The sequence below is a fragment of the Eurytemora carolleeae genome, unplaced genomic scaffold (genome assembly GCF_000591075.1).
Source record: "Eurytemora carolleeae unplaced genomic scaffold, Eaff_2.0 scaffold297, whole genome shotgun sequence".
NCBI classification, from domain to species: Eukaryota; Metazoa; Arthropoda; class Copepoda; order Calanoida; family Temoridae; genus Eurytemora; species Eurytemora carolleeae.
Window position 1 is genome coordinate 187,216 of NW_019396222.1, and position 124,465 is coordinate 311,680.

The 124,465-nt window shown below is 31.8% G+C and overlaps 5 protein-coding genes and 1 long non-coding RNA gene across 11 annotated transcripts; 3 read left to right on the forward strand and 3 right to left on the reverse strand.

Annotated features, from left to right (window-relative positions):
* The first annotated feature begins 1,933 nt into the window (after nt 1-1,933).
* Nucleotides 1,934-28,210, forward strand: LOC111698583 (NADPH oxidase 5). 4 transcript variants are annotated; one of them, XM_023468947.1, is made up of 36 exons: nt 1,934-2,378; nt 8,630-8,714; nt 9,422-9,511; nt 9,921-10,025; nt 11,505-11,559; nt 11,658-11,714; nt 11,863-11,978; nt 12,376-12,441; nt 13,142-13,199; nt 13,974-14,075; nt 14,325-14,373; nt 14,632-14,662; nt 14,725-14,821; nt 14,889-14,976; nt 15,398-15,503; nt 15,793-15,929; nt 16,279-16,348; nt 17,049-17,167; nt 17,718-17,859; nt 18,171-18,417; nt 18,855-18,976; nt 19,923-19,989; nt 20,467-20,534; nt 21,116-21,174; nt 21,765-21,835; nt 22,439-22,506; nt 22,682-22,774; nt 23,278-23,344; nt 24,289-24,413; nt 24,750-24,834; nt 25,062-25,168; nt 26,573-26,669; nt 26,938-27,003; nt 27,409-27,444; nt 27,587-27,689; nt 28,023-28,210. In XM_023468947.1, the coding sequence occupies exons 1-35, from the start codon at nt 2,042-2,044 to the stop codon at nt 27,680-27,682; spliced, it is 3,384 nt and encodes a 1,127-aa protein (XP_023324715.1). In that variant the 5' UTR covers nt 1,934-2,041; the 3' UTR covers nt 27,683-27,689; nt 28,023-28,210. The 4 variants fall into 4 exon arrangements, with proteins under 4 accessions (XP_023324715.1, XP_023324716.1, XP_023324717.1 ...); XM_023468948.1 differs by having other exon boundaries at nt 13,974-14,071; nt 14,321-14,373; XM_023468949.1 differs by lacking the exon at nt 1,934-2,378 and adding an exon at nt 3,257-3,537.
* An 8,389-nt stretch (nt 28,211-36,599) lies between these two features.
* LOC111698568 (uncharacterized) lies at nt 36,600-36,886 on the forward strand. Its single transcript, XR_002764563.1, has 2 exons — nt 36,600-36,636; nt 36,694-36,886. It is a non-coding gene; the product is annotated as an uncharacterized LOC111698568 (long non-coding RNA).
* Nucleotides 36,887-39,072: 2,186 nt separating this feature from the next.
* Nucleotides 39,073-61,647, reverse strand: LOC111698589 (innexin inx2). The gene is made up of 14 exons (XM_023468955.1): nt 61,249-61,647; nt 59,140-59,241; nt 55,517-55,600; nt 51,320-51,401; nt 50,107-50,151; nt 49,200-49,290; nt 49,014-49,078; nt 46,532-46,626; nt 45,929-45,984; nt 44,664-44,735; nt 44,043-44,099; nt 43,601-43,688; nt 41,881-42,004; nt 39,073-39,172 (listed from the first exon to the last, which is right to left on the reverse strand). Exons 1-14 carry the CDS (start codon nt 61,426-61,428, stop codon nt 39,099-39,101), a joined length of 1,215 nt encoding a protein of 404 aa, XP_023324723.1. The 5' UTR covers nt 61,429-61,647; the 3' UTR covers nt 39,073-39,098.
* Nucleotides 61,648-64,232: 2,585 nt separating this feature from the next.
* Nucleotides 64,233-65,574, forward strand: LOC111698570 (uncharacterized). The gene is made up of 3 exons (XM_023468928.1): nt 64,233-64,341; nt 64,561-64,685; nt 65,178-65,574. The coding sequence occupies exons 1-3, from the start codon at nt 64,274-64,276 to the stop codon at nt 65,468-65,470; spliced, it is 486 nt and encodes a 161-aa protein (XP_023324696.1). The 5' UTR covers nt 64,233-64,273; the 3' UTR covers nt 65,471-65,574.
* Nucleotides 65,575-65,612: 38 nt separating this feature from the next.
* On the reverse strand, nt 65,613-85,206 carry LOC111698569 (organic cation transporter 1). 3 transcript variants are annotated; one of them, XM_023468925.1, is made up of 20 exons: nt 85,135-85,206; nt 80,614-80,731; nt 76,772-76,899; nt 76,160-76,244; nt 75,693-75,758; nt 74,657-74,716; nt 73,976-74,079; nt 73,162-73,237; nt 72,719-72,797; nt 72,501-72,669; nt 71,905-72,007; nt 71,390-71,520; nt 71,049-71,107; nt 70,749-70,825; nt 69,642-69,756; nt 69,373-69,445; nt 68,949-69,021; nt 68,769-68,859; nt 67,043-67,148; nt 65,613-66,663 (listed from the first exon to the last, which is right to left on the reverse strand). In XM_023468925.1, exons 2-20 carry the CDS (start codon nt 80,728-80,730, stop codon nt 66,612-66,614), a joined length of 1,764 nt encoding a protein of 587 aa, XP_023324693.1. In that variant the 5' UTR covers nt 80,731; nt 85,135-85,206; the 3' UTR covers nt 65,613-66,611. The 3 variants fall into 3 exon arrangements, with proteins under 3 accessions (XP_023324693.1, XP_023324692.1, XP_023324694.1); XM_023468924.1 differs by lacking the exon at nt 85,135-85,206 and adding an exon at nt 82,350-82,617; XM_023468926.1 differs by lacking the exon at nt 85,135-85,206 and adding an exon at nt 81,159-81,180.
* A 6,580-nt stretch (nt 85,207-91,786) lies between these two features.
* On the reverse strand, nt 91,787-110,514 carry LOC111698580 (flocculation protein FLO11). The gene is made up of 9 exons (XM_023468942.1): nt 110,161-110,514; nt 107,305-107,490; nt 106,931-107,155; nt 100,251-100,322; nt 99,937-100,038; nt 94,659-95,302; nt 94,158-94,318; nt 93,085-94,067; nt 91,787-92,480 (listed from the first exon to the last, which is right to left on the reverse strand). The coding sequence occupies exons 2-9, from the start codon at nt 107,453-107,455 to the stop codon at nt 92,440-92,442; spliced, it is 2,379 nt and encodes a 792-aa protein (XP_023324710.1). The 5' UTR covers nt 107,456-107,490; nt 110,161-110,514; the 3' UTR covers nt 91,787-92,439.
* Nucleotides 110,515-124,465: the final 13,951 nt, after the last annotated feature.

Consider the following 124,465-nt stretch of genomic DNA (forward strand, 5'->3'; position numbering starts at 1 on the left):
ACTAAACACTGCATGGGTTGGATCCCAAAAGTCAAACCAGTTGACCATGGTCGTACACAGGATTTTTTCCTAGGGGATACTTAGCCTACATATCAAATTATATGTTTTTGGGGTCAGGGAACGCAAATATGAGTTCAAACATCAAGCATGCATACGTCAAAAGATATGTTTTTTTGGTTAATGAATTCAATTATGAAGCTGAAATGGTCGTGTCTGTATGGGTTTGGCAAAAATCAATAGTTTGCAAAGTTATAGATAAATTCTCCTACTAATTTCAAAGTTAAAATCCTCTCATCATACACAAAAAAAAATTCTTTGTATGTTGACATTGTTATTGATTAAACCAACATCTGATGACTTTTAGATCTAGCAAACCTTTATATAAAGCTTTTAAATTCATGTTTATTTCAACAATATGCGTACAAAATATTTTTGTTTTGACAAATTTACGTAAACATAAGCACGATTTTTAAAATAAGTATAATTCCAATTTAATTGCTCTTTGGTGGTTCAAGCACTGAGCTTAATCATGTCTAAATTTAATTTGAAACAATAAAAATATTTAGTAAATACAATTTTTTTGTCTGTACACTATAGTTTTCCAGTTGAAGAAATACAGAATATTTCAAATTGAATTTGCATATTATATACACGGAATACACGTTTTCAAACAATACAATAAATACCATGATTATTAAACAAACAAAATAAATATAATTGCCAGACAAACGAAATGAATATATTTGCCAAACAAACAAAATAAATATGTTTGTCAGACAAACAAAAAAAAATATGTTTGCTAGACAAAAAAAAAAAATATATTTGCCATACAAACAAATAAATATGTTTGCCAGACAAACAAAATAAATATATTTGCCAAACAAACAAAATAAATATATTTTCCAAACTAACAAAATAAATATATTTTCCATACAAACAAAATAAATATATTTGCCAAACAAACAAAATAAATGTATTTGCCAAACAAACAAAATAAATATATTTGCCAAAAAAACAAAATAAATGTATTTGCCAAACAAACAAAATAAATATATTTGCCAGACAAACAAAATAAATATATTTGCCAAACAAACAAAATAAATGTATTTGCCAAACAAACTAAATAAATATGCTTGCAGAAACGAACAAAACAGATATGTTTGCCAAACAAACAAAATAAATCTATTTGCCAAACAAACAAAATAAATATGCTTTCAGAAACAAACAAAATAGAAATGTTTATCAAACAAACAAAATAAATATGTTTATCAAACAAACAAAATAAATTTGTTTGCAAAAATAAACAAAACATATATGTTTGCCAAACAAACAAAATAAATATGTTTGCTAAAAAATTGTCCCGAAAGACTGGATAATGTATTCATGTAACTTTTATAAATAATAAAATATAAGAATAAAGATAGTTTAAGAGTAAAAAGACGAGTTCAGTATCCCCCCCCCCCCCCCCCCNAAATAAAAGGGGGATAATATACTTTGAATACATTTTGCTCATCTAACAGAATATAAAATAAATAGTTCTGGTTGAGTAAACCAAATAATTTAAACATTTTTTATGTAGAGATGCACAGTAAATCTAACTGTCCGTCGCTTTTAGCAATTTACCTTAAAAATACCTAAATATCCCGTTTATTTATTTTCATTTGATTTTTTTTCTTCATAAAGTTGCACGCAAATAATGCACTATGTATAAAATTATCAGTAACATATAAAAAAAATTGTTTATTGCAAGAAATAATACATCAATTAAATTTCAACGGAGTTGTATAATGCGACTATAACTACAAAACAATAAGTATCAGTTCAAAGCACTAAAAGATTTCAGAAAACAAAATCTAATACATTTGCGTCCAAAATTTTTACTTTTTCAGATATTTTGAAATTTCTACATAATCAAATGTTTATTTTTAGAGAAAAATGTTGACAATGAACCGGCTGAAAACTATAAAATAAAAGATGGTTCTTGTGACTAAAACTAGATTCTGAAACTAGGAAGTGATTGTGATAACAGGGTTTGAGGAAAATGGAGAATAAGGGTTATATTGTTGACCAGCTGGCTGGAGTCCTGCTAGACCAAAACAAACCTGACGGTCAACCGGATCAAGAGAACAACCTGGAATCCTTCAACGATGAAAGTCTGAAGGGTCATCAACTTAATCAAGGACTTCGGTATCATCAAGGAGTTCTGATAAATCAAGGACCTCAGTATAGTCACGGACTTATTCAGACGAATCAAGGACTACAGTCTAGTCAAGGACTGATTCCGATGAATCAAGGACTCCGACTGAACCATGATGAAGTTGATCAAAGTTTAGTGGTGAATCAAGGAATAAAGTCAAGTCAAGCAATTCATAAATCAGGTAAAATCAAATTGATTGATTCTCTATAACCCGGCAGAACAAGTGGAGGAAAATACAAGTGTAATTTTAAATGACCCTCTATGCAAAGATGGAAATACCCTGTTCACAACACTACCCTTAAAAGCTTTGTTTGATCAAGTCTTTTTCAGGCCATATTTTGCGGTTCTCTGCGAAATGGCTTGCTTTCTAGAAGCAATAGGGAACTTATCAGAATTTAACACTTTTCTCAGAAAAACGACAATATTTTCAACATTTTTGATCAAATTAAGGTTTTTACGGTACAGTTGTAAATCGGGCTTTACCATCTTTGTATGGAGGGTCACTTGAAATTACGGTTACAGTCCTTCTTCAAGCAACACTAGAAAACAGGAGGAGCGTACACAGGAATTGTCCGCAGGGGACTCAGCTTTTAACTTTCAAGAAGTGTGGAGGGTTGGCCATATATAGTGTACGCTCTATTTTTCTGTTCTCATACTCCATTGCAGAGGGAAAATATAATTTAAAACTAAGCATCACTTTTAAAGAGAATATGAATAAACTTTGTAATAATACCTTTAGATGTTATAAAAATTGAGAGGTGGAAGCCAAGGGAGGGGGGTGGGGGATGTAATCTTTAATTAAATTTACCATAACCATCAATATTACTGTATGTATTGCAAATGCAACGCAGACAAATTTAGACTTTATGACTTCAGAGTTTGTTGTAAAAGTACAGGAAAAGGGTGATTGTATTTTGTAAAAGTGATTTTGTGCTTATTTGATGATTCAAATATATTTCTAACTACTTGTAAAGAGAATTTTAGATTACTAAGATCATATTTCAGACCACTTCTAGTTTAAGCTGAAACTAATCAATTTATAAATCTAAAAATAATAGTTTGTATCAAATAAGATGCATTGACCACCAGGGGAGAAAAATCAAAACTGAGATAAATTTTTTAAACTTAAATCATTTTTACATCGCCTGTTTTATAAAGTTCTTGTTGTATAACCTAGAGTTTATATTGTCAGTGTGTGTAATATCCAGTTATATTTCATATTGTTCGGCCTGAGTAAGGGAGATAATAATTTCATGTCAACCAGGGGGATAATTTGACCAGGGTTATAAACTGTGATAAAGAGGAATACACTTTATTTGAACCAAATAAACGTGGAAAAGGTAAAACAAAACAAAACAAAATTTTAACAAAAAAATAATTTTAAATTTTGCCTAGAGTGACCATTATTATATTGTTTTTAACGTCGAGAAACGTTCCAAATAATCAAAAAACAGTAATTTCTGTTTTTAGGACTTTTAAACATTGAAACATCCCAGAGTAACAGAAATCAATTTTCCCTCCGATTCAATATGAAGTGTACCCTTTACATTACAACAAATATTTCAGCGTTCAATTTAGTTAATATTGTATAACTCGTTTTTTCAAAGATCCCTAAATTACTAAATATAAAAAATAAATTTATAACTCTTACAAGACGAAATTGCAATTTTTGGATTTTAGAGCTATGAAAGGGCGCGAAGTACCCTCAATTCTTTATCAATCGACAGACACACGAAAGAAACAGACAAACAGATTGGTTAAATAGATACATGGATAGATGAACAGACTGCCGGGATATGACGTAGACCAGTTTTTACAAAAGATTTGCACATCTTTACATCATTTACCATGTAAATTCCAAGTTGTGTTTTGCTCCTTCACTTTGGAGATTGTAGCCAAACCAAATAAAAGCCTGAGATTGATTGAGTAATCTGTATATTCTCAAAACTGCATTTTTACGCCGGTTTAACGACGAGTTTGAACATTAAACCTTTATTGCAAACCAATTTTTCACGATTTTCGCTTTTGGTTTAAAAAATGATAATTCATGGAACAACTTTTAATTTATCAATATTTAACAACTTTAATAAATAAGGGTTTAGTAATTACGTGACGCTTGGAGACGCTTGTCCTTCAACATTTCAAGATTATTCAGTTTTATTGAATTTTTGTTTAGATGATTATATTATATTTTTTTCAACACACATTTAGATTTGTAATCATTACAAATATATTAGGTTTCCAGAAGCCGAATTCAAGAATTTGAGCCGCGGTTTAAATTTGAGACGCAGATCTAATATGGTTGGTTCCACTTAAAATTGTATTCAATGTTTCAATATTTAAGCCGGCGCTCAATTAAATTCGGTTTTTGGCGGATTTGATAATGATGATATTTTTATCTGAGCTGTGTCAGAATTTAATGAATTTGAGCCGCGTCTTAAATCCGCCAAAAACCGGTTTCAATTGAGCGCCGAATTAAATCTTGAAACATTGAATACAATTTTAAGTGAAACCAACCATATTTGAGCCGCGGCTTAAATTTAAGCCGCCGCTCAAATTCTTTAAATTCGGTCTCTGGGAACTTTAGAATGGATACACTTTAATCCTGACTTCTTGATCCAAATATCCACTGTGGAAACTTTTAATTTTTGTCCTAATCCACTCTTTTTCTCTCTTTGTATATCCGTTAATTGGGTGGGGTGGGGGGAGAGGACTCAGTCCTAAGCTAGGGTTAATACCCCTAGAAATCTTAGTCTTCACTTTAGAAGAGGGGGCTTAGATGTTAGCATTCTCAATTTTGTATACGCCCCTAGTTTTGACCACAGCCCCCCCCCCTCCTGTGTGAACCCCTGTTCCCAATATGCTTCCGACATTTGACATTAAACAAATATCTGGCTTAATTGTCTTTATGTCTAGTATTGGACATTTTAACTTTAATTTAAATATGTACAGGGTGTCAATAAATAAAGGGGATCAAAAGGATGTTTATGACTTTTAAAAGGTTTAAAAAAGATTTTTAAGTTTAGTTCTACATTAATAACAGTTAAGAATAAAACGCGAAAAAATGTTAAGTTTATATAATTATTATTATTTATAGTCTGACTACGTGCTTATAGCGTAACAATTAATTAGTTTATAAATGCGTAAAGGAATTGAGTCTTTGCCACACACTCTGATTTTCTAATCACTATATCTCTAGAACCAAATGTTGCAGACCTTAGATATTTCAAACTATGAATTCTGTTAGATCAAATAATCTGAGTTTGAAACATCAAAGGTTTACAACATCGAATTCTAAAGATATTGAGGTTTAAATATTTGATTTTGTTCCAAAGACTCAATTCCTTTAGATAAATATTAATTTGAATTTTATCGTTTTTCATACACTTTTAAGATAATCTTGCAAGATTATGTTAATCTTGAGATTATCAAAAAGAGAGGATCAAGCATTAATCCCGATATCCACCATTCTAAAGTTTTCAGCTCTGAGCTGGGAACTTTTGAATGGTGGATATCGAGATTAATGCTTGATCCACTCTTTTTCTTAATCTCCAGATTAAATATTGCTTGTTTTCCTCTCCAGATTAATTAACAGATCGGGATTAAGGATATCACATTCTTAAGTTTTCAGCTCTGGACACATTTACATATGTATAACGCGCGCTTATTTTCAAACAAAACAAATATATCAGGTTTCCCGAGGTCTTAACTTTTGTGCGAGATAGAGCTAATCTACAATGCTTAAACTCTATCTAAATCCTTTGTGTCAGCTTATAGATTTGAGGAATAAGTTCTTGATCTTTCTGCAGAGTTCTGAACAACTGATATTTGTATAATCGCTTGATCCTTGGACCAATAACATAAAATGTCTGACCTCTAAGACCTTTAATGAAAATAGACACATTTAAACTACGTAATTAATTTGAATTCGGGCACAAGATAAGTGGTTCAACTTAAACTACATAGTTCAACTAATTCTAGCTATTTAATAATTTTGTCCCCAGTGTATCTTCTAAATCTTAAAATGAATCTAGATTGTATATACCCGCTAGTCAAATCACAGCAATGCGCAATGTTTAAATCTTCCCGGAAATTATCATTTTCCTAAACATTTCACTGTTTTCCACAAAAAAAAAAATAATATTTGATTCCATCACAAATGGCTTTATTATATATAAAATAATACAAACATTTGGTTCAAATTTCATTACGAACTCAGAATTAAATAATTGGATAAATTGATTTTTATTCAATTATGAAGAATATTAGTAGTCTGATGAACCATATGTCATTGGTATTAGAAACCAAACATCACTGAAATAAAATATACATACACACATATATTTATAAAGTAGTTCTCTTTGTTTTTTTGTATGTCTTATCATACCTCATGAAACCCTTGAATGATTTGCCTCAAATTTTAATAGACCAAGGAAGTGTTCTTATATTGGTTTAAGCAGTTAAAGGGAGTGTTCGCGAAAATTGAAAGGCGGTTATTGGCATAAGTAGAAAAATTATCGATGGCGATCACTTCTCATCTATCTGTTGCGTCCAAAAGGGGGAAAATGTTAAAAACCACTCATGCCGAAGATGCAAAATAAGAAAGTTGCAACATTCGACTCGGATCGTAAAAAAATAAATTTAATTCGAAACAAATAATTGAGATAATACAACCTATAATCATCGATTTTTTTTCGACGCATTCGTATATAGTTGATATTTTACAATATTTTAATGATTTTTTAAAAATTAATATTTCGATTACAACTCGTTTTCAGGGCTGGCGCTGGATTTTCGAACATTCATTATCAAAAATCCTCGAAACAGGAAGAAATGTTTTCAAAAGTAACTCTCAGATCACAAAAAGTAAAAAAAATACTATCAAATATCAACTTCATACGAATGCGTCGAAAAAAATCGATGATTATAGGTTGTAATTTCTTTGTTTAGAATTAAATTTATATTTTAATATCCGAGTCGAATATTGCTACTTTCTTAATTTGTATCGACGCTACGTTCTTCGGTATGAGTCTTTTTTAACAATTTTCTCCTTATAGACGCTACAGATAGAAGTAAGATTAGTAGCGATCACCATCGATAATTTTTCTACGTAAGTCTATACATCCTTTCAATTTTCGCGAACACTCCCTTTCAGCAGGGTAACTATTGTAGGAAAAAACTTTGTTTCCATTTTAAAGCTGGTATCAAATAATGTACGATTATATAAAATATGGAAAAAACTTAATAAACAAAATATAAGATTAACAAGAACTTTTAGGTCTCATTTTATAATAACCATGACTTTTCATTTTTCGTCTGTTCTTTTTTCCTTTGTTGTCGATGAATTTACTTGCAATTTTGTAGATTTTATTTTTAATTGATCAATAGTTTAGAATAGAAAAACAGTTAGAGGGGGCATTTTGAGATCCTGAGCGGCCAAAACCAACCTGGGACCATGCCATAAGTTTTTGACAAACAAAGAGAAAAGAGTTCATAAATTCACTTTTGCATGTTTCTGGAAAAAATACATTATAAAAAACCGTAATGCTGCATGTCTAGTCTCAAATTTTTATCACTTCTAAAATTGTTGAATCTGAAAAACCATCTCATATATTGAAGTAAAGTCTTGATATCTTTTAATTTTTACAATTTGTGAAAATTTGAAATTTTGATAATTCACGAACAAAAATGAGAAAATCTGCGAAATTTAAGAATTAGTATCTAATGATGTACAGATAGAAAAAATAACAACGGATTTTATAAAAGACCTGGTGTCCCAGTAGACCTATACATTTCAGGTATCCCAGTAGACCTATATTTTATGGTGTCCCAGTAGACCTTTATATTCTATGCGTCCCAGTGGACCCATCTATTATCTATTCTTTGTGTTCCAGTAAACCTATATATTCTAAGCGTCCCATTAAACCTATAAATTCTATGGGTGTCCCAGTAAACCTATATATTCTAGGTGTCCCAGTAAACCTATATATTTTATGTGTCCCAGTAAACCTAAATATTCTAGGCGTCCCAGTAAACCTATATATTCTATGTGTCCCAGTAAACCTATATATTCAATAGGTATCCCAGTAAATCTATATATTCTAGGTGTCCCAGTGGACCCATATATTCTAGGTGTCCCAGTAAACCTATATATTCTATGTGTCAAAGTAAAACTATATATTCTATGTGTCCCAGCAGACCTATATATTCTAGGTGTCTCAGTAAACCTATATATGTTATAGGTATCCCAGTAAACCTATATGTTCTAGGTGTCCAATAAACCTATATATTCTATGTGTCCCAGTAAACCTATATATTCTAGGTGTCCCAATAAACCTATTTATTCTATAGGTATCCCTGTAAACCTATATATTCTAGGTGTCCCAGTAAACCTATATATTATATGTGTTCCAGTAAACCAATATTTTCTAGGTGTCCCTGTAAACAAATCTAAACCTCTAATGAAGAAACAATCCAAGTTGACCCTTCAAGCTAATAGAGAGGCGGAGAGGTCAAGGTGAAACATTTTTGTCCCATGCAGTAAAGTATACTGTACAATCAAATTATCGTTTCATCTATAGTAATCTCTGTATGGATGTTTGGATGTCCTATTCGAGGGAATTCTCGACTGATTTTTCTCCAATTTAGATTAAGTAACTCGTAAGAACCACGGAAATGTTCTTAGCTTGATTTCTTTTTTAAGGGTTTACTTTTTAGCAAAATTTCAGTAGGTTAGGTTGTATATGAATTATACTTTTGAAACAGAATATCAATACATATTTGATTTCCATGTAAATTTTACATTGTACAACTAGTAGGACAAATATGTACACTGTAAACTATTCAGCTAGTAGGAAAATGTTAGCAAAATGTGAATTTTATACTACAAGGGTTTCTCAATCGTCTTTGCAAGTTAATAAATGACAAGGAGATCTTATCAGCGTTTAAAATCTAATTTGTAACTTTAAAATTTACATTGTTACTTATAACATATTGAGATTGAGTTTTTTTTACTAATCTGTAAATAAGTAAGTAAGTAATTCACATTGACATTGTCATTGACATTTGTTTACTTGTATATCCTGAACCCCTGAACCGATTTGTTTTAGGTTTGTAAATTCTAAATGTAATTTGGATTTATTGGGGAAAACTTAATATGCCAGTCAACATTGGGGTTCCAAGCTTGTAAATTCATAAAATTTACAATTTATTTATACCTTTCAGATGTCTGGTTGCAATACGGAAATCTGCCATGGAAGTATCCTCATCTTCTACTTTAGAGGAAGCACATTTAGAGCGCCTCCTGGCGGACAGGTAAATACAATGGCGGAGAGCGGACAGGTAAATATAATGGCGGAGGGCGGACTGAAAGGGGGCGGGGACGGACTGATAAACAGAATGGCGAAGAGGGGGTGGGGAAAGGTAAACAAAATGACAGTGGGCGGGGACGGACTGATAAACAAAATGGCGAAGGGGCAAGGTAAACAAAACGGCAGAGGGCAAGAACGGACAGATTAAAAAGGTGGCGGAGGGGGTTTATATTTCCATAACAAAGTAGCTGAGGACGGAGGGTTATTAAAATAGGTAAGATCTCTTCCACGATTTTTCAAAAATCAATAATAAGGTCCTCATTTCGAGGCTTTAACCATTACAGGATTTCTTACTATAGTATTCATCATTTTTGGGAAAATATTTGGAAGTGAAGAAAAACTTAAAATTTTAGAGATTTTTCTGCAAACCTGTTCGGACTGTTTGATCCTGAATCCCTGGGGTTTATTAAGCAGGAGGATTGGGTCGGTCAACTTAAATATGCGCTCAACACCAGGAGGTAATTCATATAAACTGTAGAATAATTAAAAAATATATATACCCTGATAACTAGAAAATTATGGAATAGAAATTCGACTTTTAGACTCAAGTTCCCAAGTTATGACTTTAAATAGTTTAATGAACATGAGGCTCAGCAATTGTGTAATGTAATTTTGTAAACAGACCAATTTTACTTAATAAACATCGATAAAGATATTTGCTTTTTACAACATCAAATTATTGCCTTAATGTCGTCTTGATATTCTACAGTTTTCTGGTTAACACTGAAATCAGACTAATGTGTATTTCAATCATAATCAAACACTTTTGCGAAATTATGAAAAATAAAGGTATGGGGGATAGATGTTGTGTACACATAAAACAGTAACGGACTCATTCATTTAAACAATAATAAAGATTGTAAACAAAATATTTCTTTTGAAGGATAGAAGAAGTTGGCTTATTTACTAACTATTCTTAGTTTCAAGGGACTGTTAAGGAAAAAATGAAAGGGGGTATAAGCTGAAAGCTAATCACTGTAGCTCTTGATAGCGACCCATGAAAGTTTGATGTTCCTGTCTCGATAAATTGATATAAAACTGTGTTAAAATTATACGAAAGTTCATATATGTAAAATTTAGAAAATCTTAAACTTAAATCACGTGACCAGAACTATCTCCAATGGTAGAGCAGTATACTGGTCACGTGTCTCCGCCTGTTTCACGTGACCACCTTACTGCACTGCCATTGGTGGAATTTCTGGTCAAGTAATACGGACGTATATATAATATTATGAATTAAATCTATTAAAAATAGAAATAACAAATATAAAATTAGAATTGGAGTAAACCTAAGTTACAACTAGCTTTCTCTGGGATATCATCGTTTTCAGATAGGTTGCCTATTTGCTGAATTTGATCTATCTAAACCCACTACTTTTATACAAAATTGTATATATATTAATTTTCGTATAAATTTGACACAGTTGTATATCAATTTCTCGAGATAGGAACATCAGATATAACTTTCATGGGTCGTGATCAAGAGCTAAATTAATTAGCTTTCAGCCTATACCCCCTTTCATTTTTCCTTTACAGTCCCTTTAAACCGGTTCCAGCAGTAGTTCTAATAAATGTAAACAACCCTAACCCCCTACCTTTAGTGTACCTACCTTGGTTTGCCAGATCACTCCATGTTCTTTTTAAATACGCGTAAAAGTTGATTATATGAAAATTACAAAACACAGGAATAATAAAAGGCATACAGTTTTATCAATTTCTTAAGTCCAACGTTAAAAAAATTGGGAATTGAAAATGCTTTTGGTGACAAATGAAAATGTTTTTAAGGCATTTGTAAACAAACCATTTCACAAACTTTTCATTAAAATAGCAATACGGATTTTTTTTCTAAATGTTTTTATTTCTTGAAGATTTTATCTACAGATCTAAAATTCTACAGATCATAATTCTTAACTTAAAATATTTTTTCTTTTCTCTAGTGGGACATTAAAGCAGAGAAGTTTTATATATATGGAGCTAATCGATCTTTTAGAAGTAGGTTATTTATCGTTATTATTATTATTGTCATTATTGATATTGATATTATTATTGTTATTATACATCATTTTTATTATTATTATTATTATTATCAGGCCCTGGCGTACCTAATCTGCAATGAGTATCATATAACCCCGGATAAGTTCTATCAGGTTTTTTTTCATCAAATCATTAAAAACATTTTGCGATAGGAGTTTTTATATGCATAGTATGCTGTCATAGGATATCATATAAAATATTAATATATTGTTTTGCTTGATTAAAACAAATATGATGATTTAAATTTTTTTATTCTGAAAGATCTGGGTGTGCAAGGGTAGTGCCAGCAAGCTGTTGAAGTGTATGGACAAGAATATGGACGGAGACGTGACTGTTGAGGAGTTCATGGCCTTCCTTGTTACCCTCACTAGCAAACAGTAAGCTAGCTATAGCTACGTACAAGATACTACACTTTTTAAATACTTTTAGGGAATAATAAAGGAACTCAACTTCAACCATAATTATCTTATCGTTATAATCTTTGCAAAGATATTCATCATCATGTTGCAAAAGATAAAATTCTCTTTATTCCAGATCAAATGTATTTTGGTCAAAAACAATGGTGTTTGATAAAAATATGTAATCTAGCTCAATAATATATCTCTTTAATCATATATATATTCGTTATTTTTAGCTGGCAAAATTGCTAAAAAAATCGAAATATTTTTTTAATTAGAAATTTCTCCACGGGCGACACCGGACATTTTAGCTAAACAAATTGAAACAATCTTTTTTTTAAAGTAAAAAAGTTAAAAATAAATTGATTATTTTTAGTGAAAATTCTACACTTACCCCGGAGAATCTGGCTTGGTTAGAGGTCGTCTTCAGAGAAAACCTAAAGTAATACTTTTATAGATATCCTTAAATTAGAAATTATTTATCATAAAGCAAGATATTTGAATTTACAAAGATTACATTATTTAATTGTGGACGGTAAGGGAGTACTGTAAAACAAAATAGTTGGCGGAAGGCTGAACCAGATTAGAAATGAAACGATGGAGACCACATTAAAAAAATTAAAACTGGACAGAATAAATTATATTAGAATTGTAGATTAATTCGTTTTCATTTGATCATAATTCAATCTTTCTGAAAGAAAATTTGATTTAAACCTTGAAAATGTTGCATACCTGATGGAGACCGGCGCGGAACCTTTGAAAGCTTTATCCGAGTAACAATGAGAAAGATATTGTCGTTATTCTAATTTGGAAAGAGAATAATTACTTATTTGCCTTCCATGTTTTTGTCAATGATATGGTGGACCCGAAATAGAAAGTTCTTCATTTCATGATAAAAGACAAGGATATATCCATCAATTTTGCTCAAATGTTTTCTTGGTACCGTTGTGAATCGGAATTGTAAAGCTATAAAGGAAAAGGTCACTTTAAGTTACCTCTACAGTCTTTTTAAGTAGAAAATCGGTTCCTTCTCTGGGATTTAATTAAAGTAGTTGACAATCAATGCATGATGCAATCATTGTTTATCTTATACACCCCTAAACTTTTCGTAAACACTCTCTTTAAACAAGATGTTTGTACAGGCCTGGACAGCAGGAGTTCACCGTCGACGAATTTAAGAAGATTGTTCCATCAAAAAATGTAAGAATTAATTTTGAAAATATCAGAGAAATAATTTAGGTTTTTTAGGCGTTTATCATTTAGATTCTCTGTCTTTAAAAAGTCTGTTTTACTTGATTACATTTCTGGGAAAATAATTTGAAGTTAGAGGAATTTTAGATTATTAAATGTTTAACAACTTAAACACAAAGTAGTTTTAGATTAATAAACAACCAACTTAAGCCAAGTCATTCAAAAATAAATTAAGCGATGCAATTATATATTTTCTGAATTATTATTTAAATTAAATTTCTTTAGAAAACAATTCATTGAAACACATCATACATTTTACAAAATTAGAATCTAATTATAATTATATAATCATATAGAGCACTGCATACTAACTAAACAAATTTAACTTTTGCTGTACATGAGGTTGCAGGCCAATTAAAACATGTTGTACAATCTTTTTTCATTCACATATGTACATTCAAACAAATTGTTTCGTTTTGATTGTGTACGCTTGCAAGCGATAAAAATATATTTGGCGCAAATCCGAATCTTGATCATTCTCTGGATCTGAATGGATTTGGATCCATATCCGTGTCTAGATCCGTATCTATAGTACACAGCTAGTTGTACACGAATCTGGATCGTATCATGATCAAATCGGCAAATGAAATCAATCCGAACCGGATTTTGATGATTAAGAGGCAGGCTGATCCCATCAGAAAAAGCTTTTTTTGTTGCATTGTAGAGGTTTTTTTTTGTAAATGTCCTTCTCTGCATTTATGAAAAATCTGTTTAAATATTTAGAAATATTTCCTGGAACGTGCGTTTACAATCTTCGACAAGGATAAGTCTGGAACTGTGTCGCTGGAAGAGTTCCTTGAAACTATGCAACAGTTTGCGACTCAGGAACAAATATTTGTCGACAAATAAAATAATCTGTTTTAAACTGTGGATTTTGTTAACTTTTATTTAATGAGAAAAATGTATAATTCGTTTCAATGGAAATTGTAGAGATAGTCTTTGTTGTTTAAATCATTAATGTTATTTTGTTTGTTTTCGTGCAATTGTTGTTGTTGTTGTTGTTGCTTTATGTTGGTATAGTTTGTAGTCGAAGATGTTGTTATGGTCTAGCTGTTTAATATTTGACTAAACCAGGATGATGACGATAAAATACATTTCCTATTCAAAGTTTATGATCCTAACGGTAAGTACCCATGCAGCACATAATACTATGTTATAGTTTCTTGAGACATACTATTTCATGATATTCGAATAGAAAAAGAATAAATATTTAAATTCATTTAGTTTATACAGCATTACAAAACTTCTTTCTCTTAAACCTCATCATTACATGCTGAAAAGTTATCCTTTACAAAAACATTAATACGATTTCAAGAAGAATAGGAAAAACTAAGTTGAAATAAAGCTAAAATTATTTTAAATGTTTTCTTATATTTTCTAGGCGATGGGGTCATAGATGAATCCGAACTTTGGTAATTATACATTTTATTTTAAATCCCTCAAAATATTGTTTTCAATTTTTTTCTTTCCCCAGTGAGGTGTTAAAGGCCTGTATGGCTGAAAGTGGAATGAAGTTTGATGAAAAAGAAGTTTTTAATCTGGCTAAAGCATTATACGATGACTCAGTCAAGGTAATCAGTATTGTTACCCCATCTATTGTAAAAAGTAAAATCTGTGAAATGTTTTATTATTTTTAAGGAGGGTATGGCAGGAATAACAGCTGACGATTTGAAAGAGCAGTTCCAGCGACATGAAGGACTTTTAGAAAATCTTACATTAAATATTGGTATTTTTACTTTTAAAGTTTTTCATTAAAATGATGATGATTGAACGTTATCCCCAGTTTTCCACATTTTTTAATTGTATTACTGAACAATTATTTAACATTTTAAACATTAATATATTTTCATTTTGGATGGCCTTAAGTTTATTTTTTATTTTTGTATATTTCTTGAATACAGGTTAAATAAGTTTTAGTCCTAGGTTATTTTTTTTTGTTGGGGGGGGGAGACGGGGGTGATGGTGGAGATAGCATCTAAAGCAAATAAAATATAGATAATATTCAGGTGTTTCATCATTCATGGAAACACTGTGGAGCATGTCTCTGGATTAAAGAATGGCTTCAAAACTAATTTTAAACTTGAATTTCTAAGTTCTTTTCAACAATTTCCAGAATTTGAATGTGGAAGTAATTTTGTTTTGTCTAGGAAAATGGTTGGTTCCTCCCAAACCTCGAGCTAAGAAATCTTTACTAGACAATGTTAAAGATCTTATTCCTCATTATCTATCCATAACATTCATCATGAATAATAGGTAAAAATGTGTTCAAATCTTACTTTACTATTCAATAAAAAATAAGAATTAAGTTTTTTAAAACAACCCTTTTTTTGTTGAGATAAAAAAATTACAGATTTTTCTTTCTTCGTTGATGGAATTTCAAAATATTTTCATACCAATTTTATGGCGTCAACATTTTTTACTCTGAAAACCAAATAAGCAAACAGAAAACACAAATAAATATATAGATTGCAATCCATTAATGCTTTTCAAAGATATTACTAAAAGTTATTTTTTAAAGATGTTGATGAAGATTTATTTTTAGGTCTTTTTTCCTGTTCAGTTTATTCCTGATCCTGACAAATATTGGTTTGTTTATCTCCCGTGCAGTACACTTTAGATACTTCCCTATGCTCAATGGTTTCATACCAAACCCATTCTATATGCTTTCTAGGGCTTGTGGTAGGAATATAACTAATTATTGAGTGAAAAATAAAAAATATTGAGATTAAATTTTGTAACTATGTGTAATTTGCAAAAAAAATTGTTTTAAAAAACTTAAAAATATAGAAAATTTTGGGGAAATAAAAAAAAGTTTAAATTTTGTTTAAACTGTTTGCAACTACTGAAAAAGTTGTTAAATTATCAATTTTTTGGGTGAAAAATATCAAACCAATTGAGTAATTATGAAACCGGCAATATCAAAACTTAAATTGATAAGAAAATATTGGTAACTTTGGAAATATTATGAAATAAGTATTTTTATAGTATTCATAAAAATTGCCAGATATAATAAAATCATTTACTTTAGGTCGAACTTTACTGTTCAACTCAGCTATTCTTCTTGTTCTAGTTCTTAGATATTCCTTGACAGCTTTAAGGTAAAAAAATCATTAGTTTTTTTCACTAAAGGCACTGATTATTCGCCTCAAACTTAATAGTATCAATCCCAATATATGTATAAATGTAAGTGTAACCTGATATGTTAATCCGTTTCTATTTCAAACTACCAATTTTGCAGGATCATGATGTCAAGCTTTATAATATTAAAAATTAATATCATGATGATATTGAGATGATAAATATATTTGGAATAGAAAATTATAATAAATTTTTAAGCGATTAATCAGTTTCTTTGAGTAATCAGTTCCTTTGGGTAATCAGTTCCTTTGAGTAATCAGTTCCTTTGAGTAATCAGTTCCTTTGAGGGATCGGTTTCTTTGAGTAATCAGTTCCTTTGAGTAATCAGTTCCTTTGGGTAATTTAAATTGTTTCCTTACATCTGATATTTGAAGCATGGATAATTGATCATTGATGAATTAAATTCTATATTTCAAACTTAAATTTTTTTTAATCTAACACAATGCATAATTTGAAATATTTAAGGTCTACAGCATAAGGTTGCAAAGATAAAGCAATTAGAAAACTGGAGTTTGTGACAAAGACTCAATTCTTTTGGCAAAAAAAATGATTCCTATTTCAAAAGAATTTCCTTAAAACATATCTATATAGTTCAAATTCAAGTCCATACAATAAGCAAAATTAAATTTTAGATTTTTAGGTAAAACATTTTTTCTCTAGGAATCTTGGTTTAGCGGCTTTTCTACCCTTGGATAATAATATTCTGTTCCATAAGAAACTGGGTCAGCTTATCTTCTACCAATCCTGGCTTCATACCATCATGCATCTTATCAACTTCGGTATACAAAATAAAGCAAAACAAAATATAAAACAAAATTAAACTGAATTAAACTAAATTAAACAAAAAAAAAATTTAAACAAAACTGAACAAAATTTAACAAAATAAATTTTATAAATGAAATTAAATTAAATTAAAAAAATGAAACTAAATTAAACAAAATTAAACAAAATTAAACAAAATTAAACAAAATTAAAACAAAATTAAACAAAATTAAACAAAATTAAACAAACTTAAACAAAATTGAACAGAATTAAACAAAATCAAACAGAATTAAACAAAATAAGCAAAAGAAACAAAGTAGAACAAACTAAATCAATATAAAACAAAATACAACCAAACAGAAAAAGGAACAAAAAAGATATTCTTATTAAAATTATTGGTTACAGCAAAAAACTGATTCAGCTTCATCGTTCTTTCTCACATTAAATTAATTCAGTTGAATTCGTCTGATTCAACTTAAAAAAATCTATTGATGAAAATGACAATAGTTATAATATTGATGATGATAATAACAATAATAATGATTAAAATAATAAACTTATATTTAGGTATAAATATTATGCCTGATCCAGTAAGATTTGTCCAGCTATCAGCTGATTACTGGTCTGGACCTGACAGTAACTGGACAACCCTAGGTTATAATCCACCTCCAGGCTGTATTCTAGTCAGTGTTAAATCAGAGGAAGCCAGGTAAACCAGGGATCCATGCAACTTTATATACCTTTGTCAGATGGACAACAGTACTATTTACACCTTTGTCTGATCATCGACAACGACGACATTTTCTTACCTAAATATTGTTAACAAGGAACTCCATGCACATGGTTCCCGCAGGTATTTAATTTTCAACTAATCACACAAAGATTACAGAAGGAAAATACATCTACAGTTCCTTCTATGTTGAAGTTAGTCAAGTATTTTGTAGAATAAATCTCATAAAATCCCTGAAAATCCACGTAAATCCACGTAAATTGAAGAGAAAGAAATATTGATGATTTTAGGGATTGTGTCCGACCTGAGCAATATTTTCCCAACTCTAGTCAATACAATCCGGAGATAACAATATGTGAATCCTGTCCTACCAACTCCACTACTTGGAGCTATGCGTCCTGGATACTGACCTGGGAGCCCGGAGTATTCGGTATTATCGGAGGGATTGCTAATCCTACCGGAGTAGCACTCATCATCATCCTCACAGTGATCACATTCGGATCCTTGTCTTATGTCAGGAGAAGTGGATATTTTCAGGTTTTTTTCATCCAACCTTTTTTTTTTGACTATCTTCGAATTCACAATCTACGACATTGGTTCCCTCCTATACAACTTGTTTTGTAAATTCCATGTGACATTTTATATTGTTCCTAAAAAAATATTTTTTCCTTAAACTACAACTAACAAAGGATTTGAGTCTTTGCCACAAGTTCTGATTTTCTAATCCCTATTTCTTAGCAACCCAATATTGTAGACCTTAGATATTTCAAGCTATGAATTCTGTTAGATCAAAAAATCTAAGTTTGAAATTTAAAAGTTTTTATCCATCAAGTTGCAAAGATATAGGGATTAAAAAATTTGAGTTTGTGACAAAGACTCAATTTCTTTGTTTATTTTCCTTTTTTTGACATTTCTTTTTGATTCCTTTCGAAATTTTTAGTTTGTTCCCGTTTAAACTTTGTTTTTGTTGGTAGGTTTTTTACTTCAGCCACCTGCTGAACTTCTTCTACTGGATACTCTTGATCCTGCACGCTCCTGAGTTCTGGAAATGGATTATTATCCCTGGCTGTATATATATACTAGAGATTATATACAGGTCATCAATACGTAAACAACTCAAAAAGTTTTGAGGGATTTATTTGAATTGCATTTCCTTTTTGCCGCAAACTCATATTTTCTAAGCCTAATATCTGTTCAACCTGATGGGTTCAAACCTTTGATTTTCAAACTTAGACTATTTGATCCGACAGAATTCAAATATCAAAGATCTATGCCATCGGATTGCAAAGAAAAAGGAATGGGTAAATCAAAGTTCGTGGCAAACAAAAACTTTGCTCCTCTTAAGGATAATAACCATTTGTACAATTCAGCTTGTAAAGAATGTCATAAAATTTTCAGCAAAGTGTTTGACAAAATATGTTATTTATTATTGCTTCTGTACCATTTTTATACTTTTAACCGTGAAGAATTTATAGATATTTTCTAATGCATGGCAATTAACGAAAGTTTTTAAATTGCTTTTTTTATGCACTTAAAGTTTATATTTCCGTTGTAAAAGTGGAGAGCAAAATTTGCAAAAGAAATTGAGTCTTTGCCACAATCTCTTTGCAACCTGATGGTGTAAAATTTTGATAATTCATGCAGCTTTAAATATTTGATCTAACAGAATACATAGTTTGAAATATCTAAGGTCTGCGACATATATAGGAATGAGAAATCAAAGTTTGTTGCAAAGAACCAATTTAAAAAAAAATGTTTTCGCATCTGCAGTGGTCCCCATAAAACTATTATAAAGACATTTTTTAAAGCTGTCCGAAGAACATTAGAACAAGGCAATTGTGCGGGGTGCACGAACCCATTTTACTTAATAGGTTAATTTTCATGCTAATACAGTAAAAATATTTGTTAATAACAACATTAGATATCCAAGATTGTTTAAATGCCGTCTATCTATTACACAGCTTTATGGGAATCACAATACAGTTTACATTGTACTAAAATTATTTAATATAGGTTTAAACATTAATGAATTGAATATTTAGGGTGACCACAAGCTTTCTAGGACATGGGAAGAGTAAAATTATATCTGTAGTTACATTCCCGTCAAAAGTAAGATTTTTGAAGATGTAAGATTTATTTATAACTAGAAATTCTAGGCGCTTCGCGCCCTTTTTCTAGGCTTTTAGGGCGCTTCGCGCCCATCTTCTATTTAAATTGTGAACATGTTCTTTTTGTTTACATTTAAAAAACAAAGAAGAAAAAACTTTTGTGGATTTAAAAAAAAAAATTCGCGGATTTTCAATAATTTAAATTTTTTTACAAAATTAAAAACCTTTGAAACAAATTTTTTTAATTTCTATCAGTCATAAACCTTCCCTGTGGTCACGTGATGTCCCACAAAAAATTTGGGCCCGATCGGTTCAGCCGTTTTGACGTTTATTGGATACAAACAAACAGACAGATTTATATATAGATAGAAGGTGGTTGAGGGCAAAAACTAGGTTAAAGGGGGAAAAGTAAGATTTTACATCTACATAAACAAGGAGTTGCAAAATATATTATGTCTAATTTATTTTTATTTTTAAGGTGACAAACCTGATAATCAGTCGACCTGCAGGATTCAACTTTAATCCCGGAGATTGGGTTTTCATCAAGTTAGTATTTTACTGATTTTCCTAGTTTACAAGATCGGAAAGATAATACCTTGAAGAAAGTTTAGAAGTTTATTTTGCAATTTTTTGTTAAATTGTCAAAATTTTCGGTTATGGGCGCCCTTTGAACTTAAAGAGTATAATATTATGCATAATTGTTCTTGTTTATAATGTTTTCAAAAATAATCCAATTTAGAAGAAAAATTTGAATTTAATTTAGGGAAAAGTAAGTTTATCAGTTTAAATTATATATAGGAATCATCATAATTCAATTTAAAACTTAAATAAAAAGATCTTTATATATACATATATATTTATCTTTTGCGTGATGTCGCTGAATATTTGAAAATTACAATTTTAATGCACAAAATTTACCATTTGAAATGTTGGGGCATGGAAAACCGAACGGTTGTGGTTTTTGGCTACCGGAAGACAAAAAAGCTAAAATGTGACATGGAAGGAAAAATGTTGTGACTTATGGGCGCCTGCCTTCCCCCGCTCGATGAAGTAGGACTCAAGTTATGTAACGTTCGAAAGTGTTTAATAAAGTTCTAAAACCTTGATAAATGTTTTTTTATTTCCAGGATTCCTGATATAGCAATGTTTGAATGGCATCCTTTCACTATAAGCTCAGCCCCGGAAGGTAAAACATTAGCAAAATCTACAACAAGAAGGATTGTAAACTTAATTTGAATTTACTCTTCAGTCAATGGATCAAATTTGAGCCGCGGCTTAAATATGGTTGACAAATCTGTACAACTCATGAACACTTTTTAAAGCGCACTTCTGAGACCGAATTTAAAGAATTTGAGCCGCGGCTAAAATATGGTTGATTCCACTAAAAATTGTATTCATTTTTTCAANTACTATACTATACTATACTATACTATACTATACTATACTATACTATACTTTACTATACTATATACTCTTCAACCTGTAAGTGTAAGCCTTTAATATTCCAAACTTTGACTATTTGATCTAACAGAAATCATATCAAAGGTTCACGACATCAGGTTGCAAAGTTAAATCGAGTTTTCTGTTCCTGTGCTGACTCCAGATAGAAAAAAAGAGTTTATTCCATTACGTTTATTAATTAGCTTATTATCGAGAAAGTGCCTTTTTGAAGCTATTGACTTGAGTTGCATACACTTTACATGGTCCTGAGCTATGAAACATTTTAATTAATATTAAAGGGAAATGTATTTTCTTTAAAATTTTGATTAATTTCAGTTCAAGACACATTCACTGTTCATATCCGTGGTGTAGGGGAGTGGACGATTAAACTGTTTAATTACTTCGAGGAAAATATTCAAATTATTATTTTTACATAATTTATCATCTGACTAGCTTGGAAACCCAGATTTGCCTATATATATTATATATCTTTATAATAAAACAAGACATTCGAATATATATATGTTGTGTATAGCCGGCAAAACGGCTGGACCGATTGGGCTGAAATTTGTGGACACTTATGGGTGGCCTGGGGGTGTTATAGACTAATAAAAACTTGAAATTAAAAAAATAAATTTCAAAAATATATATTGATATTTCAAACTGCGAATTCTGCCAGTTTGAAACAGTCAAAGGTACAACTTCAGAATAAAATTAAGAAAATTATAATTTTTAAGGAAATTTATCAGTTTCTTTAGTTTTATAACGCGCTAAAAAAGACCTTAGAATAAGTAAATTTTTCACTATTCATGTTTTTTCCCATTTTATGCAATAACATTTATCACAATAATACACTTTTAATTTGAATTGAAAAATAACATAATTTTAGTTCTATTTCTATCTATCTCACTGTGTCTTGCTGCTTTTCTGGTTTTTATAAGAAGCTCTTTAATTATATAATAATTGCAAAATATGCAAAATATTTGAAAAGATTTGAATATTGTATTCAGAATAATCTGCCAAACTTAATAGAAAATCCCACGACATCAAGACTTAAAAAACTAACACAAAGGAGGAAGTAAGTGCATTTTAATTTTGTTTACATAAGTCAGGAAATTTTATTTAATAGTATTCAATAACTTGGAATTTGTCAGTTCCTATATAAATAATATCAAATATTGCAAAGATTTGATAGAATTTTGCATTTAAAATATTCTAATAAATCCCCGAACGTATATTTTGTACTGTTGTAGCCCGAAGCCCCCTAAAGTTACGTCAGAGTTCCAGGATTTAGCTCAACAGCTGGGAACTCCGAACTCCGAGCGGAAACAAGAGAATACAACAACGTAAGTTTAAAGAAAACATTACTTGTCTGATTCTAGATTGCTCATGCAATATCTGCACCTTCAAACTTACAAGACACTAAAATGGTTTTTTAAACCCTTTGTTTATTTGGAGTTTATGTTTTTTCACTATTGTCTTACTTATATAATACCTATATGCACTATGCACTTTATTAAAACAGTGTCTCATTGTCTTATTTATAATCAGGAGCAGATAAAGAATTTAAGTGAGGGGGTGGTGGTGCTAGATTGATTTCTGAACAAAAGTATTCAGATTTATAAGCAAAATAGTTTTTTTTCCTGTTTTGCACTAGGGTTTCTTTCCCTTCAGTGCTATTATGAAGGTATTCTGAAATCTCAGGGGGGGGGGGGGTGAAGGTCGTGCCGCCCCCCTATATCCGCCCCTGTAATTATAATACCAATGTTTGCGTATGGACTTTATGAAATCAGTGTCTCAAAGTCCCACTTAAACCCCGGGCACTTCAGCTAGTATAGAATATTTCTAGAATTGATATTCCGCAACAGAATGGACAGAAGCATGGGAAACTATCAAAATTAAAACAGTCTATCCAGGTAAACTAAACATGATCGAAGAGAATAGTAATGGTCGAATAAATAGGTTTTCTAGAATATTTCCTGTAAGAAAATGAAACGTAACAGACTAAGCTTTTCTTTTGGCTAGAAAGTTAAATGATGATCTCTTTTGATTTATGTTGGCAGTCACTTCATTCTGTATACGGCCTAGGGTTTCCAGCTAAAAGGAAAAATCGTTTCACGAAAATTTCGTATTTTTCGCAAATTTTTTTTTTGCGACCATTTCGCTTTGTTTTCGCATTTCGTTCGCTTCAATCTGTTTAAAATAGAAAATGCGAAAATTTCGCGAAAAAATCATGCGCAAATTTCGCGAAAAAGATATTGCAAAAATTTTGCAAAAAAATCATGCGAAAATTTCGCATTATTGATATCAAATTCTCTTCATCAAATGTTTGTTAAAGTTAAGGAAGAGAAATTGTTTATATGACATAATAAACTTCAAATATTGAGCTTTCATGCAGAGCAGAAAATTCCACATGTTCTTTTAAGCAATCAATTGTTGCTGCTGTAAAGCTCATGGTTTTTTACAAAATTTTCGCATTTCGTGATTATATTTTCGCAATTTGCATTTTCGCATTTTTTCGCGAAACGTTTCGCTGGAAATCCTAACGGCCCCTTTTTTATATTCATGTTGACGGTATCTTTATTTAGATCTATGCAGACGGTCCCTTTTATTAAGATCTATGCAGACGGTCCCTTTATTTAGATCTATGCAGACGGTCCCTTTTATTAAGATCAATGCAGACGGTCCCTTTATTTAGATCAATGCAGACGGTCCCTTTATTTAGATCAATGCAGACGGTCCCTTTATTTAGATCTTTGTAGAAAGTCTCTTTATTTAGATCTATGTAGATGGTCCCTTTATTTAGATATATGCAGACGGTCCCTTTATTTAGATCTATGCAGACGGTCTCTTTATTTAGATCTATGTAGACGGTCCCTTTGGTTCTCCATCTAGTAACATATATCGAGCAGAACATGCTGTTCTCATAGGAACAGGGATAGGGATCACTCCCTTTGCATCAATTCTTCAATCCATTATGAAAAGGTAGAGATCACTTCCTTTCTATCCCTTCTTCTTTGTATCCAATCTACATTAAATCTCTTTTATAAAAAAATAACTTCTTGCAGCAAGAGAATCGGAAAACCTCTTAAACATCTATTAAGGGGAGTGTTTAGGAGTTAAAAATTTATTTACTAATTACGGTTAGTTCAACTATATAATTCACATGAATCCACAGGTTCGGTTGATATCTACGGTTCTAGAGAAGAAGATAAACTAGTTGTAGCTAAATAGGTCAACTACATCTATGCTACTCCGAGCTCAAAGATTTAAAAAGGTTGTTTGATTGTTTGATTTGTCTATATACAGTTGTATGTTTAGGTATAAGCAGGTGAAAAGGATGTGTCCAAACTGTGATTACACCTGGTCAGATGATATGACAACCCTCATGGTTAATCTAAAAAAGGTAAGTTTTTAGGTTAATTTTTTTTTTTTTTGATTTCCCTTTAAAAGTTTATATCTTGTCTAGAGGTTGATTTCTTGGTTGATTTTTATTTCTTGTTAAAAGTTGATTTCTTGGGTAAGGTTGATCTCTTGTTGGAGGTTAATATCATGTTTAAGGTTGATTTCCTATTTAAAGTTGATAATCTTTTTAAGGCTGATTTCCTATTTAGGGTTGATTGTCTATTTAAGGTTGATTTCTTCTGGATAAACCGTGATCAGACAAGTTTTGAATGGTTTGTTAAACTCCTGACTGAACTAGAGATGGAGCAAGCAGAGACAGGAGGAGAGATCGGCAGGTAGACAAACTCTTGTAGACAACATATGTAGACAATACTATTTATACATCATGTATACAACATGTAGACAACATTATTTATAGACAACATTACTTCGACAACATGTAGACAATATAATGTATATAACATGTAGACAACATGTAAACAACATTAAATAGACAACATCATGGAGACAACATTATGTGGACAACATCATGTAGACAGCATTATGTAGAAAAAATCGTGTAGATAACATCATGTTAATGACACCATAAAAATAACATCATGTAGACAACATCATGTAGACAACATTTTGTAGACAACATCTGGAAGAAAACATCTTGTACAAAACATTATATAGACAACATCATGTAGACAACATTATGTGGACAACATCATGTAGAAACTATTATGTAGACAAAATCGTGTAGATAACATCATCTTAACGACACCAAGGAAATAACATTATGCAGAAAACATCTTGTTTGAAAATATCTTGTAGACAACATTTTCTTGAAAGCATCATGAGACACCATCATGTCTACAACAAATTGTAGACAAATCTGAACATAAATTATGTAGACAACATCATTTATGAATATCTAGGTTCCTGTATAATATATGGCAGTGGATACTGACCATCATGAATTAATTAATATATAGGTTCCTGGATATACATAGTACTGGATACTAATTAAAATCGAGGTTCCTGAATATATATATTACTGGGTATTAATGAATATCTTTGTTATTGGATACACATAGTACTGGATATTGATGAATATCAAGGTTCCTGGATACACATAGTGCCGGATACTAATTAATATCTAGGTTCCTGGATATACATAGTGCTGGATACTAATTAATATCTAGGTTCCTGGATATACATAGTACTGGATATTGATGAATATCAAGGTTACTGGATATACATAGTGCTGGGTACTAATTAAAATCGAGGTTCCTGAATATATATATTACTGGGTATTAATGAATATCTTGGTTATTGGATATATATAGTATACTGGATATTAATGAATATCTAGGTTCCTGGATATATATACTATATAGTGCTGGATATTAATGAATATCTAGGTTCCTGGATATATAAACTATATAGTGCTGGATATTAATTAATATCTAAGTTCCTGGATCTATATACTATATAGTATACTGGATATTAATGAATATCTAGGTTCTTGGATATATACTATATAGTGCTGGATATTAATGAATATCTAGGTTCCTGGATATATATACTGTATAGTGCTGGATATTAATGAATATCTAGGTTCCTGGATACATATAGTATACTGGAAATTAATGAATATCTAGGTTCCTGGATACATATAGTATACTGGATATTAATGAATATCTAGGTTCCTGGATATATATACTGTATAGTGCTGGATATTAATGAATATCTAGGTTCTTGGATATGCACATGTATGTAACCTCTGCTCTACAGAAGAATGATATGAAAGCTGTGATGCTTCAGCTCGCCATGGATTTACATCATGAAAAGGTAAATACATAAAACCAATAATGACCATTGGCCAATTCCTTTATCACCAGCAAAATCCTATTCATAAGGATTGTTTTTCGTAAAATTGTAATAAATCCCTTTATCAATTATTTGTAAAAATGAAATTACATAAACCCACGGTTTCAAGAATGAAAAACGTAAAAAAAGGTATGCCTAGCAATACTTGTTCATGCTATTTAGAGATAAACCATATAAAAAACAAATTTTAATAATATTTTTTTTATTTTAACACCCTGTAAAAATCCAGGAGAAAAGAGATCTAGTGACTGGGTTGAAATCTAGAATGAATGCAGGAAGACCAAACTGGAATAAGGTAACATTTTTTTAGTGATTTAATAAATTAATAAAATTATAAAAGGGGGCCAATTTGACACTTTGTGACACCAAATTTTGTACAGGCTTCGTTTGGTCCTAATAATTGAGATAGAACTTAGAAGGCTGAAATTTTGCATGCAGCCTCTAATTGTTGTCCTCTACATGGATCACTAAGAAAATACGGGAAAATACCCCTTTTTCACTCTAATTAAATTATTATAAGTTAATCAGACATGTTTTCATATTTTTTGCTACCACATAAGTCAAGCACTGATATAGACACATAAATCCGACCACCATTTTGACCTCCCTACGATAATGATCTCNCCTAATAGATTCTCATATAACTTCATCAAGTAAAAAAAAGTCAAGTCTTTTAAATAATAAAAAAATTATTTTGTAGGTTTTTTCAAAACTAAAAGCGGAGAATAGAGGAAAGGTAAATTTTCAGATATTATAAAATAAAACCAACGGATTTTATGCACATGTACTTTTATAAATTTTTACATGGTTTAATTCAAAAGATCAGATTTATGAAAACAAAAACAAACAAACACTATTTCACTGTTTCTTTCTTTCAGATCACCGTTTTCTTCTGTGGTAATCCTGCTCTAGCACGGGTCCTTAGACTTAAATGTGACGAATTCGGGTTCACGTTCAGGAAGGAGGTTTTTTAGACATCTGGTATATACTAGACCTATTCTTGTATTTCATTATACCCTAATATCATTTGGACTCATCCTGGTATCCTCTTATCATCCATTCAACCTTGTACCCTGATATCTTCTCGACCCATCCTTGCATTTCATTATACCCTGATATCATTTGGACCCATCCTGGTTTATTCTTAACATTCACACAACCTTGTACCCTGATATTTTCTCGACCCATCCTTGCATTTCATTATACCCTGATATCATTTGGACCCATCCTGGTTTATTCTTAACATTCACACAACCTTGTATCCTAATATTTTCTCGATCTATCCATGCAATACATTATATTCTTGTTCTTTAGGACATGTTCCCGAAAATTATGGAAACTGATTACTTCCCTCAAGCTCAACGATTCCTAATTTGTGGACACCCTGTTATAGTAGACCTTCGATCTTACAAACTATTTCAAATTCGGAGACATAAGAAGTTTGAAATATCACAAGTTTAAGCTGTAAGGTTTTATAACAAAGGAATAAAAAAAAAACAGTGTCTGTGGAAAATGATAAGTTTATAAAGATGGAAATTTGTGGCCAACGCCCAAATTTTTTTGCGTAGCATGTCAGCGCACAGCGCGGCATTGCAAAAAGCTGTCTTTTAAGCTGTGGTGTACAAAACTTATAGTTCAGAACCCTTTAAATACATTCACATTTATTTACATATTTTATATTAATGTTTTTTATTCTGTGTTTGTTTATATCATATATTATATACATATCAAATCATATATATTAAATCTATTGCTAATTAATAATTGTCAATTGAATACTCTATAACTAGGGTCTTCATTCTAACCTAAAATACTGATTCTAATTCAAATATTCACATTGAAAACCTAAAATAATTTTGAACCAAAAAGATTACAAAATAAATAAACTGTGAAACCTTTTTAGAAAGTGAGTCTCACTAAAATTGATGATTTCGTTACTAGAGAACTTATACTAATGAACGAAAAACCGACTAAACCCAATTTAAAATCTTGAAAATTAAATTTTATTCTACTATTACAAAAACTGTTTAAAAATAAAACATTCAATTTATTTCTTTTAATAAATTATCATATTTAGTGGGATACACTGTATATTTTATTGAACTTGCCTTTTATAAAAAAAATTAAATTTTGCCGCCATAAGCGATAGGTTCAAATACAAATTTTGTATTAATATTTATAAAGTTAAACATGTATACTGTATGCAGATTTTATTATAATTTGGTTAATAAAAAATGTTTTGACTGCAAAGTTTCGGTGTAAATATATTTCTTCCTGTTTTAGTCGTTTTAAAATTGAATATTTTTGTAAGATAAGTTTTTTTAAAAATAAGTTTATGTGCATTACAATGCTGTTTGTACATTTTAAGCAGACAAATCAAATATTTAGATGATTCTAGTTTTTTATAAGAGAATTTGTCGACAGTAAGCACCGAGTCGTGATTTTTCCTTTGCTGGAAAATGTACAAGGTGTCCCAGTTAGCAGAGGGGGATCGTCCTAGGTATACGCGGCATCCGGCATCTATATATAAACTTTACAATACCATCTTAAATATTTATTTCAAACCTTTACATAATTAACGAATAATTTAAAGATATCTGCGCGATTTTCAGAAAAGATTTGCGTCTTTGCCGGAAACTCGTCACGACTTAGATGCTTTAAACTATGAGATCTGTTGGATCAAAAAATCTAAGTTTTAAATATCAAAGGTTAACACCAACAAGTTCAAAGATAAAGGGAAGGATTAGAAAACTTAAAGGATTTGAGTCTTCGCCACAAGCTCTGATTTATCAATCCCATTATCTTTGCTTCCCAATGTTGTATACCTTAGATATTTCAAACTATAAATTTTGTTATGTCGAATAACCTAAGATTGAAATACCAAAGGTTTAAACCATCAGGTAGCAAAGATATAGGGATTAAAAAATTTGAGTTTGTGGCAAAGATTCAATCTCTTTGTGGCAATGACTCAATTTCTTTCGGATATCTAAACATTCTTAAAAATTGAAAGAAGATTTTACGAAAATTTACTTTTCATTAATGTTAAAAAAGACGAGCTTCTATTTAATTTTGAATCTAAATTCGAGATAGGTTTGTCCGAAGCTTGCTTTCACTTCTTGTACGGATTCCCTGAGCTAAGCTTTCTCTTCTAGTTTTCCTCAGTCTTTCTATTTATACGTGATAGAAACATGAACTTATACATATATTTCTTCAGATTTATTTTATTTTCTAGAGATTTAATTTACTTTCTAGAGATTTAATTTACTTTCTAGAGGATGATTTTATTCTTCCTAGAGATATTTTCTAGAGATATATCATACTTTCTAGAGATTTATTATATTTTCTAGAGATTCACTTTACTTTCTAGAGGATTATTTTACTTTCTAGAGATTTATTTACTTTCTAGAGATTCATGTATTTTAGAGATGGATCTATACTCCCTAGAGATTTATTTATACTTCCGTGAAATTTATGTATCATGTATCTCTCCTACAGATTTATCTATACTTCCTAGAGATTTATTAATACTTTTATAGATTTATCTATACTTCATAGATATTTATTTAAACATTCTAAGTATTTCTCTTTACATTCTAGAGAACTATTTATACTTCCTAGAGATTAATTTATACTTCCTAGAGAATAATATATACTTAATAGAGATTTTTCTATGCTTCCTAAAGATTTGTCTATTCTTCATAGAGATTTAACTATACTTCCTAAAGATTTATCTATTTTGCGTAGAGATTTATCTATACTTCCTAGAGATTTATCTTTACCTTTAGATAAATCTAAATTTATATTTCTATATGTTCCAAAGAAACTTCGTCAGTTTTAGATTCTGTTTTAAAAAGAAATGTTTTTATATACCTAGATATTTAAAATGATGGAGTATGATACAATGATTATTGTCGCACAGACGATATTAGTTTCGTTAGGTAATTATTATTATTATAATTGTATCTATTGCAAAAGAGAAACATTCTGTAATAAATACAGTAGCAAATCCCATATTTACACCTAGATAATTTAAGTTGTACATTGTCGTAAATCTAAATGCGCGTTTTAATAACTACGCAAATCTTTTATTGTGATTAATCTAACCTAGGGACGTCTGTAAATAACTACATTAAACCTTTATTGTGATTAGCTTAACTACGTTGGTACATAATTACGCAAATCTGTAACCTAGAAATCTAAATAAACGTTAGTTGTAATAATACTCCACTTAGATTACAGCGTAAGAGTAATTCTTTTTGCATAGCGAACGAGAAGCTTCCTGAATCATCTTCTTGATAGATAGATATAGATTGGGAATTACCTTGAGAATACAGACGGAGTCGTATCCGGATTGATATTGATTATGGTATTGGTGTGAACCTTGAGTTCCTGATTGAATTGTATCTTGTAAGACCGATACCTGAGAATACAGACTGAGTCGTATCCGGATTGATTATGGTATTCGTGATTAACCTGGATTGATACGTGCTTAAAAGCGTGTATAGGAGTAGGGCATTTACTACAATCCGACCAATTTGAAATGCCAAATACAAGGGTTCAGCCATGTGTTTGTTGTCTATTCTGAACCAATAGAAATAGTATGGCGGTAACATCTATCTTTCTATCTATCTCATTATCCAATTAAAGTTATGAATACTTCAATCGGCGCTATCAGTAAATGAAAATATTTTCTTCTACTGAAACTAAAGTGCTGTAGACTGTAGAGTTTACATACGTAAATACTTATTACAACAATAATGATTATCTTTTACTACGTATTCATATTGATTTCCGCTGGTCTTGTTTCCATTGGCTTTTGTAATGCTCTTTCCAGTATTGAAAGTATGAAAAGTAAAAATGAGTTCAAGTATCGTATCTCTGATTACTGCAGAAAAATTTATGATTTCATTTGATTATATTTATTATTATTTTATTATTTATATTTATTATTTTTATAAGTTAATGATTATTCCATTTCTTAGTTTATTTTTCAAAAAACCTGTAAAATTCGTTTTTTTAAAAGACTAGTCAAGTCTAAAGGGTTTTGGACCAAGCTCAATTTAAAATATTTTTTATTTTTTAAGAATTTAAAATTTATAAAACTTATTCCAGGTGTCACCGTTGCAATCATGTTCTGTTTCTTTGAGGAGAGTCAGAAACTCAAGAAAGATTAGAAACCACAGAATGGAGACGAACTGGAGAATATTACTCGTGTTTTTACAGTCTTATTGACTATAGCTGAGTGAAATATTTTCGTAAATAAACAATAGAAACAGAATTATGATAAACTTAAACAAAATGGAGTTCGGAGATATAATTATATTTGCTACAGTATTCATTTCAACAATCTGCATTCTTAGGTAAAACAATTTAAATTTAAAGATAAGGCATGCACAATTCACAGCAGTTAACTTTAAATCTTTATTCTTAGTAACATAGAAAATCTCGTCGTATTTTTAGCTTGAAAAGAGTGGTTAATTCTAAAAATTGCAGCCGTTGTTTCTGTAGAATTCCGTAAGAAACTTTATAGAGAAACCAGACTGAATAAAATATGGCCGGGGGGGGGGGGTGCTTTGTATTTGTTTATTAAAGAAACTGAGTTCTGCCACAAACTTCGATCCTGTAAAGGAAGAAATCCCCGAACGAGGAACTTCCTTTCCTATACACTCTTTATCTATCATGTATTTACAACTAGAAGCAATAAATGTACTTCTAATTTAAAGTTAATGACATGGAAACTATGTGAATTGACCATGCCACTCTAAAACCGGAAGTTCAGTTTAAATTACGCCTTCAATCCCTTTCAGTTTTTTTCTTATAGATTTATTTTCAAAACTTTTTTGCTCTGAAATTTAAATCCGTTAAAATTATAAAAAAAATGATAATTTCAGCTTTCATTTCTATTGCATTAGATTAGTAAAATAAAAGGCTATGTATACATTAAACAAAATACCTTCTTCCTTTAAGTTTTAGTTTTTTTTGTATAAAAACTACAATTTGTTTAATATGTGAAATTTAGGAAATTTGTATTTGCTGGAAAACCCGCTGCCAGCCAGCAGGACTTAATTCTTAAAGATGGTTTAGCAAACGGCGGGGTCGGCGGTTTGGGGAAAGTGGCGGGGAGGTAAATATACTCATAACCTAAACTTTCCTATAAAAGGAAATCATACATTTTGGTTAATTTTTGTTTCATTTAATTTTATCTTAATTTTCCGAGTGAATTAATAAATAAAAGAACCTTTTGACGAGATTGAAAAATCTCAAGAATTTTAATGTAAAGAAGTTTCAATTATTTCTTAAAGGATTATAGAACAAGTTTTTCTTTGAAATCATAAAATGATAACTAGTTTATCGTCAAATTATCTGATTTGGTATGTTCTGAGCTGAGAACTTTTGCGATAGATCCTCTAATCCAGACCGTTTGGTTTAAAACTCCACTGCGGGCACTTTTAATCCGAGGATCAACTTTAATCTCTTCTTTTAAGTTATTTTTCCCCTAATCAAAGCTACCTTCAACCCCTAACTGGGTACTATTATCATGTGGGATATAGCATAAAGATTAAATTAATCTGCTGATTAACAAAATATCGAGATCAAGCATTGATCTCGATATCTACAATACAAGAGTTCCCAGCTCTGAAGGAAACCTTTAACATTTGGATACCCGAATTCACGATAGCTTTATCTGAATAGTCACTGTAGATAATTTCGATTTCTGCTTAATCTGCTCTTTTCCCTCTTTTTGATATCCGACATATAATAATATCCCGGTTAAAATTATATCCCGAATATAATAATATTCCTGATAAAATAATATCCCGGATATAATAATATCCCGGATCTAATAATAAACCAGATGTAATAATATCCCGGATCTAACAACAAATTGGATTTAATAATATCCCGGATATAATGATATCCCGGATATAATAATATCCCGGATATAATAATATCCCGGATATAATAATATCCCGGATATAATAATATCCGGGATATAATAATATCCGGGATATAATAATATCCGGATATAATAATATCCCGGATATAATAATATCCCGGATATAATAATATCCCGGATATAATAATATCCCGGATATAATAATATCCCGGATATAATAATATCATCCCGGATATAATAATATCCCGGATATAATAATATGATATAATAATATCCCGGATATAATAATATCCTGGATATAATAATATCCCGATATAATAATATCCCGGATATAATAATATCCCTACCGGATTCTGAACAATGAGAGTTCTCTCATTAAATAACGCGCAAAATATCAGATTCTGATATGCTGTTTAAGATTCTGCTTACGCCACTCCGATTGGTTAAATTTTAAACACTTTCGTGGATACAAGCTAAAGATTACAATAATCTTATTACTAACGAATAAAGAAGATGAAGCATCGATCTGGATATCTACAATTCTTAAGTTTTAAGTTCTGAACACATTTTAAAAATTCAATAACTTTCACTTTGAAGGGTTGAGGTTGAGGTTAGAGGAGGAAGTACTGGTGCTGCTGCAGTATGTATTTCCAGGTAAAAATTCAGAACTCTTCACGCCCTTTTTTCTTTCACTTGTTCGGCACTACAGTTTCTAAAAACTACTAAAACCCAATAAAAAAACAACTTTTATCCATATCTGATTGAGAATTCTCTTCTTCAACAAGCAATTTTGGAATACTTATTCTGGTGCTTTATATGTTCATATTAAAATACTAGCTTTATAAACCTGTATGTTCTAATCAGAAGATTTGTTTACGTTCCTCCCAGAGGCTACAGTAAACTTTATTTGTAAACAAAGCTAAGGGTTTCTTGATGCATGTTCCTAAGTTTGTTTAACTGTATAACCATTGCTGGGTGTACTATTGTATACATTGTGTACAATACTAAACAGTTAGTGAACAGGTCCGTCCTGCCTACTCTGCCCAGAAAAGTTATTAATTGTGTAAACAAACCCTATCACCCTTCTACCTGAATTATAAATACCTTGTTATTATTATTAAATGGGTACACAAACCCTGATCCCCACTAATACCTTTTTTACAAATACTTTACTAGTATTTTTAAATGTGCACACTAACCATATTCCCCCCCCCCTCCTTCTATCTTTATTATGATACCGTGTTATTATTATCAAATGTGTACACAAACCCTCTCCCCCACTCCTCTTTTATTATAAGTACCTTGTTTTTACTATTAAATATGTACACAAACCCTATCCCCCCTACCTTTATTATAAATACCTTGTTATTACTACTAAATGTGTACACAAACCCTATCCCAATACGTTTATAATAAATACCTTGTAATTAATATCAGGGATTTGAATGTAATGTATTGGTGGCGGGCTACAAGAGAAAATGGACACAATCTTATTGGTAAAACATTAAAAAAATGTATTTTTGAAAATATTTTAAATTTTTGTTGCTTCAGATTTCATGGGATATAATGGGTAAAATATTAAAAAATATAACTTTGTATATATTTTAAATTTTTGTTTCTTCAGGGAATATGATTGGTAAAAAATAAAAATAAAACATTTAAAATAAATTTTGTTGGTTCAGGGGATACTGGAGACACAGAGGAGAGAACAGCTAGAGCTGTAATCGCTGCTGCTAGACTCTGGGGCAAGGTATTTTTTAAAAAAATTATTAATCTGATGGGAAAATTTTTGTAAAACACAATGATGTTTTTTATAAAGGAATCTGGAATAATTTGTGATCTTTATTTTTTCCTTCAATCAATGTTTTTTTTTCATACAGTTTTGATTTAATTTCAGTGCTTGAAACAAGCGCGCTGAATTTTGTAAGAATTTAGTATAAAAACGTTCATTTTAAAAAAAACCCTTATAAATATTTTTTTATTTGATGTAACTTATTGAAAGTAATACCCTAGCTGAAGAATATAATAGTATAATAATGATGGATTGAATTTTAGTCCTGGGGACATGCTGACAAAGTTGAAATCCATAGCAGCACTATCAACTGTCCTAAATTGAAGGAGTTGGTTAAAGACCAGCTGTTAGACTGTCAGGTATATAATTGTGCCTAGCTGTCATTTGTCAGCTTTTTGCAGCTGTTGGGCACTGTTATTATGATAACAAAATCCAAATTTGCTATAAAAAATACTCCTAATGTGTCAAAGGAACTGATTACTTTGATCAAACTCTTTTTTTTATTCTTATATCTTTGACACGGCAGTTTCCAACGTCGCATAAACGTTTGCTGTACAAACTCTGAATTATGCTAGATCAAATGGTCTAATTTTTTTAAGCATCAAAACTTCCCACCATCAAGATGTAGGGATGAAAAAAATCGAGTTTTGAGGCAAAAGTTTAGCTCCTTTGTCACATATACATCATAGAACATAAACCATTGTTTATAAAACTTTTTTACCCCAGCTATCCTTAGATAACCCTAGTAAAAAAAGTTACAACATAAATTATAAAACATAATATTTTTAAAAAATAAAAAAAATTACTCTAAAAATGTTAAAGAAAATACACGTGCAGCCTAAAAAGTTATAAAACCTTTTTGTAAAATATTTAGTTTTTTGAGTCATTAAATTCGGTAAATTGTAATATTTATTGTAAAATGAAATTAAGTGATAAAATTTATAATTATAATTTATAATACAATGACATAAAATCGTCTCATTAATATTTAGAAGCCCAGTTTTTGAAGATTTTTCGTTTGAAAAAAGATCAATATTATCAATTTTTAGAACAAATACGGAGTGAAGGTTGAGTTTTCATGGGATGAACCAATAGAGAGGGAGGGACAGGGAGCTCATGGAACAGCTGGTGAAGGCGAACCTGAAGGGGACGGGACAGGAGAGGGGGGGGCTAGAGAATTGGTTAGCCAACTGATGGCTGGGAGGGGGGCGGGAGGGGTTGTACAATGTTAATCTCAGGTAAAACACACAAAAAACTTTTATTAAAATAAAAACTAATTTTTAAGCTGATTTCAGGGTGTCGAATGCAAACGTTTTCCAGTTGGTGAATCACACACCAAAACTCTCAAAATATTATTTTGATATTTAGAATAAAAAACGTATTGTGATGCTAAAAAGAATAATATGATGCCATTTCATAAAGAAAACTTTTGTGTAAGCAAATTTTTGTAAAATAACAAAATAAATTAAATATAGAAAATGTACAATACTGATAGAATAAATTATTAAGACAAATAGGAAGCAACGTAGAATGCGTTTACATAATACATTCAGTACATGGCCGTATTTACGACATTGGTAAGAAATTAGGGCAGCTCAATGTGTTATTTCTTTATTACCTTTTCAAAATGCTGATTTCTATAATGGGTAGTGGGTCAATAGTAAAAAACGGGTTTAAATTGTGCCACATTTGACACCAATAACGTCATTCAAATTTTCTTCTAAATCGCATTGTCACCAAAGAGTAAAGAATATATATTAGAGTGGAATTTACTAGAAAAAAGTGTAAAACGGCCATTTTGTTGTACTGTTTCCATACTGCAGATGTACTTCACATATTTGCGCTATATAATCTTTTGGGCTCTGAAAAATCATTTTATAGAAAATCTAAAATTATTATTAAAAGAAAACCAAATTATGAAATAGGCTGGTTTCATAATTGACCAATGATCATTTCACATAGACTCTATGCCTTTCACTTTACAAACGATGATTTTTCGCTATAACTATAAATCACCTTATTCATTTTATAAAGTATATTTAACAGCTTTAAAAAATTCGGAATTAAAATGAATAGTCTAGGGAACATACTTTATTAATGTACTCTACTGCATACAATTTGTGAACATTTACATGATTTGTACACTTTGAACTCCCTTTCAGGCTGAAAGGGACTGACAAAATTCATACCGAGGGATTGTCTAAATTCCACTCTAATATATTCTATTTGCTGAGTACTAAAATATACCTACAACATGTTTATGCAATATTTTTCCTTTAGTTTTAAATGTTAAAATATGATGTTTTTAAGTAAAATTTATAAGTTGTAAGAATGAATCGAATTTGAATCCAGCATGCTAAACATATCCTTCATTTGGGATAGAGAGATATTAAAATTTAAACGAGTTTCTTTTCAATTTTGGATTCTGATTTTTGTACTGGGATTTCAATTGTTTTGATTTAATCACTGAATTACTTCTTTTTAAATGCTTACGACGACATATTGAAATAAATGTAGACTACACAAAGATTAAAAGAATAAAATAAAAAGATAAAAACCTAAGAAAAACAGCCCCCCCCCCCTCCCTTACTTTATTCTTACACAAATTTTAAAATAAACCCTTTCCTACAAGGAGGGGTTACATTGTGTAGATCTACAATTGAGCGGAGCAGAAAACAGATGTCTATGTACGTTATGAGTTATGAATAGATAAAACTTAGCTATTGCTATCATTCTATTCTAACATTTTTTATGCTTTCATAAAGCTTTTTGAGATTATATCTCGCGTAGCCCCGTGATTTTTGGCCTTCTAGAGGCCTAAAAAATCTACGAATTTCAACACAATTCAAAATGTAAAAGCCTAAACGAAGCCACAATTGATTGTTTGTAAACGAGCGTTTTAAAAATTCATTCAGGCTGAAAACCAAAAAAATTGAAAATAACGATGTTCAACAATTAAAACTATCTGTATATATAAAGTATTTATCCGGTTTCTTTGTATGTCAGATCATAATATTAAGATTCTTATTGTAGTGGAAAGTCTTTAAAAAAATAGGAAAAAATTGCTAAAATTGGGGATTTAAGCCCAAGCACGAGTAAACAGTGGGAGTAACTATGAGTAACCTGGGCAACGTCTGGTACTTCTTCATTTAGTACATATATATATATATATATAGCCAAATGAGAAGAACAATCTCTCTTATTGGTCTCTTATTGGTATTCTAAATACAGTGCTAATGTTTTCTCGACATCGAACTAGCTATCCCCCACAGGACTTCTTCCAAAATTGCAATGTAAAACAGTATTTATCTTGTTCAGTAATATTTCAAATATAAACATAAAAACTTTATTTTATTCTATCGAAATAATTAATATATAATGTGAGGGATGTAACAAGGAACATATAAATGGTATTAAAATGATAATAATAATTATAATATTCTATTGATTTAATTACATCATGATAATTGTAATAATCTAGTCTTTCTTCTTGAGTAGTTTAAGTCCTGCTGCTGCTAGCGCTGCTTTGTGTTTTTTACTTAGTTTCCGGTCAACTTCTTGCTTAAGGAAGAATGATAAAGTAGAAGAAGTAAGGAAGAATGATAAAGCAATAGTTTAATAAAAAAATTATCACATTGCTTAAGATTCTCTATTGTACTGAATCCAACTACAAATTTTGTTGTTAAAGAAAGACGACATTTTACCTTCGTTTCCGTTCCAATGTATTTAAATCTCCTGCTTCAGCAGTTTCGGGTTCAGGACTCTCCTCGGTTCCTTCAAATACAGAAATTTAATTATTTAAAAAAATTGCTATATAAAATATGAAAAGACGCTGCTACAAGAAAATATAAAATATTATTTAAATTGCCAATTTATAATGCATCCTATGCGAAGAATCAAATTAATAAATTTTATATTGTACAATTACATCTATATAATAAAGCTCTTCAGCCATTTATATGTTCCCTATAGCAGGCCAAACGGCTGGACCAAATTTCTGTACATAAATTAAATGATTTATAATATAAGAGTATATCAAACATATGATGATATAAAATAGGGTTAGAATTTTAAAAACAGTTATTTTTCCTCTATATTTACATTCAAATGATTAATAAATGATATTATAATTGATAATGATATACATTTGTGCAGTGATTACTAATTAATGTTTCGTATATTTGCATTTTTTGTTTAAAACTATATATTCTAACATGTCTAAAATAAAACAAACTTGAACTACGCCATTAATAAATGTTTACAATTTTGTGTGAGTAAATAAATCTTTTTATTGTTAATATAGCGATATAAATAAATAAATATTAAAATAAATAAACCCAAGTTGGCAGTGCTAAAATCCTTCAGATACTATGTTATCCAGGGGTGCAATTGGAATTTTTTGTGGTGCCGGCTAAAGATAACCTAGTGTGTATATAAAAACAAACATAGGTATACATAATATCGATGCTCTGGGTTATATGTAAGATATAGTTTATACATTCTGTATCCATCTATCTCTATAAAAAATATGCATAAAAACATGTTTTGCTTAGAGAATAGAGACACGAGCCAATGAAAATGTGACAACTGTTATTAATCAAATTTGTTTTTCAAATCTTTTAAACTTTGCGAAATAAACATTATAAATGTTTCTTAAATCAAATATTTCTGTAAAACAAAGCAAAATTATTTCAAGTTTTAAAAAGTATGAATTCCAAATCTGTGTTTAAAAAACTTTATATTTCGTTAATTGAAATAAACACATTTGAAAATAATATTTGATTCTTGACATCATTTTAAAACCTCATCTTAAACATTTTTATTAGTTTTTACTGAAAATTATGCATGATTGAGTAGTGTATCCTTTCAATAAGATTTATTTAGATTTGAAAGTTTAAAAAAAATAATTACTCAGCATTAAATGTTGAAATTTTGTAAAATTCAAGAAAAATGCAAAGTGACCGAGTCACTTTCGTTTGATGCACTATGCAGTGTGCATATTATGAAATGATGCAACATAATCAACTGTTTGATGCACTGTGCAGTGTGCATATTATGACATGATGCAACATAATCAACTGTTGCAATACAGGTTCAATCTCATAATTTCATGATTCATAATTAAATAATAATTTTGTTCAGAATTCTGTTGATTAATCTACAGGGTTACCCACAAAGGATAAGACTTCAGAGACGACTTTACGAATATTGATCTGTCCGTTTTCTTGCTTTCAGGGTTCCTTTTAGGCCGAAACTGGCAAAATTATGCATAATAATTTAGTAAACATACTTAATTGAATTCAAAAACCAAAAATCAAGCTTTAAATTTTCATATTTTTAGAGTTTTGGGTCGTCTTTACAGTCTCATCCTTTGTGGGTAACCCTGTATATAACATTCCTTGAATTTCTGTACAGGCAAAAGTATGATTTGCACAAGTTAAGAATAACAAGTAAATATGTATAATTATTGTATTTCTAAATATGTCTCGAGATCTAACATTATCTTGAACAGTCCAACAGATGAAATTAATTCCTCCTGGATATTCCATGGTGGTCGTATCCTTCAGCTATGGATATCTGTAATTGAGGGATCAAGCCATAATCTCTCAAAGGAACTCTGCTTTTGCCACAAATGGTCTTTTCCCTATCTTATCCCTGAAAGCTGATGGTACCTTTTATATTTCAACCTTAGATGATTTTATCTAACAGAATATATATTTTGAAATATCTAAGGTCTACCATATTGGGTTAACAAAATACAAATATCAAAGTTGACACAGTGGGCTTCATATTCAAGAATTGTCACCATCATGGGCCAGAGTCTATTCTAAAAAAACAGCAGAAGCCGAATAAAAGACGACATAAGATTCAGGCCCATAGTGTTTTGGATTAGCGCGCTCTATTTCACACAAAATATCTGACCTCAAGACAAACCTAGCTCTATTAAGTTTAACGTAACCCGGTCCTTTGGTTCTAATATTTTGGGAAATATCGCTAATCTACGCGGCGCTTGATCTCAATGTCCACTCTGTGATAACTTTTGAATTTGGGGAATAATTGTTTGATCCCTCAAATTTAGTCATTCCTTTCAGGCAGGACCACCACGGATTGCCTAAAACACCTTATACTAACCAGAGTAAGATGAGCTTGGTTTCTTCAATTTGAATTCATTCGCGATTTGGTCTTTCATGCATCAGTCTTAAACTTACGGAATTGTCTTTTAACTAATTTTTATATTTTTTGACTCATTTGCCAGAAAAAAAACGTAGAAAAGAGAAAAAAAGAAAAACTTTTATTTATTTTCTTTATAAGGTCAAATTGTGATCAAAAGTCACACCTGGTTGGGATACCGATCAAACTGTTATATCAACGTTCGAATTAACATTCTCCATAGATTTGCAAAAGATACAAATACTTAATTGATCCCGGGATTCACAATACACAATTTTTGGCCTCTGTCGCTTCAGTAAGTCAGTACTTACCCATTGACTGCTCCTCATCATAGAAGTCCTCTGAGAAAGGAGCAGTAGGTCCGTTAGGTCCAGGTTGACCTATCTTAGTTATATCAACCTCAGGGTCAGCACACAGATCTGCATCAGGGTTCACCTGGATTAATTATATATTTCAAGTAGTTTCAAGTGAAAAGTTCCATTTAAAGGTGGTCAATACCCGATTCACAATAGTACCCTTGAAACCCTAATCTGACTAATTCCTACATTGTTCTTCTGCACCAGAAATGTACAATAAGGGTTAAACATTTTCATGAAACACAAATCAAGCAGTAAATACTACTGTGTTTAGGCAGCATTTACTAAAGGCACTTTTCGATAAAATCAAAACTGACCATCGCAAATGGCTATTTGTGGCCGAAAAACCGAATATACAAGTGATTTTTAATTTATTCGAAATAATAAGTCTAAATCAACGCAGCAAACGGTTTGTAAAAACATTCATAAACGATTCACCGAAAAAGGTCAAACGACACAGGGTCAAACGACAAAGGGTCAAACGACAAAGGGTCAAAAGTGCGACAAAGGGTCAAACGACAAAAGGTCAAAATGGTAAAAATAGTTTTTGATTTGAATCATAGGAAACTCGCAACCCTCCTATCAATTTTGTACATGGATCTTATATGTTAGACATGGATATGATTGACCATGTGGCCGCAGCGCTCGGCCCCCTATCCTGTCCTAGTCGCAGCGCTCGGCTCCCTAGCCTGTCCTAACTAACCTAACCCGTGGCCGTAGCGCTCGGCACCCTAGCCTGTCCTAGCCGCAGCGCTCGGCCCAGAAATTGTCTTAACCTAACCTAACCCTAGCTAATAATAAATAAATGCTAACTGTAACAGATGTCAAAATTAAAAAAAAAATTGCCCCTTTTCGCATTTTTTGACCCTATGTCGTTTTACCCTTTGTCGTTTAACCCAGTGTCGTTTGACCCTTTGTCTTTTGACCCTTTGTCGTTTAACCCTGTGTCGTTTGACCCTGTGTCGTATGACCCTGTGTCGTATGACCCTGTGTCGTTTGACCCTATGTCGTTTGACCCTGTGTCGTTTGACCCTGTGTCGTTTGACCCTGTGTTGGTGAACCAACTTAGCTATTTCTCATTATTTTGTAAAACGTTTTGTCCGTTGAATATGGCTTGAAAAGACGAATGTTTGGATGCCCATATTGACATTTTTTAGAAGAAAAAAAAACACTCTTACCAACGTTTTTTTATCACAAAATGCCATTTGCGATGGTCAATTTTTATTTTAGCAAAAATGCCTTTCGTAAATTTTTCTTAAAATTAGAAATACATTAGTATTTTCTACATGAAAATTATTCCTTTGTAAAAAAATATTTCACCCTTAATGTACAGCAAGTCACTTTTTTATAAAAACCTCGATGTAAATTACAATAATGCAATAATGGATTTTATATTCATTCTTGATCAAACTAAAATATTACGGGTACCGTTGTGAATCGAACATGTTACTCTCTACTTGGAGGGTCGCTAAAAATACGTTTAAAAAAAATATAGACCTTCACGTCATGTTTTTTTTTGGACGCCATTAAAGTCTCAATATTAGTTGTTAACCCTGTTTAAATGTTGAAAATGTCTAAAGTTGACAGAAATGATTAATTTATGAAATATGCTGAATATGACTCAAATATCAGAATTTAATTCATGACATATTTTGCAAAAAAACTATTTTTTCACCTTTATTGATAGCATAGACATGAATTCTGCAAAAAATCTCTTGTTCAAGTTTTTACTCATCTGATACAAAACAAACCAGTCTCCGATACTGAAAATATAAAAAATTATTTTAAAACTTTTTCCTGTGATTCAGCAAAATAGATATATTTTAATAACTTTATTGTACATTTTAGAAACATACAAATTGCAAATTGTCTGAATTTTAAAGACGCTTTTAAGATTATGACTTAAGATTTTAAACAGAGAAGTGCCGCAAAGAAAAAGAAGATTCTGAGGACGAATTTAAAGAATTTGAGCCGCGGCTCAAATATGGTTGGTTCCACTTAAAGTTGTACATTTTTTTTCAAGATTTGAGGTTTTGGGGGGATTTCAGACGCGGCTTAAAATTCATTAAATTAGGATTCTGGTGATATTATTAAATTCTGATAATTATTTAGCTTACCTACAGTTGAGTATGTAGTGTTGTATATGTTTTGTATGCCGATTATTATTCAAATATCTAAACATAAATACATCTTATTATTTCAAAAATATACATTTTCTGTCCAGGGGTCGAAACTTTTATATTCTTAATCCCTTCGGGAAGTATTAATCTGTATCCTAGGGTTGTCCTAAAAACCAAAAATCACTAGAATTTAATCGCTTAAAAATAACAGTTTCCATTTTTCGGGCATAGATCGATCTGGCGATATAGATTGGCGCTGTTCGTGTAAAAAGTGTCTACCTCTGTTTTACAAAGTTTAAATATTATTTATAGGCCTGTAAGAACATGAGACATGTTTTTAGTACTAATATATTATATAAAACCATCATTTAGACTCATTTTTTTTATAAGGACTATTTAACACAATAGAGCAGTTAGAGCAGTGCACTAGATATATAATTATTATATTTGGTTAAGATCTTTACATTTTATCATTCAGATCAGAAATGTGCTTATTGAGTTATACTAGGCCTGTGCAATTATATTATTATTATTATTATACTAGGCCTGTGCAATTATATTATTATTATTATTATAATTATTGTTATTATCAACATTGTTACTATTATTATATTAGACCTGTGCATCATCATTTTCATGAGGAAATATCTTACTCTTGAAGAGAGTAGCTGAGCAGATCTTGTCAATATTCTAAATAGATGAATATAGATAAACATATAAATAAATAAATGAATAGATAGATAAACAGATAAATAAAATATATTAAGAGACAAACAGGTAAATAAATAGATGAATAGATAGATAAACAGATAAATAAAATTGATTAAGAGACAAACAGATTAATAAATAGATGAATAGATAGAAAAACAGATAATTTACCCTGGTTCCATCGTCAAACCAGGAATTATTACCGGTAAACAAGAGAAATTGTACTGCATTCACTTGTACCCACTGGTGTTGACCCAGCACGTTTCATAACAAATTCTGAGCTGGTTGGATCAATGTTAGATAGATTATTTTAGATAGAAAGATAGATAGAAAGGTAGAAAAGTTAGAAAACTAAAGTTATTTGAATAAAATATTAAAGGTGTTGGATGCTTTTGTTCCTAAAACTTTTTCTTATCCAACTGTGAGTCGATGCAGCATGTAAGACCCGTAAAACTGTGGAAAACGAATACAACATTTAAACAATCTTGTATGTATTAACTTTTGTTATTAAGCTATACAAGTCTGCGTACAATCTTCATTGCATGATTGCTGTGTTTCATGTTCATCGAACTATTTAAAATCACAACTTGAGTTTAACTGTCGTCTTCATATTCCACAGTATTATGGGTCCCACTGTAGAAGGAGAGATTGGAAAATTCTAGATGGTTGGAATGTTAAAAGAATGTAGCGCAGAATTGAGAACTATTTTTAATTAATGACACTTTGCAGAATAAAATATTTAAAAAATGCGGCAAATATTTAGTCCTATTAATTTGTAGACGTCAGTTTCTTTCAAATCTTTAAACTTTCTTTGATTTCGGTAAAAAAAATCATAAAATAATGTGTTTTTGGAGACTGAGAACCATGGTCAATGCTTTTACTTCAATTTAAAAAAAAATAGCAACTTATAAATTTAATGAAAACCTTAGAAACTGCTCCGAAATTGAATTATTACAAAAAGTACAAATTTTAAAAATTTAAACAATAAGATTGAATAGAATAATGTTGAAGATTAAAGGGTGTGACCGGCAATGTATGTTAGTTGAACTGAGAATGTAGTATTATAGAATAATTAATTTAAAGATTAAAGATTAAAGGTTTGAAGCTAAGCGTTTAACCCTCAACGCTAAACCCATTAACCCTAAACGCTGAATGATATATTAATTTCTCCCTACCTATTAAATCCAGCAATAATCAGACAACAATGCCAGAACCAGAGCAGAGCAAACACCTACAATAAAACGGATGTGAGATACTATTTATAAGGAAAGAAGAAGGATCATAGTTTTAAAATAGCTATTATTAGCTTATTATTAGTCGTATTTTTGTGATTATTTTGTACAAAAACAAGTAGTGTTGAAAATCTGTAAATTTGCTAAATATTGAACATCATCGTGTAAAAGATTTCATCTGTAAAATTTAGATTGATAAAACTTATTTGGAAATCTAAAATAAATCAGAAAAATGTACGAAGTCTAAAATTGTCTTATTTATAAAAAGGAAATGAGACTTTTCCACAAAGTTTGATTATCTGATCTCTATATCTTTGCAACCCAATGTCGTAGATCTTAGATATTTAAAACAATGAATCAAATTGAAATAATTAAAATATCATCAGATTGAAAAGATATAGAGATTAGAAAATCATAGTTGGTGGCAAATACTCAATTCCTTTACAAAATTTGTAATATTTGGTAAAGTAACAAACATGAGACAAAGGTTATTACTATAAGAATTGAAAGTATAAAAGTATCTTTTAATTATTCTCTTTTCTTTACCTTATCATTGATGATATTGAGTGATAGAATACAGATTGCATTTTTAACTTCCTGACCACCTCCTCTACCATACCGGACATAGTTACATGTTGCAACTTAACAAATATTTCAATAAATATATGCATATTTTTTGAAATGATCGATAATTACCAAAAATGTTACAAATTGCAAAAAAAAAGTTCCATAAGAATGATATGTTTCTATTGAAAAACTTAGTATGACCTAGAACGAGACCTAGGCTAGAATAAGATAAGAGGTTGAACCATGTCTATGCAATTCAACTATTATATCTCACTGTTTTTAGTAAATCTGTTCCCTCTTACTTTTTTGCTTGGTAAAGATAATTTAAGATAATTTTAAATAGAAAATTTGAATTGCAAGGAGAAGTTCTTGTATAATTACGAGTTCCGTTTTTTGTTATCCCGTTATTTAAATCCTTAGCATCTAAAGTGACCAATCCTTTAATGAGTTTAATATTTTGAAAAATGTTTTGTTCCTTTGAAATATATTAGGAGGGAATGTCTAAGCCGATTATTCAGGGCTTGTCATAGGCTTTCTTCTGCCTAGTTTCTCATCCTTGCATTCTATACATACTAGCTATTCACTTCAATAACGTAGATGGGACAGGGGAATGGGAGGGAGGGTATAGGGTGGACTGGAGGGAGGGTATAGGGTGGAACCTGGCCTGGTTAGTCTAGGGTGTTGTGTGGGTCCCATCCTGGCCTGGTTAATCTAGGGTGTTGTGGCTAACCCTAAGCTCAGAACTCATATTTTAGAAGGGAAATGTTGTCATTGGCGGATTTAAGTCTAAGATTCCCAGATTAAAGACTTTAAGACTCAAGTTTTTTCCTCTAGATATCTAGATTAGCAACTGAATTTAGGCTAAGCCTGATATCCAGCACATAAATTTCCAGCTCTGATTTTTTAAAAATCATGCAAAAAAACTATGGTCCCATCGGATTTAAATCTTTGTAAATAAAAATTGTAAATTATTATCTTGTGAAACTTAAAGATCAATTTTTCCTCTTCTGGTCACCAAAACAAAAGAAATTCAATTTTTTTGTTGGAAACCTGACAGTTTGGAGAAATATCGAAATTCCCCGAAAATGAACTCAAAGTTTCAGAAGTGCATTTTCCAATCATAGATAAGCTGACAGTATTTTAAAGTTTTCAGCAATAGTAGATTTCAGTATTAATACTAGGTCGTGAAGACTGAAGTTTAACAAATTAACTTTCGACATATTTGAAGTAAATCCCACTTATAGAGTTTCATGTCTGATCCACAACAGTACCCTGTCAACCTTTATCCGAGTAATCATGAGAGAAAATATCCTCGTTAATCTATCCGCAAAAGGGTTTACATTCGGAAAAGCTCTGCTTTGTCTCTGATGCAAAAATCCGCGAGTCACTTTTATGGAAATATTTGTATTCCAATTTCTGAAGAGAAAAACAAGAAGATCTTCTTAATATTTTCAAAAAAAGATGGACGAAAGTTAAATAATTTTCAACCAGCACCAAAGGCAAGAACCAATCAGAGGTTAGAAAATCTGACGTGTTTTGTTTCAACCAATGAGATTGCTAAACTACTTTTCATACGACGTAGTTGAATCCTCCTAGCTAGTTCAACTACATTTTTCCTATTCATGTGTTGGAACGCAATGGAAGGTTTGCAGGAGAAAGAAATTCAGTCTGTAACAAACTAACCCCAATATCTTTTCATATCCAAAATCGTAAACTTTATCTGGTTCAAACAAATCATTCTGTTTGATCAAATAATAAAAGCTTGAAATATCAAAGGTGTAAACCGTTACATAGGTGGTTTCAGGCCCCCCCTCCCTGAGTGAAATTAGAGGGGGGGTGTACCTCCCTGGATTTTTACAAAGTCATTAATCATTTAAACTATAATTTTTATTTATATCTGTATATAAAAAGTAAAGTTTACTTGAAAGAGGGAAGAGTGGCTGCTCTCAGGGTCTTGGAATTGCTTCCAGGGTTTTGGAGTAAAAGGTGAAAATTTATCCGACCTTTTATGAAAAATCCTTTGAAAAGGAACTTTAAAACCGAAAATTGAAAAAAAGGTCTGCTAACCCTTTTTTACTATCTTTGTTCAGATATTTACAGAAAAAAAATTCTCAAATTTCAGTCCAAGTAGCCTATGGCGATCATATAGTGACTAACCAAACTGACGACATTTGTTTCAGCTTTGACATTAAAGATTATTGGTAAATGTAAAAAAGAACTTTTTTTAGCTAGATACATAAAGGTTTCATTTGATCTGGTCTAATACATCTCAATATCTTTATAAGTTATCTTATTTCCAAGTTTTATTTTAGAAAAATCCAATTTTTCGCCTAAAAAAATATCTAAAATGGCGTGCAATACACCAAAAATCATCAAATTATTGAGATATCTGAGGAAAACTATGTTTTTCTTAATTTAGAAAATTTGAGTTTGTGGCAAAAACTCAATTCCTTTATTATACCTTTAGGGAACACTTCACACATAGGATTCACAGTCGTTGGCAGCTGTCGTTCTTCTGCAGGCAATCTAGATAGATAGATAGATAGATAGATACATAGATATAAAGATAGATAGATAGATAGATAGATAGATTATAAATATCAATTTTGTTTAACAAAGATTTTTTATTCGACTTTAATAATTTTACCTGTAATAATTATAAACTAAATATCCATAGTCGTAGAACTGATGGTTCAAAAATGCATTCGTAACTGGGAAGGATGTGAATGAAAAGCTGACTAATTAAGAACAGAATGCGTAATACTAAGTAAGGAACATTTCAAGGGAAAATCAGTTTCTCTAAAGCGTAAAACAATTGTAAAGTGTGGCAGAAAATTAGGATTTGAAGCATTTTGCCGGCGTACACATCTAGCTATACAAAACAACTCCGATTTTCTAAAATTGTACAGTTTGCTTGCCTGCAGAACTCAGTACACGCTCTATCACAACCTCTATCAATATCTACTCTGTGGTTTGAAGTTAAATTCTTCATCAAGATAAAAAAAAATCAGCAGTAAATTTATTCCTTCTCAAACTCAACTGAAGGGGAAGCTTCTGTGTTTGTGTTCAAGACTCTAGACTATGCCGGAGATTTTCAAGTTTATCACGCGGATTAACAGATATGTCCCTATCCAAGCAAACCGTGACTTTTTCATTAAAATTTGACCTATTAAGCCTTTGACCTTTTCGCCTTTTTTCTTTTAATTTTTTGTTGTCGGTTAGGTGTTTGTAATGAAAAAAAAGATTGAAATAACAACTCCATAAGATTAGGAATTACCAAAACGCAACTGAATTTAAATAGAAGAAATCGAACGCGTCCCATCCTGGCCTGGTTAGTCTAGGGTGTTGTGTGGGTCCCACCCTGGTCTGGTTAGTCTAGGGTGTTCTGTGGGTCCCATCCTGGTCTGGTTAGTCTAGGGTGTTGTTTGGGTCCCATCCTGGCCTGGTTAGTCTAGAGTGTTGTGTGGGTCCCACCCTGGCCTGGTTAGTCTAGGGTGTTGTGTGGGTCCCATCCTGGCCTGGTTAAGATTAGATTATTTTGATTCATTTTTTGCCTAACAGTTTCTCTTTTTTAGCTTCGGCGTCCTCCACAACTCTTCCTAAAATGAAAATATTATTCTTATAATTGGATTTATAAAACATCTAACTTGGGAATCCTGCCTGGAAACTAAATTTTATCTTTAATAATCAACTCACTCAATTTTTAATTTTTAATGATTCAACAGATTTTCCAAAAATTTGAGGCAAATCGGTCAAGGGGTTCCTGAGTTATGATCGGACATACAATCAAGCAAACAAACATAGATTACTTTACTTCATATATAACAACATGACATTTAAATATCTCCAATTTAGAAAATATCCCGAAATCCTGAGATTATCTTCTAAACAGAAAAAAATTAGAAACATACAGGGTGACCCACAAAGGATGAGACTGTAGAGACGACTTGAAACTCTTTAAATATGACGATCCAAAGTTTAAATTAAAACTTCCGTCTTAAATGGGCCTTTTAATAGATTACTTAATGATTTGGCAAAGAATGAAAGAAGTTGCAGGGAATCATGAATATAAGGAATATAAATTCTGTACAGTCGTCTCCGAAGTATCATCCTTTATGGGTAACCCCATGTAGGATGTAAATAAAGATTATTTATTCTTTCCAAAATTATCACTTTGTCACCGCAAAAGAAAAGCTCAGTCCCCTTCGGAAAGGGTTTTTCCGAAAATTCATTTATTTTCATTTGATTTACTTTGATTTGATTTACCTTGAATTGATTTTTCTTGATTTATTTTACCTTGATTTGATTTACCTTGATTTGATTTACCTTGATTTGATTTACCTTGATTTGATTTACCTCGATTTATTTTACCTTGATTTGATTTACCTTGATTTGATTTACCTTGATTTGATTTAGCTTGGTTTGATTTACCTCGATTTATTTTACATTGATTTGATTTAACTTGATTTATTTTACCATGATTTGATTTACCTTGATTAATCTTATCTTGATTTATTTTACCTTAATTTGATTGACCTTAATTTAATTATTTGATTTACCTTGATTTATTTTACCTTGGATTAACTTGATTTATTTTACCATGATTTATTTTGCCTTAATTTGATTTACTACTCTAATTTGATAAACTTTGATTTGGTTTACCTGGATTTGATTTATCTTGATTTATTTTATCTTAATTTGATTTACCTAGATTTATTTTACCATGATTTGAATTACCTTGATTCATTTTACCTTAATTTGATTTACCTTGATTTCCTTTAACGAGGAAATTCATTAATCCTCCTTCCATGGAAAGCCATATACACCGGGGTAGGTAGAATACAATAGCCTAGACAAAATCATCATTACTAGGGCTACAGAATATTCTACATATACACCAGGGTAGGTAGAATACAATAGCCTAGATAAAATCTTCATTACCAGGGCTGCAGAATATTTTACATATACACCAGGGTAGGTAGAATTCAATAGCCTAGATAAAATCATCATTACCAGGGCTGCAGAATATTTTACATTTACACCAGGGTAGGTAGAATACAATAGCCTAGATAAAATCATCATTACCAGGGCTACAGAATATTCTACATATAGACCAGGGTAGGTAGAATTCAATAGCCTAGATAAAATCATGTTCATTACTTTTTTGGAGTGGCTTTGCGCCGAGTTTAAGATTTAATGGAACTGCAGACGTAATTAATAGAATGGCATATCCTATTCACAACTGTACCCTCATTAGCTTTGTCAGATCACAAAAGCATGACTCATGAGATATCCATGATCTTCTTGTTAAAAAGTTAATTGAATTGTGGTGTCTCTATGAATTGAATTGACATGTGCATTTCTGCTTTTCAGAGAAAAATGTTAAAAATAAACTCTTTTCAAGCAAGAAAAACTTCCATGTAATTGATCAAGTAAAAGCTTTAAAGGTATCGTTGTGAATTAACATGACTCTATTTAAGAAGATCACGACAGTTTCTTTTATATATTACTTTAATATATTCAACGCCATAATATTCATGAGTTAATGTTAACGGACGAAAAAATTCGTTCCAAAAATGTAGCTATCTCGTTTTAACCTAAATATTCTGTAAATAGAAAATAAATGCGTAAAGAAAATGTTAAAAAGTTCTGAAAATCTGACAGGAAAGCTTTAAAAGTTCCAGAATAAAACATTCTTTGAATTCTGCCTTTTAACATTCTACCAGGGTACACCCAGGGGAAGTACATGCACTTAGAAAACACAGAGGATAAGGGGCGGAGGGGAGAGGGGGGGGGAATAACGTGCCTTGTGAAGTAGGGGAAGGGTAGGGGTAGTGCCTGGAAGGGATGCATGAGGACGTGTATGGGGTAAGGGTAGGTGAAGTATAGGGGAAAGGAAAGGTCAGGGATACGGATATAATTAATTATAAATGAATTTGCTCAGCGAATATTATGCTCTGCAGAATTACAAGATGGTTCATGAATTAATAATTGATAAAACGAATTGAGTCTTTGTCGCAAATTCTGATTATCCGATGTCGGGAAGTGGGGACTTTAAATATTTCAAACAATGAATGCTGTTAAGATTGGAATATCTAAGGTTAACCGCCTCCAGGTTGAAAAAATATAGGGATTGTAAAATTTGAGTGAGACATTAAATTTAAATCATAACATGAATAATATTTCTTTTAAAATCTGCTGTTAAATGGAAAAAATACTGAGCCTTAGTTCGCCCCTGTTGAAAATGAATATAGGGAAAGGGCTTGACAAGAAAGGTCGAATTTGAATATAAGAAAAGGGTAAAGAACTGGGAAAATTATTTAAGCAGGTGGGACACCTAATGAAGGGGGGACAGCGAGGCTCGAATCCTGTCCCTTGTCCTACTTTTGTCAGGGTTTAAATTGATGTCTAGTCAACTTTTTCTTTACATTATTTTCTCTACATTCTGTTCTGTACAGTCTGTTATTAACATTCTTTTTTTTTTTACATTCTTTTTTGCTTCTTCAACCTAAATCTTGTTAATAGGTTGTTCTTTTTAATCGTAAATTTCTTCATTGACCAAGATAAGTGTGTAAAAAAACTTCTCCAAATAAACGATGATTTAATTTACGAAACATTTAATAAAGAGATTCTATCCTTTTAAAGTTTTCATGAGTCATTCTTTTCTAGATATTTAAACTAAAGTACACTGTAATAGATATTTAAACTAAAGTATACTTTATTAGATATTTAAACTAAAGTATACTTTATTAGATATTTAAACTAAAGTATACTTTATTAGATATTTAAACTAAAGTATACTGTATCAGCTTTTTAAACTAAAGTATACTTTATCAGATATTTAAACTAAAGTATACTTTATCAGATATTTAAACTAAAGTGTACTTTATCAGATATTTAAACTAAAGTATACTTTATCAGATATTTAAACTAAAGTATACTGTATCAAATATTTAAACTTAAGTATAGTATATGGCCAATATTTAAACATATTGAGGTTTAAGACTTGTGAAAGGCCTTTGACGCGTGTGGTTCAAAAATACAATGGCAGCTGTAATAAAGAAGACACTGGCTGAGAAAAGATGTTTGGTAAAAAAAAAATGGTCTGCACATTATTCAGCACATTATACAGCACCTTATACAGCACCTTATACAGCACCTTATACAGCACGATCTAAAGAACTTTTTGATATAACTTTTCCTTTGGTGAATACAAACTTAGAAGTTAAACGTACTTTCAACTCGGAGAACTTTCCCAAAAATGTCCAAAAGTACGTTTTTGCACTCCTGCTTATTTATTGTTCCAATTTAATTTGAAGAAAATTGACACACAGCAAATTAGTGTAAATTAGAACCATCTGATGATTCTTTTCCTTTTCTGGTTTAGAATATTCATGTTTTCATTTCAATTATTTTTACCCATCACGACAGAATTTAGTTAACAGTCTCCACAAGTCCAAAATAGGAAAGACAACAATATTATATTTTCAAAAAGTAAAGTGAGAAAAAAACCATTTGATAAAAAAATATAAGATTAAAATGAAAGACAGGCAACAAAAAATTATAAAGAAAAACAATTAGCGTCAGGATGAATAAATGAATAAAATATACAAGCGGTCCTTTGATGAATAACTGAATAAAATATGCGAGCAGTCCTTGGATGAATAAATGACAGATAAAGGAAAAAAGTATGTAAATTAAAAATATAATTACTTGTATGAATGAATGCATGCATAAAGGAAAGATATAATCACTAGGATGAATGCATGTATAAAAATATATTTACTATAGGATGAATGAATGAAGGATGAAAGACTATGATGAATGATAAAAGACTTTGATGAATGAATGAAGGATAAAAGACTATAATGAATGAAAGACGGATGAAAGACTATGATGAATAAATGAAGGATAAAAGGCTATGATGAATGAATGAAGGATAAAAGACTATGATGAATTAATGAAGGATAAACAACTATGATGAATGAATGAAGGATGAAAGACTATGATGAATGAATGAAGGATAAAAGACTATGATGAATGAATGAAGGATAAAAGACTATGATGAATGAATGAAGGATAAAGACTATGATGAATGAATGAAGGATAAAGATTATGATGAATGAATGAAGGATAAAAGACTATATGAATGAAAGAAGGATGAAAGACTATGATGAATGAATGAAGGATAAAAGACTTTGATGAATGAATGAAGGATGAAAGACTATGATGATGAATGAATGAAAAATGACTAGAGTTGTTAAGAATACTTCATGTCAAGTCTCTGAAGGAAAAAATAGATTATTTTATTTTGTCAGTTAATTGTGTTTTCTTTAGAAAATGATTTGTTTCCGTCTCCGTTGTCAAATATTCTCAGAAGGAGACTTCACAAACAAACAAACAAACAAACAAACAAAAATAGACATGAACATGAAATCTTTCCCTTTTTTAAATATAAATAGTTTAAAGCCTTAGCGAGAAAAAAAAAATGTAAAAGTAGGTCAAGTTCAAATTATTGAATTTGCAAAATAAAAATCTATCTATCTATCTATCCATCTTTCTATCTATCTATCTGAAATAAATGTTCGTAGTAAACTATATATATATGTATATAACTGCTTACGTTTGTTAATTTCTGAGTAGACCTATCGGTCCATATTATTACCGTGTATTACGATTTTCTTTAATTACCTTTATTAATTTAATACCATGAAAATATAAGTCAGTTAACCATGAATTGTTGCTTCCTTAGGTTTATACACCTATTAATTCTCGTGTAGAGAAGCAAAAAGTTGCCTCTAGTTATATTAGGGATACATATTAAGCAATACAGAGTTGTATCAGGGATACATATTAAGCAATACAGAGTTGTATATCTATCTATCTATCTATCTATCTATCTATCTATCTATCTATCTATCTATCTATCTATCTATCTATCTATCTATCTATCTATCTATGTACCTGCATCATGAGGAATATAGAAACCCACTGATAGTACGTGTTGTACAGGTTTGTACGGTCAAACGTCTTTCTAGCACAGGACCCCTGAACAAACATTAGAATATTTATTATAAAACGATTTAATTTCAATTCTCGATTCAAAAAATATTTTTAAATCGTATAATTATAAATTCCAACTGATTGATTCCAACAACTTCCTACATGTTTATATGAAGTATAAATGCGTTAGTATCTTTATAGGGAAGCTACAATTATCAGTTTTCAATGGGAAGACTCATTTATTATACATTCTTGATCAGACAGAGCTTTCAGGGGTCTCGGCGTGAATCGGACCGGCCACTTTCTATAAATGCTGAGTCACCTGAAATTACTACTAGAGTTCTTTTAAATTGATTTGATGCATTTATTTGTATATCTACCACAATTACAAATATTTGTAATTTTGAACAATAAAACCAATTTGAAGAGAAAACTTCAATATTTGTTTAATTCTTTAACATGAATGGTATAAACATAATACAACTTCTATTTTTGGAGATTTTTAAACATTTTCTCCTGAAACACTTAATTTTGTATGTTTTGTTTGATAATGTTATATGATACACATATGAATAATAATAATAATAAAATAATAATAAGTAATACTCCCTTCTCCCAATTATTCTCTTATTCATATTATAATTCCATCCCCCCTTCCCCCCTTGCATGAAGGATAAAAGACTATATGAATGAAAGAAGGATGAAAGACTATGATGAATGAATGAAGGATAAAAGACTTTGATGAATGAATGAAGGATGAAAGACTATGATGATGAATGAATGAAAAATGACTAGAGTTGTTAAGAATACTTCATGTCAAGTCTCTGAAGGAAAAAATAGATTATTTTATTTTGTCAGTTAATTGTGTTTTCTTTAGAAAATGATTTGTTTCCGTCTCCGTTGTCAAATATTCTCAGAAGGAGACTTCACAAACAAACAAACAAACAAACAAACAAAAATAGACATGAACATGAAATCTTTCCCTTTTTTAAATATAAATAGTTTAAAGCCTTAGCGANGGGAATAGTGACGTACATATTCATTGTTTAAATAAATGAACAGTGGGAATAGTGACGTACATATTCATTGTTTAAATAAATGAACTGGTGGAACAGAGACGTACATATTCATTAATTTTAGTAAAGGAACAGAGGGAACAGTGACGTACATATTCAGTAATTTTAGTAAAGGAACAGAGGGAATAGTGACGTACATATTCATTGTTTCAATAAATGAACAGAGGGAATAGTGACGTACATATTTATTGTTTTAATAAATGAACAGTAGTAATATTTACATTTTTACGTACAAAGTACATTTTTAAAAATTATAATGTAAGTATATTTAAGATGTCTTTGTGAGAGAATAAATGTCATTATCCGACAACATAATAGTTGACATTCTGAAAGCTAACATCGTAAAGTCTAGTTTGAAGTTTAAGGACAAAATGTTTAAAAACGTAAGTCATAACAGTAAAAATTTGAAGAAAATAAGTGTTTTAAAAATATGCTTTGAGTATTATTTCCATTTACAATAATACCTAGATTTGCCATCACTAACCTCAGAAATGCACAATGAGAATTAAATTGATCATTTTGTTTACAAAAATAACACAAGGAATTTTTCAGATATAATATACGATTGCAAAAACACTAAACAGTCTGCTGTTGACGACATTTTAATGCATCATTCCAAACATAAGGACCTAAAGGTTCTGTGATCATTAAATAGATAGCTTAGTTCGATAAAAAAAGATTTTTATCCAAGCAAACCTAGAATCCTTTGAGCAACAAAATTAAAAGTGTCAAATTTTGCAAAAAAAATCTGTTCTTTTCAAAGTCTAAGTAAATAAAGTTTTTGCAAAGCTTTCAAGAGGAGGAAAGTATGGCGCTGAAAATTTGCATTTCATGACGTCAGGGCTCTTTAACTTATTACAGTTCATTAGCATATTGTGCCGGTTGCTTAAAGCCAAGAAACTCAACTTTTTCAAGTAGGATAGAATGGGGGGGGGGGCACATGCTCTCGTGCAGTACCTTGTTACTATGTTTTTAATTTGACCAACATTTAAGAAATCTTATCGAGTAAATGAAAAGGAATGGAGTCTTTGCCACAAACTCAACTTTTCAAATCCCAATATCTTTGCAATCTGATAGTGTAAACCTTTGATATTTTAAACTTAGATTATTTGATCTAACATAATTTATAGTTTGGAATATCTAAGGTCTACAACAATGGGTTGCAAATATATAGGGATTAGAAAATCAGAGTTTTTGGCAAAGACTCAAATCCTTTGTTCTTTTGAAAAGAATTATACAAAATCAACTAAACAAACATCTTGAATTTCAATTATTTAGTAAATATGGCACGGTCTTATATCAAATTTAACAGAATTCTCAAATGATATGATTGTATTAACCGATTCTTAGTTTTGGCGGAATTCATCCTAAACCCCTTTTCATTATTCGCGGACACTCTCTGAAATAAATTGCTAATGTAGGGGAGGTCACACACCTAACAAGTAGAAAAAGTAGAGGATGTTTAGTGAGGGTTTAAAAAAGGTTAAAAGATTATATAATACCCGGGACGGGAAAATGGCAAAAGTCCAACAATGTGACTTTTCACGAGTTCATCCAGTCCTTGTCTTGTATGACATGTCATCACATGCTTGTCAAGCTTATAGAATAAAGTACAAGCTAACACCCTAGCTAGAGTATATAATACAAGCTAGCACCCTAGCTAGAGTATATAATACAAGCTAACACCCTAGCTAGAGTATATAATACAACCTAGCACCCTAACTATAGTATATAATACAAGCTAACACCCTAGCTAGAGTATATAATACAAGCTAGCACCCTAGGTAGAGTATATAATACAAGCTAGCACCCTAGCTAGAGTATATAATACAAGCTAGCACCCTAGCTAGAGTATATAATACAAGCTAGCACCTTAGCTAGAGTATATAGTACAAGCTAACACCCTAGCTAGAGTATATAATACAAGGATACAAGGGTACTAACTCCCTTGTCTAGCTAGGGTATAAAATACAAGGTTACTCATTACTTAATGCTTTCGGTAAAAAATATTTAAGTGCAATAAGTTCAAGCAACATTTCTAACTTGTGCAATTTCTTCAATAAATAAGTATTTTTGCACCGTTGAAAATTTTGCAAATATTTTTGACATATTTGACAAGCTGTTTCTGTGCACATTACTAATTATACTTCAGTGAATAAATTTTACATGATTTTTATCTCGGGAATTGGCAAGATTATCAACCCCTTCAGATTTATACAAATTATTAAATTTGTTTTTAGGTTTTAATAACACCTCATAGTGCAACAGTGTGCATCAACCTGTCTGCAACTTTAATAGTGTGCACATTGAAATTCGGTAAAATTTTAAAAATTTAAAGGTTGAGTACATCCAACAGATTAATGACTGCAAGTGTGTACCTTGAAATCTAATGGAATGTCGAAGGTTGAGTACATCCAACAGATTAGTGTCTGCAAGTTTGTACCTTGAAATCTAGTGGAATGTCGAAGGTTGAGTACATCCAAGAGATTAATGTCTGCAAGTTTGTACCTTGAAATCTGGTGGAATGTCGAAGGTTGAGTACATCCAACAGTAAGCGTTGAGTACCTCCTCGTCTACGCTGTCATCAGCCTGGTAAACATCATCACGTGACTAGTTTAGATGTGATATAGTGCCCAATCCCAGCCACACTAACATTCAGTAGCAAGCAATCAATCAATCCATCAATCAGTAGACAACCTGTCATTGATGTCCATGGTCAATTAGACAATCTGTCATTGATGTCTTAAGACAATTAGACAACCTTTAGTTGATGTATGTGGACAAATAGACAGTTCTTGTTGGTTGGTTGTACATGAGATCAACCATTTATTTAAAATTGTGGACAATAAGACAAACAGCCATTGAAGTTTGTAGACAATTAGAAAACTTATAATTGTATTCTGTATAGACAATAAGACAACCAGTAATTGAAGTTTGTGGACAATTAGACAATATGTAATTGCTTTCTGTATAGACAATTAGACAACCAGTCATAGAAGTTTGTAGACAATTAGAAAACATATAACTGTATTCTGTATAGACAATTAGACAACCAGTCATTGAAGTTTGTGGACAATTAGACAATATGTAATTGCTTTCTGTATAGACAATTAGACAACCAGTCATAGAAGTTTGTAGACAATTAGAAAACATATAACTGTATTCTGTATAGACAATTAGACAACCAGTCATTGAAGTTTGTGGACAATTAAACAATATGTAATTGCTTTCTGTCTAGACAATTAGACAACCAGTTATTGAAGTTTGTGGACAATTAGACAATATGTAATTGCTTTCTTTATAGACAATTAGACAACCAGTCATTGAAGTTTGTGAACAATTAAACAATATGTAATTGCTTTCTGTATAGACAATTAGACAACCAGTCATTGAAGTTTGTGGACAATTAAACAACATTTAATTCCATTCTGTATAGACAATTAGACAACCAGTCATAGAAGTTTGTAGACAATTAGACAACCAGTTATTGAAGTTTGTGGACAATTAGACAATATGTAATTGCTTTCTGTATAGACAATTAGACAATCAGTCATAGAAGTTTGTAGACAATTAAACAACATTTAATTGCATTCTGTATAGACAATTAGACAACCAGTCTAGACAATTAGAAAACATATAACTGTATTCTGTGTAGACAATTAGACAACCAGTCATAGAAGTTTGTAGACAATTAAACAACATTTAATTGCATTCTGTATAGACAATTAGACAACCAGTCTTTGAAGTTTGTAGACAATTAGAAAACATATAACTGTATTCTGTGTAGACAATTAGACAACCAGTCATTGAAGTTTGTGGACAATTAAACAACATTTAATTCCATTCATGTATAGACAATTAGACAACCAGTCATTGAAGTTTGTGCACAATTAAGCAGTCAGTCATTGAGTCTACATAATTAGACAACCAGACATTGAAGTTAATGGACTTTAATAGACAACCAGTTGACAATCATTGAAACTGCACATATTATATTATATTATATTATATTATAAAGTGGAAAATCATAAAGTTTTCTTTTTTTAAAAATTATAAATCGCTTTATAATCAAATATTCCTTTAAACCGTGTAGTTTTCTATTGTTTCGAACTTGAGCTCGCATTCAGTTGAAAACTAAATTTTCGAGAGAAAACAAAGTTGAAAGAAATAATCGAAAAGAATTGTGAAAATTGTCCGTGAGAAAAGATTAATATCTCTGTGTCAGTGCATTTTGTCGTAAATGATGAATCTAAAGTTGATATATTAAATATTGTTAATCTTAAATGACTGAAACATAAAGACTCTTTTAAATCATATTAAATCAATCAAATAAATTATCATTAAACGAACACCAAAGAAAATTTCAGACTTATTAATTTTTAAGAAAATATCCTTAATCGTGAAGTATTAATGTGGCCGGGTTTATTTAGATATTTTTCTCAGGATTGGATTAAATGGAGAGGGGTCAGACCTAATTAATGATCTAAATAAACTGACTGTACTTTGTATTTTGCAATTTGTGACTAGCTTGCCTTGTGACCTGTCAAATATCTGCAACAATGCAAAAAATCAATTTGGCCACCCATCCATCTTCCAACCCTGAGTGCCGTTGCTTACCGTCTCGCATGAGATTGGATCTCCAAAAAATTGTGAGCTGCAGACAGCAACACTGCCAGCAACAAACAAGGACACAGACCATTTGTAGAATAATTTAAAAGTAAAGTTATCAATGGAAACCTCTCCGATTCCAAGAATGGTTTCAGTCGCACTCTTGACAATTCCAATCGTCGTAGCCATGTTGAATTGTTCTTATCACTTGGTTTAAATCAATCAATAACGTCTTCTTTTAGAACTCATTCTATTTCTCGATCATTTTCGGTGTGATGTTATAATTTATTTCATACTTTACCCTAAACTCATCTGAAAAAGATCGATATTGAAAATAATTAGTGTAGTGTAGTGTAGTGTAGTGTAGTGTAGTGTAGTGTAGTGTAGTGTAGTGTAGTGTAGTGTAGTGTAGTGTAGTGTAGTGTAGTGAGAGTACTGAAGTATATAGGAGTGTATGTATGAGTGTATGTATGTCTGTATTGTGTTGGACTGACCAGCGCTCAGCTGTCTCTACCCCGGTCATTCTATACCTGAAGGGGGAACTCAGGCTGAGGTAAGATTTGTCTCTTTTTTCAAATTTCAGTTTGCTATATATTTTCTTGCTTATTTTCTCTAATTCTTTTTATTCCTTCTTGTCTTTTATTTATGCTTTCAGTGTAAACTGTCCACCACTGTACATCACATTGCACAATCACATACATGTAGCATTCTGTAGTAGGACTAAAAAAGAAAGTGTATTTAATGCAATAAAATTGAATTGATCAAAATTGGAATGATTTTGACAGATATCGATAAGAATTCGTCTTTATTACTTTGCAAATAATTGCGCTAGTTTTGACAATAAGACGACCTTTCAATATCATCATCTCTTCAAAGTATTCAACAGTTTGCAATTTTTATGTTGTGGTTTCATTTATTTGATTAGTCTTTTTTTCTCAATGGATTGGTATATGATTAACGATCAATTTTGAAACAATCGGAGGCCGAATTTAAAGAATTTGAGCCGCGACTCAAATATGGTTGGTTCCACTTAAAATTGTATTCAATGTTTCAAGATTTAAGCCGGCGCTCAATGGAAACCGGCTTTTGTATAAGTTAAAGTACTTTACTCGCGAAAAACTGCAAAAATTTAGATATTATAATAGAAAAATTGAAAATGAATCAGATTCAAAGTTTATGATTCATCCTTCCAAATTTCTGAAAAAAAGTAGAATTAAATACGTATTTAGAAAACACTTGTGTTCTCATTTGTTTAAAAGCAGAAACAATTATACAGAAATCAGTAAAAATTAAACTTCAGGATGTTAAGGTAAATATATTTATTCAACTGCCTGACAAGATAAGGTCAGAACCAAAAACTATGGAATAGGAAGACGACTGTTTGACTCAAGTTATGACTTTAAAAAATCCAATAAACATTAAAAGCAGCAATTGTACAGCAATTGTACAGCAATTGTACAGCAATTGTACAGCAATTGAACAGCAATTGTACAGCAATTGTACAGCAATTGTACAGCAATTGTACAGCAATTGTACAGCAATTGTACAGCAATTGTTCAGCGATTGTACAGCAATTGTACAGCAATTGTACAGCAATTGTACAACAATTGTACAGCAATTGTACAGCAATTGTACAGTAATTGTACAGCAATTGTTCATCGATTGTACAGCAATTGTACAGCAATTGTACAGAAATTGTACAGTAATTGTTCAGCGATTGTACAGCAATTGTACAGCAATTGTACAGACCGATTTCAATGAATCAGTTGATTTTCTTTACCTATTGGTAAAACTATTTACATCTAATTCCATAGTGTTATGGGCCTTGCAGTATTATACTAAATGGAACTGAACATTTGAAACAAGTTTTAATTTTCTAATCAACACATCTTTAAAACCTGATACCTGAAATATCAAATGTTTAGCATTATTATACAACATCCTCTCAAATCCTTTTTTTTGTATAATTGTCATGAAATTGTTTTGATATATTTGTTTTTAATTGTATCATTCTCCACATTCTTCTAATATTCTTTTTTATTTGTTAGACTGTCTCGAGTCACAATCGTCTTTTAACATTTTTGTTTTGTTTGGTCAAATTGTCTCAAAATTCTTTTTATATTCTTGTTAATTTTGACAATTTGTCTCAACATTAAATTATATTTTTGTTTATTTTGTCTGAATTGTCAAATATACTTTTTATATTCTTGTTTAGTTTGTCTGAATTGTCAAATATCATTTTTATATTCTGGTTTATTTTGTATGAATTGTCAAATATCCTTTTTATATTCTTGTTTATTTTGTCTGAATTGTCAAATATCCTTTTTATATTCTTGTTTATTTTGTCTGAATTGTCAAATATCCTTTTTATATTCTTGTTTATTTTGTCTGAATTGTCAAATATCCTTTTTATATTCTTGTTTATTTTGTCTGAACTGTCTCAACATGCTTTTTATATTCTTGTTTATTTTGTCTGAACTGTCAAATTTCCTTTTTATGTTCTTGTTTATTTTGTCTGAATTGTCAAATAATATCCTTTATATATTCTTGTTTATTTTGTCTGAATTTTCAAATTTCCTTTTTATATTCTTGCTTAATTTTCCTCTAATTTTGCTCCAATATTCTGTCCAAATTTTTGTTATATTTCTGTCAAATTTGTTTTTTTGTCAAATTACTCTCAACATCTTTTTCATATTCTTCTCTTATTTTGACAAATTGTCCTTAATTTTCTTTTTTATATTTTTGCTTTAGTTTAAGTGAAAATGTCTTAATCATTTTCACATTTTTCAATTCTCTTGTCAAATTGGTCAAACAGTACTTTAGTATTCTTGTTATATTTTTGTCCAAATTGATAATTTTCTTTGTGTTGCTACATATCAAATAGTTTCACTAGTAACTTATTAAATCCCTTATTGAGTACAATTGCTCTATCTTATTTTTATTGGACTATTTAAAGGCAAACTTTGAGTCAAAAGTCGTCTTCCCATTTCACTTACTGTATAAATATTGACTGTTATATTTCAGATTTGCGTTCATGTTAATCTTTACAAACACCATTTCTGAGGTCTTCACTACTGATCTCCAGAACTGCAAATGTCCAAGGTTAGGTTTTTATTGCAAACAAAATTATTGAAGAACATTTTTAAATTCATAATTTTAGAAATACCTCTTGCACATTCTTTTGATGCATGTGATATAAGTATTTGAAAATTGTTTAATTAGAAAAAATATTTTCAAATAAGAGGAAATAAAAAAGTTGAATTCTAAAAGAAAAAATTACAATAATGAATCTTATTCAATTTAATTGTTTGTTAATGTTAGGTCTATAAATCCTGTGTGTGCTACAGATGGGGCTGAACCTAGGACCTTCAGCAATGAATGCATGGCAAACTGCCTTCAGGCAGCAGTAGAGTGTAAAGGAAGATGTCCTTGCTCAACAGGACAAGGTTAGTTTGATTTTTAAATGGAGTGACTGATTGGAAGGGATAGTTCAGGAGGAAATAAAGAATAATATTGTGTCTCTGAGATGTATATACATTATACAACTGCTAAGTATGAGAAATCTGTTTTGTCTTGGGAACCTGTTTTTGGTTCTGCCGCCAATAAGGAACAACATTTTCAGGAACAAAAGTAAAAATCAATTAAAATTTTTTACCAACTTATTGTTTGTTTAGTTTCTATACATACAATTGCTTAAAAAAAAGCTAAAAAGTTATCGATTAAAATAAGATTGTGACTCCAATAATGTTTCGTTTCAAATGAGTTTACACGAATAAAATGATATTCCAGAAATTTAGAAATGTATATTTGGCAATTTCTCGTTTATTACACAAAATTAGTATACACCAGTCGTTTAGGGCTTTTACTTCTGTTACTGAAAAAATCCTAATTTAAATCTTAAAATTGCCAGCCATTCTATTTCAATGTATTTTTTTAAGAAGTCATTTCCAATGATGAGGACGCTCGCGGAGTTGATGGAGAAGTGTTAGATGAGTCTATTGCTGATCCTGAAGATTTGGAGGACTATCAAGAATACGGTAAAGATGAATCAAGCGAGGAATCTAGCGAGGAATCAAGCGAGGAATCAAGCGAGGAATCAAGCGAGGAATCTAGCGAGGAAAATAGTAAAGAAGTAGCTGAAGACGAGTCCAGTGAAGAAGGTTCTGGGAGCTCTAAAGAGGACCCAGAAGAGTCTCCAGTAAATGATTTAGTAGTGGAGCTACAGCAATAAAGCTAATAATATTAAATCATAAAGTTATAATTGTTAAAAGATTCCTTCAAAAAAGTTCCTGAAATAGATTCAAAGTTCAAATACACATTTTAATATAAAAAATATAATGTTTTTTTTCGTTTAATTAAAGAGATTTGTAGATCCAAGAAAAATTTCAGAGTTAATGCGCCAACAGCAGTAACAACTTTTGAACATAACCATTTAACTTGAAGGAAAATTTGATTATTTTCTCACTTTCATTCCGCTACATGCATTGGTCAGTCATTGTTTTAATTCTATAAAATACATTTGTTATAAAAAACGTAATTTTACCATTTTGTAAAATTTTTATTTATAAATTAATTTAAAAATTGAAGAAGAAAAATACAATGTAAACTATTGATATTATGACTGAAATGATGAAAGTACACAAAGAAATACAAACAATACAGAATACTTGAAATATTTGAAAACCAAACATGTTCAATCTTTTGCTGATGATTTTCTAGTCTCTAGTCAAGAAAAAAATTGTGCTAGGGTTTCCCACAATTTATACAACCTGTATGCGGTATAAATTTATACAACCTGTATGCGGTATAAATTAATCAGGTACCTTACGACTGAGTGTTTATCAACCAATATGGTTGAATTGTAAGAAAGGTTGGGTAACATTTTAATTTAAGATTTTGTAGTCTTGAATTGATGAAAAAATTGATCTTTGGTTATAAATTTTTCTCTCAACCTGCTTAAGGACAAGGTGTTAAAAAATGGATATTTGTTTCACGCAGCATTATTTCGTAAACACAATTATAGTATTTAAGTAATTCTTTAGTCTCGGGACTTCCAAAATGTGGTCTACCATTTTTTCATCTTCAAAATTTTAAAGATACTAAGAAGTTTGGAACAGTTCAGAAAAGTTCCTTATTTTGACTGTGCGTGAGGTGGATGACGGTTTCAAGTTTTTTTTTTGAGACACCCTTTACAGTTTTTGAATTCATCTGAGATTAAAACTTTTTAAACATTTACTGTTTAAGCTTTACACAGTAAACTTGATAACTCCTAGGATGTTTAATGTATTGATTAAACCATCCTTTACAAACTATCAATCATTTTATTTTGAGCATTCTTGGGCCTCATTTGACGTTGAATGCAGAGTATACAATTAGCCAGATATTTCAGGATCTGTTTCCTCATTTCGTGTTATTATCTCAACCCTGAAACAGGAATAAAGATTTTTTCTGATTTTTATTAATTCATATCAGTAAACTTTCTCTTTTAGAGATAAGATCATAAAATCAAACAAAAGATAAATACTTATTAAATCCTAAAAATATCTATCCCATTTTAGAATCTTTCTATAATCTACATGTTTCTGTAAAGAAACATGTGTTAGACAAATAGTTAAAGTTTAAACCGAGTCTAAATCATCTGCTGGAGTCCATCGAGTAAGGTTTAAATTAAATACTCTTTCCAAATAGAATGGAGAGAAATAAAGTAGTATCGATCTAGTATTGATAGTTTCTTAAACTTATGTTTCATAAACACTCTCTTTAATTCTTATATTGATTGGCTAAGCTTATGTGTTCCCAATACCTAGGTATTTCATATTTAATCTGTTTGTTACAGCAAGGTATATCCCAGACTGATTGATCCTCGCCAAAATGTTGACCGGCCTCTAGATCCTGGGGTAGGGAGTAACCTGAAATACAATCAAGGTTCATTGATGAATAGTACAGGGTTACCCATAAAGGAAGAGACTGTAAAGACGGTCCAAATAACTCTAAAAAATATGAAAATTTGAAGCTTGATTTTTAGTTTCTGCATTCAATTAAATATGTTGATGGTTTACTAAATGATTAAGCACAGAAAAAAAAACAGTTTTGGCCTGCAAGGAACACCGAGTACAAGAAAACGGACTAAACAAATTCCGTACAATCGTCTCTGAAGTCTCGTTCTTTGTGGGTGACCACATAATACTCTATTTTTTTTATGTAGGTTTTACACATAAGACTCTTACCTCTTCAAGGTGTTTCTGAAAACACGAGAATTTCTAAGTTTCACTTTGTCAGTTTTTTGAATGTTTTTATACAGAAAGTAGCAAAAGCTTCAGTAAGAGCGCATGTTACAAGAATTCAGTATTACCGGATGTTTCTGGTAACCAGGAGGCAGCAAAAGATCCAGTAAGAGCACAAATTTAAATATTTCTTTAATACCTGAAGTTTCTGGTAACCAGAAAGTAGCAAAGGCTCCAGTAAAAGCACAGATTACAATATTTGATTAATATCTGATGTTTCTGGTAACCAGAAAGTAGCAAAGGCTCTTGTAAGAGCGCATATTTCATCATTTCAATATTACTTGATGTTTCTGGTAACCAGAAAGTAGCAAAAGCTTCTGTAAGAGCGCATTTTACAATGTTTGATTAATACATGATGTTTTTGTTACCAGAAAGGTGCAAAAGCTCCAGTAAGAGCGCATTTTGAGTATTCACAAATACCTGATGTTTCTGATAACCAGAAAGTAGCAAAAGCTTCTGTAAGAGCGCATATTACAATGTTTGATTAATACATGATGTTTTTGTAACCAGGAAGGTGCAAAAGCTCCAGTAAGAGCGCATTTTGAGTATTCACAAATACGTGATGTTTCTGGTAACCGGAAAGTAGCAAAAGCTCCAGTAAGAGCGCATATTACAATATTTGATTAATACCTGATGTTTCTGGTAACCAGAAAGTAGCAAAAGCTTCTATAAGAGCGTATATTAAAAGAATTCACAAATACCTGATGTTTCTGGTAACCAGAAAGTAGCAAAGGCTCCAGTACAAGTGTATATTACAATATTTGATTAATACCTGATGTATCTGATAACCAAAAAGTATAAAAAAAACTTCTGTAAGAGTTTAGCTACGCTCAGTTTGATAAACGCCTGGTTTAAATAAATACTTTATTACTAAATTTTAGAACTTAAATTTATCAAAACGTAAAATATTATATAGAGAGATGACGTGGCCGGAAGTTGCTCATCCTGCCGCGTCTTGATCTTCGGTTCAAAACTCCTCAAAAGCCTCGTCTTCCGCCACTACGCCGCCACAAGAGCGCATATTACAATATTTGATTAATACCTGATGTTTCTGGTAACCAGAAAGTAGCAAAAGCTCCAGGAAAAGCGCATATTACAATATTCGATTAATACCTGATGTTTCTGGTAGCCAGAAAGTAGCAAAAGCTTCTATATTAAAAGAATTCACAAATACCTGATGTTTCTGATAACCAAAAAGTAGCAAAGGCTCCAGTACACGTGCATATTACAATATTTGATTAATACCTGATGTTTCTGGTAACCAGAAAGTAGCAAAAGCTCCAGTAAGAGCGCATATTCCCAGTACAAGAAGGGGAAAAACTGAGGAAATTTTATCCTAAAAAGATTAACCCATTTCCCTTTAATTTAAACAAATCTAAATCTATTATTGATATATGAAAATTGCATCTTTTCCACTTGACTTACCAGATATACTATTGAAGGAGAGATGAAAATTGCAACGCCTCCCAATACCTCACACATTGCAACACCCTGTCCTCTGTTTATAAAACTGTTGAACTACCAGCATTCATATAATCATCCACTTTAAACTCACATTCATGCATTATATATGCATTTCAGAATTTAAAATATCTTTTTCGAAACAAAGAAAATAGTTTTTTATCCAAAATGCTAGGATAACATACGAAATTTAACATTAGAATTGTCCGGATCCAGTGCAATGCTTAGAATTAGATATGAATATTGAACAAATGATGTTTCTAATAACTCTTCGGAAATACTAAGATTTCATAATACTAGCTACGTATTTGTAATCCCAATTGTTTGAATTTTGAAATATAGTAAATATATAGAATCGCTTGATTAACTAGTTTAAACAACTTCTTTCCTAACAGCTGTTGGAAATATTTCACTGGCATACTGGAGACAGATGAAATACGCAGCTGTTACTGTCATTCTCCCTAATAACAGAAATACATTTTTAACTCAACTCAACACTTTTTGTGAATCTTTTCAAAATACAATATTCTTTTTGTTGTTTGAATTTGTAATTTGGTCAGTATTTAGCAAAAAAAAATCATTTCTAGTTCATATTCATATAGTTACAAGAAATGAAATGTTTGAAAAGTTTTTGTTTAATTATTGTTTATTTCTTACCAAGAAGAGCAGTGCCTAGTAAAATGGAGTCCCAGTCTGAGGGTAATGTTCCAAACAATAACCCACTTCCTCCAGAGAAGAAGAAGAGAACCAAGAGAGGCCAACGTCTCCCAACCTGGGGATAATCAGAGGTTTAAGATGTTTTATTGAAAAGTGGCTTCATTTATTTTACAAGGGGTTACAGACACAACGTTAATATCCATGAGTTCAAAGATACCTTTTTATTTTGATTAAATGCTTCTTTTCAAAGCTTTCGAAATTTCAGCTTCTAATTATTACAGTGTAAAATATTGCTTCCTACCTTTTTACAGTGTAAAGTATTGTATCCTACCTTATTACAGTGTAAAGTATTGTATCCTACCTTATTATAGTGTAAAATATTGTATCCTAGCTTATTATAGTGTAAAGTATTGTATCCTACTTAATCACAGTGTAAAGTATTGTATTCTCCCTCATTACAGTGTAAAGTATTGTATCCTAACTTATTATAGTGTAAAGTATTGTATTCTACCTTATTACAGTGTAAAGTATCGTATCCTACCTTATTACAGTGTAAACAATTTTATTCTACCTTATTACAGTGTAAAGTATTGTATCCTAGCTTTTTACAGTGTAAAATACTGTCTCCTACCTTATTACAGTGTAAAGTATTTATCCTACCTTGGTATAGTGTAAAATGGTGTATCCTACCTTGGTATAGTGTAAAATAGTGTATCCTACCTTGGTACAGTGTAAAATATTGTATCGAACCTTGGTATAGTGTAAAGTATTGTATCCTACCTCATTACAGTGTAAAGTATTTATCCTACCTTGGTATGGTGTAAAGTATTGTATTCTACCTTATTACAGTGTAAAGTATTTATCCTACCTTGGTATGGTGTAAAGTATTGTATTCTACCTTATTACAGTGTAAAGTATTGTATCCTACCTTATTACAGTGTAAAGTATTGTATCCTAACTTATTATAGTGTAAAGTATTGTATCCTACCTTATTACAGTGTAAAGTATTTATCCTACCTTGGTACAGTGTAAAGTATTGTCTCCTACTGTGGTACGGTGTAAAATAGTGTATCCTACCTTGGTATGGTGTAATATAGTGTATCAAACCTTATTAATGAGAAAAGGAACGGTCCAGCAAGGAATCTCGACCAATGCTCCGAAAAAGTAGGATTTATAAATATTTCCTGAAAATTGGATAAATCATATAATCAAACCAATTATCAAATGTCATCTAATGATTTTTTGCATCTAACATTCGAAATCATATTTCTAATCACATATTGGCAAAACAGATAAAACAAAATTAAGATATTTTTTTAAATTACAAACTTAAAAGAAAGCGTAAAACTCGACGCAAAGCAGTTTTCTGATCATCATAGTATTAAATTATAAAATTCATAAAATTACCGTCTCCAAGATTGCTTGTGTTTTGAACTTGTCCATAGTAGCACAAGAACCCCATCATACTTAAAAAACATTCATTGTCATGGTATCATTTACAATATTAAAGAATTTTTAACTTTGAAATCATTTATTGTTTCGTTATAATGGCTATAAGGTCAAAATGGAGTCATAATGGATTTATTTCACATCCAATAATCAAAATTGTACTAAATAATTAAAACAAAAATAAAATTTGCAATGTCGATTTCTTGCGGATCAAAAACAAAACACAAAACAAAATTTTTCAATATTTTAATAGCTTTAACATGTGAGAAGGATATTCCATAAATTGAAGTCTTAATTACCAAATAATATTGACTAGAACAGCATTAACTCTGAGATTTGGGGTCCGGAACATATCCAGTAGGCTTTCAGATCCTGTTCCATTCACTTCCCGTTCCTTCTCATTTATTAGATCCTTCCTTATCTCCTCTCTCTGAAAATACAATCCTTAGTTTGGAGATTATTCGAATTTTCAACCTCATTTTACTTTTTAGTGTTCATTTTCCACCCAACAGTGAAAAAAGGAAAGTTTTAAGGGTCTCAAAATATACAAATATCCCAAAATACATTCTGTAAGGCAACATGCTAAGTGATTCGAATTGCCATATCCCCAGTGGACTGTTTCCAAAATGAAGGGTGTTACACAAAACAAGACAAGTTTTTTGGTAATGTACAATGGCTGAAGTTGGGCATACCGATTCCACTGTTATGACACTTGTTGGAAACTTTGTATGAAAAATTGTGCATTTGGAAAGTTACCATCTTACAGTTTGTCTTTTCAAAACTTTCAAACCAATATGATAATAAGAATATTTACCCTAAACTGTTGCTTGTTTACTTTCGCTACCAAAGCCAAGCAATCCAAGGCCTCCTCGTCCTTTCCAACAACAAGAAGCCAAGATGGAGATTCAGGAATAAATCTGGAAAAATTTAACTTAATTTTCTGTTTTGAATTAACTTTGAAATGACTATAATATATTTCTGAAAATTCCTTTTTCTGAAAACATTTCACTTATGAGGTATATGTATTCTGTGTTTAATCTTCCTGGCAAAAACAATCTCAAGAACTGACAATGGTCAACCCAGACCGAAATGTATTTTCAATATATGTGGTACATACATCTGCTTTTTTTACTCTTCAGAGGTTTGGTCCATCACCATCACCGAATTTTTTATTCTAAATATGTTGTTTTTTACATTTTTATAAGATACGATGTTTCGGCGGTTAGGAGCGCCGACCCCTATTTCATTGAATGATGGGTTGTCCCTTAATAATAATAATAAGATTTAAGATTTTAAAACAATATGAGACTTTCTTAAACTAGAAAATGTTTTTGTCAAACATAAAAAACTTCCCCCTGAGGATCTGCAGGTGATTTATCTCGTTTATCATAATAAGTTTAAATTCCTTACTTGAAGCAGACTAGAACCGGAAGTACTGCAGCTGGTGCCAGTACGGCCAGATAATGCCACGTGGGTAGCACCATAGCTACCCAGGGCACTATCATACTGGCCATACTGTAGCTTACACTCATCATTAGAAGAGGATACGTTCTGCTCTTTATATCACAGAACTCAATAACTAGAAGCAGTAAAGATGAGTACCAGATGTTATGGGATTAATGTGTTACCTAACAAGTATGGAAGGTGGGATATAGTGTGGTGAGCACACCCCACCAAGAACCTACACGCGGCCAGGTACACCATATTCTAGAAAGTTAAGTAAAAAAACATCCCTTAATTATTAATAGTTTAGATCCAAGGCTGAAGAATGATGCAGATAAGACTTGTGACTACTGGTAAAGGATCGTAGTCACAAGATTGGAAAATTAATGGAAAATTCTTTTTAGTGTCAAAGTGAAAGGATAAAACCCAACCTAAACTAAAATATGTATTCTTAAAAGAATCAATAATTTTTTATTAGATAAAGAAAAGCTTTGTAAATAAGCGAAATTTTATCAGAAAAATTTCTTTAACAAACGGTAATTACCGTTAAATTACTAATGTGCCAAGCCGGAGTCAAAAGTAGGAAAAAGCTGATGAAAAAAATGTAGATTAAAAAATAAAAATCTACCTGACTAAAAAGAGTGGCTACTCCTGCCAGAAAATAAACCAAATGACTGAGAAGAATGGTTGGTCGTCTTCCAAATCTATTAAAGAAATTTATCAATCAATCGAACAAATGAGAAAGATATTATGTCATTGTTTATCTGAGCCCAATGAAGACTTAGATGATTTTAGCTTTGCTGACTAATATGTAATCTAACCCCATTTTAATTCAAATTGAAATAATAAAATTTGAAAAAAGAGTAAAATTCTTTATTTCTTAATTTTGGGGTTAAAAAATAAAGGAATTTTTTAAAATTCATATCGCCCTGCATCCTAAAAAGAAGCAGAGTATTATTTAATAAGGAAAGGAATTGAGTTTTTGCCACATACTCAAATTTTCAAATCTCTATATCCCTGCAAATTAAAGGTGTAAACCTTTGATATTTCAAACTTATATTTTTTAATGCAACATAATTCATTATTTGAAATATCTGAGGTATACAACCTTTGTTAGCTAAGATATAGGGATTAGAAAATCAGAGTTTGTGGCAAAGGCTCAATTCCTTTCCTTGACCTTATTTTCTACAAATGAATTTACACAGAATTTAAATATTTACAGAGCTTTGTTTTGCTGGGGAAAAAAATATCTTTAATGCAAGTCGCATTCAATAACTGTGTATGGACTTCTGAAGTGGAAACCTATTGAACTAAACAGTAAAATAAATTCAATTTTTTCTTCTTTGTCAAGTAGTTGCTTCTTTGTTCTTGGCCATTTTTCTTTTTCCTTTTTGTTGATATTTAGATTTTTGAATTAAAAGAAACTGATTTTATTTACTTACTGGTCATTTATATATCCCCATATAAAGCATCCAACAGAGTTTCCGGCCCAGAATATACTTTGTATCATTACAGGCTTCCAGTCATTCTCACACACCCAGTTGTTCTTAATTAACATGTTTATAGGCATGTGTATTGTGGATACTTCAACTAAGAACATGGTTTCGCAAATTGAATATAAGACGAAAAGTAAAGGAATTGAGTTTTTGCAAAAAAAAATCATTTTTTAAATTTGTGCAATCCGTTGTCGTAGTCCTTTGATATTTCAAACTATGAGTTCTGTTAGCTCAAAAAGTCTAAGCATTAAATATCAAAGGTTCACACTATCAGGTAGCAAAGATATGGGGATTAGAAAGTTTGAGTTTGTGGCAAAAACTCTGTTCCTTTCTTCTAAGTTCATTTCTTTCAATTATTTGTACAGATTGATATTTGAAATTTCAAATAGAATTCAAGCATTTTCATGATTTAAAATTTTTACTCTAGATTTCATAGTTAATGTCAAAGACATCATTTGTTGCAAAGATATAAAGTTTAGATTTATTTATTTCATTTTTTAACCTGTCCATAAAATATTGAATTGAAAAAACGGCTGATATTCTTTATAGAATTATAAAATTTTCTACTTTAACTTTTTTCTGATGATAATTTACTTATTAAAAGATTATTTTAAGCATATTTTTTACCTCGCTTGATATAGTTGGGAATATAAGATTGTTATTGTAAACCCAGCCTTCATCACATGCCTTTAAATAAGAAAAAATAGTTCAAATTTAATAAATATTCATAATATACGTTCAGTAGATTAATTTACACATGTATTTAAATTATTAAATTCTTTTTTAAATTCAATAAATATTCGTGATATATTATACACATTATTAACTTATTCACAAATGTTTAAAACAAAATTTTAAGTATTTTTAAATTTTACATCTAATACTTAAACAATTTTGATTTGTAACTTAATATTTCCAATAGAAGTCAATCCATTCAAGTTCAACATAGAGAAGTTTAAAAGTCTAGAATATTCCCGTGGTTCACAAGTTCCCCAATCAAAATTAACGATATCAGTAACGAACAAATTTAAAGTTGTCATCTCTTTTTGAATGTCTGATAACAGCTCATGAACCCCTTGATTGACGCCTCAAATTTTGATTAGGGAATTCGGGAGAACCACAGGATTGTCCTTAACTTGTTTTAATAGTCTAAATTGAGTGGATCGGCTTTGATAACAAAAATTTAGTGTCCCTGCAAAATCGACCAAGTGCGGGTAAACGGCGGGAGTAACTTTGAGTACCCAGTGCAACGCTGGGTAACCAAACTAGTATATTTAATCATACATATAAATGAGCTTTCTTATCTTGAAACGTTTGGACTTGCATTTAAAACGAAAGAAGAAATTTCCAGCGAGATAGTTTTGTTGGGAAGCTTTACAGCTGCATATGTTTTTTCATATTTATATTCTCATATAATTACATTTTACAGACCTTTGTCCTAATTTAATAGTTCTAAAACTTTGTACATCAGAGCGATACAATCTGTAAGTGTGTAGAAATTTCATATTGCAGAGGTTGTATTGAAGATATCCTTCTGTTTATTTAAAAATATATTTGCATTCTTCGAATTTAAAGGCCATACAAAATTCATCGAGAGCAATACCCCAAAGGGTCATTATACACAAAAAGTGCAGGAGCTAGATTATATAATGCATAAGCGTACCTTGAAGGATGAGTTTTTTACGTAAGTTCTTGTTACAAGTTCAGCAGATATTTTATTCTCAGCATTCTGGAAAATAACGAAAATGTAAAAATTGTTAAAATATTGTTAAAATACAAAGTGTCCCATGAAGCATGGGAATAATTCCTCTTTGTCAAGAATCAGCATTGAAACCCTATTTCTAAAGTTATAATAAAGTTCCGTCTACTAGAGTAAACTTTAGATAAAAGGCTTGCTTTTTTTCAACGTTGTATAATATGTAAGTGACATTTCTTCATGTTTCTCACTTTACACCACCAGTATGCAATTAAACCATAAACAGAAAAATTCTGAAACCTCTAGTCGAACGAAGCATTCTTTGGTTTACAGCTTTTCTAGCAGACACCAATATACTAAAATTCAGTAACAAAGACGATCTTAAAATCTTCGCTCAAGTCGCATGTTTATTGGGACGCCCTGTGTTGTTTAACCTGTGTAAGTAGAGCAGAGTAGTATGCTTCTGTTTGATTGATAAATATTAAATCTCCTTCTAGTTTATCCAACTTCAAACATTTACTAAACAAATTATATTTTCACAAATCTAAACAACTTAACCTCATAATAGTAGCGGCCAGCTCAAGAGCCTACCACCACACGACGCCGGGTCAACCTTTCCGGTCCCAATTTATACTGTACTGCATGGACATTGGCTTAATAAAGCAGACCATCAACAGGGCTAGCCGGTGCAACAAGGTTGACGCGGTCAGACTTTTTGCTTCATTTATGTTGAATTTACTTTTACTAAAGGGGCAGAGGTGCGTGGTGTTTTGAATTTCTAATGTTTGTCTAACCGGATAACTTTTTTTATTTTTCATAAATTTCATGTAAAATCAAAACTAGAGGATCTACGAGGTAACAAAGTTATATCCCTAATTTTGCATTAATTTGATTTATTGTTTTTGTACATTAGAAAATTTTAATAAAAAAATACTTTAAATCAGAAAAAGAAAAATTAGATTGACAAATGAATGCCGCAATTTATTCTAAAGGACAACGACGATCTTAGAGTCGTAAATGCACATGTTTTGTGGAACTCCCTGTACCTAGGATATCCTGTATGTTCTACTGGTATCCAGGGTTGGAACTCCTCCCAGGATATCATCTCCTTCTCCTGCACCATGTCCAGCACCTTGTCGAAGCACCGGTGGGGAGGACGCTCAAATATAAAAACCTAAAAACAAAAATCAGCAATTTAGATTTAAATTTTAACTTTTTGTAAGTAAGTTGTAAGTAAGTAATTATTTATTCATCAAATATAACAAAAACATACAAAATGAATTGTTTCAGGAGAAATTATAGATGTAAAAATGTAAAAAATAGAAATCAAAGGAAAGGGAAAGTTACATATTTATTGTTTACATTATATTAATATAAACTGGAGGTGGATTGCTAGTATTTTTCGACGATTAACAACTTTTAGAAATAAAAATGATAGATTCATTTGAAATGTTATAAAAAAAATTAAATAGGCTTTATGAGTTGTGAAAAAGATATTGTATATATTTAATTTGCGCTGATTTTTGACATCTTTTATGTTTGATGATATCTTTTACTCTTTTTAATCTTTTTAGTTTTTTCTTTGTAAAATTGTCTTTGGTTTCTTCGATTCTTTTGCAAACATAGCATGTGTTAGAATTTAAACATTTGTTCTGCTGATAAAATCTTCAATTAAATTCTGTTTAAAATTCCAAATGAGATTGATATTTGAAAGCTTAGAAAAGTGCCGCGATGGTCTAGAAGTGCAAAACTTTGTATATTTACAATTCGCGAGGCCGCATAATTTGAAGACAATATATGCATAGTATACTCATTGACGACATCATAGTTTTGCTTAAGAACATCTATGTTTATAGTGTCTGAGAAAATATAGGATTTGCAATTGTTGTTATTGCAAATTTCAAAACATGATAATAACTCGTTCAAAAATGGTTCAAAATGATTTGATGAATTATTGATACTGAAATATTTGTTAGTTCTGTAATATGATCCAATTAAAGCTGAGACGTATTTCTATTGCAATCAACTCAAAAGTGAAAGTATTTTGTCTAACTAAGCCAGGTATCAATTTTTGATTCAAATTCAAGTCTTTTTTACAATGTTAAAAAAATTTGGTATTATCAGAATAAAGATTCATATGAAGAGGATTCAAATTTCAACTCTGTAGCGTACATAAACTCCATTATTTAGCTTAGAATAAAACTGTTTAGCTCAATTTTACAGTTTTTATGATTATGATTTATTTTATTTTGAATACGGATTCGGATCCAGGATCCGCCCAGAAAAAAAATGGATCCAGGTCATGAACATAACTTTAGGATTTACAGATTTTTTTTTTACTAAGGAAGAATTTTTAATCCGTGGATCCGCATACTTTTGCGAATCCGGATCCAGAAGGCCAAAAGGATCCGGGCGGGTGTTTAGGCTTTAACTTCACGACAATATTAAAAAAATCAAAAATCCACAAACTTTTGAAAATGTGCGCAAATATTATTCTTCGTTTGAAAATATTTAATTGTAAAAATGTCTATTTATAAAACAGTTAATACTATTCGGTTCAGCGCGGCGTTAAAAAAAAAAATATTTTCTTTGAAAAAAAATAATTGTCGCAACTCTGAGCTAATACTTGCAAAGTACATATTTTAGTAAATATTTGTTATTTTATGCAATTAGTGTACAGTTCAAAGTCTTCGTTTTCAGGGCAAGCCTTCTATAATAAATTCTTTTTAAGTTCTTCTTTAAATAAATTATTTCTGTATGTTAAACTAAAAATAACATACGGTAAAATTGGATTCACCGACAAAGGGTCAAACGACACAGGGTCAAACGACACAGGGTCAAACGACACAGGGTCAAACGACAGAACAGGCTGGGGAGCCGAGCGCTGCGGCCACGGGTTAGGTTAATTAAGACACTTTCTGGCCCGAGCGCAGCGGCTAGGACAGGCTAGGGGGCCGAGCGCTATGGCCACATGGTCAATTATATCCATTTATTTATTATTATTTAGGGTTAGGTTAGGTTAAGACACTTTCTGGGCCGAGCGCTGCGGCTGGGACAGGCTAGGGGGCCGAGCGCTACGGCCACGGGTTAGGTTATTTGAGACAATTTCTGGGCCGAGTGCTGCGGCTAGGACAGGCTAGGGGGCCGAGCGCTGCGGCCACATGGTCAATTATATTGCCAACCCGACCATTATGGAAGCCAGAAACAGACTAAAGTTTTAAACCTTCAAAAAAGTTTGGCGGATTTTTGTGATTAAAATTGCGAGTTTCCTATGATTCAAATCGAAAAATATTTTTATCATTTTGACCTTTTGTCGTTTGACCCTTTGTCGCACTTTTGACCCTTTGTCGTTTGACCCAGTGTCGTTTGACCCAGTGTCGTTTGACCCTGTGTCGTTTGACCCTTTGTCGTTTGACCCTGGGTCGTTTGACCCTTTGTCGGTGAATCTAAAATTGACTTGGAGTGTAGACATAATTTCAAGTGAACCCCCATTTTCAAAGTGACAAGTCCAATTCACAATGGTACCCATTAAACATATATCTAAGTAGCATTGACTTTTTTCTAAAAAAGAGTCAAATTTTGTTCATTTTCTTAAAGGCAATGTAACGCAATATTATGTGAGACTCTATTCAGACAGATTTCCGATTCACAGCAGTACACTTAAAATATTTCTCTGATCAGGAATGAATGTGACATCCATGATTTTTTTTTATAGGAGTCTGAAACTGTTTATGTTGAGCTTACAACTGTTTATTGTGACCTTTCAACTGTCTATTGTGACCTTTCAACTGTCTATTGTGACCTTTCAACTGTCTATTGTGAACAATCAACTTTCTATTGCATGTGACCTTTCAACTGTCTATTGTGAGCTATATCAACTGTCTATTGTGAACAATCAACTGTCTATTGTGAGCTTTCAACTGTCTATTGTGAACAATCAACTGTCTATTGTGAACAATCAACTGTCTATTGTAAGCTTTCAACTGTCTATTGTGAGCTTTCAAATGTCTATTGTGACCTTTCAACTGTTTATTGTGAGCTTTCAACTGTCTATTGTGAACAATTAACAGTCTATTGTGAGCTATCAACTGTCTATTGTGAACAATCAACAGTCTATTGTGAGCTTTCAACTGTCTATTGTGAACAATAAACTGTCTATTGTGAGCTTTCAACTGTCTATTGTGAGCTTTCAACTGTCTATTGTGAACAATCAACTATCTATTTTGAGCTTTCAACTGTCTATTGTGAACAATCAACAGTCTATTGTGAGCTTTCAACTGTCTTTTGTGAACAATAAACTGTCTATTGTGAGCTTTCAACTGTCTATTGTGAGCAATCAACTGTCTATTGTGAGCTTATCATGTGTTTATTGTGAGCTATATCAACTGTCTATTGTGAGCTATATCGTGTGTCTATTGTGAGCTTTATAAACTGTTTATTTTGAGCTATATCAATTGTCTATTGTGAGCTATATCAATTGTCTATTGTGAGCTATATCAAATGCATATTGTGAGATATATTAACTGTCTATTGTGAGCTATCTACTGTATATTGTGAGCTATTATCAACTGTCTATTGTGAGTTATATCAACTATATATTGTGAGCTATATCAACTGTCTATTGTGAGCTTTATCGTTTGTATATTGTGAGCTAGCAACTGTTTATTGTAAGCTAATCAAGTGTTATTGTAAACTTCAATTGTTTATTAAGTCAATTATCAACTGTCTAATATAAGCTATCAACTGTTTATGTGACCTATCAACCGTCTATTGTTATATATCAACTGTCTATTGTGAGCTATATCAGCTGTCTATTGTGAGCTATCAACTGTCTATTATGAGTTGTCAACTGTCTATTATAAGAGCTTATCAACTGTAAAATTCTAACCTGTGTATAGAAGTTTATACCACAAAGAAATGTTGTATAGAAGACAAGTACATAGCAGAGAAATTTCTGATAGAGTCCAAACCCTCCAACCTTCTCCAGTACTTTATCGTACTCCATTCTAGAATATAATATACTATATATTACACCCCCTCCAACCTTCTCCAGTACTTTATCGTACTCCAGTTTAGAGTATAATGGCTTAAACACAGGGTTACCCACAAAGAATGATACTGTATAAAGACAATCCCAAGTACAAATAAGTCTTTTACCTTGAATGTGATTTTTAAATGGTTTATCTATTGATTTGGCAAAAATATTATAAATCTAACTGTACTCCTTTCTAGGTTTATAAATCTAACTGTACGCCTTTCTAGTTTTATAAATCTAACTGTACTCCTTTCTAGGTTTATAAATCTAACTGTACTCCTTTCTAGGTTTACAAATCTAACTGTACTCCTTTCTAGGTTTATAAATCTAACTGTACTCCTTTCTAGGTATACAAATCTAACTGTACTCCTTTCTAGGTTTATAAATCTAAATGTTACTGTGTGCAGTTTCAATGTTCGTCCAGTACTAAATTATTAAAGTTTTTAAAAATAGAAAATCGATCAAAACACAGAATACGCCATCTTAATTCTTTGTCATACAGTTAGTTCCGAAAAAAAGCTTCATCTTCAGCTTCATAGTCTAGACAAACTATTCTATATGCTAGACAAACTATTCTATATGCTAGACAAACTATTCTATATGCTAGACAAACTATACTTTATTCTAGACAAACTATACTCTATTCTAACAAACTATACTCTATTCTAGACAAACTATACTCTATTCTAGACAAACTATTCTATATGCTAGACAAACTATTCTATATGCTAAACAAACTATTCTATATTCTAGACAAACTATACTCTATTCTAGACAAGCTATTCTATATGCTAGACAAACTATTCTATATGCTAGACAAACTATACTTTATTCTAGACAAACTATACTCTATTCTAGGCAAACTATACTCTGTTCTAGACAAACTATACTCTATTCTAGACAAACTATACTCTACTCTAGACAAACTATTCTATATGCTAGACAAACTATTCTATATGCTAGACAAACTGTTCTATATGCTAGACAAACTATACTCTGTGCTAGACAAACTATTCTATATGCTAGACAAACTATTCTATATGTTAGACAAACTATTCTATATGCTAGACAAACTGTACTCTGCGCTAGACAAACTATACTCTATGCTAGACAACTATAATCTAAGCTAGACAAACTAAACATTTTATAAACAAAACATTTAATGAATAAACACATTTTTTAGGTTAGACATTTCACAGATAGGAAATTTCATAGATTAGAGAAAGGGTCGATAATATCTGTGAAAAAATGTGTTTGCTTACGAAAAAAATTCTTTGAAATATATTTCTTGAAGGCCCTAAAACCAAAAGCTTAAGTCATAAACTCTAATTTCAATTCATAAATTTATCTAATATCATAGATCTGTGATTTCAAACGATAAATTCTGCTAAATCTATTATTTATTTACCAAAGTTTGAAATACCAAAGGTTTAACCATCAGGTTGCAGAGAAATATAAATTAGAATATTACAGTTTGTAACAAGTGCTCAGTTACTTTTCAATTTCAATATTTACTAAAATATTTCTGTACAAGTTTGTAACGTACTTCGTACAAGAGTAAATGGTGCGCAAGGTACAATGGAACTAACCTGTATATGTAAAAAGACAAAAAGTGATGATATTGTGAAAAATCACAATTTAGCTGTACTTACAGACATTGGCTTGTTTAACTGTTGTGTATACTAAAGCTTAAAAGGCACTGACTCTAGTTTAAATCTTATCATTTATCATTTCACTAAGAGCTGGAAGGATACGACAAGGGGGGGGGCATCTTATGACACAAAATAATGAACATTAAGATGCATGATCTAATAAAACTTGGGTTGTTTAATAAACAAAAATGTAATCTTGTCTTTTGAAAACAATTTGGAGGATAAAATACTGTCACGTGTATAAACATGTTGTTACCAGGAATATGAGCCAATATTTGAAATTATATAATAGAAGAATCACGTGTATTAAAGAGTGCACTACATATCCACAAAACTGAAAATTTTGTCAAGTTACCACGGTTAAATGAATTCTTTTTTTTTTGTTAACAGAACTTGCATTTTTATACTTTTCATTTTATTTATCATTTGTTTCAAACCTAACAATGTTTTTAAAACAATTGCAAATCCCTTGATTTCTCTTGTCTACCAGTTCAAAACCTCGTAAGTCTAGGTTCTAAAGTTTATTTTTTGTTAATAATTTGGAAATATGTAAGTGTTGGTTATTGACAAAAATATTTAGAAAATTGTGTAAAGAATCCTCTTGCCAATATAAATTATTTCAACCAACCCTGTTTTGCTCACAATTTGCAATTGATATTTGCCAGAATATTCTGCAGATACAAACAGAGAACCATTAAAGTCTAAAATATCCATAATTTTCCAAATAGCGTACAACTTCTGTATACAAACAATCAGACAAATCACTATGGTTCTTCATAATTTAATTAGAACGTAATATAAAGTATGCATACAGACATCGAATGAATTATCCTCTCATTCTGAAATTAATAGTAAACTAATTAGTAAACTAATCTGGCTCTTCTTGTCTCTGGAATTCTCCTTCCTCCTAATCATACCAAGGTTTAGTATAATCGGTCTCTTCTTGTCTCTGGAATTCTCCTTCCTCCTAATCATCTCAAGGTTTAGTATAATCGGTCTCTTCTTGTCCCTGGAATTCTCCTTCCTCCTAATCATATCAAGGTTTAGTATAATCGGTCTCTTCTTGTCTCTGGAATTCTCCTTCCTCCTAATCATCTCAAGGTTTAGTATAATCGTTCTCTTCTTGTCTCTGGAATTCTCCTGCCTCCTAATCATCTCAAGGTTTAGTATAATCAGTCTCTTCTCTTGTCTCTGGAATTCTCCTTCCTCCTAATCATCTCAAGGTTTAGTATAATCGGTCTCATCTTGTCTCTGGAATTCTCCTGCCTCCTAATCATCTCAAGGTTTAGTATAATCAGTCTCTTCTCTTGTCTCTGGAATTCTCCTTCCTCCTAATCATTTCAAGGTTTAGTATAATCGTTCTCTTCTTGTCTCTGGAATTCTACTATTGTCTAATGATTTCAAGGTTTAGTATAATCGGTCTCTTCTCTTGTCTCTAGAATTTTCCTTCCACCTAATCATTTCAAAGTTTAGGTTAATCGTTCTCTTCTCTTGTCTCTGGAATTCTCCTTCCTCCTAATCATTTCAAGGTTTAGTTTAATCGGTCTCTTCTCTTGTCTCTGGAATTCTCCTTCCTCCTAATCATTTCAAAGTTTAGGTTAATCGGTCTCTTCTTGTCTCTGGAATTCTCTTCCCACCTAATCATCTCAAGGTTTATTATAATCGATCTCTTCTTGTCTCTGGAATTCTTTTCCCACCTAATTATCTCAAGGTTTAGTATAATCGGTCTTTTCTTGTCTCTGGAATTCTCCTTCCACCTAATCATCTCAAGGTTTAGTATAATCAGTCTCTTTTCTTGTCTCTGGAATTCTCCTATTGTCTAATGATTTCAAGGTCTAGTTTAATCGGTCTCTTCTTGTCTCTGGAATTCTCCTATTGTCAAATGATTTCAAGGTCTAGTTTAATCGGTCTCATCTTGTCTCTGGAATTCTCCTATTGTCTAATGATTTCAAGGTCTAGTTTAATCGGTCTCATCTTGTCTCTGGAATTCTCCTTCCTCCTAATCATTTCAAGGTTTAGTTTAATCGGTCTCTTCTCTTGTCTCTGGAATTCTCCTATTGTCTAATGATTTCAAGGTCAACGTTACGTCAGCTGTAAATAGCCGGTGAAAAGATTTCAGAAGTTAGAAACAATCGGTTAAAATTGATTAATTAATTAATTAATTAAAATTGATTAATTAATTCTTTAAACTTTAACGACTTTTGATTATATGATACTTCAGGTCAATCATTGTAGGATTTGCCGTTGGTTTGCTGAAAGACATGTTTTATAAATCTAAGATCTCAGATGTTAAATTATTAAATGGTAACTAAAAATGTAAAATTCGTTATATATTGTTTGAGATACAAAGGCAAAGTTTTATTTTAAATCCAGAAATGATGTAATTTCTCCAACAGCTTAAGACCATAAGGCAGATATGTGTTTAAAAGTGGCAACGTTTCTTAATTCTAAAATTTGATTTCAATTTGCTTTTCATCAATATTCAAGATTTTGGTGATATTTATCATGAAGCACACTTTGATCATTCTAAAGATTAATTAATTTATAACCTAAACTTAATAACATTTTCATAAGTCCTTGCATTTCGTATTCTTGACACTTCCCTTATATAAACATATATCATTCTCTATGCATTTTTAATGTTAAAACAAGTCAATTTTGTTAAATTTTAACTTGAGAAAAAATATGGCTCAGAAAAATCTGAAATAAAAATGTTAAAAACCTGTTAGAACTGTACTGTGCACTGTGCAGCACTGTCTGCTTATCTGAACCTCAGCAACATTTTTCTCTTAAATGTTATTTTAATTGAATCCAGAATAAACTGGATTTAAAACATGAAAAAATGCGAAGAAATACTGCTGGGTGAACTAATCAAACTTAAAACTCAGCTCAAAATTATGTTTTTTAATTCTTTAATGTTTACAAAATTATTTGTCGTTGATTCAGAAGACACACGAAATAATCTTAATTATCTGATTTGAAAAGTGTATATTTGTTCTCCCTTTGTTCTCCCTTTGTTGTCTACTGGGTGTCTCTAAGACCCCAAAAGCTGCCATAATCCTCAATTCTAAAGCGATTTTAGTTTTTGTGGACCAAAAAAAAATATTTTTGATCTGATGTGACACAAACCAAGGGTGTAATGTAAGGAAAGTCAATTGCGGTTGTGTATACTCTGTGTACATATTGAAACCAGTTCTCTATGGGCGGAATTTGTAAACAATAATAGATGCATCAGTGTTCGTTTAGTATCCGAGGAGGTTAAAAGCATTAAATTTTGATATTTTTGATAATTCACATAATAGTTTCCCATGACCAGAATATTTCATTGATTTTTTATGTGAAAGATGGATCCCATGTCAGACTTCGACATCCGTCTTGTGTTTACATTAGCGCCCAGAGACAGTACACTGCAGTACAAAAGATGCGAACATCTCTGAAATAACTTTCCTTGCATTACATCCTTGACACAAACACAATTTTTGTATCATAGTCATAGTAATTTTTTGCACGTTTTAAGTATAGGAAAATCATGGAAATCATATGATGCCATATTTTTTTTCGATTGATGCCAAAGCATCAATTCTAAACTAACTTTTGATGAATAAAGAATTAAAATGTTTGAGAAAAATTCAAATTTGATGAAAAAACTTTGTATCGTAGCTGAAATAATATTTTCAATTGAAGTTGTGAAAATCTTTTGATGTTAACACAAAGCAACACATTTTTAGAACAAATAATTTGTTGACACATCTTACAAATGTTTGTTTGTACCATTACTCAAGAAAAAATAACTGTAATGCATCAGAGGACTTCCTTGACACACCGGACAGCCTGTACAGTGTACTGTAAATTGTGCACTGTATACAGTGCACAATTTACAGTGTAAAGTGCACAGTTTTAATTATACACTGCACAATGTACATTGTACATTGCACAATGTACAGTGTACATTGCACAAAGTACAGTGTAAAGTGTACCATTTAAAGTGTACACTGTATAGCTAAATCATCATAACAAAGTGTCCTCTGAATAAACATACCGGCATAATGATACCACTTTTAAATCGTCATTGATTTTAAATATATTCAATAATTAATCTGAAAACACTTACACTGTTTAAAATCCGCATTCGATTAGAAATATGGATTTTCCTAAATGTAGTCTGTCTTATTTGTACCCTCAAAGTTAATTAATTGATTTATAAAAATATTGTGACATTTAATTTCAATACCTTGGTCGAGTTTTTTAAGATACAAATAAAATGGGACTCTCAGAAGTCAGAAGTCGTATGCTTTCATTTTTATGCATCTGGCGATTCAATTGTCCCCCTTTAATTCCCATTTGTTTTGAGACACCCTGTAGATATTTGTGTCAAGGATTGAGATGAGTTCATGGAACTAAATTTTATATATTTTAAACCCAGATTAATCCAGTATCAACTATTTTCTTATTACGACGTCGACACATACATTTCCTAAGAGATTTACGAATTACGACATCATATTATACGATGTAAAATAGTACAGAGAATTCCAATAAAAATGAAGTTTATTCTTGATTCTATAATACTATAATATCGGGATTGAAATCATAAATTTTGGATTTTCAGAATGTGGTATCAATCATGCCAATTTCTGATCCCATAATTCACGGCGAACTTAGATTCTGTTAAGATTAAATATAAATAAATATAATATTTTAGGAAGTTATTTTCGGATCATCTTGTTGATAAAGTGACGCCATACTTGAAATACTTAAGCTTGTTTACTAAATATTATATCAAATTACCCCAGATAATTGCTTAGAATTATTTGCATTATCTGGATGTATGGATCAAATACTCAAATACAGAAATTGTTTTAACTTTTTAGAACTTGTGAATAGCCATGCCTCTAATGCTTTTTTTTGTAAAAGGACAATCTATAGAGCAAAAATAAACTGGGACAAATGGCTAAATTGATTTTTTTCTCAAAAAATTCCAAATTTTAAGATTAAATTCAGAAAAGTTTTTGTCTAAAATGAAAATCGGTCATCAAAACAAATACAAATACATTGTCTAAATTTGTGCCATGTATAGGGTTGTTAATCGTTTTTGTAAACGATCGTTAAACGATCGTTTTTTGTTTCGTTTTCAAAAACGATCGTTTCGTTTTCGGAAAAAACGATCGTTTTTAAAAACGACCCACTCGTTTTGAACTTTTAGAAAACGAATAGCGATCGTTTTTGAAAACGATCGTTTTTATTAAAACGATTTTCAACCGTTTTTTATACGACTGTTTTTAAAAAAAAACGATCGTTTTGAAAAAACGATCGTTTTTGAAAATTTTTTATTGACAATTATGTTAACGATCGTTAACGAAGGGTCGTCGTTAACGATTGTTAACGAAGGGTTGTCGTTAACGATCGTTAACGAAGCGACGAACTTTATCAAAACGGTCGTTTTTGGAAAAAAATTACATGCAACTTTATTGAATGTCGTTTTACATGAAGTTTAACAGTTGTGGGGGAGTTAAAACTCCTTGATATTGTCTTAAAAACTACTCAATGATAAGTAAAGATGCCCTTCAGATCGGTTTCCTCTCTTCGTTAACGATCGTTAACGAAGGGGTCGTCGTTAACGATCGTTAACGAAGGGTTGTCGTTAACGATCGTTAACGAAGGGTCGTCGTTAACGATCGTTAACGAAAGGTCGTCATTAACGATCGTTAACGAAGGTCCGTCGTTAACGATCGTTAACGAAACGACGAATTTTAAAAAACGATCGTTTTAAAAACGACCATTTTTAAAAAAACAAACTTTTAAAAAAAAACAACCGTTTTAAAAACGATCGTTTCGTTTTCGATTTTTCGTCGTCGTTTTCATAACGAAACGATCGTTTTTCTGAAAAATGAAAACGTTAACATCCCTAGCCATGTAAATATAAAATTGAAGATTATGGACAAATTAGATCAGTGAAATTTCTGCCCATGAATCTGAGAATCCCAAATGCCTGGGTATCTGGGAAATTTCCCAAATGCCTGGGTAGCTGTGAAATTTCTCAAGTACTCAGGCATTTGAGAAATATGCCTGGGTATCTGGGAAATTTCTCAAGTATCCAGGCATTTAAGAAATTTCCAAAATCTTAAAAATATACCACCCTCAAGTACCTGTAGGAATTTGGGGAATTTCCCAAATGCCTGGGTATCTGTGAAATTTCTCAAATATCCTGACATTTGAGAAACTTCCAAAATTCTAAAAATATACCACCCTATAGGAATTTGGGGAATTTCCCAAATGCCTGGGTTTTTCGGAAATTCCCCAAATATCATGTCATTTGAGAAATTTCCAAAATTTAAAAAATATACCACCCTCAAGTACCTATAGGAATTTGGGGAATTTCCCAAATACCTGGGTATCTGGGAAATTTCCCAAATGCCTATTTTAAAAAGAATGTAAATGATGGAACCAACATGTTGTAAAATAGTCCCTGTCAAATTCATAATTTGAATAGGAATTTAAACTTTTTTTTTACCAATAAACTCGAATTTTCCATGATAAACAATATGGAACATTTTAGCATTTTAACATTTTTTTATATCTAATCAATGTTGGTGATTATCTATTCTTTTTTGAGTGCTTACTAATATTTGAATAAATCCTTTTTAATATGTGTTTAATGAATCTGTAAAGTGATAACCAGAAAACTCTGAAATAGGAAGACGACTTTTGAAAGTTGAGTTCAGACAAACTAATTCAATAAACATTAGACATAGCAATTGTATACAGTGTAAATAGAGATGTTTGATACTTTCCCAAAGGCGTTTTTCCAAGGGTATTTACCCAAGTGGCAACTTCCCAAATGTGTAATTTCCCAAGCGTAAACTTTCCAAATGCACAGTTTCCCAATTGACAATTTCCCTAGTGGCAACTTCCCCATGAAGGAAAAGCGGCAACTTCCCAAATGTACATTTTCCAAAGTGGTAACTTTCCCATGAAGGAAATGCAGCAACTTCCCAAATGTACATTTTCAGTAATAATTTCCTTCCAAAATTTACTAAATTTTCTTTAAAACAAGTAATAGGCGCAGCGCTCGGCCCCCTAGCCCATCATAGCCGCAGCGCTCGTCCCCCATTGTAGCCTGCGGCGCCTCAGATGCCTAACCTAACCTTAAAAAAGTATGTAAAATATGCTAAAAATATTGAGACAAAAAAAGGGAACCATACTCTGATTCAGCTGACACCAGATACAGCATACTACTATAAGAGGAATAAGAGAGAATTCTCAACAACTCAATAATTGACTCAAATAGAGGAAATGTTGAAATGTCGTCTTGAATAAGAAATTTCTAAAATCTCTTAAGATCCTGAGAGCATATTCATTATACTCAGAGGAAAAGGAAAGGATCGAATATAATATGAGGAATATAAGAGTATTGGGGAGAACAATGATAAAAAAGAGAGGAAATATGACCGAAATATAAGAGTATTGGGGAGAATAATGATAAAAAAGAAAGGAAATATGACCGAAATATAAGAGTATTGGGGAGAATAATGATAAAAAAGGGAGGAAATATGACCGAAATATAAGAGTATTGGGGAGAATAATGATAAAAAAGAGAGGAAATATGACCGAAATATAAGAGTATTGGGGAGAATAATGATAAAAAAGAGAGGAAATATGACCGAAATATAAGAGTATTGGGGAGAATAATGATAAAAAAGAGAGGAAATATGACCGAAATATAAGAGTATTGGGGAGAATAATGATAAAAAAGAGAGGAAATATGACCGAAATATATGAGTATTGGGGAGAATAATGATAAAAAAGAGAGGAAATATGACCGAAATATTAGAGTATTGGGGAGAATGATGATAAAAAAGAGAGGAAATATGACCAAAATATAAGAGTAGTGGGGAGAATGATGATAAAAAAGGGAGGAAATATGACCGGAATATAAGAGTAGTGGGGAGAATAATGATAAAAAAGGGAGGAAATATGACCGGAATATAAGAGTAGTGGGGAGAATAATGATAAAAAAGGGAGGAAATATGACCGGAATAAGACAATTGTAATTATCTTTGTTCATATTACGTCAGAGCCCGCGATTTAAAATTTTCGGCTCGGGTTGAAATTCCTTAAACCCAGCTTTAAAACCCAAACCAAGACCCAACTCTGACAACAGCTTGTGTCATGTGATTGACAGCTTCGAGATCTTATGCTCGACAATGCGACAATTCCAACCACAAAAATCCGCCAAATACAATATTAAACCGGTGTAATGAACTCAACTCTGTAGAAAATAGGATGCAACTTAAATCCGAAAGCTAAAGCCGTAAATAAGGCCCAGTGACAGCTTAGACCTCAGTCGTATTTTCTTGATATTTTTAAATCGCCGGCTCAGGTCAAACTGAACTAAATTGCGTGTAAAATAGAAATATTTCATATTTTAAATGTTAACTCCTGTAATTGAAGAGCTATTGAGAACAAATGTTATTTTTTCTTCAAACCTTACACGAGTCCTTTTACTATTCTGAGACTGCTAATTTTACATCAAATTGACTTTTGGGATTACAAAGAAAACATACAAGACTAGAAATTCAAGGCGCTTCGCGCCCATCTTCTATTTAAATTGTGAACATGTTTTTTTGTTTACATTTTAAAACAAAGAAGACTAACTTTTGCGGATTTAAAAAAAATTCAGGATTTTCGAGAATTTAATTTTTTTTTACAAAATTAAAAACCTTTAAAACACATTTTTTAAAATTTTTATCGTTCATAAACCTTCTCTGTGGTCATGTGATGTCCCACAAAAAAATACAAACAAACAGACAAGCCAAATTTATATATAGATGTTGAAATCTTCCAGCTGAAACACGATGCTCAAAATTCAACTGCTGTGTAGTCATAACGGGTAAACTCTGAGATTAATCAGTATATTTCTCATATTTAATTTCAATCTCAATTCTTTTATAATTCTCAAATATATTTAACAAAACATATTTTATCTAATATATCACATAGTCCAGATACCAACCGAAACAATACACGTTTTTAATTTTAGAAAAAGAAAACTTGGTCGGATTCCTAACAACAAGTTTAATAAATACTACACAGTATAATTACGGTGGTTCTAAATGGAATTATCAGAGACCTTTCAGATAGAGCAGGGCATCGTTTTTATTTATGAAGGATTCCAAACAAAATAATATCGAAAACAGAACAAAATAATATCTAAAACAGAACGTTATGATTTAAAAAAAAAATAAGATCTCTCACTATTTTGTTATGTTAAGCATCGTTTACGGACAGAATTTTTCGCTGTGATCATTATCGATTTTTTACCAAAATATTTCTTTAAGATCGAACGAAACCAACGAGCGAACATGATCGTTAACAGTGCCCGGCTCTATCTTGTAAGAACTTGGATAATAATAAATATTGGAGTAAAATCCTCCATGAAATATTTGTAGAAAAGTTAAACGAGTATTTACAAAAGAATAGAATAGAGATAGATAAGAAAGGAAGGTACAAATTTTTTCTTCGGCAAAAAATATTAAGTTATATCCGAGTGGGTGGGTGGGATTGCACAATCCAGTGCTTAAAATCCGGGATCCTTTGCATATTTGCTCCGCAAAAATGTGCGGATCCATGGATCACAAAAATGAACAACAAAAAAGTTATGCTCTTAAAACGCAAATATTTAGTGTTGGATCCCTTTCAGAAGATTGGATCCAGGATTCGGATCCTCGTGGATCCTGAACACTGACACAAACTAAGAAAAAGCAACACCCTGTGAATATCTGAGATCCAGGTGACGTGTAAAAACTATAATTGGTGTTGAGATCAAAATAGATTTTGTATAACATGTTGAAAGCTCGGCTACAAGCTACTAAAATAATATATATCATTATATTATCTTATATCACCCATATTAAGAGGTTCACGTGTACTTGTCTTGTAAACAAAAGACAACTTGGTACATAAAGGCACTTTTCGTGTCTCTGTTTTGATTTCCTTTGAATTAATTGTTTCTCTGTGTAAATATCTTCTATAAAGAGGTCGGTTTCATCGAAAGGTTTAACGGTGCATCTGAAAAAAAGAAATATCAATTAAAGGCTTTTTAGAGCAAAACTCTAACTATTCAGTGAGCACCAGAAAACTATGGAATAGTAAGACGACATGAATGCAACACTAAAGTGTATTTGATGTAAAAAAAATTAGTTTTACTAGTATTACTTAATCACTTATTATGCGAAATTAGTCAGTATATACTGAACAATTGATGTGTATCAGGAAGGAAGGAATAGAAGAGAGATATAACTGACGCGGTTCGCCCTCCTATATGATTGATTATACATGCTTTGCAGACGGGTACTATATTTGAATAAGAAATATTTGTCTGATGTACAACTACCGCGTATGCAATAACCTATTCAGAATATTTCTTATACAAATGGAGTACCCGTCTGCAAAGCATGTATAATCATATAGTAGGGCGAACCGCGTCAGTTATATCTCCCTTCTATTCCTTACTCCCTGATGTGTATCATTGGACTTTAACAAGTCAAACCTTGAGTCAAAAAGTCGTCTTACTATTCAAGAGTTTTCTGGTTCTCACTTTATAAATACAACAATCGTTTCGAAAGAATTTGATAAGATGAGTTTTGAATTTTGAATTTAAAAGATCTCTCACCGTCGACTGAATGTGACTGGACGGATTGGAAGTGTAAGGTTTCAGGTTGTTTATGCGCATCCTGAATCTTCTCTGTGTTGACCGGTACAGGGCGGGGCGCGCTGACTGGATGCGGCGGAATACTCGCCGTTGGGGCGTACACAGAGGTTTGCGGCATGGATGTGATCGGTGGCGGATAGTTCGGAGATGTAAGGGTTCGGGTAGGAGTGGGTGTCTCACGCTGGCTAGAGATAGAGTTAGGTGGTGTAGGGGTTGCTACCGGCGGAGTCCACACAGTCGGGGCGGGTGTTGGTGGCGTATAGGCGGTAGAGGCGGCGAGGTATGGATTGAAAGACTGATACAGGTTGAATGGATAGGGAACTCCGCCAGTGAAGGGCGATCCGCCTGAGAGGGCGGCAAGGTGGGCAGGGGAGGCTGATAGCGCAGCTAAATGAGCAGGTGAGGCTTGAGATAGAGCAGCTAAATGTGCAAGACGAGGATCTAGCAGCGCCTGCTGTGCTAGTAGAGGATGATGTGGATACATAAAGGGATATCCTAAATGCTGGGGAGGCGGAGTCCGGGCAGGAGTAGGTGAAGGACGGTTGGGAGTAGGTGTGGCCAGCATATGACCTCGGCTGGGTGAGCCTGGAGTAGGCTGGGACCGAGGGACCGGATGAAAAGTACCGGACTCCCGCCTTAAGACCAACCTGGACGGACTAGAGGGGGCCTGGGACCCTGAGATCAAACTATCAATAGAGAAAGAGGAGAAGGGAGCTTTAGTCCCTGGACGGGAAGGTGGTTGTGGTGAACCTGGTCCTCGGTACGGAGAACTACGGTCTCCAGTGCTCCCTAGTGAGTCTGTACTAAGGCGATGTTCGGTGCTGAGTCGACGGTTTTTGGCGGGGGAACCACCACCGTTTTCAAATTCTCTGAGGTAGCGTTTACGGGGCGAGACAAAGCTCTGATCTCTTTCATGCTGAGCAGGGCCGATTTCCATCCGGATCCTAAATAATAACAAAAATAAATAAAAAACAATAGCTATGATAAAAAAAAACATAATAAAATAAAAATACAAATAAAAGCATTTAAACTACCTTGCCAGTTCGGGAGACATTAACGACGTAATCGCCGAAGCCTTGAGACGATGACCGCCGTCAGGTTCAGATTTAACCCGGGCAACCGTCGGCGTGATCGGTAAGGTTCTGACTGGAATGGATCTGGTCTCAGCCGTTACAGTTCTGGTTTCAGCTTTAACCTAGAGATTAAAATTCATAAAATTATCAATTTAAACTTAAATTAACATTGTGGCAGAAATAATAAATGTAACTTAACGATGTCACTTGACGCAAAAAATGCAAAGCGTAAATTACAATTCTGTCAATAAAACTGAAATTTCTTGGTTCTTTTCTTACATAGTTTTCTCTTCAATTTCATCCATGCCATTTTACTTTTTTTTTATCATATTTTGAACAGTTTTATTTTGTTTATATTTTCTATTGTTTTATTTATGTAACACTTACTATTTAAATTTTTATTTTTTATCTATTCTCCAATTTTTACAGATAATTAAAAAAATATAATAATTTAATTTATACCTTAGCTGAGTGTCTTGGTGGAGATGATATTGATGTTAGTGTGGAAGTACAGGTTTCTGTAACCATCTTCAGTTCAGACTTTATCCGCATACCCGGACTGCTGGGGTACTTGGGCCCTGGATGTGCCGGATATCCTTTCGGCAGAGGGCTACTCCTGGGCCCAGACGGGCTCCCTGGATTACTTGGCGGATTTTTCACCAAGTTCTGAAGATCTGTTCGACCTGACCGCCAGGCACTAATTGGAACGTGTACGAGAGATTTGCGAGTTATGATTTTCGCAATTACGGTTTCCAGTCGCGCGTTTCTAGCACTCGCAGGTTGGGGCACAACCACACGTTTTTTCGGTTTAGGCACAGCTGACTGACATTCCATTTTTAGGATGAACATACCGATTTTAATGTCTGATTCAGGTTGTCGACATTTTCGTCGAAAAGTTCTAATTTTTTTCCGATAGTTCCGGACCCCTTGAGGGGGTCTCATTGCAAACAAGAGATCTTGATGGGGATCGCACAGCCTCACTGGGGTAGATTTAACCCTATGTGGAGGGGAGGGTTGCCATGAAACAGGGCGAGGGGACGGGGTCCCCCAGGGAGAATGTGGCGGTATTGATGAATAGCTTCCACTCTCAATACTGCCATCGGAACCTAAAATAGAAAATAATAGAAATATTGTTGAATAATTACTTTTACGGGTTCTTCATAGTCAGAGTGTGCTTTTCTTAGCTAATTTAATGATATAATTTATTAACAACAGTTTAATCAAGTTAAATTTGATCTACACTTAATCTAGAAATAAACAAAGCTGTTTGAATTTTATACGATCTAAAACTAAATGAGCCAAGTATATATACTACTTTCACCCAACGCTGATCGCATTTTACCACTAATTAACCCAGATAGTTGGGTGTTCAATTACATTTGAAGAAAAAACTAAATAAACATGGTTACCTCCCATCTTAATGAAATCAATTAAATTAATAAAATCAAATAACAAATCAACCAACTGATGGCTGGTGCATTAAAAACTTTTAAAATCAAACCAAACAACACAGCCAATGTTATAGATAAAATATTTTATAAATTGTCAAGATTTTCATGCTCGTTCCACATAAACTTAATTTGGTCCTGACTCTATCCCTCAGATTTCAGTATTTTTGTCGAACAAAGGTGGTAAACGCACGACTGCTTGACATGGCTAGTAGGCCTACTTCAGCTGTAATTGTGGAGTTACACTTGGATGAAAATACCTTACACCCCTCTCTCTTCTCACTCCCCTCCTATACCTCACGCTTGTGTTTTCCTATATTACTGTAACATAAAAATCCAACATTCTAATTTATTTATCTTCATTTTTTACTTAGCATTCGATTTCCAAAGATCATAAATATTATTTTACCAAATAACAGCACAGATAATTTAATTTTATAGATTCACTCATCATCAAATCGGAAGTTAAGGATCCCAGGATTAGAAATACTCATGTATCCGGTGTCATGACTGCCAAGATCTTTTGAGCAGATTTCCTTCCCATTTTCCCGTGCTCCCTCGGCCTGGTTTGGGTAACAGATCATGAGAAATGCATTCCGAGAGCGTGGTAAATTTTCCCACCACAAACAGGTGGATTTCAAGCGCTTCCGGCGCGCGCGCACACAACGCTCTGCCAAGCGCAACACTTGCAGCTGCTGGGGCAATGCCTTCAGGCAATTAAAGTCCGAGACTGGAACATGACAAAAATTAGACCGTAACAGTGGATATGTGTAGGCAAACCTTCCTCGTATTGTATACCCCTTTAACCTTCCCTAATATAAGGTTTTACCTTGGTTAATAGAAGGGTAAACTTATCTAGGTACCATTCCATAAATATCAATTTTTAGATTCCTTCTTCTCTTCTTCTTCTAGAAGATGTTATTCTACAGTTGTAAACCTTCCCCCTCCCCCTTCTTCTAGAAGATGGTATTGTTGAAGATGGTATTCTTGAAGATGGCATTCTAGAATGGTATTCTAGAAGATGGTATTCTAGAAGATGGTATTCTAGAATGGTATTCAAGAAGATGGTATTCTAGAATGGTTTTCAAGAATGGTTTTCTAGAAGATGGTATTCTGGAAGAGACTATTCTAGAATTGTATTCTAAAGGATGGTATTGTAGAATGGTATTCTAGTATATGGTGTTCTAGAATGGTATTCTAGTAGATGGTGTTCTAGAAAATGGTATTCTAGAAGGTATCATTTTAGAAGATGGTATTCTATAATTGTATTCTCGTAGATGGTATTCTAGAAGATGGTATTCTATAATTGTATTCTAGGAGATGGTATTCCAGAAGATTCTAGAAGATGGTATTCTAGAAGATTTTAGAAGATGGTATTCTAGAAGATTTTAGAAGATGGTATTCTAGAAGATTTTAGAAGATGGTATTCTAGAAGATTCTAGAAGATGGGATTTTAGAATGGTATCTATTATCTATTTGTATACTTTTCACTGTCAATGTATTCTCGCTTTACAAAAGAAACAATTTAGACAAAATAATAAAATAATTCAAACAAAAACCTCAAAAATATATATATGGGGGAAAAATTGCACATTCCCATTGGTAAAAAATTGGAAACCAAAGGGAAAATTGTCTCACTTTGTAAAAATTCAATTATTTTCCTCTAAAAAGCATTTATTAACTATAATTTAGCCAAGTTACAAATTTAACAAGGTGGACTTAAACAAGTCTAATATTAAAATCTGGCATTTTCTCGTGCACAAAATTGGAAGGATCTTAAATATTTATACATTTTTTAAATAAAAACTTTAATAAAAAAAAACCATGTTAATTTGTGGAAACATTAATTGAAGAACAGTATTCCCATGTTAAGATAATAAGATAAGCTTTTCCTACTTTTTATATCTGGATTTTCTGGTTCTGATTTAATGAATAGATTTTAGACCCAACAGAGCTTGAAACATCAAAATGTGGGAATTGTTTTTGTTCCATTTTGAAATTTTGTATCGCTGGCAGTGCATGACCAAAGATGGATCTCTAAGAAGAGAGGGGGGGGGGTCTTTACATTCATATTTTTTCTTTAAAAATCTAGTTTTTAAAAATATGATTGCCCTTTGTTGTGAAAGGTCTCCGATTTCTCTGATTTTAGTAAATCTTATCATAGATGTATTTCAAACAAAACTACAATGACTTGGGTATTTATAGATTAATCTAATATTATGACGTTGATGAATTCTAAGAATCAATGCTTAAATGACTTGTTAGGATCCTTCACTGAAACTATAAATACCAAGAAGGACGAGAGAAGGGGGGGGGGGGGGGCTCGGATTAGCGATTGGATGATATGTTAAATTCATATGTTTTCAGGATATATAATCTCTCAACAAAATACAACTTGATGAAAACAGGCTCTCTCGCAATCTCCTCATTAAATACACAGTACACCCTCCCCCCTCCCCCGAGTCCAACTAGAACTGAACTAAAGCTGCAGGGGGTTTATTTAACCCTACCCTTCACTTGAATTGAGTGCAAGGATCCCCCCTGCTTCAAGTATTCACCTGGGTGCTTATCATCATAATTCATGAACCCTGTGAGAAAATTGAAGACGATTTTCCCTGCTCCCACCTGCCCCCGGTGAGAATTGTGTGCGGCAATGTCACGCTCTAACTACCAGTTCAGGTTTACCATTACAACCAAACCAAAATTTAGATTTTAAGGGGGATGGGGGGATATTTATTTGGCTTCGTTTAATCATTTTTTATCGACAAGTACTCTCGAAGTCGAATTGCTACAAAGTGTGTTGATATTTTTTGCTTATTGTCCTTGATGACCTTTTTTCAAGATTAGTAATTTGACAACAAGGATCTTACTTTCCAAAAACTTGTTAAAATTTCTAAAAAATTATGTTTTATCAGAGAAATAAGCAGTGGAATGAATAACTAAGAAACAACCATTTCTTTACTTTTGAAAACCCTGTAATTGAAAAAGGAATGTTATGAAACGGGATGTTCGTAGAAAGAGCTGGGGGNGGATAATGGTTTGAACCTACAACCTCTTGAGAATTTGTGTACACATTGATAAACAGTAGGAGGCACTACTAGAAATTAGATAAGATTGAGGAGCAGGGTTAGATAGATAGGTAGAAATATAGGTATATATCTAGATGGTATCCAGAAGCAGGGTTAGATAGCACTGCAAACTAGACAGAAGGAAAAGGTAAAATTTATGCGACATCACTGAAACAACTTTGTGTCCTCGTAGCTCCTCTAGTTTTGACGTTACGAACAAGTATGAGAAAAGCAAAAAGAAATATCTGAGTCTGAATTTAAAGAATTTGAGCCGCGGCTTAAATTTAAGCCGCAGCTCAAATATGGTTAGTTCCACTTAAAATTGTATTCAATTTTTCAAGATTTAAGCCGGCGCTTAATTGAAACCGGGTTTTAGCAGATTTAAGCCGCGGCCCAAATTTATTAAATTCGGACACTGGTTACGTTTTAGAAATTCAAAACATTTTTGTTCTTCTCACTAGCTCTTTAATGCTATGAGATATGATTCAATGCATGATAAATTTCAATTTTACGTGTTTACTTTAGCATGATGGAAAATGGACTCTAGGAGCCATGAGGCAAGAAAAATACGTGAAAAAGAATAACGGTTATTGGTTATAGGAATAAATAGGAAACTGTTGGATAAGAACTAGAGAGACACACTTGAAGATAAAATTTGTTTGAGGATAGATTGTTAACAGATAAGATAGAACACAATACCATGGGCTAAGAAACATAAAGGACCAAACAATCTAGAAAGTTTGCCACAAAAACAGATAAACTTAAAAATACCAAAATGCAACTGAATTGGCAATGCTATTAAAATTATCATATGGAAGGAAAATTAAGCTAACGGTAAATAAAACCAATATAGATTACACATCTCAATCTCTTATCATCTATATCAATTGCCAACAAAAGTGAAAAACAAAACAAAAAACACAAAGGGGAAAAGGAAAACAAAAAATAAGTTTAACTAGAGAGGAAAAGGAATTTGATGAATGGGTTTATATATCTTTGGACCTAGAACAGAACCTTACTGGGAAACCAACAAGAATTATTCCCATACTTTCCATCTCCCATGGCCGGGTCACAGGGGAGGGATGTTACACTAAAAACTTCGCAGGAGGAGAATTTTATAAAAGAATCATAGAATTTTTAATCCTACTGCTTCAATTCAATTCAGATACCTAATCGTGGTTTAAAAAGGGTGTCAACAAAAATAAATTTTTTTTTTTAAATTACCTGTAACTGTATGATTGGAAGCATTACTATCAAGTCTAGATGTGAGGGGGGCAGGGCCTGGAAGGGGGGTGGGACCAGGGGGCCAGTAAACCTTTTTACTTCCTAAAACATTCACTTTCATTAATCTAGACAGTAGATACAAACTGAAACCATTTTCAAACTAATATTTTTAGAATTTTGTGTGTGATATTCTTGTATGGTGAGAAGAATTACTGACGTGGAATAAATAAAGATAGCTTCAATTAATAAATTGGCACATCCCACATTGCTTGAATATCTGAACAGTCCCTTTACATTTCATGGAAAATACTGACCTGTTGGGACCCAGCTGACCTTCTCCCCGTCGGATACGCATCTATGGGTCAGCTCAAGCAGCACTCGACCCTCTGCACAATAATAACTATTATTTCACAAATATTTAAGTATCTTTTGTTTCCTATGTAAAAATTATTTCAAGAAATAACATTTTATTTTTAGTAGTGGTGGCAGGGAAGGGGGGACGTCACCCTCCCTGAAAAATTGGGGGCAAAACTAGTCCCTTCAATTTGATTTAAAAGAATTTATGTAGAATTTTTAGCATATTTTTTTTTAATTATTACCCCCCCTCCCCATCTCTTGAAAAATATGTTAAGCCGCCCCTCTCTTGATTAATTACCGATATTTTGTCCTTTCTACTAAATAAATGCATTCCTGATAAGTATAAGAGTTTTGTTTCATATTAGAAATATAAATAATAGAGATAAGAAGATTCTTCCTCGAATATTTACTCAGTTATATAATTTGTAACAAAATAATTGTAGTAAAACAGATAATACAAGATAATGCTACAGGGTGGGGTGGAAAAATAACAGAATTTAATATCTAGGGTCGTGTTTCAGATACACTAAAACAAATGTTATAGTAAATATGTGAAAAACTGCTATAAAGTATATTAACATTTTTTTGAATTTGCTATATTTTTACACTGATATTTTGTTACTAGAAAATGTTTGTAAGTTGTCTGTCTACAGAAGTATGTTTTCTGTCTACAGAAGTAAATTGTCTGTCTAAAGAAGTATGTTCTCTGTCTACAGAAGTAAGTTGTCTGTCTACAGAAGTTAAGTTGTCTGTCTACAGAAGTGAAGTTGTCTGTCTACAGAAGCAAAGTTGTCTGTCTAAAGAAGTATGTTATCTGTCTAAAGAAGTATGTTTTCTGTCTACAGAAGTAAGTTGTCTGTCTACAGAAGTAAGTTGTCTGTCTATAGAACTAAAGTTGTCCGTCTACAGAAGTATGTTTTCTGTCTACAGAAGTAAAGTTGGCTGTCTACAGAAGTAGGTTGTCTGTCTAAAGAAGTAAAGTTGTCTGTCTACAGAAGTAAAGTTTTCTGTCTAAAGAAGTAAAGTTTTCTGTCTAAAGAAGTAAAGTTGTTGGTCTACAGAAGTAAGTTGTCTGTAAACAGAAGTGAAGTTGTCTGTCTACAGAAGTAAGTTGTCTGTCTACAGAAGTAACGTTGTCTGTAAACAGAAGTAAAGTTGTCTGTCTACAGAAGTAAGTTGTCTGTCTACAGAAGTAAAGTTGTCTGTCTACAGAAGTAAAGTTGTCTGTCTACAGAAGTGAAGTTCCTGTCTACAGAAGTAAGTTTACAGTCTACAGAAGTAAAGTTGTCTGTCTACAGAAGTAAAGTTGTCTGTCTACAGAAGTAAAGTTGTCTGTCTACAGAAGTAAAGTTGTCTGTCTACAACAGTAAGTTTACTGTCTACAGAAATAAAGTTGTCTGTCTATAAAAAAAAACAGACGCCGACAATGTTTTGATAAAAAAGATGCTTCTCCAACGGATTTTCAGATTAGATTTAAGTTCAATCTTCAACATTATATACGGTTTAAACGTTGATTCAAATAAATAAAAATCGTTACACCCCCCCCCCATCCCATGAAGAAAGTTCCCATACTTAACTCCCAGTCTGAATGGCTAAACTGTTTCCCGAGACATATTTAAAATGTATCTATCTTGAATACAGTGTAATTTAGAGAACCTCAATTTCCAATCATTCCCCAAATCTAACCTTTCGCCAATTCGATCAAAACAACTATCATTGATAAAAATATGTTTCACCAAGATTTGCAATTTTTTTACTTAATTCTTCGTTTAGAGAAACTGTTAAGCTACTGCTACCCCCACCCCCCTTCCTCCCATTTGAGCTAAAAACTTAACAGTTTCTATACTCAGTCTCGAAAAACATGATATAGTGTTAGGAAATGGACAACATTGAAAGACACACACAGATATAACATTTTTCGACAAACACACACTATTTGATACGAACATACAATCACAATTATGTTCTTATCTCATTACAATTCACTTTTATCAAGAACTGATTATATGGATAGATAGACAGAAAAATAGATAGATAGATAGAAAAAGAGACGGATAGATAGGCAGACAAACAGATAGACAGTTCAAAAAAGAGACGGATAGATAGAAAAACAGATAAATAGATAGAACAAAAAGACGGGTAGATAGGCAGACAAACAGATAGATAGAAATAAAAAGAGACGGGTAGATAAACAGACAAACAATAAATACAAGCTAATTAACTAAATAATAAATTAAAACTTTTAACTTTTAACTTTTTAATAAAGGTTCATTTAATTTTCAATTGCAGGGGTAGAATAAGTAGAACCTAAGAAAATACCACCAAATCCCTCCCACAATCCTGCACTGTCTAAAGGAGTAAAGTTGTCTGTCTACAGAAGTAAAGTTGTCTGTCTACAGAAGTAAAGTTGTCTGTCTACAGAAGTAAATTGTCTATAAACAGAAGTAAAGTTGTCTGTCTACAGAAGTAATGTTGTCTGTCTACTTAATTGAAACCGGGTTTTAGCAGATTTAAGCCGACAATACTAACCATGTTGAACCCAGGCTCACCTTCTGACAACCAATATATATGGTTCGGTTGTAAAAATGACCAAGCTTAGGGAATAATTTAGAGTTGAAGTCCTTCATTCACCCTCAGTTTTTTTTAAACCCAATTTCAGAACCTTAAGAATTTAGAATAAAATTTTTAAAAATCATAAAATTAAAAAGATAAGCGACCATCTCTTAAAAAATTTCATCAAAACCAAAAGTTGGCTTTTAAAATCTAGAAATTGTTTATAGAATTGAGCAACCCCCCCCCCTCCCCTGCATTCTCCACTAAATTATGTAAATCTAATGTATTTAATATTTTGACTTAATTTGAAATCGCTGTGGGACCCTTAAGGGGGCCTTGACGGGCCATCCACCCGTTACAAGACAGGCAGGGGGTAGGAACAGAGAAAGGTTTAATAATATTTTTCATAAAATAAAAATGTTTAGAAATTCCAAGTTTATTGCAAACATATATTTTTGCATTTAACTCAAGTGTACAGAGAGAAACACATGACCGAATATTTAGAATTTAAATTTAGATTTTTCTACTAAAAGAGATAACTATTATCAGTTAACTAATCAACAGTATGTATGATTTCATCTTCATCTCCGAAATCAACACATGATTTATATGCTTCAGCTCACCATTCTCTGTGTAGTAAACGACAAAAGGATGTCAAGTTGCCATTGCATTATTTCAATGGAAAGCCTGTATCTCGTCTTGAACTACAAAAGAATAATTTTCAGCAGAGTCGCATACAAAAAGTACTTCTCCTTATACTAGATTTTCTTTTTTTCTTTTGTTTCTCTGTAGTGCTGGTAAGCTTACAGTGTTTTCATGAAAGTTGTCAAAAATTCTTCTGTATTTTGGACTACATTTTCCAGGTTGGCTCTGTCAGTGGACGTCCATTTCTTGTAAGATATTTCACCTTCAAGATTCTGGTGAAAGGCCTGCTCAAGCTGAAGCTGTAGTTGTTTAGTAATACCACATTGATCAAACTTACCCAGGATACAGTATATACTGGGTCGGTTACACTGTAAAAAAGCTTCTCAGTCTTGTGGAATTTTAAGATGTATGCCTTGTTCTTCTGTGTAATTGTTGATCTTGGCATCTTGAAACATCAAGTCCATGTTCTGGTGTGTAGTACACACACACACACTGAATGTGTACCTGCTAAACCTGACAACACACACTTTTGGTCTGCACTCAGCAAATTTACTAAACTACATTCAAATATCTCTCCTTAAAACTCTTAAGTTGAACACTATTAGGTGTTTCTGAATATGTTATAGCGTTCTCCATTGACAAGAACACTCACAACATCCTACTTCCCAACCATCATTCTAGAAATTCTTTTAATAAGGAAAACTTTTGAACCAATTCTATTACCCGTTTATCATCCAGTCGGGAACCTTATATCTTGAATTTTGTATCTGATAACACTCCTTTTTCTTAAACAAGCTTTCGAACTAAAATCTACCCTAGTAAAAATATATATCCTGCATATAATGTACATCATACAAAGAACAACCTGTAAAGTGGACATGTTTCTGCCTATTATGTCTTGTCTAGTTTGTTAATATTCTGTATGGCCTTGTTTGTGTTTATGTGTTTATGTCTTATGCTTGTATTTGTGTACGGGTGTGAATTAGTGTGTAAACTAAAATCAAGTATTATATGTTTGTATGCTGAAGTGTGGGTATGAGGGCTTGGAAGGGTAGCACAAGCCAATATAAACAAACCCAATCTGTCAACTGCCTAAATTTATCAACTACTGCCTGAATTGCTGACTGATTTGTAACCTAAATTTTTGGAGGCAATAGTTCTTATTTTTATCATCAATTAAATTAATATATTTTTTTAGCCTTCTCTTCTTTGCAATCCAAAATCTGTTAAGTGTTTTTGAAATTTTTTTATCCAAAAAATCTTTAAATTTTTAAGAAATTTTTACAAACTGGATGCGGATTCGTACTATTTTTTTCAGGATGGATCCAAGATCCGGATTTGTATCAAAATGAAATGAATTCCAGGACTGAATTCTAATCAGCAATCTATAATATGTTCAATCAAATTTGCAATCTGTAATCTAGTTAGGTAATCTACAATCATGTTTTCTGGCTTTTTAATCTGCATTTTATTATCTGTTTTATTAAACCTCCAATCTGTTTCCTATTTCAGTAATCTGCAATCATGTTTTCTAGCTTTTTAATCTGCATTTTTTATCTGTTTTATTAAACCTCCAATCTGTTTCCTAGTTCAGTAATCTTCAATCTGTTTTCTGGCTTCTTAATCTGCATTTTATTATCTGTTTTATTAAACCTACAATCTGTTTCCTAGTTCAGTAATCTGCAATCTGTTTTCTAGCTTCTTAATCTGCATTTTATTATCTGTATTATTGAACCTCCAATCTGTTTCATAGTTCAGTAATCTATAAGCTGTTTTCTGGCTTCTTAATCTGCATTTTATTATCTGTTTTATCAAACCTCCAATCTGTTTCCTAGTTCAGTAATCTATAAGCTGTTTTCTAGCAAAACCTGCAGTTTTTATCCATCGATCTATAATCATTTAACTACATCTGTCCATATCTATCTATCTATTTATCTGAACCGCTAACTATCTATCTATCTAGAATTGTATGAAAACGATGAATAAAGTTCCCAGAAATCTCCTAACAGATGCAGAATCAAAAGCGTTATATATTTATGGTTGGGGGAGAGGGGTACATGGGATTCTTAGGCATGGGATGTGAACAGAAGGTTACAATGAATACATGTTGACATTTGTATGGCTATGTAGATTTTGATTTAGAGATCTTTTTTCATGGATCATTTGGTTTTTGAGCTCTCTAGAAAATAAAATTATGCTTGAGTGGGGTTAATGGTGATATTTTAAAATCTTAATCCCAAAATTTTCTAAAAATGGGACAAAAAGCCAGATCAGAAATTTATAAAATGATATAAATGCGAGTTAATGGGATGAGGAAATGTACCAAGGGAGGGGTTTGAAATTGATGAAGAAAAAAGATGAAAGAATACAAGTCAGAAACAGATATCTGACAACCTAGATACTATCAGCTGGAGAACTAACAGATGAATATTTTACTAGCTACACATATACTTCTAGCTTTAGAACTAGAAGATAATAGATATCTGGCTACCTAGATACAACTAGCTGTATAACTAGAAGATAATAGATATCTGGCTATCTAGATACAACTAGCTGGAGAACTAGAAGATCATAGATATCTGGCTACATAGATACCACTAGCTGGATAACTAGAAGATAATAGATATCTGGCTACCTAGATACCACTAGCTGGATAACTAGAGGATAATAGATATCTGACTACCTAGATACAACTAGCTGGAGAACTTGAAGATAATAGATACTCGGCTACCTACCTAGATACCACTAGCTGAAGAACTAGAAGATAATAGATATCTGGCTGACAAGATACTACTAGCTGGAGAACTAGAAGATAATAGATATCTGGCTACCAAGATACTACTAGCTGTAGAACTAGATGATAATATATATCTGGCTACCTAGATAGGGTTGTATAAGGAAACGCGAGCTAGAAGGGTTCATGGATTATTATATTTAAAACTAGAGGAAAGGGGGGGGGGGTCCCCTTTGGGAACGAACAGCTGTCCTACCTCTAGTTACGGTTAGTATTGAAGTAAAGGTCGATACAACCTATACCCCCCCCCCCCTGTAGGAAACCAATTTAAAAATATAGATTGAGAAATCCTACACGAACTTCCGATCCAAGAATATTATTGAGGTTTACCAATAATATGTGATATTAAAAACATCCAGAATTTTTCTTCAAATCGTGATGGATCAAACTATTAAAATCCTAAAAGACTTTTCAGGTTTGAATTTTTTTTTAAAAACAAAATACCAAAAACTCGACAATTCATTTTCGTTTAACAATATTCTTCAAATCAAGTGTTGAAATTTTTTATTTTAATTCTAAAATATGACATTTTTAAAGCTTATTTTGATTGACATTTCATGAAATCCATCGAGTACGTTCAAAACATGTAAAAAAATATCCCACTATAACTGAAATCAAATGGTTAAACGAAGAGGAAAATATTACCTTTAAAAAATTTTAATCTTCCCCCATTGGGTGTTCTTGGACTAGAATTCATTTCGTTCTCTTGTTCTGTTTTCACCAAGGTTTCAACATTTAATTCCATTTTTATTTCAAAATTTTCTTTCTTCACGCTGGTGTCGAAGGAAAGGTCGACACCGTCGTCTACATTACGCTCAGTTTTAACTAGTGTCCGTTCTGTCTTAACGACCATTTTATCTGAGGATAATCCTGAAAATGTCGTCATTCAAAATATATAATAAAAGACAACTTTTATTTTTACATTAATTTTCAAAAATTAATCGTACTGGGTTTTCAAGAAAAGACATTTTTATAAAATCAAATTTTAGAAATAAGATTTTTTTGAAATGGCGACATTCCTATCAGCTGTTTTTGATTGAATGGCGATGATGAGGGAATAGGCGGTCCTCCGAATGGCGAAGACACGGGAGGGGGCGGACCCCCACCGCCTAGAGGGCGTGGCTGAAGAGTCTGCCCGCCCCCACTGTGTTGGGAAATCTGAGTGCTCATTGCACATTGCAGCTTCCTAATAAACCGACTCTATCCTAAAGAAAAAAATATTTCATAAATTAAAATGTATTTGAGTTTATCAAAAAATATGTACTTAAAAAATTGAAAGGACACAACATCACACAAATCAGCCGATAGCTATTTGAAACATAATAGTAAGGTTTATACAGTTAAAACATTAGAGGAAAAAATACGAGACCTAATCGTGTCGCCTATTACCAACTTGTTAGTTTGTTAAGTCTGCTAAATGTTTCAAGTCTTTTAATGAATAAATCTGACTTAGCTCTGTTTAATTTCATATTAGGATATTTAGTAAAACTGTAAGGAGTTAATATTAAAAACGAAAATTAGGAGGGGGGATTTGACCTTAGAAATTGAAAACTTAGGTACTGGTGAACAAATTACAAAGTTATGCAAAATGACATGTATTTTGTTTATGTCTATGCGGGACGCGGGTAAATATAAAGGTGTGGGTTTTAAGCAGAGCTAATATTTTTTATAACTATTCACCCCTTTTATATGAAAAAATCACGATTTTTTCATGGAAAATTAAAAGAACTGTCTTTGATGGTGAATGGAAATTTGATGATTAAGCTAAAATATTTTACTTACAAATAATATACAATATAAAGGAACTGAGTTCTTGCAACAAACTCCTGTTTTTAAATCTCCATATCATTGCAGCCTATTATTGTAGACCTTTGATATTAACTATGAATTCTGACAGACCAAGTAGTCTAAGTTTGACATATCAAAGGGGTCTATAAAGAAGACAATTAAAGTTTCACCCCATTCAAAAGTGGATTTCCAATACAAAAACTATTTTACTAAAACATTTATATTTTTTTAAAAATGTCATTGCCAACTTTATTGGCAATCTGTCCCTTTATTTCCATCCTAAGATATAGAGTTGAAATCTAAGTTAAAACCCAAATTGACTGAGATATCTTTACGGGAAACATAAAGTTACTCAATGAACAAGAATGCATCGGAGCATAAAACAAATAAATCTTGAAAAATCTGCGTTTAGGGAAATTCATTAGAAAAGAAGTATATTGGTTCTGATAATAAAACCTACGGGCGGAGCATCAATGTCACAAAAAGGTTGAAGAATGTGATTAAAATAGTGCTGAAGATTTAATGGTTTAAAGGCATGTTTCTTAAAAATTAATGGCCTAAGAGCCACCGACAAACTCAGGGCGTTTTCAAGATGTGTCATTAATACTAATATGTCAGTATCGAAAGAATATTTCCACCCACTTTTAAAATACCCCCCTACTTCATTTTTCATCGAATTCTATGAATAATTAGTAGAAATGCTTTATTTAAAAAACTGAAGAAAGTAATTTCTAAAAAGCGTGAATATTTCACATCGAGCGGGGGGGGGGCATATTTAATCGTCTGATAATTTGAGGAAAATGTAAAAACTGCATTTTTGTCCGGACTTTGAACTTAATCCCGGCAGGGGGGGGTAGCTTTGTTGGGGTAAAATCATTTTCTTAGATTTCAACTTCAACATGAAAAATCTTGTTTTCAATCATAACCCCAGGCCCAATAAATAGGTTTGTAAACAAATATTTGTATAGAAGAAGCAAAGAACAAAGGTACAAAAAAGGACCTCTTTTTGGATAAAATTTAATTGTTTTAAAGTTTTTACGATTTTTACTTTACTTTACGTATCAAAAATCGTGATACCGAACCTAATCTGTTAAAACTATCTTTAAATTAACAACATAAATTGGCGAAAATTTGTCATTTCCATGAAAATGATGAGAAAATCTGTCAAATTAAAAAACTGTTGGAATTGGGGAATCAAGCAAATATCCCTCCCCCTCATATTCCCCTATACGTGTTAAAGCGTGTTCGGAAGTAGAATAACACGGGCACATGCGCTTTTAGGAGGTAAAAATTATCTTACCTCTCATGCTACAATCCCTAATAACCAGGCGTTTTTTTACGCCGAAAATAAAACACATTGTGATAATTAATATTCCATTTTAAAAGTGCACATTTCTTCATTTTAATTAACCCCAAAATACATAAATTATTGTGGTACTACTTTTAGTTAACAAAACTGCGTAAATAATGAATACATTTTATGTTTTATTTAATTCTAATATAATAAATATTAAAAGTCGATGGCCTAGGTCTTCATGATGTTTTAATAGATAGGGCCTGTCCCAGAGAACGATTTTTGGACCCCCCCCCCCCTCCTATCAATTTTGTACATGACCTTTAACTTTAAGATATTTTGTATTATTTTAGGGTTAGGTTAAGACACTTTCTGGGCCGAGCGCTTGCGGCTAGCACAGGCTAGGGGGCCGAGCGCTGCGGCCACATGTCTTTCAAAGATCCATGTACAAAATTGATAGGAGGGGCGAGGGGTCCAAAAATGGTACTCTAGGAATATACCTATATCGTTTAAATAAGAATCGATCAAAAGTCTTTGTATCTCTGCAAACCGTATTTATGATTTAACAAATCGAACATAAAAAAGCAAGATAAATCAGATTAGATGATTAAAATTTATCATTGCTGACTAATTACATCGACTGCATTTAATATTGAAACTCTTCATCAGTTCTTAATTAATTATAGTTCAAGTATTTAGCAAATTAATCATTAAGAATCCAAATAAATAATAGATTTTTTAAATCAAAATTTACGTCAGAATTTTTAAAGGAAAAAAGATTTCTAAATCTTACCTGAATACTGTGAGTGGGTTGGTTTCACAGCGCACACAAGAGCACAGTTCAGATAACATCTTCAAAATGCGCTCTCTCTCCGGTCGCGCGCGTGCTTACATTAATTTCGCTCCTGGATTTATTTCTTGTGCACACTTTGGGTATTGTTGGGCGTGTGCCCAAAACTGGTTTTCACAAAACTCGCTTTACTCACGTTCACGTTAGTATAATCACTAAATTTGAATATCAGCTAAAACATGGACGGACTAATTGGTTTGTTTCTGAAATTGTATACTGACTGTCAGACCTATATTTCACTCTGTTGGCCGCCGGTACTCAAGACAGACTACTTCAGTTCAGAGAGCCGTTGGAATTAAAAGCAGCTGGTAAATTTCGGGCGTAGTAAGACGGGAGAAGGGGGCGGGGGGTTCAGTCTATTAAATTCTAAAATCTCAAGTTCAGAAAATTAAATAATATAGTCATTTTTAATTAAATAATAACTTTTCAATGTTGAAAAATTTTATGCATTTATTAGTTAATGATTATATTGGTGCTGTGATCAATGGATCGTCTCAAAAATATATCAGAATCAAAAACTTTTTAGCACCATTTGGGTCTTATAATTTGAGGATAATGAAATGCCCCTGATTTACAATTCCGACCTAGTCCGCTTTGGCCTTTTTGCCTGAACCAGCCGCCCCGGCCCGAGAAAATTATCGAACCGTGCCGTTACTTCCTTCGTATCTTGCAGCAATAGGGATTGTACCGTCACGAAAATCTCATTCCTCCTGGAACAATTTTTCTCTCCTGCTTGGAGGATTTAATGTCGGAACGGTACGGTTTCTCACGGCGGTACGCGCCATTTCACACGACAGGATAATTTTCTCAGCCATGGGTTGAAATTCACAGGGACTGGACTCCCTCCTCTTCTTCTTAGCTAATACACAGTCAACACCAACGGTCATGTCAGTCTTTCAACCAGTCAGANTATCTTGAGGGTAAAGCGGTCACCTGAAATCTAGATTATCTCACCTAACAGGCTAACCTCACTCCACTCACCTTCCTTCTTATTCGATAATTATATATTTTACAAACATATAATTTACAATTTACGACAGGATTCGACAATCCATATTTGAGACAGTTGCAATATCTATTGGAAACTTGACGTATTGAAGAGGGGTCAGCTTGCCCTCCTTTAATAATTGTGCGAAATACTTTATTCTTTAAAGGCACATAATTAATCCAAATTATCCTGAAAGTGTCATTTTATATCTTCAAATGAATAATTCTAACCAATTTTTTTTTTTTCAAATTATTGTTTTATTTTTATACTGGAGAGAGTAAAAGACTTTTTTTTTCAAAAATAAATTATTCAGCTAGTTAAATCAAGATAAAAACAAAAAACATCAAGGTCCAAACTTTACTTATAACTTTTTAAATATTTATTGCTCGATATTAAAAATCATTGAATACAATTATAAAATAAGAAAAAGTTGTTAAATGCTAGAAGGAAAAATAAAAATTCAAAAAACAAAAATGTAATTTTCTATCTAGCATTTAAAACCGTCTAAAATGAAAAAGCAAGAAATCAAAATTAATCAAGTTTGAAGTTCCACAATGCACAAATAGAACCATCAGATTTCAAGACAAGAAATGCCTCTCGACTTTTTCTTACAAAAAGTATTAACTTGTCCACTGAGTTAAAATTTAAAGTTTTAGAAAATGTATAACCTAGATAATCAGAATAAAATTTGTCAAAAGAGAACCAAAAAATCAAATTCCTTTAAAGGTACAACGTTAAACAAATCTGACTTTGAGAGACATAAACATTTATAGTTTATGTATGAGAGAGGGATAAGAGAGATTCATCCAATCAAGGCTTAATCTTCTTAATCCCAGTTGAAAAATTGATGAGGATTTTAGGTCCAAGGAAGATATAGCTCGAACTAATAGAATGACTCTGTGAGGGGTTTTTACAGGTTTTGTTTAAGTTTTGTGAAGCTTTTACGAAATGTTGTGAAAGTTGGAATTGAAGAATTGTTGTTGGATTTTGATATATTGATTTTATATTCGAATTCAAACTAGAGTATAATTGCAACAAAGCAATATTCAAGTAATCTTAATTTGCTTATTTCTTATGCATGTACGTGTTGTAAACATATAAATATATTTTTGGCTATATTTTTTATGTGCAAAAAAAGTTAGCAAAAGAGATTTTGCAAAGAACTTATTTAGTTAAACTTCAAATATATTAAATAGGGAATTTAAAAAAAATAGATTATAATTAAGTGAAATATGTAGATGTTAATGAATTCCCAAGAAAAGTGTCAGGTTAGTTGAATTTAAAGCTGATAGTCTATTTGCAGTAGCGTTTCTCTCAATCCTATACATTCTGATCCTATACATGTAATATTGTCAGTTTCATGAAAATTACAAACCTTTGAATTCTGTTACATTGTTGATCTTTCATATGATTTTAATCCTACGTTTACAATCCTTCGAATTCTATTCTTACACATTATCCTAATCCTACAGTTCTCTACTTTCATGCAATCCTTCAAATTATGATCTTACATATATATTATTGTAATCCCATGGTTTTCACTTTTATTCCATCCTTCAAGTTACGATCTTACGTATTATCCTAATCCTACGGTTCTCTACTTTCATGCAATCCTTCAAATTTTGATAATACATATTATCCTAATCCTATGGTTCTTTCTTTCCTGCAATCCTTCAAATTATGATCTTACATATGATTCTAATCCTACGGTTCTCTACTTTCATGCAATCCTTCAAATTCTGATCAAACATATCATCCCAATCCTCCAGTTCTCTTATTTCATGCAATTCTTTAAATTCTGATCTTAAATATTATTCTAAATTCTAATACTACATACCTCAAAGTTTCTTGCAATCCTTAAATTTTTGATCTTACATATTATTGGAATCCTACGGTTCTCTACTTTAATGCAATCCTTCAAATTCTGTTTTTACATATTATTATAATCCTACGGTTCTCTACTTTCATTCAATCCTTCAAATTCTGTTTTTACATATTATTATAATCCCACGGTTATATACTTTCATGCAATCCTTCAAATTCTGTTTTTACATATTATTATAATCCTACGGTTCTCTACTTTTCAAATTCTGTTTTTACATATTATTATAATCCTACGGTTCTCTACTTTAATGCAACCCTTCAAATTCTGATCTTACATATTATTCTAATCCCACGTTTATATACAATTTCATGAAATCATTCAAATTCTGATCTTGCATATTATTCTAATCCTACGTTTATATACTTTCATGCAATCATTCAAATTCTGATCTTACATATCATTCTAATCCTATGTTTCTTTATAATCCACGACAAATTACAAGTTGCGAATTTGTGACAACAACGCTGGGTTTTCAAGCTAGTTAGTGAAAAAGTTATCTTAAAGTTGAAGAGAATGGGTCGAATCTTAAACATGTATAATGTTGATTCTTAATAATTCAATAAACCTGGTTTAGTGAGAGACAATTTATTATTGTTTGTTGTGAAAGACTGATTCATTTTCGAGAAAGGTCCCTTTAATTTTATTGATAAGGGTAAAATAGGAGGTTTGTCTCGTGAAGAACCCCTTTAAATGGAGTGACCGGCTATGTCAGGTAGTTGAACTGAGTATACAGTGTTGTGGTAAACTTCTTTCGGATCCATTTGAGACATATTAAACTTTTTAAAGATCTGTAAATCCTGAGTTTGAGCGCGAATTCGATGTTCAAAACTTCTACTTTGGGGGTGGATACGTTTCCAGAATTAGTTTTTTTAATTATTAAATAACGACGACATAAAATGTAAAAAAGTTCTACAATAAACTACAGACGTCATGTATGTATGTATAGGAACATGTTGAGAAAATAAAAATTAATCTTATCATCGAAAATAAGTAATCTTGATCAATTATTAGTGTATTATCTCATTATTCTGGTTTTTCATTATTCACAAAGTTTTTGCAGATTTTCTAGAATTATTATTGAAAAGACGACATTTGAAGAATTTGAAGAAATCTGCGAATAAATTCAAAGAAAATTAGAAATTCAATATAATAATGAAAACGATATAATCGATTTTAGCATTGATTTTTTGACAAATTACTTTTGAGAAATATGTTACTGTATCATTTTTACTTTATTTTTCGTTGTCGTTATTTAATAATTTAAAAAAACCTAACTCTGAAAACGTATCCACCGCCCAAAGTAGGAGTTTTGAACGTCGAACTTGCGCTCAAACTCAGGATTTACAGATCTTTAAAAAGTTTAATATGTCTCAAATGAATCCGAAAGAAGTTTACCACAACACTGCATACTCAGTTCAACTACCTTACATAGCCGGTCACTCCCTTTGAATTAACTGTTAGAAGCTAGGTATATGGCGCGTGTCTGCAGTCTGATTTCTAGGAAAAATGAAGCGGAGAAAATATTAAAGCTTGGATTTCAAGCATAGTCTTACATAGGCAGCAGTACTTCACCTTTTGATCCTTGGCAGGAGGGGGGGGGGGGGGGGGGGGGAGGGGGCGTATTTAAGAAGTATGTTTATCGTAGATAGTTAGTTAGTTAGTTAGTTAGTTAGTTAGCTAGTTAGTTAGTTAGTTAGTTAGTTAGTTAGTGAGTTAGTTAGTTAGTTAGTAAGTTAGTTAGCTAGTTAGTTAGTTAGTTAGTTAGTTAGTTAGTTAGTTAGTTAGTTAGTTAGTTAGTTAGTAATTTAGTTAGTTAGTTAGTTAGTTAGTTAGTTAGTTAGTTAGTCAGTTTGTTAGTTAGTTAGTTAGTAAGTTAGTTAGTTAATTAGTTAATTATTTCGTTGGGTTTTAATTTTCTTGCTTTTTTGGTAGATTTAATTTAATTGACTTTTTTAATTCCACCCTAACTGTATTTGCTATTTTAAACATGGATTTAACTCTAACTGTATTTACTACAGTAAAGAATGGATTTAACTCTAACTGTATTTACTACAGTAAAGAATGGATTCAACCCCAACTGTGTTTACTAAAGTAAAGAATGGATTTAACTCTAACTGTATTTACTACAGTAAAGAATGGATTCTACCCTAACTGTATTTACTGCAGTAGAGAATGGATTCTACCCTAACTGTATTTACTGCAGTAAAGAATGGATTCAACCATAACTGTATTTACTGCAGTAAAGAATGGATTCTACCCTAACTGTAATTACTGCAGTAAAGAATGGATTCTACCCTAACTGTAATTACTACAGTAAAGAATGGATTCAACCCTAACTGTATTTACTACAGTAAAGAATGGATTCAACCCTAACTGTAATTACTACAGTAAAGAATGGATTCTACCCTAACTGTATTTACTACAGTAAAGAATGGATTCAACCCTAACTGTATTTACTACATTAAAGAATGGATTCTACCCTAACTGTATTTACTGCAGTTAAGAATGGATTCTACCCTAACTGTATGTACTACAGTAAAGAATGGATTCAACCCTATAACTGTATTTACTACAGCAAAAAATGAATTCTACCCTAACTGTATTTACTACAGTAAAGAATGGATTCTACCCTATCTGTATTTACTACAGTAAAGAATGGATTCCACCTTAACTGTATTTACTACAGCAAAAAATGAATTCTACCCTAACTGTATTTACTACAGTAAAGAATGGATTCTACCCTAACTGTATTTACTACAGTAAAAAATGAATTCTACCCTAACTGTATTTACTACAGTAAAGAATGGATTCCTGTTTAGATGAACCACAGTAAGGAATGTAGGATAGAAGTCATGAAAGAAGTCTGACAGGCGTGTTGATAGATAGATACCAGATAGAAAGATAAAAAGATAGTTAGATAGATAGAGAAACCTAGATAGCAAGATGGAGAAATGGACAGATAGATAGAAAAACCTAGATATATAGATAGAAAAATATACAGATACATAGAGAAACCTACATAGATAGATAGAGAGACTTAGATAGATAGATAGAGAAACCTAGATAGCAAGATGGAGAAATGGACAGATAGATAGAAAAACCTAGATATATAGATAGAAAAATATACAGATACATAGAGAAACCTACATAGATAGATAGAGAGACTTAGATAGATAGATAGAGAAACCTAGATGGATAGATAGAAGCACATCGGCCTGAATATCTACCTAAACCCTGATTATTAATGGTATTCAAGCACAAGCCAAACCCCCCTAATCATGAATACTTAAACATTGGAAAAATAAAAAACACTTAAACATATTCAAAGAAATAAACGAGAGTATTTTTTGAAAAATGTTTTCTGGAAGAATATTTTCCCTAAAATCTGACCAACTGCCTAGGGGTAGATCTTGAAGAGAGGGTTTAGGGAGGAAACACAATGTATTTACTCGTCTTACCTTCTACATTAGAAATGGAGAAGGTATTCAAGAGATGGGAAACCGTTGTAGAGATGGTGGGTTTTAAAATATGCATGAGATGGTAGTACAAATGATAAAAGCATGTTTAAAAAAGTAAACTATAGTATATAAACAATATGCAGTTAAATATCTATATATAAACATTCTAATAAATATATATAAATATATATATAAAGTATGATATTAAAAAATGTTAAAAAAATAGAACAAAAATAATTATTTGATTTAGGGAGTAAAAGAATAATCTAGAGATTTTAAAGAGATTTAAACTTTAATAGTTTTTTGCATTAAAAAACATGAAAATATTCTTCTGACGCAACATTTTTTAAAGATTTTGTCAATTCCTCCTGTTTAATTGAAGCTCGAAACAAACAGTTCTAAATAGGCCACACAATAGTTTAAGGGATTTATTGAGGTAAGACCAAATTCCGAGGCGTTGCAGCACATCAAAGTTGATACAGTCATAACATTTAATATTTTTGCATAAAGGCCTTCAGTCTTAACCAATAAATCTGATTTTCTATATCTTTGCAAACCAATGTCGTGAACCTTAGATATTTCAAACAAGGAATTCAGTTAGATCAACCAATCGAATTTTAAAATTTTAAAGATTTACATAAACAGTTGGTGAAGATATATGTATCTAAAGAAATCTAAAGATTGAGATAATAGTAAAAGTGGTAAGAGCCCAGACTTACATCTAGTGCATAAAATACACATGCCCACAAATTTCCCGGCAGAGCCGGAAATTTAATAGAGTATCGTTGAACGAAACTTTGAGGTTTCCTTTTTGGAGTCAATGCATTTCCGTAGATTTTAATCAAAAAAATCAGAAAACAAAAAAAAGAATGCATATAAAGAAACCACATGAAAAAATATTTCTTAATAAAAATATTGGATCATACGAAACTGCCAAACCCCAATCATGAAACTGAGTTTCCAAAACTGGGTTTCATTACGATACTCGGTCTTTAGTTTTGAACTCAGATGAAAAGATCATTGCCGTACGTAATTTAAAGGAGGATTGTAAACACAGTGCTTCTCAGACTGTGTTTTGTTCACATTCAAACTGTGCAGTACGCTTATTGTGCAAAAAATATATGGGGGAAGAGATAGATAGATATTTTAAAAACTTAGGAAGCGCATCTCTATAGAATATCGTCCTCCAAAAAAAAACGAGCCCGTTAATAGTCTAAGATGATAGGGGACACCCTGTAGATAGATAGATCGATAGATAGATAGAGAGATCGATAGATAGATAGATAGATAGATAGATAGATAGAAAGATAGAAAGATAGATAGATATATAGATAGATAGATAGATAGATAGATAGATAGAGTTGAACGATTTTGGGAAGAATTGCAAACATAGATATTTTAAACCATGAATTCTGGAAGATGAAATAATCTAAGTTTGAAGTGTCAAAGGTTTACACCACAAGGTTGCAAATAAAAAGGGATTAGAAAATCTAAGTTTGTGGCAAAGACTCAATTCTTTCGCTTATCTCATCTTATGAGTAATATTAAAACTAAAGGAGCTTAAGAGCCATAGAGTCGTTCGATCTAGTAAAGTGGCATAAAGGAGTTGAGTCTTTGCAACAAACTCGAATTTTCTAATCCCTATATCTGTTCAACCTGATGACGAAAACCTTATGACATTTCAAACTTAGATTATTTGATCTGACAGAATTTATAGTTTGAAATATATAAGGTCTACGACATTGGATGGCAAAGATATTAGGATTAGAACATCAGAGTTTGTGGCAAAAACTCAATTCCTTTATTTTCTTCCTTAACTGCCTATTGTATTTGTCGACTTTCGAGATTGTGAGGGTGGGGGGGGGGGGGGCTATTGGAGCTTGAAAATATAATTTCAGCGGGGATTCAGCCCCCAACAAAAAGGTCAAAAAAGGTTAAGCCACGGACAAACATCTGTATTCGCCCCTGCTCAGTGCTTATCCTGTAGAGACAGTACTTACTGATAGGGTGGGGGGAAGAAAACAATGATTAAGATTACTATATGATGGAAATCAAATAATAGCCAATGTGTGGCCTAGTGGCATAAAACCATCTAGTCATGATCAGTTACATAATTATACATTAATTAATTAATTATACTTAATTAAAGACATTTGCATGAAATAATATTCAAAATATGCATACTTATGTAAACGTGTGCAATAAATATTATGCATACTTTGAAAAATGTGCAATAAAATGATTTGAATATAATACATGCTTACATACAGTAACATTATATACATGACTTAATACTTATCCACATGTGCAGTAAAAAACAGCATACATAAATTACAAAAAGTCTTTTGCAGCAAACAATAAACATAATACAAACACAGGTAATAGATACATCTGTTTTCTTATATTCATGGTTCCCTGCAAGTGTTAGCTTGTTTTGTCTTGTTAAAAATAAATAAGCCATTTAACAAATTTATTTAAGGCAGATACATTTAATTTAATCTTGGAATAATCACATTTTAAGAGTTAGGAGTTACTTAGCAAATAGCAACTGCATGTAAGTAGAAAATATTGTGTAAACATGATATTCTGTTAACCTGCAGTACGTTTCTACATTATTAACAATTCATGTGGTGGACTTATACATTGAAACTATTATTATTCATTGAAACTTCGTTTAAATGGAATACATAACATGATTAGATTAAATCATGTAACTACGTTATATCTATTCTCGCTAATCTTATAAATACTTACATTAACTTTTACTGTGAGGGTAATACATTTGTCTTAATCATGTGATACAGACAACGATGTAGGAATTGTTATTACGTCAATTCATGTTAACTTGTTATATAAGATATTTAAATAAAGACAGTTTTAGAGTATCTTATTACTGATTACTGTTAGAGAGTAATCCTGAAACCCTGTGTTGATATAACCAGGTGAAATCATCTCCATCATTTGGGATTAGGGTTTCCTGTCGAAATTTTTTGCACCAAAATCGTGCAAAAATTGCTCAAAGATTTACTCAGGATTTACAGATCTTTAAAAAGTTTAATATGTCTCAAATGAATCCGAAAGAAGTTTTCCAGAACACTGCATACTCAGTTCAACTACCTTACAATTACATACTCAGTTCAACTACCTTACAATTACATACTCAGTTCAACTACCTTACAATTACATAGCCAGTCACTCCCTTTAAATCTCTTCTGCCTTCGTAATGGCTATCCTTTGCGATATAAAATAAATAGCAAAATATTTGGTATACCTCCCTTAAAAATTCTATGGTTTTCACTATATTTCACAAAAAAGACACCAGGAATATCTGAAAATTCATGTAAAAAGGTGAACATTTTTTAAGACATTAAACTTGAAATCTTTAATCCATTTGAAACTTTTTTTACTGTTTACTGTTTACTGTTTTACAAAAATTTGATATTTCATTTATGCCACAACGTGGCCCGATTTTTTAAAAATAGTTTTAAAAAAATAACAATAAAAGGACGAGAATTTCGAGGTGGCTCGGACGAGAAATTAAGGAGAATGTGGCTCGGACGAGAAATCGTTGTGTTTGGCCTTCCTCCCCTCGATAAAGGGATTCCAGCCACCAGATATTTTCCATGTTTTTAAATATAATATATAGTTTTTTTCAAATTGTTTAATAAACTTTAATCATTAAACTTTGTCCTTATTGAGCGTAGCTAAAGTAGCACATAATTCCATGCAAATTAATTCATTCTTTAATTTAAAACCAATTTTCCTATGCAACGTTTCATAAATTTTATATTTCGAAACTAAGCTCGGAAACCCAGCTTTGTCTGGAAACTTTTATCATGTGATCCAAAGAACAAAAACGTGAGTACGTCACGTAAACCGGAAAAATTTCCGTTTTATATATATTACTAGCTGAAGGGCCCGGCGTTGCCCGTGAAATAAAAAAAATTGAACAAATGTTGAACATATAATTAACGATTTTTTTTTGGCTTAAAAACTCCCCGGCCACCCGTGAATGTCCAGAAAAATGTCCAATTGCCCAATGCCCAATTGGTCCAGCCGTTTGGCCGGCTATGCGCAACATATATGAATGTCTTGTTTTATTATAGAAGATAGTATTTAATAATATTCCTATTATACATTTAATGGGATCTGCATGTACGCGTGATATAATATATATAATACAATATGTATGATATTTGAAAATAGTAGAAGAAAATGAAACGGCCGTTATAAGATATAAATATTTCAAATGGACAGTATTATGGGCCAAGGGCTACTTTTCTTCAAGTCCTACTATATTCTACCTATGTGAGTGAAGAGAATGGCCCAGGGGCATACTTTGATTCAGAACCGGTTCCAGAAGCCGGCAGTCGAACCGCGCCATCGGTGCTTGCACGCGCCAACCGTGTCTTTGGGAATCCGTGGGAAATATCAAGGGGCGAGACTAGAAAATTTCAAATTTTCCAGCGGGAGTTTCAAGGATTGCGCCCAAGTTCGAGTAAAAAACACTTTTCTTCAGTAAAAAAGCTAAATCTCACACAATAAATTAAACTGATTTTTAGTTTTGTCAAAGAATTTATTTAAGCTAAATTTACTCCAGGAGTAAACTGTTAATAATTGAGGAGAGACTAGAAATAGAATGACGGTTGGTGAGAAACCCGGTGGGAAATTTAAAAGTTTCGATCCCATGGACCTAAGGGATGCTTTAAAGTCCGCGTCAGTGGAAGGGGAGAGAAGGGGGGGGGGGATTTCCTCTAACCGACAATTTCCTCCACCCGGCCCCCTTCCTATTATTTTCAGTTAGGAATAGATTGATAACAGCCAGAATTAATTGCGTTTTGTATTGATATCATTTAACAATCTGAGACTGCAGCAACGAAAATACAATATATAATGCAATCATCTGCACAAATTTGTGAAAAAAGATTAAAAAAATATAATTGAAATTATTTTTATAATTGAGGATATGAGGATTTCAAGGTTAAATTTAGTCTTTTGACCTATACAATACATCTTTTTATTATCTATACAATGATTGCAGGCAAAGAAAGAATTAATTAAGTTTACAGTTGCAGGGAATTATGAAAAAGAATAGACAGAATAAAATCTGTTTAGGTGGATTATGAAGTCTCATAATTTCTTTGTGAATGAAATTTGTTTAGTGGTTTATAAATTTGTTGGTAACCCTGTTTATGATACATCCTAAATACCTTTCAGAAGTTCTTTCCCTTGCACTTTGCAATGTTCTTTTCTTTAATATAATTTTTCTTCAACATTACTACCCCCCCCCTTTCTTTGGTTACTTTGACCCCCTTTTCTTCAGGTACTTCTTCCCCCCCCCTCCCCTTTTTTCGTTAATCTTCCACCCCTGTCCCCTCCTTTATCCCCCCCCTTCTCAACAGGCCTTTTCAAGCGTAATTCGAGATTTATGTCATATTTAAAGCCCACACTCCCCTTACACAAGTTTAAATACCCTCCAGCAAGGCTATCTATCTATCTACCCTCCACCTCAAAATATTCATAAATCCAACTATCTATCTAGCTATCTCTACATCTAGCTATATTATTCTACATCTATCTTAATATATCTTTATATGTCTTTCTATTTATCTATCTATATTGATCAATTTTTCTATCTAACTTTGTATCATATATATCTGTCTATATTAAAAAGAGTAATTATAATCAAACATAAAGAGTGTCAAAAATCAGCGCGAATTAAAAGATGCTTAAAAATGCCCATTTTCATAGAACCTATATCTCTTTCACACTCCATAAAGCGTTTTTTTTCTTTTTTATTTTAACATTCAAAATAAATCTATAATTTTTATTTCTAAAAGTTGTGAGTTCATCGCCGAAAAATACTAACAATCCACCACTAATTTATGTTAAATATAGTGTAAACAATAAATATGTAACTTTCCTTATCCTTTCCTTTCCTTTTCCTTTTATTTCTGTTTTTATATTTTTTTAGAATTGGTGAGAAATATTCCCACAACCTCTACTTTTAGAGGTTATTAAATATTTTCTCCTGAAACACTTTGTTTTGTATGTTTTTGTTTTATTTCATAAATAAATAATTTTTTACTTTACTTGTAAATATATATAAGTATAAGAATTTTGACTATTGAGGATCGTCATGAGACGTTAATCATCATGTTTCGTATAATTTACACAGACATACACTGCATTGTGCCAGTCAAACACCCACAGTTACAATAAGGGCCTTTGAGACACATATGGGGAAAGACCGTTGGTGGAAAAGCGTCACACACAGACACACACCACACACATTCAAACACTTGAAACTTTCAACCGATATCAACGTATACACTCACGCTGCCAAGTTGTGTGAATTTGGCGTGAGAATTTCTTTCGTAGCAAAACATTTAAAAAATATAAATTCACAGCGCTAATAGAAATAAACCCTATTCTTGGTTCACTCAAGCAAAACATAATAGTGTAAATATATCTATAGATTTGTTTAAATATTTGTCTCATTGATTCTTTCATTGAATTCAGTATATGAGAAAATATTCCTGATATTTAATCATGAGAGATTTTTAATATTCTGTAGTTAAAACTTTTCCTGATATTAATTCGATTTCCAGACAAGAGGTTTCCTGATTTCTGTATATAACAATATTCCTGATATACTATCATGAGAGGTTTCTTAATATTCTTGTAGATAAAACTTTTCCTGATATTATTTCAATTTTCTAGACAAGAGGTTTCCTGATTTCTGTATATCACAATATTCCTGATATACTATCATGAGAGGTTTCTTAATATTCTTGTAGATAAAACTTTTCTTGATATTATTTCAATTTCTAGACAAGAGGTTTCCTGATTTCTGTATATCACAATATTCCTGTTATACTATCATGAGAGGTTTCTTAATATTCTGTAGATAAAACTTTTCCTGATATTATTTCAATTTCCAGACAAGAGGTTTCCTGATTTCTGTACATGAGAATATTCCTGATATTTTTTCATTTCATAATATTCTATAGATAAGAGGTTTCCTGATATCATTTTAATTTTTTACATGAGAGGATTCCTGATATTCTCTAGATAAGAGGTTTCCTGATATCATTATAAATTTTTACATGAGAGATTTCTCGATTTTCTGTAGATAAGACATTTCCGGATATCCTTTAATTTTTTTATAGGAGAGATTTCACGACATATTATACTGTATGATAATAGGTTTCCTGATATCATTTAACTTTTCTTCATTAGAGGTTTCGGTAATTTCCTAGTATACGATTTTTGAACCCCCCCCCTTTGGACGCCCCCCTCCTATCAATTTTGTACATGGGTCTGACAGGAAGTTTCTTAACTTAATCTAACCCGTGGCCGCAGCGCTCGGCCCCCTAGCCTGTCCTAGCCGCAGCGCTTGGCCCAGAAAGTGTCTTAACTAACCTAACCCGTGGCCGCAGCGCTCGGCCCCCTAGCCCGTCCTAGCCGCAGCGCTCGGCCCAGAAAGTGTCTTAACTTAACCTAACCCTAAATAATAATAAATTTGATGAAAAATAAATGGTCATGAACAAAATTTATAGGAGAGGGGGGGGCCTGGGGGGTTGGGTCCAAAAATCGTATACTAGGACAGACCCGAGGTTTCCTAAATATTAATTCTTGCTTACTGATATTTTTTCTGCTTATTTATGAGTTAATAAGAGGTTTTATGAATATTATTTCACTCTTTATGAGAGGTTTTTCTGCTTATTAATCACTTAATGAAAGGTTTCCTGCCTATCATTTGCTGGTATTAGTTTCATGAGAGGTTTCGTGATTAACGTTTAGCGAGAGGTTTTGTGATATTCCAAAGCACGAAGGAACTGATGTGTTCTTATCACAAACCTGATTTTCTAATTCCTCTATCTTTACAGCCCAATGCTGTAGACCTTTGATATT

Coding starts and splice junctions, on each gene's coding strand:
- LOC111698569 (XM_023468925.1), bottom strand. CDS start 80,730: ATGGAGTACGATAAAGTACTGGAGAAGGTTGGAGGGTTTGGACTCTAT. Junction 73,238..73,975: donor TGGGGATATATAAATGACCA/GTAAGTAAATAA, acceptor TTTCTTTAATAG/ATTTGGAAGACGACCAACCA. Junction 72,798..73,161: donor TAGCCACTCTTTTTAGTCAG/GTAGATTTTTAT, acceptor TTAACTTTCTAG/AATATGGTGTACCTGGCCGC.
- LOC111698570 (XM_023468928.1), top strand. CDS start 64,274: ATGTTAATCTTTACAAACACCATTTCTGAGGTCTTCACTACTGATCTC. Junction 64,342..64,560: donor CAGAACTGCAAATGTCCAAG/GTTAGGTTTTTA, acceptor TGTTAATGTTAG/GTCTATAAATCCTGTGTGTG. Junction 64,686..65,177: donor TCCTTGCTCAACAGGACAAG/GTTAGTTTGATT, acceptor TATTTTTTTAAG/AAGTCATTTCCAATGATGAG.
- LOC111698580 (XM_023468942.1), bottom strand. CDS start 107,455: ATGAGCACTCAGATTTCCCAACACAGTGGGGGCGGGCAGACTCTTCAG. Junction 107,156..107,304: donor CAATCAAAAACAGCTGATAG/GAATGTCGCCAT, acceptor CGACATTTTCAG/GATTATCCTCAGATAAAATG. Junction 94,068..94,157: donor ATGTCTCCCGAACTGGCAAG/GTAGTTTAAATG, acceptor GTTATTATTTAG/GATCCGGATGGAAATCGGCC.
- LOC111698589 (XM_023468955.1), bottom strand. CDS start 61,428: ATGGCTACGACGATTGGAATTGTCAAGAGTGCGACTGAAACCATTCTT. Junction 59,242..61,248: donor ATCCAATCTCATGCGAGACG/GTAAGCAACGGC, acceptor CATCTAAACTAG/TCACGTGATGATGTTTACCA. Junction 49,079..49,199: donor TTAGTTTATAATTATTACAG/GTAAAATTATTA, acceptor CTATCTATCTAG/ATTGCCTGCAGAAGAACGAC.
- LOC111698583 (XM_023468947.1), top strand. CDS start 2,042: ATGGAGAATAAGGGTTATATTGTTGACCAGCTGGCTGGAGTCCTGCTA. Junction 15,930..16,278: donor TATGCTTTCTAGGGCTTGTG/GTAGGAATATAA, acceptor CATTTACTTTAG/GTCGAACTTTACTGTTCAAC. Junction 16,349..17,048: donor TATTCCTTGACAGCTTTAAG/GTAAAAAAATCA, acceptor TTTTTTCTCTAG/GAATCTTGGTTTAGCGGCTT.